A 144179-nucleotide genomic window follows, 5' to 3' on the forward strand; every position below is an offset into this window, starting at 1 on the left:
TGAGCAGGATCACCTATGTCGCCCCGTACCTTAGCCTCAATGCAACTGAGAAGTCCAAACTCAATACCATGATCAAGAGGGCCTATAAACAAGCCCTACATCTTCCCCATCACCACCTCTAACGAGAAACTGGACGCCCTAGGCATTTATAACACCATAGACGAGCTTATTGAAGCGCATCGTATTAGCCAATACGAACGACTTGCCCATTCCACCACGGGCAGGCACATTCTAGGCACCCTAGGCATAACCTACACCACCCAATTCGGACCAAAAGTACCCATCCCTCCAAACATTCGTGATCAGCTAGTTATCCCGCCCATACCTCGCAATATGCACCCTGAACACAATCCGGAGCGACGTGCAGAAAGAGCTAAACAACTACAAAAGCGCTACGACCAAGCCGCTGATGTAACCTATGTGGACGCAGCAGACTACCCCAACCAAAACGCCATGGCGGTCGTCGCAGTCGCGGGTTCGCAGTACCACCTCTCCGCGGCCGCATCAATATTCGCCACGCAACCCGAAGTAGGAGAAGAAACGGCCATCGCTTTGGCCTACGCGGCTACCAATGCACACTGCATCATCAGCGACTCAAAAACGGCTATTCGTAACTACGCAAGAGGACGAATAGCACCCCAAGCGCAGAAGATTCTCTCTGGCACTCCTCCCTCAAAGCAACGCCGCGTGCAGATCATCTGGGCCCCTGGTCACTCGGGTCTGGCTGGAAACGAAGCCGCACACGATGCCGCCCCAGCTCTCGCACATCGGGCGCATCATCCTTCTCCTGCGTCTTCCGATCCCGACCAGCCCTCTGTTCTGCATCGCGGTCACGCGCGGGACCGAATGGTCACGTTCGGAGAAATTCTACTGCACTACCGCAGAGAGCGATTACGCTACCCCCCACCACACAAAACACTGACTAAGTCTCAATCCACCACTTGGCGACTCCTTCAGACACGAACTTTTCCGAACCCCGTGCTTTACAACCGCATGTACCCCGATGCATACTCACCACTCTGCAAAGCGTGCAAAGCCCGCGCCGACCTCAACCATATTATTTGGCAATGCCCCAAAGCCTCACCCACCAACACCTCCCGCACTAACACACGCATCATTAGTACGGCCGAGCAGTGGGAGACATTGCTGCTCAGCTTGGACCCAGAGGAGCAGCTCTGGGCCGTCCGGATGGCCGAAGACGCCGCCCGAAAGCAAGAACTGGCCGCCGTCTGAGGAAGGGGGGGATTGGGGGTTAGTCTCCCGACCCCCGCCACCCCTTAACCCCATCAAGGACACAATAAAGTTTTATCTCTCTCTTGCCACACCCCCAACGTAGGCACGTGGATCCGAGGCAAGCAGCAGATGTGGCTTGTTTGATGGGCTTATCTGCAGCGACAAGAAAGATGTTTCAGGTGTGCTCTCGCTGCCCCCGCTGCTGCCAAGTCACTCGGACGAAGTTTATTTTTATTGACTGAGGTAAAGATAAACCCAAGCGAAAGTAACAAAGGCCTATTGCATCAAGCAGAAGGGAGAAGCATGTTATAACATTGGCCTTATTTTTTTTACAAGTCTTTGCAAATGTATTTTAGCTAGTGCACAGTGTTAAAGACCATTTTGCATTCACGCTTCCTTTTTTGCAGTGTGTATGTTCACCATAAGAATGTGATAGTGGCTGCATGTATTTCATGTGATTGTTATGAATAAACTCTGTAGGAAATTGGTGCCCATTCTGACAGAGATATGTTCTTTGAACTATAATAAATAGAACTATTATATGTTCTTTGCGTAGGTGCTGTGCCGCTGAATTCCTGAAGTGTGTGTAACCAAACAGCTAAAACCAAACTTCTGATTGTAAATGGCACCAATATGGTAAATGCTTCAAGGGCATGTTTAAAACACACAGGGATCCCTGTACAGCTTGTACTACGTCAAAGAACAGCTTTATATTTACTCTTGTGAACCACCAACTTTACTCCACTTGTGAACTTGTGAACCACCAACTTTGTGGGAATATGGAGTATAGATAGCTTTGAATTGCTGCGTTAATCTATTGATGCCGTGCAAACGATTGGAGACTACCGATGATATAGTAGCACTGAAAACATATCACTTTACACAGATGCAATCTGTCTGAAGCCTTAGGAAATTTTCGTTCTAACAGGATGACCTCGGTACATAAGAATTTCCTGCTGCCACCTATCGTGAAAAACCTTACTCAAAAGAGCATTGATGATAGAACGGCGAGTGCCTTCTATGTTGGGAAAGGAAGCACACCCTCCGACAGTTTCTGTTCATGGGCCATTCAAAAGTGGCGAAATATCCATGACGAGGTGGGCTTGTGAGCTGAAAAGTGAACGTTGCTCTTGACAAGCCGAGGTCGTTCGTATTCTGGCTTTACTGGTTAAAAGCTCATTGAACACAAAATTAGTTAAGGCTGGTATTGTATTAATTCAAAATTTTATTTTCATGCACCTGAAAACACTATTTATCACTGGAGAAAATTAATGCCTAAAGCTCCCTTTTTTTAATTCTGTGCTGAAGCTGATGAACCGTTACGTCACACCTTGACGTAAAAAATTTTGAAGTATATCTTTTCATATTTTGCCTGTTTTGGAGCAAAAACTAGATTTCAACACTTCTTAGGTTGAGCAGTCTGGTTTCTTTACAACGCGGTGTAGTTCATTCTTCCATTGTAATCCATTCTTCCAGTAGACTTCCTTTAATTCAACTCCACTTAATGTGATTTTTCAGTCAATTCAGTTCTAATTGAAAGTCTCAGCCAGTGCCAACGCATCTGTATGTGCACCACTTTTGTTATTTTAATCCTAAAATTGCCCTTCACCGGATCATTCGAACTTGACCAGTCAGCACACATGTGCTTGACCCCTATGCAGTGCTAATGGCAATCGCGACCTCTTCAGCAGCCGTGTCTGTGGCCCCGGGGTGGAGCTTATGGGACAGTAAACGTGTTGAATGCACGTCAGAATAATTTTCCTGTCGAAAACGCTTATTTTGGGCCTGCCTTAGGAAGATATTCAAGCAATAGTCGCAGTTCACAATGTCCGATTATTGTATTTACCCTATTCTAATGCGCATCTTCTTTTTTTCTTAAAGGAAACTGGACCAAAAAATGCCTATGCTGTTCTATAGAACCCGAAACCAAAACCACCTTTGTGGCGTTCTCATGAAATGCACGTGCTGTAGCAAAGCTGACTTTAGTAAGCCGGCCACCATTCTGCCATTAGACCTCTGCCATCATTCTTGCTAAAAATCGGGCGCGCGTTAGCATAATTTCTGCTTTGTTTAGAAGCTTTAAGGCCATTTGTGCATAAAGTTTTCTACTTTGGACACGTACGAAGTGGGCATGCACGTTTGATTAGCGGGCATGTTAGAATTAGGCAGATGCTGCCTAATGAATCAGCATCTTACTACAGTGTTTCTGCATCTTGTTTATTTCGACCCACGAGATAGACCAGTTTCATTGGTCCCATCAGGGTCGAATTAATGGAAGTTGACTGTACTACCTTAGCAGATGCTGCAAAGTTCATAATGTGTCACGCCAATCTGGCATGGGTACTTTCAGGATATGTGGTGTCTCCATCTTCCTTTTGTTTTTTGTCTTTTCTGAATTACGGTACGTTCGACTGTTCAAAACAACGTGTCTCGTCTACATTTGACTGTATCATTCCGATCGCCCTCTTCAGTCTCAAATTGCGCTGTGGATTTTATGCAAGATGGCCTTCGATATATGGCAAAGTTTTGGTTGCAACACTACTTGTCGCTTTCTATTAGCCTAAAGTGCTGCGCCATCCCAAGTGCTTCCTTTGGGATTGCGGCAGTAAAGCTCCCTGTGGTCTGCTCAGAGATGGCTCGGATACTACTTTCACGTATGACACTCTATGTTTAGTTTGGCAGCCTCCTAGAGAGAGGAAGGTGTTGTTTATTGTCTATAGGTGACCAAATGGAGTAGGAAGTCCTTGAAGTGAACCCACTTTAATGTGGCCTTTTACATTGCGTGTTTCAAAGCAATCGAGTTGGAGCAGTCGGATACGAAAGCTATGAGCACTGAAATATCCACGAAAACAGCTACCCAAAATTCAGTTTGACAATACAGTAAAAAGTAATTGCAGGTGAATATTTGACAGATGTCAGTCTAATTTAGAATAACTGAACAATAGGACTGAGTTGTATGCCAATCAAAAGTACCTGAAGTTTCGAAGCGAAACCAGATTCTTTTATGGAGAGGAGGCCGGTAGAGCGTTGTAGCGCTGCTTTTAAACTTTTTTTTGCTTGTTTGATCCAGCTAGGCATTTAGGCCACAGATTCATTTGGCCTACAATGGAGGAAAGATCCCTAATGCATTAGTACATTAGCCTGCTGTGCCCGCTTTGAGAGCGTGGCACACGTTCAGCTTGTGCGGGGGTCCACTAGCTTCCACTTCAAGCGACCGCAGGAATTCACCCACTTCGAGCCAGACGATCGGGGCGACCAGTGAAGTGTACTTATTACCTAGGAGACTGGTTGGTTTGCTAATACAGAAGGGTTAACTTTAGACAGTTCACTGTTCTATTTTACCAGAACGTTTCTCATTGATAGTAGACCTCAAATGACACATGAAAAGAAGTAAAATGTGCTCTTCTCAGGTTTAAATATATTACATTATGAGCTCATTGAGCTGTTGCAGCTGGCCTTGCACAATGTTCAGTTACTTGCGTTTTCTAAAAACAAAAGGACTACTCGAGGCATCAGTTGAGTGACTGTGAGTTTGGACAAGGAGTTCAAGACGACTCTCCATCAACCGTTTCTACAATGAAGTATACAGGGCCAGCGTAGCCTTTGTTGCGCAGTCCACTTCACTGTAGATGTCGCGTTCCTTGCTAATTGAAGTAAACTAGATGTGCCGAATCAAACTCGACTTTGTTCTGGCCGTGCTCATATATTTAGTTTACATGATTGCTTAACTTTCTCTGCTCACACAGCTTCATGAAGCGATTGATAATTACTGAGATCACTGATCTGATGTTATGAAGGGGCATGACATGTTCTATTTGAAGTGCCAGCAGTAACCCAAGCAACAGCTTTAGCGTGAAAGCATGGAGACGTCCTTTGCATGGCTGTATAATTCAGATACCAATGGAACTTTCATGCTGGTATCTCATAAGCATAGAGTTTATCACTATAACATCTGGAGGGAAATCTGGCGCCATCGTCTATGGGAGTTTCCTAAGGGGCGCTTTGCCGTCATGGGAATGACGGTATATGTGTCTACGAGGCTTGCGTTCGCTGGTGTTGTAAGAGGCTTCGTCTAAAACATGAATATGGCTACACAAATAACATGTTCTTGAAGTAAAATCTTCATAAAATGTTTCCATTCACGCATATAACATCATCCAGTGAAGTTTACTCACCTACAGTGCATAAGCAAGAGAAGAAAAGTGAAAACAGACGACAACATGTTCCAAAATGAGCACGAATCTTGTCGTCTGCGCTCCAACTTTAGCGGCCCACTGATACTTCTTACGTTTCATATAAATGTATATGCAATAACAAGTTCCCATAGTTAAAGAAAACATGTTTTTGTGTAATAATAAAGCTAAAAGAGCTTTTTACGTGCTGTTGCAGTAGGAAATTAATCATTGTGAAAGACGGAACGGTGCTTTACTGGCTCTTCGAGAACGATGCCAATCCAAAGTCGCAATATACCAGCATTCCCATGCAAACCACAGCGCAGCAGTGCAAGATTTCCCTCTAGGTAATACGGTGAGAAACTCCGAGATCATAAGGTTACAAGTCTTCGCGGGCACAATGGTGTCATCTAATTCTAAAAGAACAATATGTGACCAGGGACACACAATCTACTTTAATGTATTTTAATGTAGGACTGTTCTGTGTTCAAGAAACACATTTAAAGTCTACACACCAGAACTTCTTAAAACAGTACATAATTTTCCGTAAAGATAGAAATAATGGCAATTCTTCTTCAGGTGGTGTGGCAATCATAGCCCAAAAGTCAGTAGCATGCCAGCATGTATCACTCCAAAGTTCACTTGAAGCAGTGGCTGTTCGGGCTATATTGTTCAACCAACTTATAACTATTTGCTCCATATATTTACCGCCTGATGAACGGTTTGACACAGCAGAATTTGAAAAGCTGATTGACCAGCTTCCCGAACCCTTTATAGTAATCAGAGACTTCAATGCTCACAGCACATTCTGGGGTGACTCAAGATGTGATGTGAGAGGACGGGCAATTGAAAAGTTCCTTCTTTCATCTGGAGCCTGTCTATTTAACAAGACAAAGCCAACTTTTTGCAGTCCTACACATAACACGTATTTGTGTATAGACTTAGCCATAGGGTCAGCATCACTTCTTGCATACCTGGAATGGAGAGTGATCAGTAATCCATATGGGAGCGATCATTTCCCAACACTCTTAGAAACAACAAAGTGGCGCGATGGACCAGCTTACCGCAAAAAGTGGAAACTTCATAGTGCAGACTGGTCGAAATTCAGAAACATATATAAACTGTGCCTGGAAGATGTGGACCACCTAGGTGTAGAAAAACTGGCCAGCTACATCACTGAACATATCCTCTGTTATGCTAAAAACTGTATACCTCAGTCCTGTACAGATAAAGTCAATCCAAAGCTGTGGTGGAACAAAGACTGCGAAACTGTAAAGAAACGCCAGAACAAAGCATGGAGTAGATTTTCACGCTACCCAACCACAGAAAATCTAATAGAATTTAAGCGGTGCAAAGCAAATGGACGCCGTATCCGCCGAATATCCAAAAGAAAAAGCTGGACACGCTACCTATCCTCAATAAACTCGTACACGAATGTTAGCAAAGTATATAACAGGGTACGTAAACTAAGAGGACAACGTCCAAATCCTTTTCCTCTCGTGACTGGCTGTGGTGATACAATAGAAGATCAAGCAAACACTCTTGGCGAGCACTTTGAGAGTACCAAGTTCGGAAAATTATTCCGAAAATTTCTTAAACCATAAAAGAATAGCTGAAAATATTCCTCTGCGTCCAGTAACAATAACATGAAACAATAACACAGTAACCGATGAAATAATCAAGAATCTGCCTTATGAGATCCTAAACTGCATCTTAGGACTTTACAATAAGATTTTTGCAACTGGTCATATACCTTCATCTTGGAAAGAAGCAATAGTCCTACCAATACTCAAACACGGTGAATACCTTTCCTTCGTTAACAGTTACAGACCAATTGCACTCACTAGCTGCTTACTTAATGTATTTGAAAAAATGATTAACCATCGCCTTGTGTTCTTTTTGGAATATAATGGTATAATGGACCCCCGCCAGTCTGGCTTCCGAAGAGCGAGGTCTACAACCGATAATATAGTTCTCCTTGAATCATATATACGTGATGCATTTGTACATAGCCAATACTGTCTATCTGTATTCTTTGGTCTTGAGAAGGCATATGATACTGCCTGGCGACACGGTATTCTGCAAGACCTGTCGTCCTATGGAATTTGTGATAGTATGCTAAATGTTTTGCAAAATTACCTATCTGAAAGGAAGTTCCACGTAAAAATTGGTAATGTACTGTCGCGCACTTTTGTGTAAAAAAACGGCGTACCACAGGGAAGAGTGCTAAGTTGCACACTTTTCCTAATTAAAATGAACTCTCCCCGCTCTGCTATGCCATCCATGGTGTCTTATTCTGTCTACGTGGATGCCATCCAAGTCAGCTTTAAATCTTGCAACCTGTCTATATGTGAACGGCAAATACAGTTGAGTGTTAATCGGCTCACGAAATGGGCCAACGAAAACGGGTTTAGATTCAGTGCAGAAAAGACTTCCTGTGTGCTGTTTTCTAGGCGAAGAGGGGTATGTCCTGACACTTGCATTACGATGCATGGGAGAAGCCTGGTAAACAGAAAAGAACAAAAATTTTTGTGTGTAATCTTCGATAGTAAGCTAACCTTCATGCAGCACATAAAACAGTTGAAGCTGAGCTGTCTTAAAACTACGAACCTTTTAAACATTTTATCTCACCAGTTGTGGAGAACAGATAAGTATTTCCTCCTATCTCTTTTTAAAAGTCTTGTGTTGTCACGCATAGACTATAGATGTATTGTTTACCAGTCGGCTTCAAAGACAAAACTTAAGGTACTCGATCCTGTCTATCACTTAGGTATCCACCTCACACTTGGTGCCTTTTGTACGAGCCCTGTCGAAATTCTCTATGCAGAGTCGGATCAGTGGCCACTGGATTATCAGCGTATATATCTCGGAGTCACCTACGCATTAAGAAACATGTCGCTAAAACAACATCCATGCAAAGCACTCATAAGTGATCAGTCCACAAATCAGTTGTATTCAAACAGACCTTCACACGCTCCGCTGTTCCCATTAGCAGTAAAATCTGTTGCAGAAAAACTCGGAGTAGATTTCACAGATCTGAAGGAAAGCGACTACGTTGAACCCATCCCACCTTGGGGTGAATGTAGTCACCTGTAACTTGTCCTTTACAGAACTTAACCAAAAGAGTTGACCAAATGCCCTCATCTAAAAACATTTCTTGGCCCTTGAAGACAAGTATAAATCTATGGCATTTTTCACTGATGCTTCAAAGTCCGCAACTTCGCTATCATGTGCAGCCCATGGCCCAAACTTTCCCAACTCTAAAACCTTGCATAAACATAGCAGCATCTTTACAGCGGAAGCGTACGGTATTCTGATAACTGTTGAGCATATAGTACAGCACAAAATACAAAAGTCTATAATATACACAGATTCTTTAAGCGTTGTCACAGCGTTGTCCTGTGGCAAAACAAGCCGAAACCCTGTATTAAACATGCTCCTTAAACACATTCACGCAGCGTGTAAACAAAACCTAGCTCTTGTTGTATGCTGGGTGCCAGGCCACTCTGGGATCGTAGGCAATGAAATGGCGGACAAAAATGCTGGACAAGCAGCTCGTCGGAATACCGTTGATGTAATCTGGATACCTGGTGTGGACATAAAACCTGTGTAACGAAAGGCGCTCCATATTCATTGGCAAGCTGAATGGGACAAGGAAGTTGAAAATAAGCTCCACCTGCTTAAACCACAGTTAACCAAATCTTTCCCACTGAAGCTTGATAGACACACTGAAGTCGCACTGGCACGACTCAGAATAGGACACACTTACGGCACACACAAATACCTCTTGACTGCAACTGACCTACCGACGTGCACACGCTGTGGTGAGAACTTAACCGTCCTACATGTCCTCATTCAATGTCCAGAACTTCACCGAGAGCGAGTGGCTCATTTTAGGGAACTTTACTCAAATCATATACCCCCCATCCCTCAATGTTTTTATCAGAGGATGCATTCTTTAACTTTAAAAGAGTGCTTAATTACCTTACAGAAGTTAACTTTCTAGACAGCATCTCATATCATCCTAACCATCAGATTGTGCCTCACAGGTGAGGCAAAATCTGATGCACAAAAGTATGTCTGAGCTCTCTTGCACTCCTTGAGTAACCAAGAATTGTACAGTAAGGGACTCAGGCAATCCGCAATAATTTACCATGTGTGCCTATAACCAACGCATTTAAGGCTTTATATTTATCTTCGTAATTATTTTAGAATTCATTCACTAGTATTTATAGACTTGTCTTACGTGTAGACCTCAATACAGCCTCTATTTTAAGTCGTAGCACTAAACCCACAATTTTACTAAACCAAAACACATGTCTTGGCGCTCTTTGGCCTAGATGCCCTTGTGCCAATAAGCTTCAATCGTCATCATCATATTACTTGGGAGATGATTCCATTCCGAAATGGCTTAGTGCATACATGAAAGCTGCAATAGTTTAGTACGTGCAAATGGTTGTTGGGCCTTAAATTCGTGATCAATTCGGGGGAATTTCCTTTTGGCTGGTAAGATGTGTGCCGGAGAGAAGATATTTGGGTGGTGAAAAACGTGATGAAAGAAAGTTAACCGAGATATCTGTTCTGCAATGGGATGAGTGCTAGGTCATGTATTTTTTTTTTGTGTTGCTTGAATGTTGTGAATAGTTCCTTGAAATAAATCACGCTGCCTTGTCCTGAAAAGATTCTAATTTGGTAATAAGATGCGTTTGGTGCGGGTTCCGCTTGTCCAGGTTCTGGTGCCGAGATGCGGTTGAAGCACTTGCAGCTGCTCTTTCTTCAGTTGTTTCAGATCGTCGTAGCAGCGTCCGGCACTGGTTTCGTTTCAAGACACCTGGGAAGATGTGGCGATGTCTACAACGCATGCCCAAATGGAAACATAGTGACTGCGTGACCTCGTCTGCATGAACTGACGGAGCGTCAACAGGAACAACAGGTGCTTGCACACACGTGCACAACTAACGACATCAGCGATTTCGCCGGAAGACAGTGCCCGACTGTAATCACTGACTGGTGGTTATGGCCATATCTGGATGCATCTTCAGTACCCAGCGTGATAGCAGTTGTCACTACCGGTCACCGAGGCCGCTCGCTGTTCAAGGAAAGAATATTTAAACGCCTGCTACAGACAAGGCCTTTGGGTTCTGGTGCGGAGATGCGGTCGAAACACTCACAGCTGCTCTTTCTTCAGTTGTTTCAGATCGTCGTAGCAGCGTCCGGCACTGGTTTTGTTTCAGGACACCTGGGAAGATGTGGTGAGGTCTACAACGCATGCCCAAATGGAAACAGTGACTGCGTGGCCTCGTCTGCATGAACTGACGGAGCGTCAACAGGAACAAAAGGTGCTTGCACACACGTGCACAACTAACGACATCAGCGATTTCCCCGGAGGACAGTGCCCGGCTGTAATCACTGACTGGTGATTATGGCCATATCTGGATGCATCTTCAGTACCCAGCGTGATAGCAGTTGTCTCTACCGGTCACCGAGGGCGCTCGCTCTTCGAGGAAAGACTATTTAAACGCCTGCTACAGACAAGGCATTTGGGTTCTGGTGCCGAGATGCGGTCGAAACACTCACAGCTGCTCTTTCTTCAGGTTGTGAGGCTTGGGCTGAACGCAGGAAGACTCGCATAGTAGGGTAACGGTTTAATGCGGGTTAAGGTTACATTTAACACACCGACTGACCACTCCAGCGGCAATGGCTTGACTGACTCGCCCATCGCGGGCAAACAGCAAAAACAAGCGAAGTTCCCGGAAACGGAAGCAGGACTAGGTAGGTGACGATGTCGGTGCGGCTACTTGTTGCGCAGGTCACGTTGCGCCATCTGTAGCAGCCCACACCAACTGGGCCAAGCCCCATCACGTCACTCACAAGGTTGGTCTTTTTTACCGTTATAAGCCAACTAGCACGCATGAAAACTCGGTACCGGAGCCCACCTGGTCGTTATGGCGGTTTGTGCTTGTTCGTGCAGGTATCTGTCTCTGTACTGGTGCGATAGATTTTTTGTTTAGAATAAGATTGCTATTAGCTGGTGACGTCGAAGAGAACCCTGGCCCTCTGTCGGAAAAGGAAGAGCGTGAACTAATGAAAGCAATACGTTCGTTACCAAAGATATTGGCAGGTCAAGACAAAATAATTAAACAGTTAGAAACACTGCGGACAGAGCACAAGCAAATCGAAGATAAAATTGGGAATATAATGTCAAAAGTTGCCAAATTAGCTGAGGATTTATCTGTTTTGTCTGCGCTTGGGGACAGAGAAGAAGTGCAAGCGCAGAATAACCAGCTCTCAAAAGCTATGCGAAACGTATTGATCAATCAGGACGAACTCGAAAATCGTTCACGTAGAAATAATTTACTGTTTTTCGGCATAGACGATGAGAACGAGAAGGAAACATGGGATGAATCGGAACGGAAGGTTATATCTGTCTGCTCGGCCAAACTAGGTATTACTGTTGAACCGTCAACAATTGAGAGAGCTCACAGGATGGGGAAACATAACGATAAACCAAGGCCCATTATTGTGAAGTTTGGACTATTCAAGGACTAACAGCGTCTTCTTTCTGCAGCTTCGAAATTGAAAGGCAGAAGAATATCACTGAGTGAAGACTACTCCCAGCAGGTTCGGCCATGTAGAAGCAAACTGATTGCTTATGCGCGAGAACAGAACTCTGGAGCTAGATATAAGCTGAAGTACAACAAGATGACTTATGAGGGCAAGACTTATGTTTGCGATGATACAACGGATTCCGTACGGGAGTACATTCAATAGCAAACAAAGCGTGAGCCGCCGCGGCTCAGAAGAAACTCGGCGGATTGCCTGTCCGTCATCGTTATCAATTTTAGGAGCCTGAAGAATAAAACAGACGTATTCTCTAGCCTTCTGCGCATTTCACAACCAGATATTGTCATCGGAACAGAATCATGGCTCCACCCTGGCATATGGGATTGTGAAGTATTTCCATCCGAATACATAGCTTATCGAGAAGACCATAATCACCAGGGAGGAGGTGTGTTCATTCTTGTACATGACAGAATCAGAAGTGTACCGTTATACTGTGATGTTTCTTCAGAATGCATTTGGTGCAGTATATTGGTTTCTGGTGGTAACAGCCTTGTGGTGGGATCATTTTACAGGTCACCATCTTCAACAAGCGTAGAACCATTTCACAGCCTTGCACGATCACTGTCGGTCTTATCATCGGAAACTATTCTACTTGGGGGGGGGGGGGTGATTTTAACATGCCTGACGTTGTATGGCGTGACCGCTATCATGTAGCGACGAGCGCCTCGGCACTTCACTTCGCATTCATTGAACTAACACGTAACAATGAACTTGCTCAGTTTGTAAATTTCCCAACGCGTTATGGTTCAGCTAAGGACAGTACGTTGGATTTGTTGTTTAGCAACAATGATGATTTAGTTGAAGCAGTTACGGCAGCACCAGGAATGAGTGATCATGAGGTCGTAAATGTAACAATAGTGTGCAAGAAGTTACAGGTTAGCAAGAATGGCTCGAGAAAGATTTTTATGTATGAACAGGGGAATCATAATGCCATAGACGAAGAGTTACACTTATTCCTGTCAGTATTGCTGGAATACAGCAGTCAGTACAGCATAGAAAGATTATGAGCTCTGTTCAGAGACAAAATCCTGTCTTTGGTCGCTAAATATATTCCCTCGAGAGTGATATCATCTAGACGTAGAATGGATAAACCTTGGATTAACAAAGAACTGCGTCTGTCAATAAGAAAGAAGGCCGGAGTATACAAGGCATTCAAGATAGCACCAAGTCAGAACTTATATGACAAGCTTAGAACTCTAACTAAAAACTTGAAACAAGAATTAAAGGCAGCAAAAGTAACATACTTGTCGTCGATAGCTGATAAAATAAGATCTAATTCTAAGGAGCTATGGTGATATGTCAAAAGTAACAGAAAAGACAGTGTCGGCGTTCCGGCTCTTCGGCATGAAAGTGATATGTTAACTGATGACGCAAAGAAGGCTGATTGCTTTAACGAATATTTTCACTCCGTCTTCACAGCATGTCGTCATACTCCGATACCTGAATTACACGAACAATTACCTCAAATGCATGACATCGTTTTAAATGAGGCTGGAATTAGGGCTCTGTTGTGCCACATTAATCCTCATTCTGCTCATGGTCCAGATGGTATATCAAATCACGTCTTGAAACGCTGTTCCCACAGTATTGCTCCTATCTTGGTTGAATTACTTACCAAAAAACATGTGAGCTACACCTCCCATCTGAAAACCTACACAAGCTGCACCGAGAAAAATATAATTCCTAAAGGCCTAACACTCAAGGCTGTACCAGCTCTAGGAACACTCCCACCACACCATCGCGCAATCTGGCAAACAACATTACATAATGCCTCACTTTCACTTTTGAATATCCTCAAAGAACACTGCGAAGAGCAAATCGAAACTTTTAACCACAGACTTAGGAACATAACCCTGACACCAGATGAGAAGAGAGATTTAGAACAATACGGCGAAAAACAATCTAGAAAATTGGTTCAAAAACAAAGGAAAAAAGCAAATTTTAATCAAAAAACAACCTTCCAGCCAAACAGCCACCACACCCAGACAAGAGGGACCTCGAGCTTAGAAGGACCAGACAGTAAGGAAATTTCCACAGAACTAAACCGCTCCAATGTTATAGACATTTCTAAAACATTAAGTCAAAAAGAAATAGCCGTACTCAGCAAGGGCTTAAACTTTTGCCCCACGAACAACACAATAAATGAATGCGAGCTTCACAAGGACCTCTCAGAATTCTCTCGACGAATGCGTATCCGACACTTTTTTGCAGACACACCAGACACCGGGACGACACCACTTAGAGCCCAATCCACTTGGACTCCCGAACCAGAACAAGCCATAGAACTTGACATATACCTTAAAACTATCACTAAAGAAATTATAAGCCAATCCAAGACATCTAAGCGACCTAAAAACATAACTGCGTCGGAGAGTCATATCATTTCAAATCTGAGCTGCCGGAATGACATTGTTATTAAGGAAGCAGATAAGGGTGGAAGTATAGTTATTTGGTCAATAGAAAAATACAAGCACGAGGCTTACAGACAACTAAACAACCCAGAACATTACCGCAAACTAGATAACGATCCGACATTGTCCTATACAGTGACAATTACCAACAGGCTGAAATCACTTTTGGCTGATGAATTGATAACACCATCAGAATACAAATTTCTTAAACCAAGCAACAAAACTGCCGGACGTTTTTACCTCCTTCCGAAAATTCATAAAATTCCATCCGCTGAACTATACACTGCTATTATCCCAGGCCGTCCGATAGTATCAAACAACAACACCCCGACAGAGAGCATCTCCACATTCCTTAACCACTACCTTGGTAACTTGCCGAAAACACTTCCGTCATTTGTACAAGATACGCCCCACCTGCTGAGAATTATAGAAGACATTAATACTAAAGGCACACTACCCCACAACACAATTCTCGCAACACTAGACGTCACGGCGCTGTACACCAACATTCCAATCCCTGATGGTTTATCTTCGATAAAACAAACGCTGTCTAAACACAGTGCACAACACTCTACTGAAGTTTACCTGTCTCTCCTTGAATTAGTTCTCACACATAACTACTTCGAATTTGAAGAGAGTTGCTACCTACAGATACATGGTACAAGCATGGGTACGCCTTTTGCACCAACCTACGCGAACATATTTATGGGGATTCTAGAAACAGATTTCCTATCGCGCTGCACTACCAAGCCCCACACATACCTACGATACATAGACGACATATTCATAATCTGGGGACATGGCCAAGACAGTCTAGATAAATATGTATCCTTTCTAAATTCTGTTCACCCAACAATAAAATTCACATCAGAATCCTCAACTGAGCGCATAAACTTTCTGGACACAACAATATACAATGACAATGGTGAACTAAAGACAACGCTGTATAGGAAACCTTTCGACAAACAACAGTACCTAGAATATACCAGCCACCATCCCAGACATTGCAAACAAGGCATCTTTAAAGGCCAAGCCACACGACTACGTCGCATTTGCGTTGAAAACCAAGACTACATAGATAGACTCGATCACCTTAAAGAAACGCTATCAAACAGGAACCACCCAAACAGTGACCTTCAAACAGCTTACATCGCTGCAACCAAACTTGATCGAGCCGAGGTCCTCAAGCCCCGCCCGAAGATCACAAGAACAACGCCTCTTCTTACTACTAAATTCTCAAACGTACTCCCAAACGTGAATAACATCCTAAGTAAATACTACCCGATTCTCACCAGCAACCAGAAACTTAAGAAGATTTTTCCCGACCCTCCCAGAGTAGCCTACAGACGCAACACTAATTTTAAAGATGTTCTTGTGCACGCCAAACTACAGAAAAAGAAGAAGTTGGGAACCAATCCCTGTGGTCGCCCCAGGTGCTCTACATGCAAACACATTCAATCCACTACTACAGTAAAAAGTACAGCGTCGAATTACACACACAAGGTAACATCGGCTTTCACCTGCACATCAAGCAATGTAGTCTACTGTCTAGAATGCGCCGCTTGTAGCAAACAATACAAAGGTGGGACCGGACAACAAATCAATACAAGACTCAATGGTACCGCGCGGACACAAAACACAATTTACCCAAAGCAGTAGCCAGCCACTTTAATGAACATGGACATATGTTTGACAAAGCAAGGCTCTATATACTACAAACAAATTTCCGTTCCCCTCGCGAAAGGAAGTACACGGAATCATACCTCATACACAAGTTTAATTGCCTACACCCGACAGGAATTAATTTGGCACGCGGCAACTTAGAATCTTTAAAAGCTGTAACTTAAATCTGAAACTCTCATATCATCAACCAATACACAAAACACATTAGGCCACCAGCCAACTTTAATTCTTAACCTCACCTACTCTTTCATTTCGGAGGAAAAAAAGGGAGAGGGGGAGAAAGGGAAAAAAAGAAAAAATTTCCTGCCTACTACTCAATTTAATGTACTCTTTCAGGAGTTTACGTCTACACCAAGTGTACGATCCCCTTCTTCCATGTACACTTGCCCGCGCCCGCTTCTGCACGCGTCACCCTCCTGTTTGCTATACCGATTTCGCCCCCCCCTTCCCCCTGCCCCCTTTTTTAGTCTTTTTTTTTTGAAACCCCCTCGACAACACATTCCGAAGTCAATATGCCTTTTTCGGCGCCTCAACCCGGAGTATCGCTTTCTGGATGCCGCCGTAACGACACCTACGTTAAGCGCGTGGGGCAGTGCCCCTTGAAAGACCATGCCGCTGCCTTTCAGTCACCCTACACATTGCACCGCAGACTCCTCGTCGCCACCTTAACTATTTCAAAATTACTCGACCTATTGCTTGACCGGCCGTTCTAATGCCTCAAAAACATGCCGCCAACGACTCCCCTGAATACCTCCTAACCTTTCGCATCCCCAACACGCTCCCAAGCCCCCGTATTTCTTAAAGATTTCATTTTTCTTTCTTTTTCTTTCACCCCCCCCTTTGTTGTGTCTTGGTACGGCCCTGGCTCCCCCCTGCTTTTTTTTCCTTTTTTCCCCCTTTTTTCTGCTTCTATTTCTTTTCTTTCCTCCCCGCGTGCCCACTCTCACGCTCTTGTCCCTTCGTCTTGAGAATGAGGCTCACAGACGTCGGACGACAACGCCTGTTCCCTCTTGTAATCTCTCTCTTTAAAACCAGCCGCCAGCGACAACACCCGCACGTGACGTCACTGCACTAACCCTTTAAAACTAACACGCCGAGGATGACGAGGCCGCCTTTGACGAAGATAGGTCCACCTATCGAAACGTTGGCCAGCCTGTCTGAGGCACTTCAACCCTGTTTTCAAAAAGTTTTTACCAAGTCAATAGGTTCTCAACAATTACCTAATGACTGGAAAATGGCCAATGTAACTCCTATATTTAAAAGTGGGCGCGTGATTTGGCAAGCAATTACAGACCGGTGTCTTTGACATCTGTTTGTTGTAAAACACTGGAACATGTTATTTACTCTGGTATTATTAAGCATCTTCATGACCATAATTTTTTCATCCCGACCCAGCATGGATTTCGCATGGGATTATCCTGTACCACTCAACTTACTGAATTCATACATGACGTTGCACTCGGCTTTAACAATAGTACAGAGATTGATGCTATATTTATTGATTTTCGAAAAGCATTTGATGTAGTCCCGCATGGCTTACTTTTGCACAAACTATCATTTCTTGGCCTCCCCGATTCACTTTACGGTTGGATTAAAGATTATTTGTATAAACGGCAGCAAAAAGTGGTTCTGAACGGTGCGACGTCGAGAACGGTTAAAGTTTTATCAGGTGTGCCTCAAGGGTCGGTCCTTGGGCCGTTGCTGTTCCTCATATTTATCAATGATTTAAGTGAAGGCTGTGTTTAAAATATCAGACTGTATGCGGATGATTGCGTTGTGTACCATCCTGTGTCTTGTGCCGAACATGCGAGTGTGTTGCAGTTTGATCTCGAAAAAATTTGTTCCTGGTGTGCTAAATGGAAAATGGATTTGAACGTAGCAAAGTGTTATCATGTTAAATTTACGAACAAAAAGAAAAAAGTGCCCAGTTCATACTCAATAAATAATGTTTTAGTACAATGCGTTGACGAAGTCTAATACCAGGGCGTCACGTTAACTGCGGGATTAGACTGGACATCCCACATTGACACAACAAGCGCTAAAGCGTGCCGCCTTTTGCACCTTTTCCACAGAAACTTCAAGTATGCGCCAAAACCATTGAAGGCAGCTTTGTATCTTACAAATATTAGGCCGGTGTTAGAATACGCTTGCGCAGCATGGGACCCCTTCACAAAAGTTCTTGAAGATAAGTTAGAGCGTGTTCAGAAAAGGGCTGCAAGATTCGTCACGGGCATCTACGACTACAAAATTAGAGGTTCGCAAATCAGGGAAAATCTAGGATGGAAGTTGCTGTCCACACGCAGAAATATAATCAGGTTCAAACTTTTACACAACATTAACAGCGGTAACACAGGAATCGATAAGAACATATATTTGAAACCACCTCATTATCAATCTAAAGGACGTGACAATTCCAAGAAAATGAGGGCCTACCAAAGTCGTATTAATGTATTTAAGTATTCATTCTTTCCGCGAACAATTGCAGAGTGGAATTTGCACCCGGATGAGATAGTGTCTGCACCCAATTTTTCATCTGCCATAGAGAACTTTATGTGAGTCTGTTTTAGACAATATTTCCAGTGTGCCATTTTATGCATTGTGTAACAAATTTTATAATCGGATGTTGTTAGTATTGGATGTGTTGTCTTTCTTTACTAATTACGATTATTGTATTTCTAATACCAGAGATGATATGATGCCGTTGTTCGAGAAGTTGACTTTTATGCTTGTAATTAACCCCCCTACGATAACGCCCAACTTGGGCGCTGTAGGTATTTGTAATAAAATAAATGAGGCATACTCAGGCTTTGAACGAAGTACGGTGGTATACACAAGAAGCTGGGTCTCACTATTAGCCTGGCGAAGTGTACGACGAATGAAGCCAAGAGATTTACACGCAGCAGAAACAATACAACCCACGTGGTTATGCCGAGACAAAGTCGGAAAAAGATGAAGACCTAGTTATGTGAATGATTCTGCAGTTTCTAGCGCTTCACCATCAAGAAAGTATGTGTGCTTCGTAATTTCACTGCAAGTAGTAAATCTCATAAGTTTAGTGTTTGAGGTATTTACGCTCATTTACCAGTATGAGCGCGATCTTTCAATACTGTTCAAGCCATTTTGTAATTTAATAAATTCAGCCTTACTTCTTAACAGCCGATACAAAATCCAGTCGTCGGCATATAACCGGATTTCCGAATCTATAACCTAGTGAATATCATTTATATAAGTTAAATTGGAGTGGTTCCCAAAACGGAACCTTAAGACAATACCTCTGCGGCTAGCACAACTTTTCATTTGTGGCATCGCTTGTTTGCTGCCATCACGATAACGCCATGGCGCACGCCGGTACTTAGCCACCATACCGATTTGACACAGGTGAAAATCGCGACGTCGCTCGTGTATTTTGGTTGGCTACTGGCGCGGGAAGTAGCGGATGTGATACTGATTTTTCTAGATGACCCTAGCTATGCACCATATTTATCATTTTCAATTACAAACTGGCGTGTCTTTTTAAAATCCTCGAATCTAATCTAGCTCTAGAGTTTGGTACATGATTATTGGAAAAATGCTTTTGGCCTAGATTCGAAGAATAACTACGGTATTTTTTAAAAATGTGCAGAGCTAACTCGCATCTTAGTATCTATGTGAAGTGAAGCTTTCACGAAACATTAATAGAATGCTATAAAATTGAGCGTTTTATTCCTGTCTCTTTGACACAAAGGAAAGTGGCACATGTGAATGTGCTTTCGCATGCTTGTTCTATGCAATGCGGCACACGCGGCTATTATCTCAATACGCTAGTTGGCATTGGTGCGATACGTGCGATTGTGGTGTATATTGGTTAGAGCATCGGGCCGCCTTGCTGGGCGGCCGAATTTCGACGCCACCTTTGGACGCATAACGTATCTATTTTATTATAATTGTGAACAGTTCCGCAAGACAGCAGGAGCCACGGTCAGGAAAGTCGGTGAGGGTTCAAAAGCACCTTTCCATGCCTGTAATCCAGTTGTACTCTCGCCCTGTACCCACAGATGGAGTGCCTGAAGTCCGCAATGACGGCTGCCGGCAAGACCATGGAGCAGGGTTAGCCACACCTGATGCTTGGGCTGATGAGTCGAGTGCGCGATGCCTTCATCGAGTCAACTACATCGGCACACTCGCGCAAAGTCCTGATGGAGCTAATCGAGCTGCGTGCTTCAGGGTGGCAGCTGAAGTCCTCCGCCCAGCAGATGTACTATTGTCCGCACAAAGGCATTTCAGGCTGGCAAATGAGCCTCTGACGAGGGCAGGAATGCCACTTAAGACCTTTGAGATCTTCTTTGACACCACAGTCATTCGTGTAAGGGGGCATTGAAAATGGACTTAGATTCATTGTGAACACATTATTTTACTTATTTTGCACATTGTGCAGTCTCCGTCGCAGCTCAATGTGTAAACTGTTTCCTTTGTGAGCGATGGCTGAATGATTATTACCACTTCCAGTTGCCATGGCTACTTAAGAACTGCAGTGTAGTTAATATTGGCAAACTGAGAGGTATTCATGGGGAAAGGGAGGCAACACTGTGAACTGGAGGTCTAAAGTCTTTCATTCTAAACTGTTATATTACATTTTTTTCGACATGCCATGGCATGCTGGTGTTGGTTGCCGATTCCTTGTGGTTGCGGAATAAAGTTATATCTTGCAAGGCTGACGCACTAAAGGGACCAGTATAGTTTGTCCTTCAAACCAGAGTCATTCATGTGTAGACAGCTGAAACCGAGAGGGCACAACATAAATGCTGTTATCAGCATGTAAATTTTATTACATATTAACACAAAACACAACCGGTTGTACATTGACGTTTATATCATTTCTTATTACAGCCGACCGCTGAAGCGTTATGCGTTGTTGCGCATTGTTGATAGATGCTTACGCATGTGCTATATTATGAACATTGGTATTGAAACCAAAAGTCAACCACCCAAAGGCAGCATATGAAACAGGATTCCGGGTATGGTTCCATCTTACACACTTTATTTTTATGGGAAATGTACTGTATGAATCCTATGCTCAGAAGTTTCTCCGAGAGAATAGTTTAAAACTGTTCCAGTATTTCATTTCCGTTGACAACAATCATCTGAATGATAACAACCCTGCATGTCAAAATTGGATATGTTTGTGCACGATACTTTATCATCGCAGGAGTTGGTCTCCTAGTCCGCATGGTACTAGCCTATGATAAAACATTGCTGATCTAAGAGCTCAAGCAACCATTCCCACCTCAGTCATTTTCAGTTCTAACTTACTGGCAATTATGTTCATTTACTGCGTTCCTATTGCTTCCAAATACATTTGTTATGCAAAGAAGAGCTTTGTTTATCTTAATTTTTTCTGTGAATAAAACCCTCTTTCTTATAATTCAAACTAACATTTCCCTAATGAGTTGGCTTTAAATTAAATTGATATCTAACAACTTTACAAAATGGCAATAAAAATTACAAGTGTGAAACATGACACACATGGGATTGTACATTATCCAGTTATCTTTTGCAGCACAAGAGTATGCTAAAGGAGGCATACTATTTTTGTCGGTAATGACGTTTTTTTATGCCGACTATCTAGATATGTATATTATTTGCAATGTTTTTGTCTTTCTCACAGCCTCTTGTCACAAGCATTTCTTCTATGCACAGACATTTGTGCATGATGCTTACATACAGGGAAATCTTGATGAAACGAGCATGGAAAGAACATACAATGGAATATTTGCTGCACGTATTTGTTCTTAAGGTATATTGTTTAGAAACAATGGGAAGGTATCATTTTGGAAACATCAGGCACGTAGCAATGACGCCCATCTTATTAAAATTAATTGAAAGCATGCTTCAACTCCATATCACTGTTTTTAGTAATGAGAAGTCGCTTCTTAGTAACACCTGTTGAAGGGACACTAAAGGTTAATATTAACTCAACGTGGACTGTTGAAATACCATCCCAGAAACCTCTAAACGCTTGTCTCATGCGATGAAAAGACTTATTTTAAGAGAAAATGCGTTCTAAACGTCCGCGTACCTCTAGCGCAGTTTAAATCGCCCCCCCTCCGATCGAGGAGTGGTGACGTCATGTTCTCGTAGTGACGTTGCGCCGTCGGTGAGTAAAACGGCGCCCGCAGACGGCGCTACGGCTTTTCTGCGCAAAACGCAAACGCGCGGCCAGAAACAAGGGCCAAGAAAGAGCCGACAGCAGCGCGAAAGCGGAACTATGGTAGCTAGCGGAAGGAAAAGCGTGCGACGATAAGCAGCTTCTTCATTTTATGACGCCAACTTTGACGCTCGTTGCAATGGACGACCCTGACAACGACACGTTGGCTTACGATGCTGGGCTCGACTTCAGCGATTTAACCACTCATGAAGTGACCTGCTGTTGAGGGCTCGCGCTGCTGCCGTCGTTGAGTACTACTACTAGGCGACAATTATATGTCATGGCTGTACATATTCGCACATTTGTAGCTTTTCCTTTGTGAAAACCAAATGGCGCACTCACCGCCCTATCTTCGACCTGCAGTTGTTCTTGCGCTCCGGAGAATGCAGGCAACACCGACGGAAAAGCTCTAAGGGAAAGCATTGCTTTGAAAGGCACTCCACACGACTTCAGTAAGTCGGCGTTGAACTCGTAATCCTCTGGACGGAAGTGCAGCGAGCATACTATGCGATTTTTCGGCTCTTTGCCAACACGCTGTGGCAGAGGTACGGCACTTAACCACTTCGAACGGAGAGGTTCACTCGTTCGCACACAGTGATAAGTAACGTTGGATTCGCCGCTGCAACTGCCCTTGGCCAAGTTCCGCGGAACGTTCGCGCATCTCGCGACATCACATGGACGTGGCATTCTCGCCGCTTGTTCCAAATGCAAGTTTCGTGAGCCAGCAGAACCAGCGCAGCACGACGCGATAACGAAACAACTGAAACTCCAAAACGCGCGCGGTGCAGAGTCGAGCGAAAACGACACCTTTCGACTACCCATACTACTGAAGGGTAACGTCGAAACCAAGGACAGATTGACTAGCTATGCCGAAGTAACGAAGTGCTAGCGCTTAGCTCGACGGACAATGCCGCCTCCCCACCCGGCACTCAGTCGGGAGGAGGCCGTAATCCTAAGACAAATACAGACCGCGTCACTCCTCGCCCCCGTAATGCTGCACGGGCTTCACCCAGAGCTCTATTCGAGTGGGCTGTGCGGTGTTTGTGCAACGGGTCCGGCGGACCAATGGCACATCATGTGGGACTGTGCCAGGTTCCTGACGGCAGCTACCCCCAGGACTTACCCGCCAGAACTTCAAAGTGCACTGCAGTCTGCAGACAAGGACACACAACTATGGGCCGTCCAGCAGGCTCGGGGTGCGCTCGAAAAGCACAAGCCTCATGAGCCACTGCAAACGGGCCCAACTGGGCTAGTGCAGAGTAGAGTATAACCCCGGGTCGACGCTTGGCCAGCGTCACGACTCGTTAAATCGTCGTTTGCCAGCACTTTATTAATGTTATCCCTATCCTAACGTCAAAATGTTATTCTTAGAATCGAACAGAAGTAGACAAGAAGCATTTTCTTCCGTCTTATAACCTTTGAAATGATCTTTTTAATGCAAGTAGTTGAGTACTAATGACATAAGTTGTGATGAGTAGTGCCTTCGTCATTGGGCTAGTACCGGAATGTCACTGGGAGGGTCTCAAATCGTGTCATGCATTTACATGCATTTACCTCAATCTCACGGTTACTAAAGCTCTGTCCGCGATTATATTGACGCCTTACACATTCTAGAGCATTGCTTTATCACGTTACCTTGGCTTCATAGTAACCCTTAGTGTCCCTCTGAGCATTATTAACGCCAAAGAAACACCACCCACACAATATTTATCGCGCTGTTTTCATTAAAGCTATTTCAATTTCACAAGGTCATCAGCCGCGGCGGTAGCCCAGTGGCTATGAGGTCGTGTTGTGGAGCAAAAGGTCTTGGGTTCAATGAGGGCGAAACGCATTAGCGGTCATGTATCACGCATTCGGTGCACGTTAAGCAAACCAGGGGGTCAATAATAATAAAAAGTTCCCCAGCAGTACGGTGTGCCTCGTAATCATGTCGTGATTGTGGCACGTAATGCCCCAGAATCTATTCAGTTTTTGCAAGATCGGCCAGCATAGGCACTTAGCCGGGTGGTGGTTATTGTGCCTTTAGAACCTCTCGAACGTACGGAACACTTCTCGCAATTTTTTTTTGTCTGCCGCTTTTAACAACAGTGCCATTCTTGCCTTCTAGACATTGCGGGAATTTAATACCACAATCATGTCGTAGGAGGTGCCATCGAGCATTTGCACCAGAGGATATATATACCTGACACCAAGAGAAGTTAGTGGAACAGAACGCATAAAAGTTCTTCCGTCTTTACTTGTCATCCTAATTGCTCATCCAAGAGATGAAGATCCATTGTATTGCCATGGAAGCGGTGTGGCTCAAATGAATTCATGCCTCTTTCATGTAGCCATTGTTTTACAGTTAACGAGTGTCACTATTTAGACAAAAAAAATAGCCATTCTTTAAGCACTATTCAGGACGCCTTGCTCAAATAAGCATTGAACAAGCATTGCTCTATACAGTAGGGTTGTGCATTATGTTTAGTACAACAAGTTCACACTGTATGACAGCTACCCTGGTAAAAAGGCAACGCATGCCACTTGAAAAGAACCAAAAATACAATTTGGACGAGTAGTAATCGATCGTCTTGCAGGTCTGTCACTTTTTACAGTTATAAACTCTAATCAGAGCTCAAACACAAAGAATGACATTAAATGAATCACTTTATGTGCGTTAGCTCCCGCTGCACTGACGGGACGTTGTCATCTAAAATTCCTTTCGTGCAGCTACAGGTTCAACCCTGCTTAGCCAGTCGGTAGGCGACCATGGGTTAATTGCAAAAAATCCGATACATACACGAGACTTCTTATGTTAGATGAAACAAGCATAATACACATGTAGAGCGAAAATGGTTCACAAACTGCTCTCAGTAATGCTTTTCCTTAAAGAAAGCACGAGGATGTAACAGCTAGGCTTCCAGCAAACGTTGCGGATATAGAAAAACCACGAGCACATATCTTCCATTAAACTCGATTGCTTTAGCACTACATGCTATTATAATTTAGCACTGTATTATGGCGTTGTACTGCACTGGTATTGGACCAAGTGTGTTACCTCATATTGGTGGATTTCCATATTACCGCTCCTTTTTTGTACCTAGCTACATTGGACCACAGTATGTGTAAGCCAACGGTAAATGTTTCCTTTACGGCAACGGTCTGGCTGAACTTCTTTGGTTCTGCGTTATGACTTATGCCTCTCTTGTCAGCCACGTTCTGAAGCGGCAGCTTTGATTGCAAGGTATTCTTGTTCTTAGTATTGCCCAAATGATTGGTCTAGAAGATTCTAGACTGGCCGACCATGCATACTTACGGGGCTCGGTGATGGAACTTTTGATGCACATACAAGTAATGACTTATTGAGATGCCTCTCCTCATCAAAACACTGTGACGATAATGGCGGAATTACTACGAACACCATCATCGTGCCTGTGAAATTCGGCAGAAGAGCCGAGAACAGCTCCCACTGCCTAAAAACCACTCGGCTGCTCCTCATTCGCTCCGTAATGGTAGGCTGACAGAAAATGGCACCACGGACCGAAAACGCTATAATGCACACCTACACTCGATTTTTCGTTGAGATATTCAAGTGCTAACCACCATATTACGTACGACGTCAGTAAATAATCTAGGTAGGTTCCCACCACAATGAGCAGTCCACAGGTGCCTCTAATATCTATGGCAGAGGTGAACACACTTATCTGCATACGAAGATGTGTCCGCGTCTTGCTGCACTTGTTCCAGAGAATTTCCATCTGAAAGGTTGACAGGGCTTCCTTGCCAGAAGTGCAATACAATTCAAGTGAACTTTATCCTAGTGTGAACGAGATTTCATTCGAGTAGGCTAGAGCCGAGTGGCATTAATACGTTTCATCGGGCCTGGCACGCAAGTGATCACGTGGTGTTGTCCCGGTCACGTTTTAGCCTCTGAAATGATTGCGCTCTCGCTGCTCGTGTTTTCAGCAATAATATTGAAAATAAGAGGCAAATGACTCTTTCATCCTTTTCCTTGCCCCGTATTGTCGAGCATTAAAAGCGCGTTCGGGGAATTTTCTCAGAAACCACAATATTACATTCAGATTAATAAATTGCGAAAATGTGAAATTTACTAGCGAAAAAGAACACCGCTGAGAGGTAGCGGGGCCCCCGTTTCGCAGCACCATCGTCCCGAGTTCAGCGGCGCCGAGACTAGCTCGCAGCGGTTGCCGCGATCACGCTCGACAAGCCTCGGCTCACGAACCCAGCACCACTGCGCGGCGCACGACCCGCTTCCACACATCCAGCGAACAGCTGCATGCCGCCGGCCCCGGTGAGAGCAGCGAGCGCACCGTCAGCTCCTCGGCTACCGACAATGCAGGATGGGAGGCAGCAGTGCCGCCCGGAGAACCGGCTGCCGTGCTGCAGCAGCAGCCGGGACACGGTGCTGCCGGGGAGGTGGCGGCCGGCACACGCGCGATGCAGCACGAACTGAGGGGCGCCTCCGGTCGACGTCGTGCTGCGTTCCGCGCCCGCACCGCCGCACAGCCGGCAACCCTGGGCCGGGGCGACCTGCCGGAAGAAGGGGACGTGCGCGATTGTTGTCCGAGAGAACTACGCACGGAGTCGATACAGCCGAGTGCCCCTTAATAAATATCTACCTGCTCTGACTTTTTTCTACTATTTACACTTATATCTTCAATATATTAGCAACTGTATTTTTTTTTACTTCACTGGCTGTATTTCTGCTGCATTCTTCTTGCATTTTTGTTCAACTCGTTGAAGTTCACATGTCTTTGTGTCTCCCTTTGTGTAATACCTTCGGGCCTTTAAGGTGAAATAAATGATATAAATGAAATGAAATGTGTAACATGCGGCACACGAGGAAACAACGCATATTGTATAGGAGATTGAACGCGCTATCGGGCACTGTACGAATATTTCAAGTTTCGAGCATGTCTGAAGCTGCCAATAATGGTGTTTCCGTACGGATACTTTAGTGTGCTGCAGACGAAACCTTAGCTATTTGAAATTATTTATTTTGAAGAATGAACTGTACATTTATCGGTCTCTTCTAGGCAAGAAGGCGTAACCGCGCTCACGTGGCGTTACAACATTATCAAATTTGTGCCCGAAGCGACGCCCAACGATGTCAGTTTCAGTTTAATATTCTTTAAATACAATGCATTGGGAAGATACAATATACAGGTGAGGGTCCCAAAGTCAGGCTGCAATGGGACCCTCGGTTAATAATAACAATGGAGAGAGGTATTAAAGAAGTACAAACTAACTAAAACAGACCAACACAATCGCGAAAATACAACATCGAAAAATCATATAAATGAAAACAAATTGTATTTATATAAGCCTGTAGTGTATAAAAAACTGTCAGTACATACAAATGACAAACATAGTGTATTGAATGACGTAAACTTAGTTACACATATAAAACAGCTTAAGAGCATGACTAAATGCATGAAAGGATGAAGATTTAATGCTAACGGGTAAACCATTCTACAGTTTTATAGCAGCGAATGATTTAATTTTTCCATAGTTAGAATGAACCATAGGTAGTAGAAAATTAGAGTTACGTGCAAACCTGCTATTATTGTTATTGATGAGGTGCCTGGAATCAATGAATGGGTATGACAGCTGTTTAGTAAGTAATTTATAAAACATGATTATTAGATGATATTTGAACAAGTTCGTTAGAACAATGATGTTATTTTCACAAAGTAGAGGAGTAGCGCTCGTGAAAAACCCACTGTTAGTGATAATGCGTATTGCTTGGTTTGTAAGTGCTGAATAGATGAGATATGACAGTTATATGTGTTACCCCATGAAACAATGCCATAATTAATGTGACTGTGAATGAAGGCAAAGTATTATGCTAATAATGCGTCTTTAGAGAAGTACGGTTTTGATATGCTCTAATACCGAAGGTACACTTTTTCTTAATAGAGGCAATGTGTTGAGAAAACTTTAGGTTAGAATCTAATTTGATGCCCAAAAATGATGCACAGTCGGAGACGGGTCTGCGATGACCATCTAGAGTTATCTCAGGTAAGCCAGTTAGTATTCTTTGGCTAGATCGAAAAATCATGAATTGAGTTTTTGAAGGATTGATCAGTAATTGATTGGACGAACACCAAGCAGCAATATGGTCAAGCTCATTGTTTAGTTTAAGGATTAAGGTTGTTAAAGAATTGTTACGCAACGAGATAGTAGTATCGTCTGCGTATAGTACACAATGTGCCGACTTAAGACAAGTGGGTAAATCATTATTATAGATAGAGAATAATAAGGGACCTAGTATGGAGCCTTGTGGTGCACCTTGGTTAATAACTTTAGTATCAGAATAAGCACCTAAAAAAGCTGTTTGTTCTCTATCATATAGGTAACATTTTAGGAGCTTTAGTACTGGACCGGTAATTCCCAGGGCTTCTAGCTTAGTTAAAAGTATGTTATGAATAATTGTATCAAAAGCTTTAGTGAAGTCCAAGAATACCGAACCAACGAAGTTACCCGTATCAATCGAGTGACGAATGTAGTCGGTTAGAGATATTAAAGCTAAGTTATCTAACTGCCAGCGCGAAAACCCAATTGAGAGGATTGCATCAAATTAAATTTTTAAGTAATTATTTGGGCGCTTACAAAATAACTTCTCAACCAGTTTACTAATCGACGACAGAATAGAAATAGGACAATAGTTAAACACCTCCGTTTTATCACCTTTCTTGTGTACAGGAATAATCTTAGCCCTTTTAAGCGAAGTGGAAAAAATACCACATTTAAAAATATTATTAATTATAATACAAAGGGTATCACAAACAAGCGGTGCAACAAGTTTTAGATGAAATACAGAAATATTATCTAAGCCCAGGGCTTGAATTCTTTAGAGCTAATACCATGGAACATACCTCATCCGCAGTTACGGGAAAGAGAGAAAAAGAATGATTGCAGCGATAAATGGGATAAGTAGCAGTCATAAGACGACTGCTGTATATATTGTAGAAGTAGTCACTCAAACTATTTGCTATACTAGAAGAATCAGTATGAGTTTTATTGTTGTAGTTTATTTTATCAGCAGTATTACCGCACTTACGTAAGTTCATGAACGCATTAAGAAGTTCTCATTGTTTTTTGGGATCGTTCTTGTGTTTAGCAATTCATTTTCGTAATACTGTCGTTTAGACTTCGTTAGCGAGTTTTTCAGAATTTTACAATAATTTTTATAGCGTGCCGCTAAGCGTACATTAAAGGGTTTCTTTTTAGTCTTTTTGTATATGTTTTCTTTTTTTTTCATACTAGTCAGTAGACCTCTCCTTATCCAAGGGTTACCGGGAAACTTAAAATGTTTCTTGCATCGGACGGTAGTGGTGTTAGCGCGAACGGCCTGTAGAAAGATGGAACAAAAATTTTTAAGAGCCTAATCGGGATCGTGCAGAGAGTTAATTGCAGACCAATCAGTATTTGTTATAGTGTTAACGAAACTGTCTCGGTCAAACTTGGAGGAAAAGTAGCAAGGCTCGGACTGAGGTATTTCGGCCTCAAAGGAGACGAATATTGGGAAATGGTCTGTGATCTGCGCATCTATGACACCAGAGTTTGGAGTTCGTGCGATGTTAGAGCATGGCCAAGAGCGCGTTGGTACCATGAGTAGAACACCTAGTAGGAGAGATAATTAATGATTCCAGTCCGAAACCAGCAAGACAGTCTGTGTAAGCTGTTACACTTCCGTTGTCGACGTCAAGTAGGTTGATGTTAATACCGCCGACAATTAGGAGTTGCTTATGTTCAAGAGAATTTTTTTAAACTACGCAGAGTTCACCCAGAAAATCAGGTATAGATAAAGAAGGGGAGCGGTATACACAACCAAGAATAAAACTGTTATGATTATGAGAATTCAGCTGTAAGTGAGTTTCAATCCATACCGATTCACAGTGATTTACATTAAGAAAAAGATCAAGCCTACGCTTATATTTAATATGAGGTGAAACAAATATGGCGGAACCGCCGTATCGATCCGAAATACGATGGCAGTATTCTGCTTGGTATGGACGAAAACCGTACAAATTGTTATCAGCTTTGTCAAGCCATGTTTCCGAAAAGCAAATAAATGAAAACGAATGTTTAAGTGAGTCAGTAAATGCAGAAATGATATCATGGTTCTTGCGCGAACTTCGCGCATGGATATGAGGAATAGAGATATTAGAAGATGTAAGCAATGGTTTGACTTCGGCAGGGGATAGCGAAGACTTGATGAAAACTATTCAGAAATGTGTGTGCAATCAGTTCGCTGGACAGGAAATGTAGCAATAAGCTACTCCTGCGCAAATATGCGAAAATTACCCTCTGAGTTTATTCGGAAGTCTCTGCTGTCGGTTGATTTACGGGCTTTAATCTGGCAATTTTCAGTCCATAAAAACTGCCAACTGTTTTCTTTTTTTCAGTGCAAGGTCCTTGCTGAATAAACGTTTGTTGTCGATTGTGAGGTGTTCGTTAATGTAAATGCGATTATCATTACTACCAGAAAAGCCAATCTGGGAGCATCGCAGACGAGTTTTGCGACCCTTGCGAAGAAATTCAGCTTTTCGTTACCTGAACAAAAACGAACAATGATGTTCCCGTCCGACATCTTGCTAGCCACGCGATGAACTATACCAATGTCTCCAGAAGAAATTGGGCACTCAATCGCATCAGCAACATTCTTCAAGATTGCAGAGCATTCCTCTCCTTGTGATGATGGAATGCCTTTAATTTCGATGTTATTCATTCTGCTGTACTGTTCCAGGTCTGCGAGTCTCTTGGTTAATGCTTGATTCTGAGAAGCTAGCGCTTTGTTAGTAGTTACCAGTTCACTGAATGTCGCTTTGAATGTGTCATACTGTTCGCTCATGAAGCGCACGCTTTCAGCTAGAGAAGCAAGGTTGCCAATTCCCTGGTCTTCAAGCCTCTTCCCAATCTCGGCAGCCAGACTGTCGACAAGTGCGTCAAGCTTATCGTTAAGCAGTGATTCGAGATGCTCAATTTTTTAGCGAGTTCAGCGTTGGTTGGCATCGCAGAAAACAGACCAAAAACAAGAGACACACTTGTGAGCAGCAGCTGCAACAACAGCATAGGACGCAGTGAAAAGTAGAAAAAACTAACCTGCAGTAAAAATATCGGACGGTTAGGCTGCGTCCTGTTTTGATGCAGCCGCTGCTCAGTAGTGAAGCTGGTTCCGAGATGGTCCCCTTTATATGGCTCTCCAACCGATCAAGCGCAGGCGCCGTAGTTCCAAGTCCAGGGAAGCCGCAGAGCAGTGGCATAGCTAGGTCGTCTGGCACCCGAGGCTGATAGCTCTTCTGTACCCCCCTCCCCGCCCCGCTCCCCGCCCGGGTGTAGTCGAGGAAGGCGAGGATATCGACAATTTTAGGGTTCTTCGGACGTATATGACAGCCCCCCCCCCCCCCCCCCCTACTGGCCCCGGGTGCACGGGGCCGTGGGCCGTTGTTGCAGCCGCTGCTCAATAGTGATGTCACGAGGACTAAGCCGATTTTAGATGTTTGTTCAAGGAAAAGGAGCAAGCAGATGTGTATGCAGAGAAATCGAATGCGCATGTGCAGATACATTAAGGACTTTCATACCTCTGTGTCATAGTCGTACACACCCAGTGCTCCTACAAGAAGGTAGGCTGAATGTAAGAAATTGAAGGAATTCGCAGAAGCCGCTAAATGCCACGTGCTATTCTATCAAGGGATATTTCTGATACCTATAAGCTGAAAAGGTATAGGTAACATACATTATTTATTATGTAATTACACACAATAAATGTGCGCTCACTGGTACAACTATGTTGGTCAAATTTCCAGGCTATACATGGTGTTCCAGGTAACTCTAGCCAAATTGTTAAAAAGAAAGTGGTTGCAATATAGAATATGAGCTCCCACAGAGTTCGGCATTCAGTCCTCTTCAGCCATCGGGACAGTATTGTTATGTAATTACTTAGCGGGCCAGAGAAGGTTAGATAAAAAAGGTAATAATATTTAAACTAACAATATGGCTTTAGACGAGGAAGCTTTTGTTAAATCTCTTTTGCAGCTCGCTATGTCATGCATAAATATTTTTTACAGCACTTTCCTTGCAACAAAAGAAAATGCGAAAAGATGGTATGGTTTTAGGCTCTTGCGCTCCGTCACACATGAGCTCCGAAAAACTAATAAGCTAACTCGCCTCATTTCCCTGATTCGGCAACAACCAGATCACAGTGGCGAAGTGGAACGCCGTAGTTGGAATGATTCTGGAAACATTCCACATTGTCAAACAATCCGTTGGGAATGTAAACGGAATGATTTACCAATCGGCCAGGTGGAATGGCGATGGGGTGGGAGCCCGAGATTGCGCAATTTAGTTGCAGTGGGAAGGGCACATAGTCCTGGAACGCTAAATGTCTGTTTTAAGAGGAAGCTTTAGCTCGGGTGCTCCTTTCTAAATACATGCAAAAAGAGAATTCCTTTTTCTCGGCAACCACTGCACCAATTTTGACGAGGTTTGTTGCATTTAAAAGAAAAACTTAAAATCTAGTGACGGTTGGTTTCAAATTTTTGAGTTAGGGCGCCAATCTTTTATTAAAAACTGGCGAAAATCCAAAATTTCCAAAAAACAAAACTGTCATGTTTACAACTCCGTAACTCCTAAAGGAAAAACGATAGTACAACTCTGTGAAATGCATCTAATAGTACATCCAAAGCGGACAAAATTGATATATTATACATGAATCTCAAAAAATTTTCTAACATGGAAATACAGCTTTTGCAGAACCCTTGTAAACAACGTAACAAATTCACGTAAGATGTAAAATGACATATCCAATTTGTCCGCTTTCAATGATATAATGGATGCCGTTCACAGAACCGCGATATACGTTTTTGATACAGAGCTATCAATTTTTAAAAATTGTGCTTCTATTTTTTTCAAACGATCAAATATTTGAAAATGGTTTTAAGAAAATTGAAGCCCTATATAGAAATTCCGCTTCCAACAGTGACTAGAATTCAACTTTCTCTTTCAAATGCAACAAATTTCATTAAAATCGGTGCAGGGGTTATCTCATAAAAACGTTTTTGCGTTTTACATGTATTTGAATAGGCCGCGTCGGAGTTGGGCCCGAGCTAAAGCTTCCTCTTAATCAGACTACAAGACCGGGAAGCTTGCAAATAGGACTAACCTATAGACTTGAAAAACAACAACTTTTACTTCTGAGGAATGGTTCGCTTTAGCAAAAGCATGCTTGACCTGTACGACACAAGGATTGAGGCCAACAACAAGCGGTCACAGCCTGCGCAAGTGTTTATTTGGAAAGCAAGCAATTTTTTTCACTAACTGCCTATTAGCGAGAAGGCGCAAGAAGAGGTACAGAGGTGTGCTGAAAAAGATAGTGTTCGTTAATAATCCAGTCACTGTGAAAAAAAAAAAGATAGTGCCGCAACACACATCCATGCTTTTCGCCTTTACTTCATGTTATTCTTCAAAGGGACAGAATGAGCTAGGTGGACGCATGATGTCTACAGCCATGTAAGATATTGTACTTTGCTTCACTAGTATCAGAATTTCGTCAGAATAAAGAAAGATTTTCAAAAATGACGGATTTTTGTTCAGAAACGAAATATACCTTGCTTTTATCGACACCTATAGCAGTGCGCGGGGCGCAATTTACGACACGTAATGGGCCCTGACCGGTTCGGTTCAAGCAGTTAACCCTTGAACCTATGCAAAGCACGGTGAAATTCTTAATTATTGTGAAGATAATAATGGCACACAGATTTGCGAGAGGTAGATTTCACTGCATTGTTTTCCGCTAGAGTTGCTGTTTAATAAATAATAATAAAGGTGGACGAATATCAAAGGAGCACAGCAGGAACATGACAAAGGGAGGACTAGGACATGTGGTGTTATACTGCATTGACTGACTGACACTTGGTGTTACACTACATTGAGTGTGGGTGTGCTCCGTATTTTGGCAACACTGCAGTCTTGTTCAGTGATAAAGATCCTTGCACGTGCGAGATTGTGGAAGCTACAGTAATGAATAGTGATGATTAGTAGTGCCTCAGCTCATTGCCTCTTTTGTTATCTAAGAAATAAACAAGTTTTCTTGAGGGCAGCTGGTAACAAGAGCTCAGTAACGCACACGCTTTGGTACGGTAATTCGATCAGTTATGATCTTTTCCTTTTTTCTTTATTTTGCAGTATATATTCAGAAAATCCATGGTCGAATTATTAGAGCGTCGGCCTGCTGTGCTTGGCGAACTGGCTTCGAATCCAACCGCCTGACAAACTTGAGTCACCGAGCATGTGGGAATGTTGTATGTATGGGCCGCTCTTCAACGAACCTCATTACAGCCGACATGGGTCACTGTAGATGCGGGACTATTTATCCACTGCTCTTGAGTGAAACTCTTTGGCGCCGACTTGGAGCACGAGGTATGTGCCAGAAGATGCGTGACGTTCATCAATGAACGGCAGTGAGAAGAAAAGATCCCTTAAGTTGCTCCGGGGCTGCGCTGAATGAAATCCATGTCACAAACGTTCCTCAAGGACCGCCACCCGACGCTTTCGCCGGTTGCGAACTCTTCGGCGAGCTGGGCCATCAAGGCACTCTGTATGTGACGCTTTTCAATGAGCCGCTCGCCAACGTGGGTCACTGAGTATGTGTCAATGGGTGTACCGCAGGTGAGGGAATTCTTAGCGTTCGCCCACGCTTCTCGGCTCAGAGGCCACGTGCGGACTTCTTGGCATCGCCACTGTATGGCTCTGCGCTTCCAGAGAGAACTGCTAGACGGGAGCCTGGTTGCCACACGACGTGCTGCTCAATATTAGCACGCACTGGGGTGCCATGCGTTTGGGACGCCACGCGCAGGATTCGCGGCGTCGATGCCAGATGTCGTCGAGTGTTCTTTGGAGACGATTGAGGACGACGCAACGTGCTTTGGAAAGAAGAATGATAGGTGTAACGTTAAGGGATAAGAAAAGAGCAGATTGGGTGAGGGAACAAACGCGAGTTAATGACATCTTAGTTGAAATCAAGAAAAAGAAATGGGCATGGGCAGGACATGTAATGAGGAGGGAGGATAACCGATGGTCATTAAGGGTTACGGACTGGATCCCAAGGGAAGGGAAGCGTAGCAGGGGGCGGCAGAAAGTTAGGTGGGCGGATGAGATTAAGAAGTTTGCAGGGACGGCATGGCCACAATTAGTACATGACCGGGGTTGTTGGAGAAGTATGGGAGAGGCCTTTGCCCTGCAGTGGGCGTAACCAGGCTGATGATGATGATGATGATGAAATATTAGTACCGCTAGTACACGCCTCATACATAACTCGTTACGACGGTGGAACAACGTTGTCTCGCTGTATGGATTCAATGCTGGGCCCATTACTGTCGATAGTCATCGGGATGTGTGCTCTGCCGATTTATTTAATGTGATTAGCATTATTATGGTAGTTCACCCATTTTGCCGGCAATGTCTCTGTCTCTGTCTGTCTGCCTGTCTGTGTGCGTATCTAACCGTTTTCCCGCCAACTTAGGTCACCGGGTAGTTCATGGTCGACTGGTTAGCTGATCGCGCCGCTGTGACGAGAGAAACCGGTGCGAAAGCAATCGCCGCGCCAGCTTGGGTGATGGGTAAATGACATTGCATATGTTCCGCTCATCAATTCGCCGTTTCACGCCAATTTGTGTTATTGGGGACGTGCCACTACTTACGTGCAGCTCTTCAATGAACCTTGTTCACCTCAACATTGATTATTGGGTACGTGAAACTAGCCATGTGCTACACATCGGTGAACATCTTTGATGTCAAGTTGGGTCAACTAGGCATGTACAATACATGAACATCTTTGATGGGAATTTGGGTGATTGAGTTTGTGCAAGTGGGTATACGCACCACTGTTCAATGAACCTCTTAACCGCAATCTTATTTGGGTAATTCGGTGTATACCGCTGAACATACGCCACAAGGTATGTGTCGCTATTCAATGAACCTTTTTCAAGGCAGCTTGAGTTAGTGAGTATGTTAGCTCTTCAACGAACGTATTTTACTCCGTCTTGGGTCACTAGCCATGTGCAACTGGGTATGTGCCGACCTTCGAAAAACCTCTGGGACGCCGACATGGTTCACGGAGTATGTGCCATGCCACTGCGACATTCAATGCCTCCCATTCAATGACAAAGGTCATATAACTTTATGCGATGGTGGGTGGACTCGAACCCGTGTCATAAGTATTTGGAAAATCTTGTATGAACTTTATTACGCACGTGTGCCACACGAGAAATTCGTTGCGGTGGTGCTAGATGGCACAGTGTGTGCAGAGGGAAGCGCGAGAGAGTAGCCCAGCTCCATACATGCCTCACACTGGACGCATCGCTGCGGTGGCTGTACGGTGCACCGCTGCATTGCTTCATGGCCAATCGCATCAACGTCGACGCTCATCGTGATATACGTTCTGCCACACTATCTCTAGCCTACGCCGCAGGTGGGCCTCAAAAATGGGCAGCTGGCCCACGCTACCAGGCCATACAGTTGGCGTGGTGAACACTGGTACCATTTTCCCAGTGATCGAAGAGTACCGCTAATGTGCAGTAATCTATGCAGTGCACCACTGCCGCGCCAAGGCCTGCCTGTCCCGCTTTCCTAGAAATCGACAAGAGCCACTGAGCTAAAATTTCATAGCGATTTAGCTTTGATGGCCTAACGTTCTGCAGACTTGCAATTAACACGCCCGGGCCTATTACAGGCCCGATTGAGGCCCGAGCGTGACGCGAGAAAGGAGATCGCAGTCCCTAGCCTCGCCTACCGGCCAGGCCGGGCCCAGAATTCAGGCTGAGACCTACCCGTGCAGAGCTGTATCGCAGCTTGCAATTTTTCCGTGAATAGCCAAGCATGTTAGCAGCAAAAGTGACGCTAACTGCAGCAGTCACGAGCGGATACCTGTATGCAAGTATTTGCAAAGTCAGTGCGTGATGCTGTCTGGTTTTTGCGTCATGCTTGGCTGTAAATGAGCAGGCTTAATCCTGAACTGAAAGAAAAAGAAAATTCCCCAAACGCGATGAAGCGAAATTTCGCTTCTGAAGGCCTCAGTCACAACAGATAATTTTTTTGCCCTTGTTTTGAAGAAACCTAGAGAGTGACTAAGCATTTGCTCTGTATGAGGTGTTTCGGAAGAGAGGACCAAATACCTGACAGGCTTGCAACCTGTGATACGGTCAATTATTACAAATTTTACATGTCTTGGAGATACTTGTATTAAGATCGCAAGAACTGAATATATTTTTGGATCACATCATTTATTTGCGAGTTCAAGCCGCATGGCTAAGATTACTGCTGAAACAGCCCTGGTTCAGAACAGTGTATCGATATTAAAGAGGTTACCGGCAACAACGCACTGCAAGGACAACGTGCCCCATGGCGTGTTTGGTGTGGTGGGAAATATAGTGCGCAACATTACTTGTGAAGTTGTGAACACTTCAAAAAGTTGTTTTAGTTAATACGCCCGCAAAGGGACGTGGAGGGGGGGGGGAGGGGGCGCAAGTACTAAGTAATTACACAGAAAGCGCTTTATTTACTGGAATTGGAGGATTCTAGTACATTAGTAAATCACGAGGAGTAGGGGATTAGACGAGTGCCAGGCCATCAAACTCCTTGCCATGCATACGTTGCTGTCTATCTTCATGAGCCTAGATCCCTATGAAACCAGTGGGGCCAGGTTGCCATATTCAAAGGCCACCACTGGATGAAGCGCCAGGGCCCGCACAGGCAGGTCAGGGGACATCGGTTTGGTGTGATACACAAATGACAGTAAACTACGAATTGACTGGGCTATGAATTGGATTGGTAAATTGTGAACTAACCGGTACCAATTTATAACTACTAATGAAGTTTCTCCTCCGCAATCAATAGTAAGATTCGGGGTGCCGCATGGTTCTGTATTGGGACCAATTTTATTCCCGCTATACGTAAACGACATCAGTAATAATATTAAATCTACAATAACACTTTTTGCAGGTGATTGCGTAATTTATACGCGAATAATTAACTCTTCCGACACTTACACTTTGCAATCTGACCTAGCGAAAATTACCTACTGCTGCAAACAATGGTAAAAGAAAATAAATGTTTGAAAAACTAGCGCTATAGTTTCCCCTAGAGCAAGTAGCCCAAGGCTTGCCCATTACTCTATGAACGGCATTAGTATTACACATGCACACACAATAAAATGCTTGGCATTGCATTTAGCTCCAAATGTTTGATGGAATCAACACATCGAAGCGAATACTAGCAGCACGTGTAAAACCTAGCTACTTTAGGCTTAACCTTTATTCGGCAAACGAATCAATTAAATCATTAGCCTATACGACACTGGTTCATTCGAAAATTGAGCACGCGTCTTTTATTTGGGATCTGCATCTGCCCTGCCTCATACATAAACGCGACCCAGTCCAAAACAAAGCAGCGGGCTTCTTTACGAAAAATTACTCGCGAATGTCTAGCATCAGTAGCCCATTAAAATATATAGAAATATCCCCTCTCTGGAAAATCGAAGACTGATTGGACTTCTTTCCCAATTACACAAGCTTTATCTCTGCAGGTCGTCTTTCAGCGCATGCCACATCAGGCCCGCCCATCCTATCTTCGCGCGCCTTGATCATCCCTTTAAAAGTGCAGCCCGTTGTTGCGTGCACTAACTTCTTGAGTCACTCGCCCCCATTTCTCGCAACATATCACTGGGATACATTACCAAATGAAATCGTGTCCGCTCTAAGTCATGATGATTTCCTAGCAAAACTAAAACGCTATTTAAACGTACTCGCGTAAGTTTCGCTTGCTCATTTGTTATAGTCATCACCGTGTTCTTGTGTCGTTTTTGTTACTTTACTTTTTTTCCGTCACCACATTTCGATGTTCCTTGCGCAAATGACTTTGTTTTAGGTTAGCACCGAGTTACTTGCACTGCATAAAATGTTCTGTGGTTGTGTTATTTTATTGTTGCATGCAGCATCATCTGGTGTCATGTATCCAGCTTTTCTGGACACAAGGGTTTAGTTCGCGTGAATGCCACCACGTGGCGTACTCACCTTAAACTTTTCAAACTTCCCGCGGTGACGCGTGACGACGTCAACCAAACAAAAATAAAAAAGTAAAAGCTATCCCTGCGCATTGAACTTCGCCACAGTGCTTATCCCGCCGGCGTTATCAGTGTTCTTGATCAAGCGTATTCGCTCGTCGCCTGGAAATTACTCGTCATCCAGCGTTTACTCGCGACAAGCAATTGGTGATTCTGGGCTTTTGATTCGGTTCGTTTTTTTTCTTCTCTTTTCCTTTTCTTTTTCTTTTTTTTCATTCTACGGAGTAAAGAAGCTAGCCTAACCGTCAGAAGCACTTCGGGGCAGCCTTCCTTCAATGGGCATACATTGTTAACGTCCGAACATCGCACAGCGCCTACTAGAGACGCCGCCTTGGATGGATTTTGATTTTCCCTTATCGAATTCGTTAAGGTGCACACAATTATTTCACTAGCGACTTTGCAATGCGCACTCATGGGCTATCGCTGCAGCTGCAAATCTAGATGTGCTTAAGTATTAAGACATATACATGGATATGTTGGTTTTTCACCATGACACACAAGTCACGAAACAAGAGTTGAGCAAACTGTCCCTGTGTCGTCGCCGGGTGTGAGAGGGGGCTAGTTGGTATTTCTGCTAAAGTGACTAGCGCAAGAGTGGACACGGGACACTAAAGAGGCAACAAGGATAAGCGCAAACTTCCAACTGGGCGCTTGTCCTTGTAGCGTCTTTAGTGTCCCCTGTCGACTCTTGCGCTAGTCACTTCATGTCGTCATCCGTTAGCATGCTATGGCCGAAGCTACCTCGCAATATTACGTCACATTTACTGGCCACCAGGCCAGGTACAAAGACAGAGCCGGCAAAGAGACAAAGCCGGCAATATCATAACTAATATGGATGAGATAGTTCAAGTGGCTGAGGAGTTATATAGAGATTTATACAGTACCAGTGGCACCCACGACGATAATGGAAGAGAAAATATTCTAGAGGAATTCGAAATCCCAAAGGTAACGCCGGAAGAAGTAAAGAAAGCCTTAGGAGATATGCAAAGGGGGAAGGCAGCTGGGGAGGATCAGGTAACAGCAGATTTGTTGAAGGATGGTGGGCAGATTGTTCTAGAGAAACTGGCCACCCTGTATACGCAATGCCTCATGACCTCGAGCGTACCGGAATCTTGGAAGAACGCTAACATTATCCCAATCCATAAGAAAGGGGACGCCAAAGACTTGAAAAATTATAGACCGATCAGCTTACTGTCCGTTGCCTACAAACTATTCACTAAGGTAATCGCAAATAGAATCAGGAACACCTTAGACTTCTGTCAAGCAAAGGACCAGGCAGGATTCCGTAAAGGCTACTCAACAATAGATCATATTCACACTTTCAATCAAGTGATAGAGAAATGTGCGGAATATAACCAACCCTTATATATAGCTTTCATTGATTACGAGAAAGCGTTTGATTCTGTCGAAACCTCTGCAGTCATGGAGGCATTACGGAATCAGGGTGTAGACGAGCCGTATGTAAAAATACTGAAAGATATCTATAGCGGTTCCACAGCCACCATAGTCCTCCATAAAGAAAGCAACAAACTCCCAATAAAGAAAGGCGTCAGACAGGGAGATACGATCTCTCCAATGCTATTCACCGCGTGTTTACAGGAGGTATTCAGAGACCTCGAGTGGGAAGAATTGGGGATAAAAGTTGATGGAGAATACCTTAGTAACTTGCGATTCGCTGATGATATTGCCTTGCTTAGTAACTCTGTGGACCAATTGCAATGCATGCTCACTGACCTGGAGAGGCAAAGCAGAAGAGTGGGTTTAAAAATTAATCTGCAGAAAACTAAATTAATGTTTAACAGTCTCGGAAGAGAACAGCAATTTACAATAGGCAGCGAGGCACTGGAAGTAGTAAGGGAATACATCTACTTAGGGCAGGTAGTGACGGCAGATCCGGATCATGAGCCAGAAATAATCAGAAGAATAAGAATGGGCTGGGGTGCGTTTGGCAGGCATTCTCATATCATGAACAGCAGGTTGCCATTATCTCTCAAGAGGAAAGTGTATAATAGCTGTGTCTTACCAGTACTCACCTACGGGGCAGAAACCTGGAGGCTTACGAAAAGGGTTCTACTCAAATTGAGGACGACGCAACGAGCTATGGAAAGAAGAATGATAGGTGTAACGTTAAGGGATAAGAAAAGAGCAGATTGGGTGAGGGAACAAACGCGAGTTAATGACATCTTAGTTGAAATCAAGAAAAAGAAATGGGCATGGGCAGGACATGTAATGAGGAGGGAGGATAACCGATGGTCATTAAGGGTTACGGACTGGATCCCAAGGGAAGGGAAGCGTAGCAGGGAGCGGCAGAAAATTAGGTGGGCGGATGAGATAAAGAAGTTTGCAGGGACGGCATGGCCACAATTAGTACATGACCGGGGTTGTTGGAGAAGTATGGGAGAGGCCTTTGCCCTGCAGTGGGCGTAACCAGGCTGATGACGATGATGATGATAAGGCCAGGTACACCCTTGGGCACGACATATACAGTACTTGCAGTTAGCTTCCAAAGTAGTTTCCTATGGCGGTTATCCACGTGCGTGAAGCAAGAACGCTATTTAAAATTATTGTGCAGTAATATATGCGGGATTTGTATGTTCTCCACATTCGCTACCATGTTGCCGTTCCGCCTTTATTATATAGCCGCAATGTAGACTATCAGCTATCGAACGCCATAAAGGCTATCCACATATTCAGCCCTTAATGACCATTGGTTATCTTCCCTCCTCATTACATGTCCTGCCCATGCCAATTTCTTTTTCTTGATTTCAACTAAGATGTCATTAACTCGCGTTTGTTCCCTCATCCAATCTGCTCTTTTCTTATCCCTTAACGTCACACCCATCATTCTTCTTTCAATAGCTCGTTGCCTCGTCCATAATTTAAGTAGAATCCTTTTCGTAAGCCTCCAAGTTTCTGCCCCGTAGGTGAGTACTGGTAAGACACAGCTATTATACACGGACTGGATTCCAAGGGAAGGGAAACGTAGCAGGGGGCGGCAGAAAGTTAGGTGGGCGGATGAGATTAAGAAAGTTTGCAGGGACGACAGGGCCACAATTAGTAGATGACCGGGGTTGTTGGAGAAGTATGGGAGAGGTCTTTGCCCTGCAGTGGGCGTAACCAGGCTGATGATGACGATGATGATGCTGATGATGATGATGACATATTCAAAGACCTCGCGCGCAACTCCTGACACTTAATTGTAATCAAGAGTTGTGCGACAGCCCAGGACATCCTTAACGAATGGTACATAACGTATTATGAAGATTTACTTGCCAAAAGCACGATTTCATTATGAGGCACGCCGTAGTGGAGGATTCGGGAATATTTTAGACCACTTAGGATTTTAAACGTGCGCCTAACCCTAAGTATGCGGGTTTTCGCTTTTTACAACCATTGAAATACGGCTGCCGTGGTTGGGATTCGATCCTGAGACCTCGTGATTAGCAGCCGAACCCAATAAAAGCTAAGCAACTACGGAGGGAAAGGAATGTTGGCAGTAGGAGGAAGGTAACAGCCGGCACGTGAGACAATTTGTTCCCATCCTCATTGCGAGAGAATGGTCACCATCTGTCCAAGAATGACACCGTAGAATGCACTGTATTCAATGTAATGGAGTCCGCCTCCAATATTTCAGACCCGAATCATACTGAAATTACTGACGACCAGGCATCTCGCTAATACGTGCAGTCGTTTGACAGCTGCCGAGCGCTGGCGTCGGCCAAAGGACCTACTTGACCTTTCTTCAACACTTGCCGACATTCTCGCCTTATTTGGCACCATTGCGTTTCAGCTGAACTGCTTCAACAGCTGATTTATTTGTGCCAGAATTTGGCCACCCTGTCAACATTATGGTTTCTTATTATTAAGTCATCTTTTATATTTAGGCTAAGGCTGTCGTGAAATTTCCAGCGGTTTCACCTTTCCCAAAATTCCCGCATTTTTGTCGGCCTCTGTTAATATTTTGGAGTATCTTTAATAGACGTGGAAACCACTGCATGGCCCCCTGACCAAGCTGCTCAAAAAGTCATTTTATATCCCTGAGGTCTTGTGCAAGCTTCCGCCTTCTTGCCGTTCATCAACCTCCTGATTTCCCTGTCACCTGTATTCAATTTTGACTACTCCATTCCCACGGAAGTTGGCGACGATATGTCCATGGGATTAAAGCCATTTAAATCAATTATACTGTGGATAGGACAGCCGCTTTTGCTCACTGTGGATGGAAATGTTGGGCTAATGAGCACCATTCTGAAGCATCTAAATTGATAGTCACAAAATTATGCGTATCCCATGTATGTGTGAATCGATGTAAGCAAAGCTTTCTGTGTTTGTTGTCATTGTTAAACGTAATCTCCACAGAGTAGTCAGGCACCCTCTAATGAAATGCTGTCAATGTTTGCCTGATTACGCCCGCCATTGTGATGCAAATAAACGTAACTTCAACTCATTTTCTCAGAAATAAAAGCTGAATGAACCGCTGACGTCATCCTGAACAAAATCAACAAGCGCCCTAGTGCTCAATCTTATGATGCCCCTATTCGTAAGCTTATTGTCACGTGGTGGTGACGTTGAATAACACAGTAGCAATACTGTGAACGAGAAAACTAACTTTTATTGGGCGAACCTGTGCCCACAAAACAGGCTACACTTATAGCACAACGATAGCGGCGAACACGCTCGGCGATCGTCGAAAATCTGATCAGCGGGTCAAGCGCGTCGGCTTTTATAGAGCAGTCATCGAATGTTCCAGACTAATCGTTCGGACCCGCGTGCCTTCCACAAAGTTCTACACCATTCGCGTCAGATCATGAAATCAGATAACATAACGTTCGGCGACAACAGACAGCGGATAGAAGCATCGATAACGTTCCAGAAACTTCGGATACATACAGGCGTGTCCCACGCTGTGCGATTACATTCGTTAGGCTGCGAAACGTGGTTGCCCGATAAAGATAAGTATACGTGTCAATACCCCCTCTTAAAAAGCATCGTCCCGATGCTACAAATATAAGAGAGCGAAACACAAAAGGACACTTATTAAACATAAGTAACAAAACAAGGAAAAGAAACAAAGTCCAAAGGTCAGTTACGCGAAGCCCCAAAGTTCATTAACGCTGGTAGTACGGCTTGAGTCGCACAACGTGGACTATTTCAGGTCGTGAGCGGCGCCGCTGTGATAGCGAAATGCCATCTGGCACGACCTCATGGTCGAGCGCCCCAATACGTCGGATGATCTTGTACGGTCCGAAATAGCGACGCAAAAGCTTCTCGCTCAGTCCTCGTCGGCGTATAGGGGTCCATACCCAAACACGGTCGCCGGGCTGGTACTCGACGAAGCGTCGTCGGAGGTTGTAGTGTCGGCTGTCGGTCCTCTGCTGGTTTTTGATCCGCAGGCGGGCGAGCTGTCGGGCTTCTTCGGTGCGCTGGAGATAGGTAGGGACGTCAAGATTCTCCTCGTCAGAGACGTGCGGCAGCATGGCGTCGAGCGTCGTCGTCGGGTTCCTGCCGTACACTAGCTTGAATGGCGTGATCTGTGTTGTTTCTTGCACCGCCGTGTTGTAAGCGAATGTTACGTACGGCAGGACCGCATCCCAGGTCTTGTGCTCGACGTCGACGTACATTGCTAGCATGTCGGCGAGGGTTTTATTCAGGCGCTCCGTAAGACCATTCGTCTGCGGATGGTAGGCAGTTGTCCTCGTGTGACTTGTCTGGCTGTATTGCAGAATGGCTTGCATGAGCTCTGCTGTAAAAGCCGTTCCTCTGTCGGTGATGAGGACTTCTGGGGCACCATGTCGCAGCAGGATGTTCTCCACGAAAAAAGTTCGCCACTTCGGCTGCGCTGCCTTTTGGTAGAGCTTTAGTTTCAGCAAAACGGGTGAGATAGTCCGTCGCCACGACGATCCACTTATTCCCGGATGTTGATATCGGAAACGGCCCCAACAAATCCATCCCAATCTGCTGGAATGGTCGGCGAGGAGGTTCGATTGGCTGTAGTAATCCTGCTGGCCTTGTCGGTGGTGTCTTGCGTCGTTGACAGTCTCGGCATGTCTTGACGTAACGGGCGACGTCGGCGGTCAGACGCGGCCAGTAATACCTTTCCTGTATTCTCGACAGGGTCCGGGAGAATCCGAGGTGCCCAGCGGTTGGATCGTCGTGTAGGGCGTGCAGTCTTTCTGGACGCAGCGCTGACGGTACAACAAGAAGGTAGCCGGCGCGGACTGGTAAGAAGTTCTTAACGAGCAGGTTGTTTTTAAGCGTGAATGAAGACAACCCGCGCTTAAATGACCTAGGGACAACGTCGGTGTTCCTTTCCAAATACTCGACGAGTCCTTTTAGCTCCGGGTCGGCTCGCTGCTGTTTAGTGAAGTCTTCCGCGCTTATTATCCCAAGGAAGGCGTCGTCGTCCTCGTCGTCTTGCGGCGGGGGATCGATGGGGGCGCGCGATAAGCAGTCGGCGTCGGAGTGTTTTCTTCCGGACTTGTATATTACCGTGACGTCATATTCTTGTAGTCCGAGGCTCCACCGCACCAGCCGTCATGAAGGGTCCTTTAAGTTAGCTAGCTAACACAATGCGTGATGGTCACTGACGACTTTGAATGGCCTGGCATAGAGGTAAGGGCGGAATTTAGCTGTAGCCCAAATGATGGCTAGGCATTCCTTTTCAGTCGTAGAATAGTTGCTTTCCGCTTTTGACAGCAACCGGCTAGCATACGATATAACCCTTTCAAATCCTTCTTTCCTCTGGACTAGGACGGCACCTAGGCCTAGGTTACTGGCATCAGTGTGGATTTCGGTATCGGCGTCCTCGTTGAAGTGTGCAAGTACCGGCGGCGACTGCATGCTTCGTTTGAGTTCTTGAAATGCCTTGGCCTGCGGCGTTTCCCACTTGAACGCGACCTCACATTTGGTTAGACGTGTTAGCGGCTCCGCGATGCGTGAAAAGTTTTTGACAAAGCGCCTATAGTAGGCACACATGCCAAGGAATCTGCGCACTGCCTTCTTGTCGGTTGGCTGCGGGAACTTTGCGATGGCAGCTGTCTTCTGTGGGTCGGGGCGTACTCCTGATTTGCTGATCACGTGGCCTAGGAACAAAAGCTCATCCTAAGCGAAGCGGCACTTTTCCGGCTTCAGAGTGAGCCCTGATGACTTGACGGCTTCTAACACCGTCGCAAGCCGCCTAAGGTGATCGTCGAAGTTTCCGGCGAATACAACGACGTCATCCAGGTAGACAAGGCACGTATGCCACTTCAGTCCGGCTAACACCGTCTCCATGACGCGCTGAAACGTTGCAGGCGCCGAGCACAGTCCGAATGGCATGACCTTGAACTCGTAGAGGCCGTCTGGCGTGATGAAGGCAGTCTTTTCGCGATCTCTCTCGTCGACTTCTATTTGCCAGTAGCCAGACTTGAGGTCCATCGACGGGAAGTATTTAGCGTTGCAGAGCCGATCCAATGCATCGTCTATGCGTGGAAGGGGGTACACATCCTTCTTCGTGATCTTGTTCAGTCGACGATAATCGACGCAGAAGCGTAGGGTTCCGTCCTTTTTCTTTACCAGGACTACAGGAGAGGCCCACGGGCTTTTCGACGGCTGGATGATGTCGTCGCGCAGCATTTCGTCGACTTGTTGCCTAATAGCTTCACGTTCTCGCGTCGAAACTCGGTAAGTTCTCTGGCGGAGTGGTCCAGCGCTCTCTTCGGTTATTATGCGATGCTTTGCAACTGGTGTTTGTCTAATCCTCGATGACGTCGAAAAGCAGTCTTTGTATCGTCGGAGAAGGCTTCTGATCTGTTGCTGCTTACTCATAGGAAGACTTGGATTCACGTCGAAGTCTGGTTCGGGGGCAATGCTCATCGGGGTAGATGCGGCTGAATCCGAGAGGACAAAGGCATGGCTGGTTGCCAGAATTTCCTCGATGTACGCGATCGTCGTGCCCTTGTTGATGTGTTTGAATTCCTAGCTGGAGTTGGTTAGCATAACTTCCACTTGCCCTCCGTGGAGTCGAGCGATCCCTCTTGCGACGCAAATTTCACGGTCGAGCAGTAGATGTTGGTCGCCCTCGATGACGCCTTCTACGTCAGCGGGTGTTTCAGTGCCGACTGAAATAATAATACTGGAGCGCGGCGGGATGCTCACTTGATCTTCGAGCACACTCAAGGCGGGGTGACAACGATAGCTCTCCGGCGGTATCGCTTGATCTTGTGACAGCGTTATCGATTTCGACTTCAGGTCGATGACTGCGCCATGTTGATTCAGGAAGTCCATGCCGAGAATGACGTCTCGTGAACACTGTTGGAGGACAACGAAGGTGGCAGGGTAAGTCCGGTCATGAACGGTAATTCTTGCCGTGCAGATTCTAGTCGGCGTAATGAGGTGTCCTCCAGCGGTCCCTATTTGGGGGCCCTCCCATGCAGTCTTGACCTTCTTCAACTGGGCGGCGATGTGTCCACTCATTACGGAGTAAGCGGCCCCTGTGTCGACTAAGGCAGTGACTGCGTGGCCGTCGAGAAGTACGTCGAGGTCGGTGGTTCTTTGTCTGGCGTTGCAGTTGGGTCTTGGCGTCGGATCACGGCTGCGTCGCGTTGAACTGAAGCTGGAACGTCGCGTCGTCAAGTCGTCTTTCATCGGTGTAGTCTTGGCTTGCTGACTTCGTCGGGACGGCGGCGTGTCGTCATTAGGTCGTCGAGATGGTTTCTTCGTCGACTTCGTCGGCGGCGGAGGATCTTCGACAGTTCGACGAACAGCAACCGCACCTCCATCGGTGGCTGCTTTTAGTTTTTCGGATATGGGCTCGCTGACCGGCCTCGGGCTGGGCCAGTGTATGGTCGGCGCTGCGGCGACAGGTAGCGGCCTGGTGATGGCGAACGCGACGGTCGTCGAGAGCTCCACTGAGTAGCGGCGAGGTATCGGCGATATCGCGTGGGCACTCGCCAAGCTGTGGACGCGGCGCGTTGACGGCGAACCCTCTCAGTCCCAAGTCGCGGTATGGGCATCGGCGGTACACATGGCCGGCTTCTTCGCAGTGATAGCAGAGCGGGCAGGGGTCGGGTGCTCGCCAAATATCTGTCTTTCTCGGGTAGGTGCGCTGGGCGACGGGTGGTCGTGTTGACGGTGGCGGACGACGGAACTGCGGCATGACAGGGCCCTGGCGTGGTCGCGGAGGGGGACCTTGACGGCGTGCGACGGCGGCGTAGGTCATCGCTTGCGGCTCAGGCTGGGGCGATACAGGGGCTACTCCAAGTTGTTGTTGGAGCTCCTCACGCACGGCGTCGTCAATCGAAGCCACTTGTGGCTGTGATGGTGGGAACAGCTTTTGTAGCTCCTCCCGCACGACCGCTCGGATAGTCTCGCGCAGGTCGTCGGTGGCCAGTGATTGAACTCCGGCGTAATTTGTCGAGTTCGTGCGGCGGTCGAATTGCCGGTTGCGCATCTCGAGTGTCTTCTCGATGCTGGTGGCCTCGCGAAGAAGCTCGTCGACGGTCTGCGGTGGGCTTCGTACCATTCCGGCAAAGATTTCCTCCTTCACACCACGCATCAGCAGGCGGACTTTCTTCTCCTCGGGCATTTCAGGGTCGGCGTGGCGGAGGAGACGGCTCATTTCTTCCGTGTAGATCGCGGTCGTCTCATTAGGTAGCTGCACCCGGGTTTCTAGTAGCGCTTGGGCTCGTTCTCGGCGTACGACGCTTGCCAATGTCTGCAGGAAGCCGCTTCGGAAAAGTTCCCAGGTCGTTAAGGTGGCTTCTCGGTTCTCGAACCACGTCCTGGCCGCGTCTTCCAAAGCGAAGAACACATATCGCAGTTTGTCGTCGCTGTTCCAGCTGTTAAAGGTAGCGACTCTCTCGTACGTCTCAAGCCAGCTTTCTGGGTCCTCCAAAGTTGAACCGCGGAACGTCGGAGGCTCCCTGGGCTGCTGAAGCACGACGGGTGACGCTGGTGCTGCCATTGGGGTGGGCTTGGTGGCCATCCTCCTAGTCGTCTCGGGGAAAAGTCCGTGCTCCGGGGGCAGTCCTTGCAGCCTGCGGCTACCTCGCTGGTTCTTGTCGACGCTGGTGTCTTCCGAGTGAGGGCTTGGGTCACGGCTTTGTGGGGGCGTCCGGTGTATGAACGCAAAGCACCTCCACCAGATGTCACGTGGTGGTGACGTTGAATAACACAGTAGCAATACTGTGAACGAGAAAACTAACTTTTATTGGGCGAATCTGTGCCCACAAAACAGGCTACACTTATAGCACAACGATAGCGGCGAACACGCTCGGCGATCGTCGAAAATCTGATCAGCGGGTCAAGCGCGTCGGCTTCTATAGAGCAGTCATCGAATGTTCCAGACTAATCGTTCGGACCCGCGTGCCTTCCACAAAGTTCTACGCCATTCGCGTCAGATGATGAAATCAGATAACATAACGTTCGGCGACAACAGACAGCGGATAGAAGCATCGATAACGTTCCAGAAACTTCGGATACATACAGGCGTGTCCCACGCTGTGCGATTACATTTGTTAGGCTGCGAAACGTGGTTGCCCGATAAAGATAAGTATACGTGTCATTATATTCGTGATTTAGTTATCTGGGGAGGGGGGGGGGCGAGAGCGATGTGTTCTTATACCGTAGAAACATCCCTCGGACGTCTCTGATGTGCTCGTTTTTATCCTCAAGTACCCAATGAAAACTGTCATCGCTGCAACTTCATAATGTCCTGGTGGCAGGCCACCATGACATGTCGCGCAAGTATGACCACGCTGATTCATTTGGATTGGCATATACTATTTGGTGCGTCATACTTCGCCACACTCATTTTTCAAGCTATACCAGAGCTTGGAAAGGGCGGCCAACTCACTACGTGCCTTTCCTCTGTTTACTTCCGCAAAGTGTGTCTATCGCTGTGGTTAACAAATACGCCCAGCGGTATGCTACCACTCAAGCCTTCTGTCGGCTGAGCAACTGAAGTCGCAGGCTTTCTTCAACACGGCGTCGACGTTCGATATGGCCATCCTCAACTACTTTTCGCGGACTTCGCTCACCGCCTTCTCTCCAATGTCATCTCCTATACTACTCGCTCCTGCAAGACACAAAACAAACACGCAACGACCTTAATGAAGTATCAATAACACGCTAGTTGAAATGCTGTCGACGTATATTTCCGCTGAGCCCCGGGATTGGAGCATGGTCCTGTCTATGGTGACATTATCGGTCTACAGCTTCGCTCAACAACACCACTCGTTACTCATCACCTTTTTTTTGTTGACAAGAGCATAGCGTATCTCCTCTGAATGTACTTTCGGCTTTAAGTGGGACCTTGCACGCCCGCTTATTCTGTTACGTTGACGGCGACCGTTGTCGTCAGGCTGCCGCCTAATTCTGAGCATCGCAGTCATCAGAGTGCACAGAAAGCTGTCTTCCCAAACAAACCACCGGAATTCGAGCCCATCTCTCAAATGCAGCATCTTGCATTTGGGAGATGAGCACTCTAACCATTGCGCTACCACCTGCCTCCACAAATTTCCGTTTATCTGCCTTCCCACTTCTCGTTTTTGCCGCAGACGCAGGAAGAACGGATGCAGAAACGAAAAAAAAAGTAAAGATTGCTTGAGCCGCCAGTGACGCATGACTTTAACTTTGGCAGGTTACCCTCATTGGATCGCATGTAGGCTTGCGGCTTCGTGCAGATGGTGGGTCACCATAGCTTTATTGTAAATTTGCTTTCACCAACTCTTTTCAGCTAGAACTGAAACGCCGGACAAAAATGAGACCTACCGTTGAATATTTTTCTTGTTTTCTAGGTTTAAAGCAAAAACGCTCATTAACACAAATAGTGATTTTTTTAAAGAAATGGCATAAGGATAATATATTTCAAGGTCATGTTTTGCCAATGCGGCCCGGCACCACGTATTGACGAAAGGGCATCACAGTGCCGATGCACGCGGCAGGTTATTGAATGAAGAAAACAGGAAACGACTGTTTTTCAGTTCTCGCAACATATTGTACACAGAACACAAGGCACCCACCACCATGACATTCTTTTTTTTTTGACAACAGCCACACACAATGCCGGACTGATATACTTCCTGAAGGGGTCTCATTACATTTTTCATCGCAGAACTACAAGCACAGTTGTGTCGCGCGTGCTTGCAGCCACGTACTGTAGCCGTGCTCCTTTTCCTCTAACAATATGGCCGCTGGCGGCTACAAGCGCTCCCGTAGGTGGCGGATTGGACTGTCAGTCCAGAAGTTTAAATACATAACCTCTTTGCATAGAAACGACGGCATGATTGTTAACATCATTGCTCTCCAGACTGATCTTGATGAGCTAACTCATTGGTGCAATAGGGCAGATGGTAATTAACGCAGACACAACTATACATCTCAAGTTTACTTCCGCTGCTAAGGCGATTCCTAATGCCCACACATTTAATAATACTATCATTGAAACTTCAGCGTCGGTAAAATACCTCGGTGTAAATTTTAGCTCGTATTTATCTTGGAGAACTCATATTGAACTAATTACTACCAAACACTTAAAAAAACTTGGTCTTCTTAGACGCCGACTACACCAAGCCAACCAGGACACAAAACTACACGCATTCAACATGCTAATCAGGCCTGTGATAGAATACGCATCCGTGGTCTGAAACCGTCATTACACCTATCTTGTTAACATGTTGAAATCTATACAAAACAAGGCTGCTCGATTCATCCGTTTCCGTTACTCTCGGTATCACAGTGTAACAATACTGAAAATATCGCTCCGTCTCCCGCCTCTGGTCATGCGCAGAAAACACAGCCGTTTATCTTTTTTCCATACTCTCTACCACAGCAACACAACATCCGCAAGTTCACATCTTCTCCCGGTGCCGCACACACCGGCTTGTGTAGATCACATGAAGAAGACTAACCCATTTTCGCTCCGACAGAACGATACAAATACTCACTTTTGGTCCTGGTTATTGAAGAGTGGAATTCGCTTCCTTCTGGCATTGCGGCTATCGCTGGAGCATCATCATTTCAAACAGCTCTTTGGTCATGCTTAGAAAATTCCACTGTAGAATGATGTGCGTTTTTTTTAGTTTTTTTTTTCAGTGTGTGCGTGTGGGCCGTACCGTCCCGTGGAATATTAGATGACATGTTTTGTAACTTCTGAAGGTGCGTTTTTTGTTTTGTTTTGTGGGATTTGCTAATGTGCATTTTTTCTGTGCCTGTTCCTAGCCATTTTTACACCTGTCAACTTGCACCTGGCTTATTACCTTTTTAATTCCTGTCTTCAGCCGTTCATATTCTGTGTTGTACATTGTTAAGTTTTATTTGATGAATCCCCCCTACGTCATGCTCGCATTGGGCCTTTAGGGTATTGAAATAAAATAAATATTGTTGGCTTGGATATGTTTGGCACGAGGCCCAAGTCGGTAACCTGTCTTCTAACACGTTCTTTTGTTTTCGTCTCTGTCTTGAAAGGACGCGCACGGTAACATGCTGCAATGGTGCTTGCGTTGAGCGTATGTAAGGTGAGAAACGCGGTTCTGAAATGTCTGTTCACTAACTTGTGCAGCAAACACATGTTTATAGTATTCGCGCAATAGTAAGAGTCACGAGTATGGCAACCGTAACCGCAAGCGTCACGTTATAGTCGTAACTTGTCGCGACAGCGTAGTTGAAATCCACTGACCCTGTCACTAAGAAATACGTGGCGAGGTATGGCTGATGAATAATTAATGGCGAAGATTGGTTTTCAGTAAACGTTTGTTACCAAGAACGGCGGGTGCTTATACTACCGCAAATGACGGATGCTTGGCGGTGACTCCAATCATTTACTCGCCACATCACAAATCTACACTAGAATTCGAGTGGTTTCACCAACTCTTGCTTATATTCTCTCGCCCCTAAACTGCGACTTTGCCTGCCACCCGACCTCCAGCTTTTCCTCTTTGTCCCCCGCTTCTTTCCCAATCTGCTGAGACGTGCTTCCACTGATGCTTGCTCTTCTTTTTTCTCAATAAATGAAGGCATTCATTCATGCATTCCTATGTTACTGCCGAAAATAGCGTGTCTTTATCCACATAACCGCCCTCTCTCTCGCCTGGACTCTCCAATCGCAAAACAAAGTTGCGGTGTTGCAAATAGCTGGGCGTCACATATACAATTTCCTAGGAATGGCCAGTAGCACGGCGGGCAATTTTCGGCGGGTGACGAGACAGTATATAAAACACCTTCTCTGCAATATCCACACTCAGTGCTCTGCTTCGTGAGCTACTATTAGCCGCTACTACGAAGTACGAAATGGAAGAAACCTAGCTGGGCTGGTCACGGACAGCTCTTTTTGGATTCGTGATGCGTCGATATAATATATATATTTCTTATATAAGCCTAAATGACAGCGATATAAGCGAGGTGAGTTACGCTAGCTCGTTGGTTTTGACTAACGACGCTCTTCATGCAGCACTTTCGTGTTGTGCGTGTTTGCGAACGGGAATGAAAGACAGGAGCGTAACACGCCTTCCTGAAATTAAACATTCGGAATAACTCTTTGTTTGACGGTTAGACATATGTGGAGGGCCCCCGATACGAACCACCTGCAAGTCTGTATCAGCTTGCAAAGAGGAACTCAGATTAAACGTTGTCAAGAGGATAGGCTTTTAATTATCATAAAGACATCTTTATTCAAATTCCTTACCATGAGGTGAAAGCCGACTAATAAGCATTTATATTTTCTGTGTTATTAAAACGTCCTGTTAATAAAATGTTGCTGTGTTTTACAGCCTCCCAAATTAGGTCATAAAAAATAAATTGATGCGGTAAGTGTGTAAACGCAGACGCAAGAAAAGGTTTAGTCCGTTTCCAAGTATTCACTCAATGAAGATGGAGCGCCTCTATACTCTCACATTGTAGGGATGTCAAGAACAAAACACTTCCAAAGAGTGAGTCACGAATATAACTCATTATAAGGTGAGCTTGCGCTGGAAAAGAGAACGCTCAAAGCGCAACGAGGGCTGCGCGCAATGTGCTTCTGATTCCGATCTACGGATCAAGGCGTCAGTGCGTCAGACTGAAATGCTCGTACATTGCAACGTAATCTCGGGTCCTCAAATGTGACGGCGAATGTTTCATTTTCATTTCATTTATTTTACCCTCAAGGTACATAGTACATTATAGAGGGGAGGGGCTAAGGGAATACAAAGTAAACATCGGTAAAAGTAACTCAAACAAAAAAATAATTTTAAATTATAACAGCAGTAATAATTCCAAATTTTGAGTTGACATCCGATGATAATAAACAGAGGTACAAAAGATACAAATACAAATGTGATGTACACAATGGTAAAGAAAAAAAAAACATAATATGTACAGTAGATTTACAAAATGCATTGTTAACTTTTTGATCATGATGCTGATGAAAACTGACGAAAACGCTGCAATAGAGAAAGGTACATACACATAGGCAAGACAAATGGTAAGTATATTACAAAAGTTCGTTTTCAAGTGCGTTTCTAAACATAAGTGGATTAATTATACCTGTTAATGAAGGGGATAAGCTGTTCCAGTCTTTGCTAGTCATTGGTAAGAATGAATTTGCGCCCATGATAGTATTCTGACCTTCTGATTATGATCACGACGAGAAGAAATGAAAGGTGCTGGCCTGATCCAAAGAGTGTGTAAAAAGGTGTTATGATAATAGATTTTGTGAAAAAGACAAATGCGTGAGTGTTTTCGGCGGTCGGATAAGAGAGGAAGGTTTAATAAACATTTCATGTGTGTTACGCTTGCTGTCCGATTGAAGTTATTTAAAATGAAACGGGCTGAACGGTTTTGTATAGCTTCCACCGTATGTATTAGTGTTGAATGCCAGGGATCCCATATTGATGAAGCATACTCAAGTTGCGAGCGAACGTAAGTGGTATATAGTTATTGTTTTAATGATGATGGCGCACGAGAAAAATTTCGGCGTAGGTACCCTAGAGTGCGGTTAGCTTTGGACACTATGATATCAATATGCGATTTCCAAGACAAATTGTTAGTTATGGTCACTCCTAAATAACGATACGAGGTGACACATTCAAGTGATATATTAGTGAGAGAATAATTTGGAGAACTAGAGTTAGTACGAGAAACCCTCATAGTTTTGCACTTCTTAATGTTAAGTTGCATTTTCCACGTGCTGCACCAATCAGTTACTTTATTTAAGTCGGTTTGCAGGGCTGTTACATCGCAGTTATTGGAAATTTTGCGGTATATCACACAATCGTCTGCAAATAAACATATTTTTGATGAAATATTAATAGGTAAGTCATTAATGTATATAAGAAACAAAAGTGGGCCCAGGACAGTTCCTTGAGGGACGCCTGAGCCGACAGGGGCTACAGAGGAAGTACATTCATTAGCAGAAACAAACTGAACGCGGGATGTTAGGAAGCTACAGATCCACTTAAGTAGTGTAAGGTCATTGTTTAAAATGCTTAGTTTGTGTAAGAGTAGAGCATGACACACCTTGTCAAATGCTTTAGCGAAGTCCAAAAAAATACAGTCTGTCGTGAAGCCTGCGTCAAGGTTAGAGTGTAAATCGTTTGTAAATGCGAGAAGCTGTGTTTCGCAAGAGAAGTTTTTTCTAAACCCGTGCTGGTGAGGAGTAAAGAAATTATTATCGTCAAGGAAGTTAATGAGATGCGTGTAGATTACATGTTCCATAATTTTACAAGGTACTGAGGTAAGAGAAATTGGTCTATAATTAAAGGGATTATGAGTGTCACCTGATTTGTGTATGGGAATGATTTTTCCTGTTTTCCAATCAAGCGGAAGCATGCCAGAGTTATATGATTGCGAGAATAGATATTGCAATATGATAGATGAATATTCAACTGTGCTAATTAAGAATTGTGGTGATTTCATCGACACCGCAGGAGGAAGTAATTTTCAAATTTTCGATTATTTTTTTAATTCCTGTTGCATCAAATATAATAGGGTCCATAGGAGGAAAGTTACAGCCCTGTAAGATGGGACATTCATTGTTAGGTGCGGGAGAGGAAAATGATTGCACAAACGCGCTGTTGAAGACGTCTGCGCAAAGATAGCTGGGAACCTGACTACCAGACTGTGTTAATGCAATCTTATTTCCACGTTTACATTTTACTACGCTCCAAAAGCGCTTTGGATTGGTTTTTAGTAATAATGGCAGGGTTTTGATAAAAAATGTGTGCTTAGTATTTTTAGCAGTGATTGAGTAGTTGGAGGCAGCGTTTTTATATGCAAGCCAATGTGCAGGCTTTTTCGTCCGTTTAGCAGTGCGAAAAAGGCGTCTCTTCCTATTTGAGAGCATATTAAGAAATCTGTTATACCAGGGGGCTTGATTATGAGAATAAACGCGCTGGAGTGGAACATGCTGACGGATTAATTCTAAAATTTTAGTCTTGAACATACACCAATTTCTTTCAACTGATCGTTCAAAAAACTGCGGTAAGAAGTCAAGAAATGAACATAGGCTTGAGTTTATGGAAGAAAAATTGGCTCTTTTGAAGTTTCTAATTGTCTTTAGTTGTTTGCATTGATACTGCTGGGGGAATGTAAGCGTGAAGTGCAAAATGTCATGATCACTCAGACCAGGTAAGTGAGTTATCGATGAGACGTTGTCGGGAGAAGTGGTGAGCACCAGATCAAGTAGTGAGGTTGAGTGCCGAGTTATTCGTGTTGGTGAGGTGACCATTTGTGAAAAACCGAAGTCAGAACAAAGTGTAATGAACTCATTACATTCAGTAGATGAGGGCTCAGAAAACGGACTGATGGGTGACCATACGATGTTTGGAAAATTAAAATCGCCCATTAGATATATTGGCACTCCAGGATAGCGTATTGTTATCTGGTTCAAGTTGTCATACAGGTCATTGCAAAAGGACAAAGGACTTGAGGGTGATCGGTAACAAACCCCTATTAGTAGCTTTTTAAATTTTATTGTAAGGCAGCACCAGATGATTTCTAAATCTGAAACAACCGGCACACAAAAGCCCTCAAATCGGTCACTGATTGCAAGAAGCACACCACCGCCTACTTTACCGGTGCGATCGCTCCGAAAAACTGCGTATTTATTTCTGCAAAAAAACAACTCAGAGTTGGCTACCCTAGATGACAGCCAGGTTTCAGTTAACGCAATGATGTCAGCGTCACAGTCATGAATAATGGCACACAGTTCGTCCCTCTTTGGCAGAAGACTACGCATGTTCGAGAAAAGCACCGAGCAAGAACACAGCTGAGAACCACCTCCCCGTTCGTTCCCCTATATTTATTTTAAAGGGAATTCGCGTCCAGAGCGAAGAGTACGAGGGCTGAGGTCGTTCTGTGTGCTATCGAAAGCTTCTATTTCAGTAACAGTATTATGAGCTTCATTGTAAACATACGTTTTACCACTGATAATCAATTTATTGTAATGCAACTTGAATGACTTTTTTGTGTTTTTTCCAAATTCGATCAACTTTTTACGGCAGTGTCTTGTTGCTGGGCAGTAATCTTCGCTTACGGATATTTTTTTTTCATCCTTTAGAACTTGGCGCTTGGAAAGGACTAAGTCCTTACATTTGTATGTTTCAAATTTTACTATTAGTGGTCGTGCTTTCCCTGTGGCAAATCGCCCAATTCTGTGCGCTCTGGCTATGTTGTTAGTTGAAATATCAACTTTTAAAGTGTCGGCGAAAATTTTCAGTATTTTTTCTTCCGACTTGGAATAGGTTTCATCAGCGGAGTCAGGCAAATCGTAGAACAACAAGTTATTCCGGCGAGCGCGGTCTTCGGCGTCATTTAGTCTTGAGTGGAGTGTGCGCGTGTGCTTTTCGACGCGGACTACGGAATCCCGCACGTCGTCGAGATCTGTCTGCTTTTGTTCAATTGCAAAAGTTTGCTGTTCAACTTTTTCTAATCTGGCTTTTATATCCGATATTACCTGACAAACTGACTCCTGCTTTTCCTTTAGGTCTGATATTGACGTAGCCATAGATTTCTGTAGAGTTTCCATTCTTATAGATCGCTCGTCTAGATCCTTAAGCGTTTTCAAAATTTCTTCCACAGCATTCGAAGATTGCGCTTTTTGCGAACCTGCACTGGGACCGGGATTGCTCTCAACGTCACCACATAAGAACAAAAGCAAAGAATGAAAAGGATCAACCAAGGCTTTTGGGCATGGAAGCACGACAAGGAACAGGTCATCAGATTTGAAAGAAGCGTGAGGTAGTTTTGGGAACCTACTAACCTGCACAATGAAGAAAAGCGTGCGTAAGCCCATCGTTGCTTTCCTTGTCGTACCACCATGCCCACTGAAAAGCGATGCAGCCGGGCCTGGTTTTATATCCTTCGCCACCAATGCTGTACACGATCTTGCAGCTGCGCAGTCGTGAACATTGTGCACGTGCACGAATGTGCGCATGTGCTGTCTGGCTGTCGGTAGAATGACGGGCGAAAGGTAGGCGAAGTCGTTCCCGCTTTCCAGAAGAGTCGATGCGTTGCCTATGGGCGGACCCTGGTGCTGGAAAGCCGTAGTCGAGCCGCACTGCCGTGCAGGTACCGAAGAACTGAAGAACTGCACAATGAAGAAAAGCGCATAGAGAAAAGCGTGCGTAAGCCCATCGTTGTTTTCCTTGTCGTACCACCATGCCCACTCATGTAGGCCAGTAGGCCAGTATTCGCTTCACGCGCGCAATCTGATAAGATAACGCTCTTTCGCTATTGAATCCATGACAACATACTGGATTAATATCCAGTAACACATGCAGGCGCATCGTGAGCTAACTGATAACTTTGGAACTGTGGTTCGACGCTAAAAAAAAGCCCCCCCCGCCCTAAAAAAGGAATGCAGTTGCTTTCAATATTAGCTGAAAAATAGTGCTTGTCATTTAAAAAGGGCCTCCAACACTGCACAGCGGCGCCTACATACAGGAAATTCAAGCGCGAACTATCAAACCAGCGTATCGTGGTTCAATGTATCCCAATAGTCCAGGGGCCAGTTCCACCACGGCTACAGTGTCGGAGCTCATATTTCATGTCAGCATTATTTGTCACAAAATCGCAGTATTTTTTCTTTAGATCTTATCATTAGACAGCTAAAATACATAGAGTGAAAGCCTCAACTTAATATTTCAGTACTTTTCGTTCTAACGTACGCATCCGTGCTGATCCATATGTTACAAAGTACTGAAAATGTACCCAATGCTTTCCTCCAGGCAGCAGTTTTTATTCCTTATGATGCCAGGAAACCGAGCCTGATGCCACCAACGCTCAGGCACCTAATCGGGAGGGCACACAATGTTCTCGCACACCTTGTGGGATGTACCGTAGCGCTGAGGTGCTTCTTGTATAATATATAAGCATCGGTTGTAAAGGCAGTCGTGCAAGGTTGGGCACATGTGCTTAAGCTCATGAAGTTGATTTGTGCCAAGCTAACCTGTCCAAGCTTTCACACTTACTTTATAAGAAGTCTACAACACCATCAATATGCCGGCTGCTTTTAACTGCACGAAACAAAACTATCGAAATGATACGAACAATGTTAACAACATTTTATCATTCGAGTGTTCAGATTGGCAATCTCTAGATGCGGAGTAAGTTGAGAAGTTGTTTGCGTAATTAACAAAGCTACGTTAATTAAATTTTCAGTAATGGTTCTTACGTGGTTAACGAAAATGAGAAGTTTGGAGTCTGTCCTCGAGATTATGCAGCCAATAGAAAAACTTTCGACTAAACATGCTTCTGTAAGAGCCATGCAAACAAAAATTTTCCAAGTAAACACTCTTGGAAGGCGTAACTGACGCAGAAAAGAAACATCTGTAAAGCCACAGAAAGAACAGCAGTTCACGGGGGGACACAAAGGAGGAACCACACACAAACTGCGCTAACAACTTCAAGCGCTGTTTATGTGATAATGAAGCAATTAGACCGTCAGTCATTCCTTCCAAACCTGTAAAGTCAGCCTGACCACATCTAGCCTTTCGGGATGCTGTCATCAATATGGCACCGCGAACATATTCCCCGTGGCCTTATAGTCACGTTCCATTTTTATTCATGGTGTTTTCTCGAAAGCAAGCAGTTTAAAGTTTTGGTGTCAATGCGGCAGTGTACGTGTACCGCCGAAAGCTTGCTTGGTCACAGAAGAGATGCATGACGGAATGATGGTGCAGATTTAGCGCGCCGCTGGCATCAAGACAATGCGCGGCCGCCGGGGAAGGAAGATAACGAAAGTGAACAGCTTGGTAGCTGCTCACGGAGCCGTGCCGAAGGGGACGGTGCCATCATGACGAAATCTGAGCCGGCGATATTGTTGCAGCGTTTTTGTTTTCTTTTATTCTTTTATTGTTTTTTTTTACAGCGAAGTCATTAAGAGGAAGCTTTAACACGGGCCCTACTCCGACTCGGCCTATTCAAATAGATGCAAAACGCCGAAACGCTTTTCTTAGGTAACCCCTGGACCGATTTTAATGAAATTTGTTGGATTCGGGAGAGAAAGGTAAATTCTAGTGACTATTGGAAGCGGAATTTCTATTTAGGGCCTGAATTTTGGTAAAAGATATTCAACAATTAGAAAGTGCGAAAAGTACACAAGCACGAAGTTTACAAATTATTAACTCCCCATCAAGAACTGATATCGTGGTTCTGTAAACAGCATCCATTAGACAATTCCAATATGCCCATTTATATCTTACGTGAAGTCGTTACGTTGTGAACAAGGGTTGTGGAAAAGCTGTATTTCCATATTACTAAATTTTTCAAGATTCATGCGTAATATATCAATTTTGTCTGCTTTAGATGTGCTGTTAGATGCAATGTACATAATTTTGATATCAGTTTTTTTGCCGAAAGAGAGTTGTAAACTTGATGGTTTCGTTTTCTCAAAATATGCAATTTTTGACAATTTTGAATAAAGAAATGATGACCTAATTCAAGAATTCGAAACCAACAGACACTAGATTTTAAGTTCTTGTTTTAAATGCAAAAAACCTTGTCAAATTAGATGCAGTGGCTGTCGAGAAAAACGAATTCTCCTTTTACATTTATTTAGATAGGACCACTAGAGCTTAAGCTTCCTCTTAAGGGCTACTTTCACCACTATCGCGTCCGCGTGTAGAGCCAAATCTCGAAGGTAGCGTAATACTGGCCCGACCCGCAGCGGTGGTGAAGCATGCGTTCAGCGCTCCCCATATGTGGGCTGATCCCGAATGTAACGCCATGCCGGGGAGACCCGCGGCAGAGATGAAGCAGGCGTTAAGCACTCCCCATACGTGGGCCGATCCCGAAGACAGTGCAATGCGGGGCCGACATACGGTGGAGGTGCAGTTCGCCATTAAGGGACCCACATACACAGCTTTGCAGGTCATGTTTCTTCACAGAGTGGAAGGGCACTGAGATTTTTTAGTTATCCGCGTTTTTCCTGCATGCGTCTGCGTTGAAAACAAGAAGCAGGTATGCCTGGAAAATCTAATGTGGTGGAAGCAGGTGGTAGCGGAGAGGTTAGCATACTCAGCCCCTGCACGTACTTATATCTGCATTGACATGGGTTCGTGGTAGTGATAGCGACCAAAGCTCTACTTTTTCTGCGTACTCTAGTCATTGTGAAACTAAGGATGTGCTTAGCATGCCCAGTCACTGAATGCAAATTGCAGCAGTTACGAGTGGTGGAATCCCGCTGGGGCTGATTGTGAAGAAAGCTTCCTTTCTCTGTCCACTCTCACGATGGTGAAGCTAAAACTGAGGAGGAGACCTGACGGACACAACGTTGATCGTCACCATAACAGAATGGATGGACGACCTGCGGAAAGGACAAGGCACACCAAGTTTTTAGCACTTAATTTGTCCTACAGTAAAGCGCTACAATGGCTTGTATGCCCTCATAGGAATGGTAGACCGAACTGCTTCTCACTGCTAACACTGGACTGATACTAAGAAAATACTCCGTCCGCAGGCACCACACTACACTGAAATTAGCAATACAATGTCAGTTTATAAACTGATATTGCCAATTATCTGGTGTCCTTCTTGCGTGTGTGGAGGGCATAAAGGTCCTGGCAATGAAATGGTAGTATTTTCGTTTTTGCTGCAGTTGCACACAAACAAAATTCTTTGAAGTGATCCGACAGCGATCTACCGGCGGAGAAGACCAATCCACAAATTAAAAATAATTGCTGGTTTCAGATCTTACAATTTACTTTGCGCTTAGCTACCATCTGTTATATTTTTCTTTTTGTGCTCTTATAAAGAAGAAAACTCCACATTACTACAATATCAACAACCGTACACAAAATAGACTGGCTTTGAAGCTGTGACCCCGCAGCGCACTTTTCTACATTTAGCACATGTAATATTGGGGCAACACGTTTGAGCAAAATGATTAGGTTTTCGGTCAAAGCACTGTGACAGGCGGGAAAAACTCGTTGTCATGCCCGGTCGAAACAATACCATCTGAAATCTTATTTACTTATATTCATTTTTGAAAAATCACTATAACCGTTTATACATTTGCTTCGTATGAGTTTTATACTAGCTTGCCTCGCCAATCTCAAAAATCTATTCTCTTTTCGGGAGACGGCCTTCGTGAAAAACGACGCAACGTGACAGTAAAACATCCAGCAAGGCTCTATCCAATGATTGGCGAAATAGTGCGCTGAGAGCGTGTCGACTACCGCGCGAGTGAAAGTTGAATTATGATAGTTGTCAGCTTGTGTTGCCTCTAGCACGAGCGAGTAGTGTTGGCAATGACATTGGTGTGAAAATGGTCAGCTCGGTCTGCGATTTGTTCATGTGATCCCCGCATTGAACGTCGCAGTTGTCACGATGAGAGTACTTCTGTGGGATTAGCAGCCCAGTGGGCTCGGAAGGCTCAAGTGGTAGCTCACCTTGAGGAGTATTAGGTAACAATTATTAATATACATACTTTGCGATGATGAAAAAGATGCAGGAACACCACTGGTGTTGTCTAACTATTCGTAAACAGCCCCCCCCCCCCCCGTATTTCAATTGGCCCACCCCCAAACATTAGATAGGCCCACCCCCAAATTTCAAGTTGACACACCCTCAAATTAAAATTGGCCCACCCCCAAATTTTAAGTCGGCCACGACCGATTTTTGTTCGCCCAGCCTTAAACTTGGAGTTGGCCCATCCCCAATTTCAATTGGGCCACCCCTAATTTTCAAGTTGGTCCACCCACGAATTTCCATAAATCGTCCCCCAAAATTGCAGTCGACGCACCCGAAAATTTAGGTTGGCAAACCCCCATATCGCCCCCAAGTTCAGATTGACCGACCCCGAGATTGCCCCCACATTTAGGTAGGACCAACCCCATATCACCCCCAAATACAGATTGGCCCGCCTTCACAACACCGCCAAATTTATATTGGCCCACTCCAATAGCACCTGCAAATCGAGGTTGACCCACCCCCATACCAGCCCCAAACTAATGCTGGCCCACCCCTCGATCACCTCAAATTTAGGATGGCCCACCGCAAATCATACCCCAATATAGGTTAGTCCACCCATCACCCCCCCCCAATTCATCTTGGCCCAGCCAAACATCACCCCCATGGTTAGGTTAGCGCGTCCCCATGTTACCTTCAAATTTAGGTTGGCCCACCCCCATATCATCCTCAAATCCAGGTTGGCCCACCCCCATATCAGCCGGAAACTTAGCCTGGCCCACCCGTCTATCACCTGAAATTTAGGATGGCCCACCGCAAATCACTCCCAAATTTAGGTTAGCCCCTACCCCCCCCCCCCCCCGATTCAGCTTGGCCCAGCCCCATATCACGCCCATGGTTAGGGTGGCCCACCACCCATATCACCCCCAAATTTAGGTTCTCCCACCCCCATATCATCCCCAAATCCAGGCTGGGCCACCCCATATTCCCCCAAACTTAGGCTTACCCACCCCTATATCACCTCAAATTTAGGTTGGGCCACCCCCATATCAGCCTCAAATTCAGCTTGGCTCACTGCCATTTCACCCCAAATTTTCGTAGGGCCACTCCCATATCACTACTAAATTCACCTTGGTCCAAATTTATGCTGATGCCACTTCAAATTTCAAGTTGGTCACCCCAACCCTTTTTATGAAGACCTATATATTTATATAGGAAATGCGTCAAGCTTTTGGCGTTACAGGTACGATATTTCACGATTTTGCTACCAAATTGCTGGGGTACTCGCCAAAGAATGCTGTGCATTAAAAGCAAATGCACCGAACGAAGGACATTTATTCAAATGGTTTTTTACGGCCACACCTACGGATTGATACCACTTGGCTGTAGGGAACACATTAACAGTAGCTACTAATCCAGACGCTGCACATCTCCTAGTTGGTGCATTTCTTATTTGGATGAATATTTAGAAATAATTAACTTTCGGGCAGCGACTCAGCCTAGCAGACCCTTTGTTCCACACGAATGTTGCATAGGAATGGCACTGGCCACCGGGTAACATTGTGGCACAGCTGGACGTGATTCGCTCCGAGTGGGTGCCATTAAGGACAGCCGAAAGTCGAAGAAAACGGACCTTCCAGAAGAACGCAATAAGAATAGCCATCTTGTTCTTGCAGGTTCCACGCTACAAAGCACGAAAGTTTTTTTTTTTTTCATAACACAAAGCCATGCGCAAGCTTCTAGTTATGTTGTCCAATGAATAAAACCTTCATAAAAGCGATGACTTAACAAATGAACACGATAAAGCTACGTTTTATGAAGGGAAAACAGAAAGCATAATATTTGAAGAGCACCACTGGAAAATCAGAACCGAAAGCAATTCTTGAGTTTTGTGTTTATGCCATTTGATAGGAGACTATAAGTACTATGCGGCTTTAAAAAAATGCACTGCTGAAAAACCAAAACCGAAAGAAAATCTTGGGTTTTGTGATTCTGCCATCTAGTGAGAGACTACAAAACTAGGTCCTATGATGCTTAAAAAAAACGCTGCGAAGGGAAATCGAACCACGGCCGCAGTGAAGCGGGACGAAAGGTGCTCGCTATTCTACCACTCGGCCACGGCTACAAAGGCTTCGCCAAGCGTTACGTTTGTGTTTTTATAGATACCACGGCAATTTTCACGACAGCGTTACAAAAATCACTTTCGGGAACAGTCTTACGCCATATGTGAAGAGTCGAGAGAGGCATCAATCGAAAGCTCAGTCTCCGGACTACATACGCTGCACTGCGTATTACGATAGACGGGATTGCAGTCATCGTTCTTGCCTCAAACATCGAGCACAAGTTTTCGTCGTTTCCATAGGCTTCCATTGCTAAAACTTTAACCGCTGTGGGAACAAAATTTTTACGTGCCATAGAGTGATCACTGCATTTGGCTCGTGTGGACTGTCTTCCAGAACACGTTTGCCACCTGCCTTTTTCAATAATCGGCCTGCAGCTTTTGTTATTCGCAAAAAAACCGCTCATTCCATTGAAAACGCGCTCGCTTCGTGCAGGGCCCGCTTGGGGCGCTAGTTGGTACGTGTGAGGAAAAGCTGGATATGGTGTGCCTTGTTTAGCAAGCAATTTTCTCGTGTGAAGTAAGCAAGTAACATTGATTTTGTGCACCACTGATTTTAATGCTATAAGTATCTTCAACGTTTAGGAAGTGTCGCTGTAGTGCGCTTGCGATTCTTTTTTTCTTCGCTGTTTTTCCGCTTGTGTTCTATTTTACCATGCATTATCTGTTCAGGCGTGTCTTCTGCAAAATCACTGATTCATTGTAACCTCCCTATGTTGTGCCCGAATGGGAGTTTAGGGCACTTGCATAAAAAAAAAAGCTGAGCGTTCCCAACGAGCAGCAATTAGGCTCCTCAGCTAGTACTACTAACGACTAATCACTTTCTGGGTACTTCCCCGAGGGAGATATCCGGGGGGCACGGCAATGATACCAGCATGCCGAACCTCACGCACGCTACTTTTGCAGACCACTGTCGTATTCGGCACCTGCTCTTGGGCCCTGGATTCCTGGCGGCGAAGCCCGGCGGAAGAATTACAGCTTCCACCCACCCCGGTGCTCGTTTGGCCGAATCTGGATGCCTCTGGGAGCTTCATCTGGCAACAATGTTCGGCAATGACCATCGCCTGCTGAACCAGCGCCGGTTATACACGCCTGCTTGTAACTGTATCCCTTGGGCACGGCACCGATACCAGTATGCAGAACTCACGCACGCTACTTTTACAGACCACTGTTGTATTCGGCATCTGCTCTTGGGCCCTGGATTCGTGGCGGCGAAGCCCGGCAGTAGATGATGATGAGGAAGCAACTTCCACTGGCTCCAAAATAAATCGGTGGTGCACGCAGGCACCAGATGGGCTGGTTCCATAGTAATGGGAGCCTTATGTTTTCAGCAGCTCCTGGCCCCTAGTAAGTGCGAGCTGAATCGGTAACGCGGGGCTGGATAACAAGGTCTCCTATCGCTCAAGGGGTTGGGGATTGGGGGTGTTGGTGGGAAGGGGAGGAGGGGGGGTCTTGAGTTCTGTGCACTCTGCCAAGACGTGCGGCAGAGTGCCCTTTTCTCTTCTGCAAAAAGGACAGAGCCTATCGCATGCCGCAGGGTAGAATTACAGCTTCCACTGACCCCGGTACTCGTTTGGCCGAATCTGGATGCCTCTGAGAGCATCATTTGGCAACAACGTTCGGCAACGACCATCGCCTGCTCAATCAGCGCCGGTTAATAACGCCTGCTTGTGACTGTATCCCTTGGGCACGGCACCGATACCAGCATGCAGAACTCACGCACGCTACTTTTGCAGACCACTGCCTTATTCGGCATCTGCTCTTGGGCCCTGGATTCCTGGCGGCGAAGCCCGGCGGAAGAATTACAGCTTCCACCCACCCCGGTGCTCGTTTGGCCGAATCTGGATGCCTCTGGGAGCTTCATCTGGCAACAACGAGCGGCAACGACCATAGAGTTTCTCACTATAACACCTAGAGGGAAATCTCACGCCACCGTCTGTGGGAGTTTCTGAAGCGGGCACCGTGCCGTCATGGGAATGACGGTATATGTGTCTGCGAGGCTCGTGTTCGCTGGTGTTGTAAGAGGCTTCGTCTAAAACGTGGATATGGCTACACAAATAACATGTTCTGAGAGAAAAATCTTCATAAAATGTTTCCATTCACGCATATTACATCTTTACTCACCTACAATGCATTACCAAGCGAAGAAAAGCAAGAACAGACGACCAACTGTTTCAAAGCGAGTGCGAACCTTGTCGTCGGTTCTCCAACTTTAGCGGCCCGTTGATACTTTTTACGTAACCTACAGTCGTACACACAATAACAAGTTCTTGTAGTTAAATAAAACATGTTTTCGCGTAATAATAAAGCTAATACCGCTTTTCACGTGCTGTTTTAGTAGAAAATGAATCAGTGTGACACACGGAGCGGTACTTGCCAAGCGCGTCTTCAAAGTGTCCTGTCTCTCCGAGAACGATGCCAATCCGAAGTCACAATATACCGACATTCCCATGCATCCCTTAGCGCAGCAGCGCCAGATTTCCCTCTAGGTAATGTAGTGAGAAACTCTATGGCAACGACCATCGCCTGCTCAACCAGCGCCGGTTAATAACGCCTGCTTGTGACTGTATCCCTTGGGCACTGCAGCGATACCAACATGCAGAACTCACAACCGCTACTTTTGCAGACCATTGTCGTATTCGGTACTTGCTCTTGGGCCTTGGATTCCTGGCGGCGAAGCCCGGCGGAATAATTACAGCTTCCACCCACCCCGGTGCTCGTTTGGTCAAATCTGGATGCCTCTGGGAGCATCATCTGGCAACAACGTTTGGCAACGACCATCGCCTGCTCAACCAGCGCCGGTTATACATGCCCGCTTGTGACTGTATCCCTTGAACACGGTACCAATACCGGTATGGAGAACTCACGCACGCTACTTTTACACGTTAGTTACCTTAACAATGCTTCTTGTCTGAGACGTGACGATAGATGCCTTGTAGCGGTGTCATGCCCAATGGAGCCGCTGGAAGGTCTCAGGCGAGCCTTGTCTGTGATTTCACGATTGTGTTCTGCCTTGACGAATATGCTTTTATTAGAGGGTGACGTTGAATCAAACCCGGGACCCGAGTTTGATACTCTGATAAAAAACGCTTGCATCTGTGTTGGAAATTGTTAGAAAACTAGACGCTGGGCAGGAGGCGATATTAAGAGAAATACGAGGCATAAAGGACAAACAGGACGCCACTGACAGACAAATTAAGCTTATAAAAGAAGAATAGAAATCAACCTCTGGGGAGGTCAAATGTGTCAAAGACGAACAAACAGCAGTATCTGCTAAAGTCGCTGTCCTGGCCAGCAAGCTTGCAACTCTTCAACCACTCTTTCTTCAATCAATATGGCCGAGATACGCAAAGCTGGGAGTCCACTGCGAAATATCAGCGAGCAACTGCAAACCATCGTCACAAGATGCGACGACACAGAAAATAGAATGCGTTGGTACAACCTTCTCTTTTTAGGAGTTCATGACGAGTATAAGGAAGACTGGGCAGCATCAGAATCGAAAATAATTAAGTTTTGTTGGGATAAACTTGACGTGCAAACAACCAGCACACAGTTTGAACGTGTACACAGGTTGGGTAAGTTCGCCGAGGACAAACGCCAACCAATAATAGCAAAGCTAAGCTTCTCTGAAGATAAACAGGACATCCTAGCATCTGCGTACAAATTTAAGGGGTCTGCGTTCTCGATTCAAGAAGACTTTTCGCCATCGACGCGGCTTGCTAGGAGGAAGTTGGTTGAATTTGGCAAAATGCAAAGCAAGGCATTCAAGCTGTCAATAGACAAGGTACGTATTCACAATAATGCTTACATGTATGATCACGCAACTGACAAGGTCATTTCATCTCAAAGATAGTATGAAAACGGTTCTTGTAGAGACGTACCACAAATAACCCAAACAATTTCATCCGTACAGTCGATATCCTTATGTTTCACTAACATTCGAAGCCTACTACCAAAGCGCGATCTGGTGTGTTCTTTTACCGAAGACAGTCATTCAGATATTATCGTTTTGACATAGACTTGGCTACGACCCGAAATAACCAACAACGAAATTTTTCATGATTGCCCTGTCTACAACATATATAGGCATGACTGCACCGAAAAAAGAGGAGGTTGCGTCTTAGTAGCTGTTAATCGAAATATTTCATCGTATATCATAGACACTAACTCAGCACTTGAAATTATCTGAGTTACATGCTCATCCTTATCTGTCAAACTATTAATTGGTTCTTGCTATCGTACTCCAGATTATGACAAGAATTACGTTGCAGTATTGACTATGCAACAAAACAACATTCTGCTGAGTATATCTACATACTCGGCGACTAACTTTCCGAACATTGATTGGTTGCAGCTATCATCCCCTTGTCACAAGTTGGCTGAACTCATTAATTTAACCTTAGATTTCAACTTATTTCAAGTTGTCAGAGAGCCCACTCGAGGAACTTATGTTCTATACCTGATATTCACTAAGGCTCCTGAAACAGTCGGTCCAATTTCTTGTCTAGATGGTTTTAGTGACCATAAACTGCTTCAGTTACAAATTAAGGTGCCTTTACCATTTACGGGAGTCACGGTTAAACAAATTTGCGATTATAATAAGGCTAACTAGGCTAAAATGAATACTGACCAGGATGCATTCTTTAATGAAACCTTCTTGCTGTCCTTCCCAAATCGTAACGTTGATGATAACTGGGTACTCTAAAAACGCCATTCCATCTTTAATTGTCAAGTACGTTTCTCTAGTCACAATGACGAATGATACACATAAGCCTTGATTTAATGTATTCGTACCCTATGTAACAGAAAAAAACGCTTATACAAACGTGCTAAGAAATCGCGCAATTCTAATTTATGGGCTGATTATAAAAAGTGGTTAAAGAAATACTGTGCTGAAGTAGCCTCGGTTAAGGACAAGTATTACTCCCGCGACCTATTTTCATTTCTAGCTTCTGATCCTAGAAAATTTTGGCGAACCATTGCTCAAGACAGCACTATCCATCACATATCGCTACAAAATGATTACCAAATCGAGCTGTCAGATCAAGAGAGCGCATATGAATTCAGTACATTCTTTTCATCTGTGTCTAATGCTGAAGATCATTCGAAAATTCCCATTATTCCTGATCATTAATTTCGATACATGGAGCCCTTTGCCATCACAAATCAAGGAATCGCATACCTCATTACAAACCTTAAAGTATCTTCCTCTGCTGGTCCCGATAACATATGTTCTAATATCTTGAAGAATATATTGTCTATCTCTAGTAAAATATATCACATTTTTACAAAATCTTTTTCAACAGGCCATCTTCCACTTGATTGGAAAGTTGCAAAAGAATTCCAGTGTTTAAAAGCAGTAACAGGAATATGGCGAATAACTACCGCCCTTGTCGCACACTTGCATATGTTGCAGAATGCTTGAGCATATTATTGCATCGAATATTTATAACCAACTCGAGTTTAATCACTTCTTTTTTTTAATAATCGGCATGGGTTCCGAAAATCTTTTTCGTGTAATACGCAGTAATGGAATTCACCACTGACTTGGACTTTAAGATGGATAATAACCTTCAAACTGACTGCATCTTTCTTGACTACTCAAATGCATTTGATCGCGTTGCTCACTGCCACCTCATCGCTAAGCTGTCTATTCTTATACTAGACTCACTAACACCATCTTGGCTCCTTAACTTTCTATCTTTTCGAAAGCAGTTCACAGTCGTCAATAATTTTGCTTCTTCTTTTTCTGATGTCACATCCGGTGTTCCACAGGGCAGCATGCTAGGCCCCCTGCTTTTTTAAATTTCTGTTAATGATTTACCTTCCAACATTTTCTCTTGCATGCGGCTATTTTCTGACGCCTGCACCGTATACCGCACTATTGAAAGTCATCATGACCACTTAATCCTACAAAGGGACCTTAACCTTGTTTATGCCTGTTGTGATAACTGGCTTATGACGTTGAACTCGAATAAGTAAAAAACTATTTCCCTTACTCGTAAACAGTCACTTTCTAACTTCACGTATTCTATAAACAACGTTTCACTGCCCCGTGCGGCGTCATATAAGTACTTAGGCTTGCATCTTACATCTGACGTTTCATGGAAATTGCAAATCACCAGCATATGTGCTATCACGTCGCAAACGCTGGGTTGCTTACGTCGAAATCAGCATCATTGCTCAGCTCATACATGCAAATTGGCATATTTAACCTTCGTGCGCCCACAGCTTGAATTTGCTCCGTCCATCTGGTCATCTAGAGTACTTAATTTCAATGCTGGAAGCCGTACAAAATAGAGCCGCTCGATTCATTTCATGTATAACTATAACCGCCATTCCAGTATAACAAAAATTAAGCTAGGCATTCCACTCCAGAGGTTAAGTATTCGTGTTCTGTTGCTGTTTTATGCCTAATACAGAAATATATTCAAAGCGTACCGCCATCCCCACTGCCACTTGAAAAACCATTACGCACATCCAGGCGCCTTCATAATCACCTCACCCGCCGTGGTTGCTCAGTGGCTATGGTGTTAGGCTGCTGAGCACGAGGTCGCGGGATCGAATCCCGGCCACGGCGGCCGCATTTCGATGGGGGCGAAATGCGAAAACACCCGTGTACTTAGATTTAGGTGCACGTTAAAGAACCCCAGGTGGTCGAAATTTCCGGAGTCCCCCACTACGGCGTGCCTCATAATCAGAAAGTGGTTTTGGCACGTAGAACCCCATAATTTAATTTTTTCATAATCACCTCAGCATCAAACGCATATTTGTTAAACTAAAGCTTTCAATTCTTCGGCTTTGCCACAAGCCATAGCACTTTGGAACGATATTCCAGATGACATTCTTTCAGTCACTAACCGCGAACATTTCCGTGAGCGCTTATATGCACATTCTACGAACTGAGACTGTATAATGTATTCTTTTGGTTCTGCTTACTGTTACTTTTCGTTGTTATTGTTCATGCTCGTCACGTATTTTATTGCATAATCCACCATCACTCAATGCTCCGACCGGAGCTTGCGATGTAGCTTTAAATAAATAAATAAATAAATAAATAAATAAATAAATAAATAAATAAATAAATATAACAACAACAAAGAAATGAAACCGAGCAAACATCGCCACCACACGACCAGACGTGCTTGGATACCTCAGAGACGTATGTGTGTAAGATGAGCGAATATAAATAATGTTTACGCACTATTTGAAAAGTATCACAAGGGAGGTTCTGCAGTAATTTTTGTCTATTGTGTTTGTATATATATCCTCTATCTTATGCTATTATTTTTCATCTGTAACCACTTACTTTTGTAGGAAGTTTTCTTTCACTTCTCGATTACTGCTGTTATTTTGTATTTTTTCGGTGGCCGTGGGACATTTCTGGTGTCCTTAGAAAAGTGGGAAAGTGAAGAAGTTCGCTACCGTTGTGTTTCTTTTTCGCCTACGTAATTGTGATAAATTACTAATATTATTGTCCGCATTGAATGACCAAATATATGCAGTTGATACAAATGTTACACAGCTTTTATATCACTCACTTGCAGTGTTCTAAACTTGCAGTGCCATTTATTTGTTTATTTATCATTAATTTATATTTTTATGCACAACAATGAATATCTGAATGTTCAAACCAGGTATCTACTCGCAAGAGACGGTATATTCATATGTTCTTTTTATCTCAACATGTTTTGCTGTAAAACCTAGGCACCCTGGTATAGCGCAATAATATAGAACCCTACATGTTCCTCTAAGAGTCGTAACATTGGTAGTGAATTTCGGAAAGCTGTTTCAGGCTCTCCGCTGAAGGTGTAGCGAATACTGGCATAAGGTGCTGGTGTCGATGCGTTCAGAGCCCGAATAGATCGACAAAAATATAAATAATTGTAAAGTAATTATTTAATAGAAAGCTCACCTCGGTGCAAGCGTTCCCTTTTGGAAGAAGTCGAACAAAATGAATTGGCGTTGAGAGAGGCCGCTACTGAGCTTTAGCATTTTCACCGAACAGCAAGGCGGCATTCTGAAACGACCAGTACTTCGGCGATCGTATCGCCGTAAAACGCGCGCTGATTGGCTGATTGAGCAAAAGGGGATGACGTAGCTCATCCGATTCTGCTAAACCAACCAATCAGTGCGCGCAGACGGCGAAGGCGTGGCCTAGGTGACAGCATCACCGACGCGCATCGTTTCAGAATACGGGTCCAGTTGGCCTCACCTCGTGAGTAGCCTCCGAAGGCAGCTGCTTGGCGTTGCCACCGCGTCGCTGTTGCACTCGGCCGTGCGGGAGTTCGTCGTCGTCGACCGAAGCGGCAGCATGTCGCGCAGGCTGCACGCGTGGCCGGCAGCGCAGCGCCTCGAACCTGTAGTCGGGCCACGCGACTGCGCTGCAATGCCCGTGCTGGCGATTCCCGCTCCCGGCCGCTGCCGCTGCACGTGTAGTCGGCTCCTCCGGACTGCGTTGAGATGACAGACCATCATTGAGCAGGGCGTTTGGAACGCGCTTTGGTCGAGCGACACTTTGCCAAACAAAGGCTGCAGCCTTGTCAATGCAAACGCTTTCTTTTTTTTTCTACTTGTATAGTTTGTAGGCGTTTGCGGGTTAGTGCTTAGCTGCGCTGCGAATGTTTACACAAGTCTCTCAAAGCACTTTAATAGCAATGGCTACTGTTCGCCCTTTTCGTAAATTACTTCTGGTGGATGTAAAAGCCGCCAGTTTACTGGAGAGTTTCTTCGTGAGGCACAAGATGTAGAATCTTTTTTCGCAAGAAGGAAAAAGAAATTGCTTCTTCTGTGCGCTTTCTTCCGAGAGTCAGTGGAGGGCAGTAGAGCTGCTTATTTTTCACCGAACTGCGTTTAGAATTCAATAGGCGGCATGTGCAGGAATTATCTCTCGCATCGCAAAGTGTATACGGACGGTGTCGTCAATATCGCGCACATGCTGTTTCATTAACTTAAAATGGTAAGCACAGTTCGATTATTGAACGAGCCCGAATGTAATCTCTTTCCACCACAACAATATCCCGTCTTCGCTTCTAGAGCACTCTCTTGCGACACCGCGCCGACTTTGTCCTGTACGACTCTCTATTGGCAGTTGACGAGTGCCATTCATATTCGAGCACTAACGAAATGCCAAGTAAAGAGTGGATGGCGAAAGCACCCAGTACTCGCTGTGTTCGCTTGAACCGAGCGACGACTTCTCCCCAGGGACGCAACTCTGGGGCGGCTAATTCGTGCTCGACAGGCGCGTCATTCCGCTGACCCGTGGTCATAAGAGTTTCTCACTATAACACCTAGAGGGTAATCTGGCGCCACCGTCTATGGGAGTTTCTTAAGGGGGCACCGTGCCGTCATGGGAATGACGGTATATGTGTCTGCGAGGCTCGTGTTGGCTGGTGTTGTAAGAGGCTTCGTCTAAAACGTGGGGTTGGCTACGCAAATAACGCGTTTTCAAAGTAAAATCTTCATAAAATGTTTCCATTCACGCTTATTACATCTTTACTCACCCACGATGCATGACCAAGCGAAGCGAATCAAGAACAGACCACCAACTGTTTCAAAGCGAGCGCGAACCTTGTCGCCTGTCCTCCAACTTTAGCGGCCCGCTGATACTTTTTACGTAACATGTAGTCGTACACACAATAACGAGTTCTTATAGTTAAACAAAACATGTTTTCGCGTAATAATAAAGTTAAAAGAGCTTTTCACGTGCTGGTCTAGGTAGAAAATGAATCATTGTGACAGACGGAACGGTACTTGCCAAGCGCGTCTTCAAGGTGTGCTGTCTCTACGAAAACGATGCCAATCCGAATCCACAATATACCGGCATTCCCATGCATACCACAGCGCAGCAGGGCCAGATTTCCCACTAGGTAATGTGGTAAGAAACTCTATGCCCGTGGTCGTCGTTTCTGGGAAATCTCACTCGCACACACAGCGCAGCTGGCGTCGCTCTCGACGAGCAACGAGCGGCGCACTTTGCACTGCCGTGGTGCCTCGGCGCACAGCAGCTGGATCGCCAGGGTTGGCGGCGGCCACGTCGTCGGCGGCACGCAAGACGCCACAGGTCACCTCACCAGTGCGTCCGACGAGCGCGTCTTGAGTTGCGAGGGAGCCGCAGCACCTGTCCTTCGACGTAGACTGCTATCAGTGCAGCAATCACTTTAAACGTTAGGGCGCTGAACAGGTTCTGCTGTGTGCGTGCGTGAGTGCGTACGTGGGTTTTGAAATAGAAGTCCAAATAACTGAGTTATGCAGGAATAACAAAAGCAGTACAGCACACAAACACACAGACACCTTGTGTTTCTACGGCTCGATCGATTGTACTAAATTAAATGCTCCGTTTCTTTATGGCTTCCGTAATTTGAAATTTCGTTGCACACTATATTCTGCTGTGGTAACCGTCTATTTATGGAAACTATTACAATCAGTTATAAAAAAGTTATAATCCCACGAGGGATTGACAGCATGTGTACATAAACGAATAAAGTAAAAGTACACCGAAGCCTTTGTCAAACCCAGTTCGGAGAACGCATTCTAGGGCGATCACTTTCGGAGGAAGTTACAGCGGGCAGGCCAAACGCGCGAAAGGATCCCTCGTTGGTGCTCGTAGACCGAGTCTTAAGAAATCTCGCGATAGTGACGCTATCTCCGATGGTGGTCGCACGAGATTATGTCCTCAGATTATGGCTACCGAAGGCTTTGCGCCTCCAGGTCATCGCCCGTCTACGTCTCTTCACGTGCAAAGCCCGACACATAGCGTTGACGTGCCGTGTACGTTCGGCGCGTGAGACCGGTGCGGGACATTGACCGCGAAGGTGAAGAATGAAGCGAGTGGCACTGCTTGCAAGATGAAAGAAACAAAAGAAACAGGAGCGGTTGATCTATGGCTTGGCTCAAAAATGCACACACTTCTCGCGAACCGTATTTGCACCCGCAAAGAAAGTAACGTCATGCGCAAGGCTTAAGGAACGCCGCGAGGTACCGCAATTTGAGGTCAGCAACCAAAGAGGAGGGTTTAGCTCAGCACCATCTCCTATTTCTTTAAACCCATAAATGTTGCAATTAGAGAACAGGGCTCAACCGATCTGAATGAAAGTGGTTTCTGTTATAGGTACCTGAATTCCGGTCGGCGCATGCCCAATTTCGGTTTAGGGCTTAGGAGTTTCTCCTAATTCTGGTGAAATTGGTATGCAAAAGAAATATTATATATATATATATATATATATATATATATATATATATATATATATATATATATATATACGTGTGTGTGTGTGTGTGTGTGTAATGACGAAGCATGAAAATTAGTAACTCTCCAGGAAAAAAGAAAACTAAAGTACGGTTATTCTGTAAACCTAATAGAGCCCCTCTTACGGGAAAATGCGTTACGTGAGTTCGCAGGTTACATGAACGTGTTACAATATTTCCAAGGGTTTTTTAACCTTTTTACTCACACATTAGCGGTATATTTAGCGTAGTGTATAATTGGTCACTGTTATTCTCGTTAAATGTCTCGAAAGGTACAGTTTACACCACTGCGATGTTACGCCGTTCTAAGGAAGCGTGAGGCAGCGGTTCATCGTCCTGAAGGGGGACGAGGACTTCATCTGCCTCCACCGCCTGGAGCTGAGGCCACCAGCGGAAAAGCGCCAAAGCCCAGGCGCACATCAAGGTCAGAGAGCGGTAAAAGCAGCACCATGCGCGGATGCAACCTACGTACGCGAATCTCTCAACATTATAACAAGAGACGCAAAGTCTGAGACGCCTGACAGCAACACATGGATGTGCGCGACTGTTTAAACGGGCATGTCATGAAGGAACCTAACAACCACGTTAGTGTCTCAAGATCCCGATGTGCTAATATGTGAAAGAAACTGTGTATTGCGTACAGTTGGCGAGGCATTTCAAATTTTTTTAATCTTCTGTGACTAAATTATCATCGCTCTGCGACAACAACCTATTTAATGCAACCACACGAAATGCTGTTACTAACATAGCTAGCACATTGTGAGGTGTATAAGCACGGTAATCAATCGCGTTACTATACGCAAATCAAGATGTTTTATGCACTCAATGCACCCTAGCTGACATAACTTACTAGAGCTATACTTTCTTTATAGGCACAGTAGGAAATAACCTCAAGTACGTTTTGTTAGCAGGACATGGCAAACCTTAAATGTCATTTCCCAACCTGAGGGTATTCGGAACGGCCCTTCGATATGGCACACAAGAGACTGAATTACCTTTACCTGTACATCAAGCAGTGCCCGGTGCCACTGGATACCTCTTTCACCAGGTGCCGAGGTCCTTGCACGGTGCTTGCAGGGAGTTGTACTCAGCCAGGTTGTCCTTGGCGTACTTCTCAACGATCCTGTCGCACTCGGCCCTCGGGACAAGTCTCCTCCGACGTGGTGCGCTGCTGCTACAAGCCTCTTCCTCAGCCGTGTCCAGAGTCTTGACCACAAAGTCGCCGTTTCTCGGAAGGACGTCCTCCATGGCTTCGTCTGGAAGTAGGACTGGCATTGTGCACGAAGGCATCTTCTGGGGTGACGATGCTTCTGAGAAGGCTGATGCGCCGCCGTGGAGGAGACGATAAATTCGGAGGCGGCTGGATACATCGATGCCCATGGCGGGTACTAAGCCGGGTCCGTCCTCTTGAGAGATGCTTGGACATGCGCGTGTCACGGTCAGCTGCGTGTTCGAAAGTGCGAGCAAGATTTTCCTGTGCCATGGGAACGTCTCGCGCCAGCACACGAGTGCGCGGCCTTGGTGTCGTTCTTCTTCTTCTTTTACTTTATTTTAAGGTTTGTGTTTCGACTGGTCTCCAATATCTATTCGATCCTTGCTTTAGAGCACGTTGACGATGGCAGTAACTCTGAGATATGAGAGATAGAGATAATACACACGTTTACTTAACCCGTAGTCCGTCGTCTTTTATTGCTCGGATGCGGACCAGATGTGGGATAACAGGTTTCCAGGGCGATCAAATAGCCAGCAGGAATTTGTTGAGGGTTGTACCACGGTGCGCCTGGAGCGAAGGATGATCTTACCTTGCTTAATTTTGTTTTCTTAATTATCTCTTTATTAATTTCTGTATAGTTCTCCAATTCCATTTTTACAGCATGACATTTTTTGCAGTAATATGTCTACTTCCAAGTCGCCTTTATCCTTTTTCTTTCGTTACCCTTAACCTTTCTTTATTCATTCCGCATAAGCTCTGAATTAGCGGACAATTGCCCACTGCGCGAATGTGCGACTTGTCTATGTTAAAATACAGAAGAAAAACAAAAGAGCAACCGGGCTTGAATTCCAACAAATTGCTAACATCGATGTGATTACAGTAATTGTGACATCAGAATAATTATTACCTTTGGACTTGCTGTGAAAAATTAAAGATTGTCCTCATTTACTCGACGCCGTTGCACTGGTATATCGGAGGTTCTGGGTTACGTTAGGCACGTTCGTTAGGCCGTCCGTCCGTCCGCCTGTCTGTCTGTCTGTCTGTCTGTCTGTCTGTCTGTCTGTCTGTCTGTCTGTCTGTCTGTCTGTCTGTCTGTCTGTCTGTCTGTCTGTCTGTCTGTCTGTCTGTCTGTCTGTCTGTCTGTCTGTCTGTCTGTGTCTGTCTGTCTGTCTGTGTCTGTCTGTCTGTTTTCTGTCTGTCTGTCTGTCTGTGTCTGCATGTCTGTCTGTCTGTCTGTCTGTGTCTGTCTGTCTGTCTCTCTGTCTGTCTGTTTTCTGTCTGTCTGTCTGTGTCTGTCTGTCTGTCTGTGTCTGTTTGTTTCCTCTGTCTGTCTGTCTGTGTCGGTCTGTCTGTCTGTCTCTCTGTCTGTCTCTTTGTCTGTCTGTCTGTGTCTGTCTGTGTGTGTCTGTCAGCCTGTCTGTCTTTCTGTCCGTGTCTGCATGTCTGTCTGTCTGTGTCTGCATGTCTGTCTGTCTATCTGTCTGTGTCTGTCTCTCTGTCTGCCTGTCTGTTTTCTGTCTGTTTCTCTGTCCGTCCGTCTGTCTGTCCGTCTGTCCGTCCGTCCGTCCGTCCGTCCGTCCGTCCGTCCGTCCGTCCGTCCGTCCGTCCGTCTGTCTGTCTGTCTGTCTGTCTGTCTGTCTGTCTGTCTGTCTGTCTGTCTGTCTGTCTGTACAAAACCTAACGAGGTATTCGGGCACCCAAAAAGGTGGCGTACAGTGGCAACAAGTTGATAAGCGTAAAGAGCAAATTTTCGTTAACAAATATAACAATGCGGAAACAAAAAAATAGCTAACAAGCTGAACGAATGCGCAAAAAAGGAAAATGCAGTATTTGAATTAAAAAGACACTAATTATGATGCAAAATCTCCTCCGATATTAGAGTAAATTTACATGTAATATATACACAACAAGGCACATATTGTAAACACATCTCATTATACAACTACGACATTCACTTTTTGCAACATATCAATAAGAAAAAAAAGTCAATGAGCTGCAGAACTAGTGTAAGGTCGGGGCATATGAGGAATACAAATTACTAGGAACAGAAGCGTTGATAAAGCTTACACATATTCACTTGGAATATTTATTTAAAATCGCGGCTTCAGGAAGGTATATTCTAAATTTGTGGCAGTGGTATAATAAGACTGGAAGTCTAAACGTATCGTTCGTTTTAACGCAGACTGTTAGGTTTGATTTTATAAGCCCGACACCACAGCCCGATTTAAATTTTTCAGCATTCATCTGTTCATTGCTCACCGAGTTATCTAGTCAGAAATTAAAAAAGTATGCTGAAGTTACAAATAGAGTACCCTGTGACCTTGACGCCATAAGTAATTGGTGTAACCAATGGCTCACGGAAATAAACGCGAACCAATGTAAATTTTTGTGGGTGTCACGGATTACTCTAACTTTATTCTTATTTCATAGATGATGTTCAAGTAATGATGATTACGATTCTGGTTAAAAAGAAGGATAATACCTGGAGATTTTGTATCGATTACCGTAACCGTAATATGATTACCAAAAGCGACGTGTATTCACTTCAGCGTATTGATGACGCGCTGGACTGCTTACACGGTGCCAGTTATTTTTCGTCGTTTGATTCGCGCTCTGGCTGCTGGCAAATCGCAGTGAATGAACGAGATCGCGAAAAGACTGGCTTCATCACACCAGATGTTCTCTACCAAATTAAAGTGATGCCTTTCGGACTGTGCAACGCCCTGCTACCTTCGAGCGCATGATTGACTCTCTTCTGCTACTTTGATGACGTCATTGTTTTTTCACCAACGTTTGAGAGCCACCTCCACTGACTCTCAGCTATCCTTGCTCCTTTTCGACGAGCTGGCCTGCAACTCAATTCCGCAAAATGCCATTTCAGCCACCGCCAAATACAAGTACTTGGTCACTTGGTCGACGCTGCAGGAGTCCAGTCTGATCCTGATAAAGTTCGTGCCGTTGATGAGTTTCCACTTCCGCGGTATTGTACCTATGTCCGAAGTTTCCTAGGGCTGTGTTCCTATTTTCGGCGATTTATCCAGATCTTTGCCGAAATCGCATGTCTTCTCACAGACCTCAAAAAGGACACCACTTTTCACTAGGGACCCGACCAGGCTGCAGTATTTTCCGCGCTTATCAGTCGCCTTGTCAATCCACCCGTGTTGGGTCATTTTTATCCGCATGCCTACAGTTAAGTTCGCACTGATGCAAGCGCCCATGGCATTGGCGCTACCTTGTCCCAACGACAGCGGGACACCCATGGCGTGATCACGTATGCTAGCCGTCTTCTTTCATCAGCAGAGCGCAACTACTCCATAGCAGAATGTGAATGCTCGGCCCTTGTTTGGTCCATTGCTAAGTTCCGCCTTTACCTGTTAGGTGGGCATTTCACCGTCGTGACAGATCATCATGCCTTTGGTGGCTATCGTAACTCAGAGACCCGATAAGCCGTCTCAAGATGGCCACTGAGCTTTACGCGTGCAAGAGTACAACTTTTCTGTCTCCTACAAATCTGGACGTCTACATAAGGGCACCGACTGCCTCTCCCGCTATCCTGTCAACCCTCCCGATGGCACCGAAATGGATACAGATACCTGCGTTTTGTCGATCTCTGTCTTCTCACGCATCGCCGACGAGGAGTGTCGTGACCCAAATTCGTGATCCATCATCGAACGCCTTACCTCAGAGCAACAGGACGTTTCCCGCCATATGTTTGTTCTCCAGGACCGGACCTTGCACCGATGCAATATGAATCCACATGGTGCTGAACTGCTTCTCGTCGTTCCCCAGCATCTGCGCTCGACAATTCGTTCGCAGTTATAAACGATGTGCCCACCGCTGGTCATTTGGGTGTCTCCCATACGTACGACTTTGTGCGCAGGCGATTTTTCTGGCCTGGGCTATATTGCTCTGTTCGAAACTACGTCGCTGCCCGCGAACTTTGCCAACGCCGCAAGAAGCCTTCATGGTCTCCCGTTGAGCGCCTTCAGCCTATAGATATTCCCAGTGAGCCATTTTCCCGCGTCGGCCTGACCTCCTTGGCTTATTTCCAGCTTCATCCTCGGGCAAGAAGTGGGTGTCATTGCGACGGACTATACCACGCGTTATGCCATAACGCGGGCCCTCCCTACGAGCTGCGCAACTGATGTGGCTGATTTTCTCCTCCGTGAAGTGATCCTACATCATGGTGCCCCACGTCAGCTACCGACTGATGGAGGCCGCTGATCGAGGCCGCGACAAGAAGGTTGTCGACAACCTTCTTCGCTCTTGCACAACGTCCCACAAGTTCACGACGGCTTACCACCCACAGAGAAACGGACTTACCGAGTGTCTGAACCATACACTCACGGACATGCTCCTTATGTACTCCCAGGATCACCGGGATTAGGACTGCTCCTTACCCTTCGTGACGTTTGCATACAAGTCGTCGCGTCACGATATTACTGGTTATTCTTCGTTCTAATATGTGGCCGTTGTATCGGACGCGTGTACTGATTGTATCAGCTCGGATGCGCATCTGTGATGCGCAGTTGTACAGCGCACTGCCTTCATGTCTTTATAAGCCACACTCTCAATAAACCTTCGTTCTTTCGTGCACTGACCATGCTGCTGTAAGCGTCGTCTCCCTTGGCACGTTACATGGTGTCAGAAGTTGCTGCGCGGCCTGTCGACGCCTGAGGGGAACCGTTCCCGCGAAGAACGCGTTATGGACCTGCTGAAGGCACCACAGCCATTGCGGCTGACGGGTAACGTCACGGAAAACTGGAAACGTTTCAAGCAGAAATTTGAGTTATTTCTGCAGGCAACGGCGGCAAAGGACCAGCCGAAAACGGAAGCATCGAAGGCAGCCCTCCTGCTGAGCATGGCGGGTGACGACGCGCTGGACGTCTTCAACAACTTCCAGTTCGCGCTGGATGAAGACAAGACCGACTACAGTACAGTGGTGAGAAAGTTTGATGCCTATTATGCTGAAGCGAGCAATGAAGTGCACGAGACATATGTATTCCGTTCAAGAAAGCAAGCGGAGGGTGCACCATTTGAAAAATTTTCGTGACCTGAAAAAGCAAGCAGCGCAGTGTAATTTTGGCGTTTTGCAAGAATCCATGATAAGGGACCAGATCGTATTTGGCACGCACGATCCTAGACTACAGGAGGAAATGCTTCGTGACAGCCAACTGACTTTGCAAAAAGCAGAGCAAATGTGTAAAGCAGCGGAGACGGCAGCACAACGAAACAAAGTAAGGCGTAGCGGGGAAGACAGAGTCGATGCCGTATCGAGGCGCATGGCGCCACCCACAAAAGAGCGGAAGCAAGGAAAAGAACAATTTCACTGCCGTAAGTGCAGCCGCTGGCATAAACCGAAGCAATGCCCAGCGTTTGGAAAGAGGTGTCGTTTGTGCCACAAGCTGAACCACTTTGCAAGTAGTTGCGCGTCAGCGGTAGTCAGCGAAGTAAAAAAAAAAACGGCAAGACGATGACTTCGACATTCTCGAGATCACGACATCTAGTCGCGAAAGGGATTGGACGGTTAAAGCCCTAGTTCGCAATCGCGAGAAAAGCTTTAAAGTGGACACGGAGTCGCAGGCAAGCCTGTTTCCCATGTCAATTTACCGCCAACTGAGGGGAGCTGAAGAGTTGCAGCCGATGAATTCGGTGCTGAGGGCGTATAACGGCGGTACCATAGCGTGCTATGGAACGTCTACACAGGAAGTAAGGCTTCGTAATGCTTCTGCTACGCTCACATTTTTTGTTGTGAAAAATGGCCGTCACGTCATAGTCGGGCTCGAAGCTAGTGAGGCTTTGGGGCTGGTCCAGCGTAAAGTAGGCGCCGTAGACGAGAAGTCCGTCGTAGGAAATCTTAAGAAATTCAGGCATGCCTTCGAGGGCCTAGGTTGTTTGCAGCAGGCATACAGCATGGTCCTGCAACCTGAAGCGGTGCCAGTCGTGCAACCAGCTCGACGAGTTCCTTTGGCACTGGAAGAGCCTCTAAAGAAGGAACTTGAAAGAATGGTGCGTGCTGGCATAATTGTCAAAGTGAACGAGCTTACCGACTGGGCCAGTCCTTTAGTTCTGGCAGAAAAGAAAGATGGCACACTACGGGTGTGCATGGACCCCAGAGCTGTTAACAAGTACATAAAGCGGCAGCATTTCCCACTTCCTAGGCGCGAAGATTTGGAAGCCCGTTTAACCAATGCCGCGTACTTCAGCCGTCTTGACGCGAACTCCGGCTATCATCAGATAACGCTTGACGAGCGCACATCTAAAATCTGCACTTTCTCTTCACCGTTTGGGAGATACCGTTTTCTGCGTCTGCCCTTCGGCATTTCGTCCGCACCGAAGGTATTTCAACAAACCATGAGTCAAGTATTCGAGGGCCTACCTGGTGTGCTGGTATACATTGACGACATTTTAGTTTGGGATTCCAGTAAAAAAGAACACGATGAATGGTTGACAGAAGTGCTTAAGGCTGCCGAGAAGTCAGGATTGACTTTCAACGCGCAGAAATGCAAGTTCGGTGTGAAACCAGTCAAATTCCTTGGTGCCGTCATAAGCCGAATGGGCATATCGCATGACCCAAAGCTTACCGAAAGCCTGGCGAACATGCCGACACCAACGTCCAAGAGTGACGTCCAGCGGATGCTGGGAGTGCTGAACTATTTCAGCGAATTCGTGCCACGGTTGTCCGAGCGAACGACGCTTTTGCGAGAGCTTATCAAGTCCCGCGCAGAGTTCCAATGAACAGAAAACCACGCGAAAGAGTGGCAAATCTTAACGCCAGTTTTGACTACCGCCCCCCTGCTTGCAATCTTTGATCCGCAACGAGAAACTAACTTAACCTGCGACGCATCAAAGGAAGGTGTTGGTGCAGCATTATTGCAAGGCTACAATGGTGAATGGCGACCGGTAGCGTATGCATCTCGTGTATTAACCTGAGCCGAGCAAAGCTATGCACAAATTGAAAAGGTGGCACTCGGAATTTGTTTTGGCTGTGAAAGATTTCACGAGTTTGTGTACGGAAGAAAAGTGCTCATCGAAACAGACCATAAGCCGCTTATAGCGATCGCGCAAAAGGAAATCGCCGACATGCCACCGTGAGTGCAAAGATTCTTTTTGCGGCTACTAAAATGCAACTTTGTCTTGCAGTACATTCCCGGGAAACAGCTGGTTCTCGCTGACATGTTGTCACGCTCAACGGCTGACCAGGGCAAAGATCAACTTGGCACTACTTCTGGTACCACCGACGACGTGGAGATTCATGCGGTGCAGTCCTTGGGCTACATGGTCACTTCCGAAGCGCAGCGGCTACTGCAGCAAGAAACGTCTCGTGACGTATACTTACAGGCCGTGAGGAAGAGCTTAACAAGCGGGCAGCCGGTGACCGGGGAACTCAAGCCTTTTGCGAAAGGGCTGTCAGTCGTTAATGGAATAGTGTTGAAGGGCTCGAAAGTTGTAATACCGAAGAGTATGCGACAAAGCATCCTGAACAGAATACATGCTGGCCACCTTGGGTTGCAAAAGTGCAAAGAGAGGGCTCGAACTCTTGTATTTTGGCCCGGTCTGAACGGCGAAATAGCTGCCCTAGTAGAAAGCTGCGCAACCTGCCGAAAGTACGCGTACAGGCAACCACATGAACCACATTTAATGCGGCCAGTTCCAAAATGCGCTTGGTATAGGGTCGGCGTAGATATATTTTCTTATGCTGGAAATTCGTACGTAGTTGCTTACGAGGCCTTTTCAAATTTCCTTGAGGTTGAGCAACTTGACGACACAACTGCAGCAACTACGTTCGCAGCCCTTAGCGCCATGTTCGTCAGGTACGGCGTACCTGTAGAAGTTTGCACGGATCACGGACCCTAGTTTTCAAGCCATGAATTTGCCAGATTTGTCACAACATACGACTTCAACCATGTAACCTCCAGCCCCCGTTATCCGCAGTCGAACGGCACGGCTGAGAAAGGTGTGCAAATCGTAAAGCGCATCCTGAAAAAGACTCGCGAGGCGAGGGAGGACTTCTGGCTGGGTTTACTAGCCTATCGCTCAACACCATTGGAAGATGGGCATTCTCCGGGTGAGCTTCTGCAAAGCAGGCGACTTCGTTCTAACCTTCCCGACTTCGGTAGGGTGTCCCGGACCCCTGTGATGAAGCACCAACAATCCAAGGACGGGAAGTCTTTGCCAATACTGCGCAGAGGCACGAAGGTGAGGCTTCAGGATGCGACTGCGTGGTCCCCAAAAGTGAAGGTCGTTGGTGAAACTGCTCCACGTTCCTATTTGGTACGAACGCAAGATCGACGTGTTCTGCGGCGCAACCGTCGACATCTACTTAGGACGGGTGAACTGTATAGCAGTGAAAGTGATGACTGCGAGGAGATTCCACCATGCGAAAGCTCTGGTGCGCCGGCGCCTGCAGCACCAGCTGAACCAACAGCGCAAGCCACCGAGACATCTCTAGAAACAGCCGTAGGATCAATGCTACCAGCAAGTGACGGCGATCCTTCGCCTGGCATCCAACCAACGCACGCTACTAGAAGGTCGACTCGTGTCGTCCGGCCTCCCCAGAAGCTTCATTATGATGAACATTTTCAGCAAGTGTCATAAGTTTTGGCAAATGTGTATATGTGTCTAAGTCTCTTTTGTTTGTTGCCCGAGGGAGGATGTATCGGACGCGTGTACTGATTATATCAGCGTGGATGCGCATCTGTGATGCGCAGTTGTACAGCGTACTGCCTTCATGTCTTTATAAGCCACGCTCTCAATAAACCTTCGTTCTTTCCTGCACTGACCATGCTGCTGTAAGCGTCGTCTCCCTTGGCACGTTACAGCCGTGACCCACTCCTGCCTCTTGACTCGCTGCTCCCTTCCGATGGCAACACTACCACGTTCTACGTTCAAGACGCCATTCTTCGCCTGGCCACAGCACGACGCATTACCCGTGATCGTCTTCTGGCGTCTCAGACTACCCAAAAGCATCGTTACGACAGTGGTCATCGGGACACTCATTTCTGCCGTGGGTCACTTGTCCTGCTTTCGTCACCCTCCCGCCGCGTGGGCCTCTGCGAAAAACTGCTGCCGCGACACGTCCTACCGTGCCGAGTTCTTCGCTAAGTCACCAGCTTCAAATATGAGGTATCACCTGTGACTTCGACGTCTTCTGGCCCACCAAAAACTGATATCGTGCACCGTTTCGCGACTCAACCCCTATAACTCGCACGCTGATTCGACGCCTTAAATAGTATCGAGACGATGCCTCTGCCGCCACGGGTTAATGTCACGAACGGGTTTGTGCCGCTGTGGACAAAATGACGTTGGCAGGTGAAGAGGAGATCGAACTGTCTCAAAGAGCGGTTGATCGTGTTACCCTGGTCACTGAGCTACACCCTTGTAACTGTATATATTGTAAATGCATATATTTTCTCTAACAGCGGCAAAAATTATGAACGCTATAGACAGTCTCTTTGCTACAGTATACGCTGCAGTACCTTATACCTCTGCCCGCGAAAATGATTGTGCTGTGCTGTGAAGTGTACACGTACGCATTACACAGAAACATATTGCTGTGCAGCCCTCATCATATTCACCATACCACCACCTTCCTTCCTCTTCACATCCTATCTGACCAGTAAGTAGTTGAGCATGACAAGGGGAAATATAATTAAATTCACAAATGGCACCATTCCAACAGAACTGGCACAGTGCATTGATTTCTCAGGGGACAAATATATCTCTCTTATTCCCCAAAGCCCTTCCCCAGCGTGGAGTAGCAATCAAGCTAGAGGCATTTCACTCAGGCCGACCTCTCCACCTTTCTGCCATTCAATATTATCTCTCTCTCTCTCTTCTCCCTTAACAATATCTTGTTTTTGTGTAATTCAAAGCGGTGTATTATGCCTTGTTGCACTATTCAAAGCGGTGTATAATACCTTGTTGTATAATTCAAAGCGGTGTATAATACCAATTCTTGTGTGATTCAAAGCGGTGTACTATGCCTTGTTATATTATTCAAAGCAGTGTATAATACCTCTTTATTGCTTAATTCAAAGCGGTGTATAATACCTTGCTTTTGTATATTTCAAAGCGATGTATAATACCTTGTTGTGGTATAATTCAATGTCGTGCATAATACCCTGTTTTTGTGTAATTAAAGCGGTGTATAATACATTAGTTTTGTATATTTCGAACGGTGTATAATACCTTGTTTTTGTATAATTTAAGATACTGTACAACACTTTGTTGTTATCCTTTTTAGATATCTCAATATGCGCAGTTTACAGAATTCTGATTTATTTTATTATCGCCGACTTACAGAGGCGTATACTTCCTATGTTAGTTTTCTTGAAGTTTACGAAATTCAATAAACATTTGTTAAAAGATTGGTGGCCGAAATTCATATTGCTCCCTAGATTCGGTAGAATTCAACGTTTTCTTTTATATAGAACCATGCTTATCTAATCTGCGCAGTGGAAGCCGAGATTGTTTTCTACATTCCCTGTATTTAGACAGGAGTTCCTTAGGTAAAAGCTTCTAAACAGCGCGAGGGACTAGCAGAACTTGCATCAGATCAATGCAGGTACGCAGCGTAATCAGTTTTTTTGTATGCTGTTATAATTGGTTCTGGGCAATAAACATAGGCTTCCGCCAATTGTCTGTTAACGTTAGGCCTGAAATTATTCGTTCCCTCGTTTGCAGCCCGGTCCTTAACTTATTCCCAATTCTTCTTAAGCTTCATTGTTTGCCTTGTTGTCAAATTTCGGGTCCATATGTCAGTACCGATAGTATCAGAATTCTGGTTCATTGTAAAAAAAGATGTTACGTCTTAATATAGAAATAGAAAAAAAAGCCATCTCTTTGCAGGGTTACAAAATTTGAAAGCTATCGATTGCAATGCAGCGGCCCCACAGTGCTATAATGAGTAATTACCTAATGTATCGAAGTATCTTCAGATACAAATAGCGAGTATCGTATCAGATACAATTAAGCTTCTAGTATCTCCGAATCTGTATCTCGATAAAATTTCAAGGTAAGTTTTTCCAGACCTGAGAAGTTTTTATACTGCCTGGAAGCAGACGGATCACTCCCAGCCAATGTTAAAAGACAAGCGCCATTTGCAAGCGCTGGTACGTTTTAGACGGATGGCGACGTGAAGGGAAAAAAATTGCAGGCGGCAACTCGAAGAAAACGTTATGGTTCGCTAAAAGCCACGTTGGCTGGGCCGATGACGACGCTGCCTCAATGGAGTGTTTCCCTGAATAAGTGTGGTTCTAGATTTTCTTGTAAGCATTGTTTTGTTATGGTAGCCATGATGAAATAATTTGATACATTTGGGCCCAGCTTATGGACGAACACATTGAAAGGAAAGTAATGCCGAGACCATTGTGTAATAAAACCCGACCACAGACGACAGTTCAGAACTTTCATTCCACTACAATACAGCCAACAAATCACGGTTGGTTGTTTCCAACGTCAAGCGCACACGCTTGCAAGGTATACCAACAGAATATACAACTGCATGCACTAGGAATACCAAAAGAAAGCATGCCGTGGTTTTCCTGCTTTACGGCGTCGATATCTGATGAATCTGCCCCTAAGCGCTCCTAAAATATGTAGTCCCACATTCCCAAATAGTGACGGGCTGCGGCACGCGCTATCGATGTATTTCAACGTTGTCCTACACCAAAGTGTGCACCTCGATCTCGCGTCCTTCCTGTAAGTGGCACAACACAATAGCGACTCGCCGCTTTAGGGTTGAAAGCGACGCCACATATACGGTGAGGCCCTGCGCGACAAGGTACAGCGTAGGGGACCGTTTCATAGGATATAGCGACCAGGAGGAAACAAAGCCCAAAGGCAGTGATGGTGCGCGCCATTGAATCATTCATTGCTGCAATACGCGCAGATGCCGCTGCGCTGCTTCTTCGTCATGCGGCGTGCGGAGGAAATTATTTGGCCTTCACTGAGTGATGGCTTCGCGATCGGTGCGCTTCCTTTCCCGCCGAATCGAAAAAGCCATTCCGAGAGCAGTGACACTTTTCCGCCCATACGCATCTTTTCCACGGCGGCGCGGCACAACTTCCGGTAGCGACGACACCGTTTCAGTTATTAGCACGCCAAATACGGATTTCGGCGAGGAGTGCTAGTTTCTGAATCGATGATGAGGCCACGCGGAGAAAGGAAGAAGGTGGGGGGGGGGGGCGATGGCGCAGAAAAAAAGAGCTCAAAGATGGACCCGCTCCTGGAGTTCCGAGCGCTCCATTCCCTCAGCCATCCGGCCACACCATAACAGACACTCCGCAAAGAAAAAAAAAAGAAAGAAGAGGGGAAAAATAAAATAAGGAGCTTATGAAAGAAGCGCACATGGTTGAGAAGGGTTCTGCGTGCACTCCCTCTTTCTCGCCGCGTGTATGCGCGACCGATGGAGGAACCGCATTCTCGAGTTTGTCGAACCGGGCATCAAAATAGGGCCGACCCAGTTCTGGCGGCGGCGGCGCAGGGCTGGGTTGGGCTGGGCTGAACGGTGCTCGAAGGCAGCAGCCGGCGCCGAAAGGACAGTCGTCGACGAACGCGCTCTCCGCACCCTGTGACGACCTGGTCGGCGGCGACCCGTGCGCCTTTCTTAGCGCTTTTACGACCTCTTAGCGCAGCACACGCGCGAGAGAGCGGCGCCGGGCACATTCGCGCGACGCGGCGCGTACACGGCGCGCGTTTGTAGGCCACGCCGGAGGAGAAGCGCGCACGCGCGCCCGACAAACACGTCTTCTTTTTTTTTTTCAGACACCGACTTACGCGCCGAGGCCGCTAAGCTCGTTCTCGGCAGGACCACCGCGGAGACCTCCGGCAGTTTGCAGCCTCCGCGTGCACGTGGTGAGTACACGATGTACGCGTTGTCCGAGAGCAGGCCCCCAGGTGAGGCAGGTTGAGCGCGGGTCCACCAGAGTTTCTTTTATTTGAAAGGTTGTTCAATAGGCTCAACGGGCTGGCGAGCGTAGTGCAGTTCACTGTGCAAGGGAACACTTACATGTGAGGCTCTCATTCTGTTGGCGCTCTAGGTGCAAGTGTCCGCTTGAGATATCTCAATGAACGAGACAGGTTTGTGGAAAAGTTCGAAAGTTCCAGCGCCACCAACCACAAGGTATTTGTTGCAAAGCCAGGCGACATACAATTGCCAGACAGGAAAAAAAAATCGCACTGTGTTTGATAAGTACATGTGTGCCAATTTAACAGTAAAACGCACTGTAGATTGTTGTGAAACACTATATTATGCGAATTTGAGACACAGCGCACGCCTAAGGGCTGCACAATTGCAGAATGACACGCCTAAAGCGAAATACGGAGCGTATGATGTAACGGTGACGGCACTTCGTCGGTGTCCCCTTGTCTGTGCTATGTCACGCTCCTTACGCACCGTATTCCTGCAAATGCTAAACGAACTTTCCCGAGTATTCATTTCGACGAAATATTGAACAACCGCTTTTTTTTTTCGTATCGTCGTGGAAAACTCAAAAGGTGTGCTAATCTTAATTACCACGCCTCTTGAACCATGTTTTAAAGACGCCTACAGGCTTCGCAAGTGATAACGTACATTGCACGGGAGCGACCTGATGAGTCGATGTGCGCCGTATCAGCGCCTCTTGCTCCTAGTAGGCTCGTTTTGTTCTAGGTATCTCCTACAGGTCTTCAAAACGCTTTATTCCGCACAGCTGACATACTAACGTTGGAGTATAAGAGGATTACTCCATATCTACTTCTTCCTATACGTATACGTATATGGTGACCGAACGGCATCCGTTCGACCAGTTCGGCAGCGTATTCTGAATTGTGTTCCAAAGCGTTGGCATGTTCGGAAGAGAATAGGAAATTATATCGCTCATTTTTTTTTCTTTTTCATCATCACAGTGTTTGATAAAATAAAGCGAGACTTCAGATTTTGAAGTGGGCACCTGGATAAATTGTATACACAAGGTTGCGCAACTCTCTTATGTATTATACTCCCTTTTTAAAGCCTTCCGTTCTTGGAAAACAAAAATGCATGAGCTTCGTGAAACAAGTTGTTGATGCTCCCTCAGTTAGCTGTTAGACGCCCATGGCAGCCAATTTAAAGGTATTCATATATTTGCTATGGCACCTCACGACATTTTTCTGCGCTAAGCAGTTGTGAGCAAGATATCGAGATATCCTAGCAGCATCACGCTCGAAGCCTCAGAAACAAAAAACATTCGAGGACGCCTAAGCACATTTTATGAGTGGTGAATGTGAAAGCAATAATATCCAATTGAATGCCTCTGAGCGGTCCTTGAAGTTATGAAGCGAGTGCGAGCGAGTGCGTAAGGACGCTTGGCCAACGTCTCCTAGATGCACAAGGCGATGAATTTCGATCCGTGACGTTATGCTACCTTGAAAGAATGCCACAGAATCTAATGGGGCCGCTCCTGTCCAGAGTCAGCTGCAGAACTCACCGCCCTGCGTGCTGCTCTAGAGTTCGTAATTGATGTATTTTCACAGACATGGCTAACCTTCTCTGACTCCAAGGCCGCTTTCCAGTGCATTACGTCGCTATTTCGTCATGGACCGAATCAACACTTAGTGGCTGACGTAACACTTGTATAGATTCTCAGTGGATACCGAGCCATTGCGGTATCTATGGAAACGACCGTGCAGATGAGGCCGCCCGATCTGCTCATGATGGTCTCCACTGTGCAGCTATACCTTTATCCAGAACAGAGGCAGCTACAGGGCTTCGTTCGCTCGCACGTGAACTTACACTTGCTCAGTAGAACTTTAAGGAATTTACCAACGCTCGTCTCCACAACTTGGATCCGAAGCTATACGGCTCCGCCTTCTGTCAGGCGTACTTAGAGCTGAAGAGACGCTTTTGTGCTCCTTGTGGCTTGGCGTGGTTATCACGAATGCGCAATTTCGGATCGGAATGGCCAACAGCCCGACATGCGATAACTGTAGCGGCGAGGAAATAATCGCCCACCTTCTCTGTGAATGTCCCCTCTTCAGTGCGCCCAGGAAAGAACTTTCAAGAGTGTTAGATAGCCTTGACAAACGCCCTTTGTCGGAGGAAAGGATTCTGAGACACTGGCCCAGACCGTACTCAGCACAGAAGGCTTTGAAAGCGTTGTTGCGCTTACTGCGGAGGACTGGTCTTAGAGTCAGACTTTAAGGAGCGCCGTATTCTCCTTTCCTTTTTCTCTTTTAATTTTGCTCTTCATTTATTCGTTCCTTATTTCTTTTTTAACATCTCATTTTATTGCCCCTACCCCCTTTCCCCAGTACATGGTAGCCAACCGGTCTGACAACTGGCTAACCTCTCGGTCTTTTCGTCTATTTCTCCTCCTCCTCCTCTTCCTCCCACCCCAAGTAAGCCGTAGTAATTTTGACATCACCACTTTTGCTACGCCGGGCTTGGCAATGGAAATTTAAGTCCAAGTAGCATGATGTCATAAAGCAGAGTACACAGGCTTGCTATCCAGAAGGCGCTGACTTTGCCCTGGGATTAAGACACTCGGCTTTTGAACGTGGGGTCGTAGGTTCGAAAGCCACTACAGCTAAAGCTTCTCCTGTCTAACTCATTCAGTTTTTTATAATTTAATTTCTTTATAGCGATTACCGAGGCGAAATTAGAACGCAGGCGCGAGCTTGAACGGACAAGGAACGCGTGGATAACACAGGCTTGCGTTAGCGACGGGAGGTAGCGGCGATGTCGCTTCCTCTCATGCAACAACATGTGCGCCTGCGGGGCAGCAGTTGCTGCCATCCGCCCGCCCTGCTCCGCCGAGGAGCGCTCGTGACGTGGCGTCGCAGCCAATGGGAATTTAGGTGCCGTTTCGCTGCTACAGACATGACATGACAAGAACTTTATTTGAGTCCTGAGGGACTGAGACCTCGGGGAGCCAAAACCGAAGGCTCCCGAAGATCAAGTCGGTGGCTCCGCCCACGATGGAACTGGGAGATCAAGTCCCGCGGCAATGTCGTGGGCCTTCTGGACAGCCTGGAGTTGAATGTGGAGATTGCTGCTCTTGAGAGATTCCTGCCATTGTTATTTCGTGATGAGTGGATAGGCGTGAAGGGCTGGGTACAGCCAGAGCATGTGTTCAAAAGAGCATGAGTCATGACCACATTTGGGGCACGACTGTGAGTGCTCAGGATCTATCGTGTTAAGAGACCGAGGAGTGGGATATGAACGGGTTTGCAGGAGTGTTAGTGTGGTAGCCTGAGGTTTGTTGAATTTGGGGTGAGAGGGTGCAAATGTCCTCCTGCCTAGTCGATAATGGGAAACAATTTCGTGGAATGTACTTAATGGATCTTTGTGGATGTTGACCTCGTTACAAGCCTGGCTACCCGCGACAGCGCGTTGCGTGAAATCGCGCGCTCTCCGGTGGGCCTGCTTGTTCGTATTACATCCAAGCGGGTTATTTGAGCTATCTAGATGGGCTGGGAACCACAATATTTGGTATCCTTCTTCGGTACTCTCCCTAGTCCTTTGAAGTGCTTTGGTCACAATACTGTACGCCTGTTAAGATATCTAACCGCTGTGCGCGCGTCCGAGAAGACGATAGCGGGAGCTGCTACAGAGGCCGGCTTTTTAACGCAACAGCGTTAAGGAGCTCGTGTCGCAGAAAACCCGGTGTCGTCGGCGTCCGCGGCGTTGGCCGTGAGCGATAAATCCCAGAAGGCACTTCATAAATAAAAAAAACGTCTTGCAAGATGGGCTGGTGGGAATCGAACCAGGGTCTCCGGAGTGTAAGACGGAGGCGTTACCACTCAGCCACGAGTTCGTTCCCTCAAAACGGGACAAAATCGCCTCTAGTAAATGCGGTGTTGCCTTAGAAACATGCAGTATAAAGTTATACTGCGGTGTATATCGGTAATTATGACCATGTAACTTACAGAAGTCGCAGTTTCATGAGTAGCGAAGTATGTTTCCGCTAAATTTCTTCTGCGCTCTGCGCACACGCAGAGCCATCTTGCGGCAAAAACAGAAGACCCCCTCCTCGCAATGTACGGCGCTGCCCCGACACGTGGCGCGCCACTCGCCCCATGATCGCTTCCGCCTTCATGGCACGTCGGGGCCCGGCTATCTGTGCCGATCGCGATGTTTGGCTGGCGTAGCGCGTTTGAGTAGGCGTTGCGAACGGGGTGCGATAACGCTATCGCGTTCCACTCTTGAAGGCGAAGCTTAAGCGTCCTCCAATTTTTCGCTCATTGGGCCATTTGTGGTGTCGCATAAAATTAAAGCTTATAATGAATTTGCCCGCTTCAAGGGCCGCAAAGTGACCACTGTGCGCAATGGTGCTGAAGACCAACCTTAAGCACTGCTGATGTAAACATTCGTTCGCTTGTACGACTGAGGTCGCTGGGTCATATGAAGGGATACGTTGAGAGGGAGCTGCCTAGCGTGTAGAGCCATTGAATGGGGGCCCCTGAGGCGATGTCTTTTGTGCAAGGAAGTCTGTCTGCTTGTGTCGATCGTTAGTCATATATACGTAAGCACTAGGATAACTGCACGGTACTGATGATGCGTTCGGACAAAGTAGTCTTGCCGGCAAATATATATAACGGTAACCGTCGCATTAAGATTTAAATTAAAAAAACTGGGCCGCGTTCGAAATGCATCGACCTGTTGGGTTATTTTCGGCAAACAGATACGTGACTTCCTGCTTCCGTTCCTGGTAATCAGTGGATATATCTTAAGTCGGAGTATTTGTTTTCTGCCTTTTGGCTAAGATCAAACTGTACCAACGTAACATACAAAAGTAATGATCAAAGCACTCCGCGTCTAAAGCAAGCTTTTCCTCCGCTTTGAAGTCGCAGCCTCGTTAGAAACGGTGGTACTGGTTTTGTTCTGCACGACGTCAAGTTATCTGGATGGTGAGTGGAGAAGGGCGAGCGAAGAGGAAGTAGATAAGAGAACCCTTTTGTTGGGGTCCTAAATGCGTGCAGTTTCGAAAAAAAGTCAGTGTTCTACTGACGAAGAGGCAATCTGGTCTGTTTGGAAATCAGCAACGTACTAAAAGCAGGGACGAAACATTGTTACGTCAGTCTTGCCCTTTAAGGTCGACGTTATGTCTTCCGTCCATTGTGTTGCGTCATAGTGTCTGCTGTTTTGTCACAACGGAAAAAAAGAAAGATCATTGGCTGGTTTCCTTGAGCGGGAAAATAGGGCACGTCGTAATAGATCATCAGCGAAAAAAAAAGATAGTCGGGAAAGGCGCAGGGTGGTTATGCACGACTTGACGAGCGTTGCGAAGGCGGTGCGCGCATTGCATAAAGTTCAGGTCTTTGCAGTATCCCAAAAACTTGCAGTACCAAAGATATGTTGGAGAGCGAGAGAGAAAGAATGGAGAGGGTGGGGGTGGAGGTGTTTGGGAGAGAACGGGGTAGCTCCGGGCGCGAACACACTTCGATAAAGCCTCTTTCTCTAAAACTATTGCTAGCATGGCTTTTTGATAAAGTTTATTTCAGTGAATCGTTAGGCTCGCTAACCACCTTAAGCACCCTTTCGCCTCATTTTCGGCGCGTCCTGACCGAGCCGAAACACCGCAGCACTTACTGTGCATTCGATTGTGGTCGTGGCTGGCTGTTTCAGAGTGGAAGTTTATTGTATCTATCATGTTTACAACCTGCATACTCTTAAATCTTTCCGACGTTTTATTGCTGTTACACAAAATCACACAATTATGTGCAGCATTGCTGTTTTTAATCAAGGCTCCCACGCATGATGCATTACAAGACCACGGCATCTGATTTTACCAGCGCAGCCAAATAAACTCCTGTCTGAACTCCAACGTGGAGCCAGCATAACCAACACCACCTAGATACTACAAGGCCTGTTCATTCCGATCCCTAATGTCATGCTACCTGGCCCGACTGCCATAGAATATAATAGAGATGCTACCGAGTTAAGACATGGTGATTTTGACGTCACCGCTTTCGACACACCAGCCTTATCAATGGGATTTTCGGGCTAAGTAGCATAACGTCTTGGATCGGAGTGAACATGCCTTGTGCTGCCTAGGTGGTGTTGGCATAATGTGACGTGAAACAAAAACATTACGGATTACTGAGTTGCATTTACATTTCACATCGACCACGCCGTCACAAGCATCGCCGCACAAAAGCCATTGCTGAACTTTTTTTAACAGCTTCGCTTAGAAAAAAAAACAACTTTCCAAAACTTGTGGCTTTATTTATGAATATATGTTTTTGTAGGTGCCTCATCGAAGGTGGTTCTGTCACTGCTTTTCTAAAGTTAACTGAACCACGAATTTCTCTGTTAGATCCGACTGAGTGTCTATCACCTCCAATGTTTCGTCCTCCGGCAATGAAGTTCGAAGGTCCCGGAATTTCCCGCCTAAGTTGTGCGATATTGCTAAAGCAGGCTACAAAGAGTAAACTAGTTTATAGAAACGAACAAGAATGATTCCTGCTAACTGGTACCGGAAAATTAGATGCGCTGCATTCAAGAAGGGAATGATGGCACGAACAAGCTTAAGAACTGAGCATCAAGCGAACATAAGATGGCACAGGCAGCGAATGTTCATGACATTGCCCACATACTGAACAAATCTGAACCGTTACAATGACACTATTGCTGTCATGAGCTCGAGCTGCCGAGGCAGGTGTTGACATTAGTGTGACATGCTGTGGAGAATCGCGCCATGATTATTGCAATTTCGGAAATATTTCACGCCTCTATGAAATAATACTGTGATCTATGTATGCATAGTCAGCAGCCTGTATATTGTCAGGTTTACAAGCAGTGTCGAATGGGTGGATTTTTTTTCTTTTTATTGTGATAGCAATTATAGGGACATTCCAGGCGAATTTCCGCCTTCGCCGTGATGTTCCGTATAAAGCGCAAGTGCGCTAAGATTCTATCGTGCCTCCCGCTATTTATGTTGCGCCAGCGGGAGGAAACGTGCGAGCGTGGGTCGAGAAGGACGCTTGATTGATGTTTGATGCAGTCTTCCCACGCGCCCAATGTTGGAGGTTACGTGATCATGCGCACACTAGGAAGAGGGAGGGGGGGGGAGGGATCGTGCGATAACGTGATCAAGTTCACCCCGGGGAAGGCAGTTGTACTTGCTTCCTCCCTTCTTGCCCGGCCGTGGCTGCGCATGGCTGTCCGTGCGGCTGAGCGCATACGAGGCCCCCTACATTGGACGTAATCCGCGGCAGGTTCCAATCTGAGGCGAGCCGAGATGGCTGGTGGCTTCGTGCGTGCCGTGCTTCCACGCGCCTACAGTGTTAGAGATTGTGGAATTTCAAGTTTTCGAGACGCGGTGAAACGAGAGGCAACACGAAGCGTTCGAGACCCTCTGTGACAACGGGACTTCGCTTTTAACGAGGGAGAGCTGTTCATGTTTGCCTGTGCGCACGTAACGCCATACTTATTAATTTAATTGGTAAACGTATGTTTACTGCACTTTATACGGCTGATAAACTACAGATATTACTTTGTGTAGTTGTATAATTTTTTTCTATCACCGCTAGGGCTTTGTCTTCCGGAACAAAGTTGCGATTTTTTTTGTAACTGATGATGTGCACTGATTGTAACATTGAGACATAGTCAGCTGTTCCTTTTTATTTATGGCGTAACACAACGATGGGAGTATTATAATCTGCTACAACAGAATTCTAAAAAAAATATGGGGTTTTACGTGCCAAAACCACTTTCTGATTATGAGGCACGCCGTAGTGGAGGACTCCGGAAATTTCGACCACCTGAGGTTCTTTAACGTGCACCTAAACCTAAGTACATGGCTGTTTTCGTATTTCGCCCCCATCGAAATGCGGCCGCCATGGCCTGGATACAACGGAATTACAAAGTCGCACTAATCTAATTGTGCTTGTAAACAAACGGTGGCATTAGTTATGCAGATAGGACTTCTTGTGTATGTCCTACCAAACCCCAGTGATTACGGGGATGTCTGGCTCGCTTGTTGATTTTTCAGATATTTAGTTCTTATTTTTGCAATCGCATGCTTTTTCAGCATTCATCGTACGTGTTCATTGCAGCTTTTCTCTATATGAGATACGGATGCATATATTCGCATCCTCAAATCGGTGTACCCACATTGCTTCCAGATACACTGCTGCCATGGCTAAGTGTGCCAACCTACTCAAGTTCTGCCTAGTAGCTGCCACTATGATTGCTGGATCTAGGGCGGGTAGGTGCTCTCACGTTCATCACTTTCAGCTGTCATGATCTTATTCTCTCTCTCGCTCCTTCACTCGACTGCAGATGGTTCCCGCAAAGAAGATAAACATTCCCACAAGTACAACATTCGCCTTGCCAACGGGACAAGCTTTGAGATTACCACACATGGTTTCGAAGAGTTTTCAAAGGTACGGAAACTGAATTTGAGGTTGGCGCCCTAGGTGGCATTAAGGATATGTGTCTGGTAAGTTACTTGCGGCTTAAATAACCATCCAGCCTAACGGACGCGCCCATTTCACGCACGACTTACCCAACAATAAGGAGCCCCTTTTTTTTCCTTCGTCGCAAGTCTGCTACGGAAACTGCTTCAAGTTTTATTTCATTCTATGCGACGTGAATTTCTTAAAGAAATCGGTCGTAGTTTAAAGTTGATGTTATCGCTTGCTTCTTGAGGAGTGACTACAATTGTTCATACAGAGAACAGAACCGTAGACGGCCATGTCAGTTGGAGGTGTGAGGTACTTTGAATCATGAGCTGTTATATTTAAAAATCGCGGCATTGTTTTTACCTTTCGCTCGCCTTCTTCCGATTGACAACATAAAAAAAATACTCCATTGGGAAATGCGTTGTGCCCTTCGTGGTGTAATCACTGCTACTGCAATGCTTGTGTGTCTCTGGTCTGACGATCCAAAATTCTGATTAATGCATCCTGTTTCCTTTTTCTTCTCCATTCACAGTGCCTACAGCGTGGAGCAACAAAGGTGAGTCATGATGCTTCCATTCACCTGTTTATAATTGAAGCATCGCTGCTGCAGTGGTCAAAATATTTCTATGAACTTTTTTTTTTTCAGGGGAACAATTCCGTAGATATCACCAAGTTTAACAAGGTAAGCTCTTTTCGAAGAATGCCTTCTGCTGATTTCCACGTTGAAAGTACGAGCAAATTTTCTTAACTGGCGCTTTCCTTATCATTTTTGAAACTCTGCTTTCTCAAGTTAAAGTCGGCTGCAGAATAATTAACTGAAACGTGCTGCATTAACTGTGAAACCTATCAGAGTCACATCACATGGTTGTCTGGCACTGAACACATATAGGCGCTCCTTATTGCAGACAGAGAGCTCCAGTTCACACTGATGGCATTATTTTAAACCTTTCGATGTTCACAACTGTGAGTGCATACTAGAATACCCATGCAGCAAGCCGAGAAAAATTGCTCGTAATGATCCAAACAACACACGCATTGATGAACGAATATACGGAAGCCTGCTTTAATACTGTCCCTCGAGAAGTAATTACGTCACCATTATTAGACGCTTTCAGTTTGCCAGTATTTTCTCAGTTTTTTTTACCGAAAGGTGTAATTTGAAGGTGCAATCAATGTAATGCGACTACTTGCATCAGTTGTCTCAGTCCCCATCGAGTATAAATTTAAATATTCAAATTAACACCGTAATTTGAGAACTTGCTAATAAAAACATCATAAGTTCAGCCATTATTACATATCTCAACAGCGCGAAAAAGCACAGCGTAATCATGTTAGACAACCTAGCCTGTTAGCATATACTTATGGATTTCAGCCAGCCCTGTGATCTGGCGTCAGTATCCCTCCAAAGATCTGCCTGTTCAGAATTAACCAGAGCCTTCCGCTAGAGAATCTCTTATACCTACTTTGTTTATTTAGGCCATGAATGAAACGCAATCAATCAATCAATCAATCTTTTTATTCTTTATTTAAGTTCTTCTTTTTCTAAATCGGATTATACATTTAAAAGAAAACATACATACATAAGGAGGTCTCGTAGAGAGCTACTTAATATTAACACGACACCTCCTGTTAATACGTTCATCAAAGAAAACTAACTATAGAATGAACAGCATCAGGTTATGCAAAACAGCTAACATCATGCAATGCAGAACAAATTTCAGTGAAGACAATACAACATTGCAAACAAACAATACTATGGAAAATTACAAACATAATAAACAAATATATGCGCAAATTGTTTTTATATGAATCATTGGAATCCACTTTTGCAGCGGCAGGCAATGGATTCCATGATGGAACAGATGAAAAAAATTAGTAGTGAGCTCGCCTGTATTAGTTCTGGGCTTAGGGAATGAGTAGTTATTTGATGTAGCAAAACCAGTCGACGGAACATGAAGAAACTGCCTAGGATGTAGCAAAGGAAAGGGAAACTTTCCAGACGAGTACCTTAAGATTAAAACACAAAGAAAATATCTGTTAAGATTTTTGCACAGATAAAATGGTCAGCGTAAAAAAGTAACGTAGAAGCACTCGACAGAAAAAAAAAACGCTATCTGGTATTACAGGTATCGCTTGATTTCCAATATGTTGAACTAAGCATAGGTGAGTAACGTAAGTGTTGCCTTATGATGAAATGCAATAGTTTATATGACTATGAAGGAAGGCGTAAGGGAGTGACAAGCGGGTTTGAAAACTGAAATAAGGATGAACTTTTAACAAAATTCCAAAACCGTATGCCACTTTGCGTGTTAGCGGGGCTATATGGTTGGTGAATTTGATCTGTTTTTTGGGCTCAACTCCTAGGAAGATAGCACCGTCCCACATGCATAGGTGACGGTGCTGCCTAAGCAAGCATTAGTTATTGTGAGGCGTAAAATAATGAAAAGAGAAAGCCTTCGCCCACGCGCCCCACAAATATAACAGGCATTCCCAATTCAAATAAATGAATAGGGCATTGCAATAAAAATGTTTTGAGAGGGAGGAATAATTTGGTGAGCAGGTGAGAAAATAACACATTTCGATTTACTGGCATTGTTAATAGTCGATTCTACCTGCCGGCGTGGCGTAGTGGCTAAAGCGTTGCACTGCTAAGCCCGAGGATGCGGGATCGAATCCCGGCCGCGACGGCCGCATTTCTAGGGGGATGAAATGCAAGAACACCCATATACCGTGCATTGGTTGCATGTTAAAGATCCACAGGTGGTCTAAATTAATCCGGAGTCCCTCAATACGGCGTGCCTCATAGTAAAATCGTGGTTTTGGGAGGTAAAATCCCAGACCTCCATGTTTTTTAATAGTCACTTCTGGCACTAGTCAGTAATCAATCAATCAATCAACACTAGAATACTGGACGAACCACAGAAATGCCCATCCAAATATTTTACTACAATGCATACAAAAAATCCAGCCTCCATGCGAAAATTAAACACTGTCCAAAGCGAGTCATAAACTCGAAACACTTTCTTTTTCTGTTCCATTGTCAAATTCGCAGTTTCCAGTATTCAGATCGCCCCCGCATTCCTTCAGGCCACACCTCACTTGCACTTAACAAAAGCTGTCCTAGTGTAGGGCGAGTGTGGAAAGTGCCAGCGGCCTTGGTTTCGTGGCCGAATGCGAGTCCCTTAACCACAGGAATGGTGGAATTGTGAAAAGATACAATAATCCTCATAACACGGTAGCCGTGAATGTTGCGCATCAGGCCAACGGAAATGATTTCGTCCTAATTCGATCGTGTATTCGATATAGACAATCGCAGCTGGAACGTAAAAGCATGTTTCTAAGCATACGTACCACTTCTTAAGTTTTGTATAAATGGGAATTGTACGAGTAAGACACCTAAGCACTTCTTATGAGTTGTGAATGCGATAGCATTAATGTCCAAATGAATGCCGCTGAGCGGTCCTTCGAGTTATGAACTCCTCGCGAGCAAGCAAGCGCGTTCAGACGCTATGCCAACGCCTCCTAGATATCACAAGTCGTCCGGTGCACTTCGATCGGCAAAGTCATGCTACCTTGCCAGACTGCCATAGAATCTAATGGTGATGTTCCCGTCCCGAGCAAGCCGCGGTGATTTCGACGTCACGGCTTTCGTCATGCCATGCTTGACAATGGAAATTTTGGTCCAAGTAGCATGATGTCATAAATCCGCATGCACGGGCAATAAATCTAGGAGGCGCTGTGTTAACCCAGTGGGTAGGACGCTTGCCTTTAGAGTGTGGGGTCGTGGGTTCGAAGCCCGTTACCGCCAACACGTTTCCTTTCGAAATTGTTCTTCTTTTTTCGATGCATTCACTTTTTTTCATAGTGGTTACCGAGACACAGAACGCAGGCGAAAGCATGCACGGACAAGGAACGCGCGGATAACACATGCTTCCGGGAGCGAGGGTGACGCGCGCGTTACGTGGCGTCGCAGCCAATGAGGTATTTAGGTGTCGTTTCGCTGCTACAGACCCCGGCTTCGCTCAATGGGCCATTTGATGAAAAAGGGAAAAAGAAAACCTGTGGACTATGATGGCAGCTCTTTCAACTTATCCTGCTGAAAACAAAGCAAGCATTATTCTTATAGCAAACAAATAAATGAATAAATAAATAAATAAGAACGCGCGTGCTCATTTGAGCTATGTAAAGCGCAAGATTGCATAAAGGTGCTACAGCGATTTTGTTTCGTTATTACTTGTGTATTGGGCGCTAAAAATGAGTACTCATACCCTCTTAATGGGGCAAACATCTGTAAACTGTTTATCATTGTACGTATTATAATCATCACCCGACCCCTGGAGTAGCATGTTAGGCGAACGGCCAGGCTAACATCTCTAGCATATTATTAAAACGTGTGTCTCTAACTCTCTCTCTCTGCCAAAGTGGTGGCTCGCGTCAAAACCTACATGCTTAAAACGACGACAAGAGCATAATTAACATAACCAGTGGTGTCACTCGGTATCCCAACACCTAGGGCGGCTGCTTGGTAGGAGTTAAATAATTAGGAGCTTCAACGTCCGTTCCATAATTTGCAAGATTTATGGACCTTATTGTAGAAACAACTAATAAATTATATTCAGTCGTCGATCACGCAGACGTCGTTAATTATGGTGAAAATTTTCCTTCATGCATTAGCATACATTAAATGGCCCGCCATTCATACCGGTGGAAATAGAGTAGCTATTTTCTAGAATTTTAGTGAAGAACACAACCTTCGAGCTTTCCGGGCTTGAAGTGATTTCTGCACACAGAATCGCAACGGTGAGCACGTGTGTGCACATTTTAGAGGTAGAATGAGCAAATGAAAACAGGCGATATGTTTGTCGGCCAACTTGCATTTATTCCGAAAGTGGAAGATTGGCTAGCGTTGGACTTGTAATCTCGGTTTCTCTCTCCCCCCCACCGCCGGAGGCCTTAATCACAAGGAGCCCAGCGAAGTATTGTTAAAACGATCACATAAAGAACTTAAACTTTAACCCACCTGTGCGCGTCGCTTCTCGTATGAGCTACTGTGGGAAATATTTCTTACGCCGCGTATACAAGTGCTTGAAAGCTTACGCCAATTACGCTGTAGCGTCAGCACTTCTCTGCTTCAGCCCATTCTTTTCATCGGCCTATTCAGTTGCCCCAAGCGCAGACGCTTGCCACATTCGGTTACGATCGAGTATCGAAGAATATACAAAGGCTCGAGTTGCGACCGCAGGCCATTGTGTTGCACCCGTTCAGAAGGCTGCCGTTCATTGGTCTTAGTGACGCCACTTCGAAAATTTTAATGGCGAAGACGTATGTGGCGTGACAACTACATGTAATGATAAATAAAATGCAATTTCGCACGTTTCTTACGGCAGGGCAAACTTTAAAACGAATAAGAAAGGAACGTAATATAGCATGTACACTATATGCAATCACAGTTATACGCAAGCTATTAACTTTCCCACTGTGACCCGCATTGTAATGATCATTCATGGATTCGCATGCTAATGTCTCGGACGCAGTGCGCTCGGGATCTCTACGACCGTGTCCAGTCAAATATCACAGATCACCTACGCATCAGGGACGTCGGTGAACTGGGGCCGGCGTTGCGAAACCTGTCTTCCCTTCACCGGCTCAACGGCAACATCGTAAAGAACCTGGAAGCGTTGCAGAACAGCTTCCAGAGGCTGTCCCTGCCACCATCCACTGGCGCACCAGGCATCGAACCGTTGCAGCGAACACTGCAGTCAGCGAGCGAAGCCTTCCGCAACATGTCAAAGTCTGTGACCTCAGGCGCCGCCCTTCAGACGGTGGTGCACAACTTCAACCGCACGCTACATACATTCAACAGCATCGCAACGGCAGGCGTGAATGCCATGACTCCCACGGCCAATCAGCTCATGCACCGATTCCAGGTAGGCAAATACGAGTGTTGCTGATCACAAAGGTCACAAAGGTTTGTGTCCACACGCAAAAAAAGTGATTTTGGGTAAGATGCATCATCATCATCATGGTCATCACACTTCTTTCAATGTTTTTTTTTGTGTTGGGGCGAACACATGCCGTTAGCAGGATCTGCTTGTTCCCGATAATGCCACTGGTGATGTATAAGATGTGACATGGCCTTCCATACATAGAAGCAAACATTTGGTGAACACGTTTTAAGGCACTTTATTCCGATCTAGCCATCTGCTACTATATTTGCACTAAGGGCCCTCTTTGCGTACACCAGTGACCAGTGGTATAACTGCTGAGCAAGCCATTTAGGTATTAATACGTTTGCTCATGTTTAAGTTGTATTTGATTACGAAAGCAACACGGGCTCTGTGTGCTTGCTTACACATGTGAACTCTACCTTCTTTACGACCTTTGATGGCTTTAACATATGTTGCTACAAGCAGCACGGGCCCTTTAGAGGTACCGACAACTCTAATGTGTTCATATAAATATAAAGTCTGCACCAAAACGAACGCGAATACCTGCTCAGGTGGAGTTTTGCACGTGGGCTCTTGCCTTTCAAGCGTTTTCCCGCGAACAGGACATGTATTACCATTTCTGAAATGGAGAGAGGTGCTACAGGGACAAAGGTTAGAAACGTAATGCTACTTTCGCGTTTCTCGCACTGGCGCGATGTGGAACTCATAGGCGCTTTGTCGTTAGGGTTATGGAGACTAAATAAACAAGACCTTATGTAAGCATTATGCTTCCATAATCCAGGGACGAGCAAAGTGGCTGCGGAGGCGACGAGGTATAGTAACGAAATGATTGACTATAGATGGTTTACAGATGCAGCTGGGACTAATGCCGGCAAAGAATCAAGGTTATTGCCTTATAGTTTTTATATTTAAGGAGCAATAATTGTATTTCATTTATATTGACGGAAGAAGGGGCACCTAATGTTTTCCATCTTGCAGCTATGTATGTACAATCCAGCCCCATTGCTTGGGCCTCTCTTTTACTCAACCTACATAATAGCAGGCATGTGGCATTCAATCTCCTATTCCTGTGGTACAAGGCATGTCGCTGCAGCCAACGTTTCGAAGGCACTAGTCTCCGTCAGCGCACGTGGCTGCTTTCCTTAGCAGCGCTAATGTACGCGTAGGCAACTCTATCCCTCCCTCAAGGGGGGAGAAGGATTAGAATAGGTTGGTGCGTACAGTATACGTTGAGCAAAGTTGAAGTATTAAAAGAAATTAAGGTAAAATAAGAAGCAGCGTCCATAAATGTTGCGATGGAAAGCAGTTGCTATACCGAAAAAGACAAGTTCGCTTGTCTGTAAGTTTGCTGCAGTAACGAACCTTGTTCTACCACTCTCGATCGCTTCAAGCCTCCATCTTGAAGTTCTCTATTGCTGGGATTCCGGTCGTAAAATGGATCGAAACAAATTAACACACGACTTGGCTGTTCACACGCAGGAAGACTTGAAGAACATCCAGAACGTGACCCGGTCTTTGCCCAGGACAGATGTTGCGCGGCTCACGGAGCAGACGAGGGGCAACCTGACCCTGCTAGTGCGCAACCTGACCGGAGCTCTGCCTGTGCTCATGCGAAGGGTCGCCACGCAGGGAGCCGAGAGCACGCGGCCACTGAGGGAGTTTGTGACCGTGCTCTCACACAATCTCAGGAACGCCTCGGTCGCGCTCTCAAGTAGCGGCCACGCTAGCGGCAACTCAACCGGCAACGCGCTTCCGACGGCGGGGCACGACCTGCTGCAGGCGTACGACGGTTTCCAGTTGGCCGTCAACAACGGAATGCTCGCGATGTCCGATTTGGTGCGCGGGTCACTGAAACTTGTGAACCCGGCCAACTGGCACGTTGGCCGGGTCGCGCATGGCATTGGAGAAGGACAAACGCCACAAGCTGGCATCAATAAGTTCATCGGGCAGCTCTTTAGGAGGAGAGGTTAAGTGTGTAGTGTAGTTGCATACGTGTACATGGTTTTTTTCACAAACCGTTGGTGGTGACCACGAAGTGCCAGGTCGAAGCCACCTGCCATCTCCGTCCTCATCAAGCTCAGTGGTCAGCTTTTCTAAACAGAAGTCGAGTATGTGTTCACAGAGGTATCCATGTAGCCATTTCATAGGAAAGACAGACGAATACGGATCGCTATACAGGGAAATGTAAAACTTCAAAGGTTTGAGGATCCAAGAAGTGCTGTTTTGTAGAGCATGTGTGAATGACTTCTTTCTGCTGCTCTTATGATGGGGAATACAGTGCTAATTCAAGCAACGTTTAGGATGAAGACCCTACGTTGCACTCGCTTGACGGGGCTCTTTTCGCAGCTTATATATCATAATACGCAATTTTACAAGCGGTGGATTGGAAGGATAAAGTTAAACTCATCGGCATGGAAGAAAGTCAGACTTTCTTTTCGACCTTCGTAACTTGTCTGCAGGTTGTGACAGGACTATTCAACATGTATGAACAGGTGAGAAAGTCATAATATCGGACAACTATTTGAACGAAGCGCACTTGTTACCTCGGATAACATAATTAGATGGATTGCATGTGTTTAGTCGTATGCAATTACTTATTCCCATCCCAATTCCCATGGTTAAAACACCTTGCCTTCGCGAAAACTGTGACTAATTTCGAGCTTCAAGGACCCGAAAAAGTAGTAATGTAAAAACGTGTCTGCACTTGTTACATGTGACTCGCTAGCATACAACGTTTTATCGTGAGAATGTCTCGAAATAAATACTGAAGCAGGTCTTATTTTAAGGCTTATCTTCACGTATGCGTAATTTTTTGCGAGGTAAGCATAGTCCTTCGATGCTTAGTTTACCCTACGGACGAAATCTGGATGTACCCCTAAATGTGCCGATACGCGTCCCACAAACCATGGTCATCATAAGGCTTCTTATTCGTATGGTCTTGGTAACAAAAAGAAAGAACGAAAAACGGTGCCTTGCTGGCATTGCGAAATTGTCTACGCAAGACAATGCGTCGAACTGCATAATATCACTCAATAATTGTGCCGCGAACACAAGTTTACACTTTAAAGCAGAATGATTGTGTTAAAATATCGCGCGTGGACCTAATGCGGCATGTCGACACTTAGGCCCTTGTGAAGGACAAATGCAATCTTTCTAGCCTACCGCAGTGTTTCGATATACAGTGAAAGCTCGTTAATTCGAACTTCAATAATTCGAATTTATGGATAATTCGAACTGTACGATTTGGTCCGGCCAAGCTCCACAGGGGTCTATGTATAAAAAAGTCAGTTAATTCGAACGCGAGAAGGTTCCCTCACGGATAATTCGAACTACGCTCGCCTGGCACACGGCCAGAGAAACGCACCTACTGCCTACACACAAGGATGTATTGCCTCCTAAACGTAGAGAACGGCGAGAGAAGGCAAAATAGGAAAAAAATCTAACCGACGCGGGGTCAGCCAGAAGGCAGCGGCGGCTGCCGCCTCTCCGTTCTACGTAACCTCCGAGACTTCTTGCCCGTTGCGAATCTCGGAGGCTTTGCAAATCTTGTACAGCTGCTAATGTTGTGCAGAGATGGCACGGCAAGCGCCAAAACACAGCGAATCAAGTACGTCGCAGCTGCGCTTGCAATCAAAAACCAACGAATCAGGGCCCTCGCCACCTTCACATGTTCGGCGTCTTTGTCTCGGCAGTCTTCATCGGTTGTGTACCTCTGTTTTCAGCTGAGGAGGTATCGGCTGTCGCGATTCATTGTGATGGTGTTAAGCCTCGGCTAACGTTCGTTTCGGTGGACATCGGTGGTGTGGCACAGTCGGACCCAGAGCTTTGACTTGAAGGTGGCGTGTGCCCGCGGCACACGCCATCACTTTCTGACACGCCAAATTTCTGACATTCCCTAGTGCTTCCAAATCGCAGTGTACTGTTGCTCTCCTTCACTTTCGTTAGCTCGAACTTTCGTTAATTCGAACTGAAGCGGCTTCCCCTCGCGGTTCGAATTAACGAGCTTTTACTGTATAAAAAAATACAGAAAAGCCCATCTTGCGATGACTGTCGACGTTAATGCGATTAGCATGAAAGCAATGTAGTGACACTTCCCATTGCTAAAGACGCCTTTATTTAGAATCAGCAGTGGTCATTGTCAGATTTATATTGCTTCCGCAATTTGCGACACACACTTTCTCCGGGATCGGGCCACTTAGCTATGACGCTCGCTCGCCAGTGTCGGCCTTGAACATGACCACATGATGACTGCATGGCGACGATGCAATAATGACGATGGAGCGACGAAGAAGGAATGACTTCGGTGGAAACACTAGAGCATTAGGATATTACGTCACGACGACAATGGGATGACGATGCTGAAATGCCGACCAGGGTAAAACGATCATGGTATAGGATAATGGGATGACAATGAGGGTATGACGACGACTGTAGGACGAGAATCGGATGATGAAGCTGGAATGACCATAATGGAACGACCATGATTTCTTCACGACAATGGTATGACTACAATTGCATGACGATGGCTGTCTGACGACGACGCATCGATGACGATGGCAAGACGACGGTGGCCTAATCACGGTTGAATGTCGACAGCACAATTAAGATGGAATGACGAAGAAGGATTGACTTCGATGAAACGATGAAAGCGGTATGACGATGACGGCATGATTACAATGGGATGAATTGCTGAAGTAATGACCATGATAAAACGACAGCATTACGACAGTGGGATTACAGCGAGTGCATGATGATCACGTGATGACTACGACACGACAGGAGTCGAATGACGAAGCTGAAATTAAGACGATGGAACGGCCACGAAAACATCACGACCACATACCTATCTAGTGGTCTAAGCTAATAACCAACTTTGGTCATTCGGTCGGCTTGAGAGGCTGGACAGATATACAAACTCAAAGTAACTGAAGTGGACAAATAATGCTAATCGCATTAAATCAATTTGATACCTGACCACATACATGCGCTCATTAGTATGTTAGGGCTTGGCCAATGTGACCGGTCATTGCAATGGGTATTCCAGTCTGTAAGAGGGAGCAAAGTTCCCATGCTTTCCGCCTGAAGAGCAAAGTAATTGTCGTGGTGTCCTCGGTGATCTGAACAAGGCAGCGACATCATACAGGGTGTTTCACGTAACTTGAACCCAGGAATTTAAAAAAAGTGGTTAACCATGACAGAGAGAAACCAACGGCATATGGTTTGCCGTCATGTAGCACTCCTTGGAGTATCTTTTATATTGCGCCTAATTAGTTAATTAACTAGAGTCAATTATACAATTTTTTATATATTCACTTTAGGGCCAATTGTGTTTGGTTACTTACAGAGAATATTCGAAAACGACCGATCCAATTTTTTGTGGCAGTGTACATACTGGGTGGCGAATTTCCCGGCGTTTAAAAAAAGCCCAGGAAATATGAAATAAAACCACGTGACTGCGCTCATGCGCTGCCATGCAGGAAGGAAACTGAGGAGAGGCCCTACCCCCTCCACGCGCTAAGAGAAAAGTGTGGAGGAAATGATGTAGTAGGTTCTCCTCTTTTTTGCGGAATTGTTATTTCTTTGCCGTGACGGCGACGCCTTTCGGGCCCGCAATGGCGGCTTTGTTTTGGTTCTGTACGCTCATACGTGTTGCTCCGTAGGTTTCGTACCGTGGCAAAGGCGCCGTGCGGGCAGGTTTGCGTTGGTCTCCGTGGTTTGTCGCGCTGCGTTAGCTGGACCGTGCTCTCCGAGATTTTGGTGTGGCCAGGTGGGACACAAGGAACTAAAGTTCGTGAAATGAACGCGCATGCAACGCTGTACGCAATGTACCGCACCACGGCAATGGCAACGGACGAAGGAATATCCGTGGTAAATATTGCCCTCTTTGGCGGAATCATGCTAACGTGCTAATGATTGTTTAGTATTGCTGCGGAGCGCGCGCGTCCAAGCACCACGGTTGCACACAGCGCGGCGTGGTTTCGCAAGAAATGTAAACAAGAGAGGAGAGCTGGCCCGATAGGCGGAGCAACGCCATGAGCAACGCCACTTCCGGCTTCACTTTAGCTTCACAAAGAGTGACGTCAGGGCCTCTCCTGAGTTTCCTTCCTCCGTGTGCGCTACTAAGGTCCCTTGCATACCGTATTACAGCGCTCTCAACTGCGCTTCGTGCGAAAGAACCGCGCTCGCGGGCCGTGGTGAAGTGCGCGGCCGTAGGCATCGGCTTCATACTGCGTCAGCCATACAGTTTCTAAATAAGTATCCTAGAGGGAAATGTGGCGCTAGTGCCTACGGGGGACTCTCCTGAGTGTACTCAACTAGAGTATACTGCATTGGGGGCGTGCGTCCAACGAGGGCTTCACGCTGAGGCATTCTTTATTGAAAATCCAGGTGGCGCCACCGTCGCCTTCTCCAGAGAGCCACGGCAGCGCTCGCCGGAGGCGGCAGCCGGCAAAGTGGGAGCGTGCCGAACAGGAGCACGGCCGCACTCGAACGCAGCGCTGCAGTTGCGTTCGAGCGTGCCTGTCCCTGGAGCAGCCACAGCCACGCAATCAAATGGATCGCGCTTGTAGTTTGCTTTCCTTTTTAAACCTTATGTACGTGTTTCCACTGTTTCGTGAGGGAACGAAATTCAGAGCTCATATTGTGAAGATATGGGAGTAATGTACAAGAATGGGATGATGTGCAGGAATAAATGAACTGTGTGGCTTAATTAGGTGTTAAATAAAAGTTTGTAAACATTACTTTTCTGCCGATCTCAAGGTGATATATAGAATGCTAACAAAATTTCCCCGATGCCCTAATAACGGCAGCAATCTGACATTTAGGGATAATGTAGGCCGCGTTATTAATTTGGTGCAGCACTTTTTTAAAGTTTATTGTGTGTTTTGAAAATATTTAGCGAATAGCCCTCTATCTTCCTATTTTTCTGCATCATACGCCTGAGAGGTAGTTGGTTTTCCAGGTCCCCTGGGTGAATAAAGCAAAACACATTGTTTTTATTTGCTTCAGTTAGGAAGCGTTTCCCAGGTTGTCTGTGTCTTCGAGCTCGCGCTGCTTTCCATTGTCACATGCAGGCACGTACCCGGAATCTTTTTTAGGGTGTGGGTGCCCAACCCAAGGTAACTTTTCTATGCAAATGAGATGAGGGAGGAACTTTTACCAGTACAAATGTGATTAATGGCCACCATTCGACATAAAGACGCGCAGGAAGAACACTGCGAAGAACAAGTATACAAACGAAAGTGTAAAATAAAGATTTGTAGTAGCGTTTTTTGAATTAGCTCTGGAAGAATTATATATATATATATATATATATATATATATATATATATATATATGGAACAATCAATGTTCTTTTGAATCCATCGTTTACTTTTCTACCACTTTAACTGCCAAAACCGACTCGTGTTGTTACTCGGGAAATTGCGTAACGATGCGTGGCCTCCAGTCCCGTACAACCGCGTAAAGCACAGGACGCTGTGGTTTTAGGCCCACTGTGCCCACCACAGAAGGTTTGAAAAATACCCACATTAGCACAGCAGAGAAGTGGCTAGTCAGGCGGCCTGACTGATAACTGTGGAAGCGTCATTCAAAGCATACGGAATTATTCTCCACTTCCGGCCGCGTTTTCTCTACTTCCTTTTTTAATAAAAAGATGTTGATCCATAAATATTTTCACAAAAAACGGTTAAATTCGTTAAGTTTCGCATTTCCTTTCTGTTTGGCTATTGCCTTGGCTCATTCCCTTAGTAGATCCCTTAATTTCTCAACTCCTTGTGAGTATTGTTTCCAGTTGCCAATCTTATAAGAAAAGGGCTGTACAATTAGGGAAAAGCCAGACGACGTAACGGGTGACAGTCATATTGCTTATGGGTTTAATGTTTATTGCATGGCCTGATGATGGACGCCGTTTCGCATTATTTTATTTTCCACCTTACACAATCCATATCGCGGGTATATGGTTCCGAGGATCTGCCAACGTCACGGCGAGCCGTCACTCGAGGAAATAATGAAGTAACAGGAAAAGTTGAACGCAACGGGCGTTTTCTCCGGCCGCAGCTCATTCCACGCGCATACAGACCACCTGACTACGAACCGAATCGCTTTCGTGGTTCCTAGATCAGTCTAAACAATGAAGGTTGAGCTAATAAAGAAACAGCAATGCGCGTGATCATTGAATAGATGGCGACAACTGAACTCATCTAGAGTTAACCGTGCGGTCATCGAATCGATAAGAAAACTGGCCTTCACACCAGGAGATGACAATAAGTATACCGCCATCAAAAAAGAGTGAAAAAATTGAGAACCATTCCACTCTGTGAAGATGGAATGGCAGCGAGAGCTGACGAAAGTCAAAGCTCTCAAACGAAAAGCAAAGTGTTGCACCTCCGCCGCGTGTCGGCCCGAACGTAGTGCAATGCCGGGCCGACCCGCGGTGGAGGTGAAGCACGCATTAAGCACTCCCCAGACGTGGGCCGATCCCGGAGATAGAGAAATGCCAGGCCGACCCGTGGCAGAGGTGAAGCAGGTATTAAGCACTCCCGAGACGTGGGCCCATCCCGAAGGTTTCTAAGGGCGCGTTACAGGTTTCTGGGCGCACAGGGGTATATGCCATTCAGCTTAGACGCTTTCTGCACTATCACTACGATCGGGCCACATGATATTTTTTTCTGTTTCGGACGCCGAAAAAACTACGGAAGATTAGTCATATACAGCTTTCGCTGTAAAAGGCAGGAAAATGTTGCATGTGGAATAGATGGATTTGTCGGCGGTTCAGACTTCTGAATGGCTTCAGAATAGGTAGGCGTCTCGATGATAACTTATTTGTTCTTACTTAGTGTATTGAAATATAAAGAGTGGAAAGCAGCCCGTTATATTTGGCCTTTTTAGACATTACAGGAGTAGATGACAGCGTAGACCACAACATCTTGTAGGATATTCTGGAAGGAGTAGGTTTAGGTCACGATTGTCTACAGCTTTTGAAAGAGATTGACCTAAAAATACCATTCTCCTTGAAGGGAAAGGGATGAGGAGCGAGAATAAAATTGATATGAACAAGAGATTGAGGCAGGGGTGCCCTTTATCCCCACTGCCACTGCTGTTTATGATGTACACGGTGAGGACGCAGAGGGCGCTAGAAGGAAGGAATATTTGGTTTAATGTCTCATACAAACAGGCTGGTACACTAGTAGAGCAGCAGCTTCCAGATTTATTTTATGCGGACTACATTGTGTTGTTAGCTAACAAGCATTGTGATTTGCAACGTCTGGCCAATATCTGTGGACAGGAAGGCAAGAATTAAGGTTAAAATGTAGTGTTAGAAAATAAGGCGTTATAGTATTCAATAAAAATAGTCAACAGACAGTGGCAATACAGGGCTAGGAAATACCTCGGGTAAAATAATATAGATACCTTGCTATATGGATAACCGAATGCAATATATGTATGGAAACACAGGAAGAAACAATAAATAACCGTGAAAGGAAAGAGAAATGCAGCCATAACGAAGCACAGAGTGCTATAGGGATACAATATGTACGAGGTCCTCCGAGGTATTTGGAAAGGTGTAATGGTTCCAGGACTTACTTTTGAAAATGCGGTGGTTTGCTTTAAATCAGGGGTACAATCAGGACTCGATGGGAACGAAAGGTCAGTGGGTCGCTTCGCATTGGGCGCTCACGGGAAGACTACAAATGAAGCTGGGAAGGTTGGTATAGGCTGGACTAGTTTTGAAATGAGGGAAGCTCACACTAAAACAGATTATGAAGAATGACTGAGGAATACGGAAGAAAGAAAATGGGCTGGGGGAGTGTTGAGGTATCTGTACCGGAAAAACATTGATTCACAGTGGAGGAAAAGAACCAGGAAGCTTACCAGCAAGTATGCGGCCTGTAGGGTGCGCAACACAGCAACAAAGAACGTATAGCGGAAAGTCAGAGAGGCTGAAATAATCTTCTCGGTGGCGACAATGGAAAAGAAACCTGCCATGAGTAACTACTTAAGAGGAAAAAGCGAAATAAGGAAAGAAACAATTTATGATAACTCAAAGGGAAGCTAATTACTTTTCTAAGCGAGATCGGGCCGCCTTAGAACACGCCCCTATAATGCGTGATATAAGAAGGAAGAAGAAGCATGTGCTTGCTGCGGTAAAGCTAGGGAAACGATGGAGCATGTTTTATTAGAATGTGAACACGTCTACCCAGTGGTCGAATAAGGTACCACTGGCCTCCTTGAAGCCCTTGGCTTCAGCGAGAGCAGGGGAAAAGTAAACATGTCCGCAATAGAGATTAGTAAGAGGCGACTGGAAGATTGGTGGAAGAAAAGTAGGGAAACGGCAAAAAACGGAGACGTACAAAAGCAAAGTTCGCAATAGGGAGTCAGAAAATTTCGTTGTGCAAGTTCATAGCGTTTTTTCTTTCTTTTTTCTTCTTTAACCTAGGTAGGACGTTAAGCAGTTTAATAGCAAGAGCTTGGTGGCGCAACCAGCCGCCCCGTTCCAAAGGGGACGCGATATGTATTTGGGAAAGAGAGCAAGGAGTGCAAAATGGCCAGTCGAAATTTGAACGATGAACAAATAACAAATATAGTCACAAGAGTCAAGCAAGAACTTTGCAAATGGCCATGTAAGGAGTGGGAATATAGTGAGTTTCTAAGTGCAATAATGACAGAGATACGGAAAGAGAAACATGTTCGTTGGAAAGGAAAAAAAGAAAAAGCTGTTGGAACAGAGAGATAGGAGAAGCGATTGCCGAACGACAGAAAGCATCTCGAGAGCATAGGCAGGCAAAGAAGGCGCAGTTGCCGCAGGATGAAGTAACCAGTAAATGGCAAATATACCGGGAGAAAAAGTCTATGGTTCAAATACTGGTGCAAGTAAAGATAAAATGTGAAAATGAATGTTGGCTGTCAGAAATACGCGAGACAAAGAAGGCTTAACCTAGAATATTCTGAACCACATTAGGCAGGAAGTCAACAACAATACAACAACATATCCTAGACAAAGTAGGAAACAAACTGGAAGGCGAAGCGGCAATAAATTACATCCGAAAAATTACATCCGAATCTTTCCAAAGCTATGACGAGGCTGTATTTGAAGATAAAAAGAGCATGACAGAGAACCAGATGGAAAAGGAGCTGGTGCTGACAACATTTAACTGGAAGAAAGCTGAAGAGAAAATTCCTAAGCGTAAAGCCACAGGGCTAGATGAGGTTCCCGTTAGGCTGATTAATGAACTAGGACCAAAAAGTAGGGAAGCTGTGGTGAAAGCAGCGGAAATTACTTTAAAAAGATAGAAGAATACCAGGCAGTTGGTGACAAAGTAGAATGAATTTAATTTATAAAGACAAAGGGGAGAAAGATAGATTTCACTCGCACCACTGGCCTCCTTGAAGCCCTTAGGTTCAGCGACAGTAGGGGAGAAGTAAACATGTCCATAATAGAGATTAGTAAGAGGCGATTGAAAGATTGGTGGAAGAAAAGTAGGGAGACGACAAGAAACAGACGTACAAAAGCAAACATCACAAAAGGGGGTCAGAAAATTTGGTTATGAGAATCCAACGTCTTTTTTTTTCTTTTTTACCTATGTAGGACATTAGGCAGTATAATAGCAAGAGCTTGGTGGCGCAACCAACCTCCCCGTTCTAAAGGGGACGCTCATTACATCCATCCATCCATCCCGGCCGTCATCGCAAAAAGAGGCACGTTTTCGCTGCCGGACGACACACTGCCCTATTGCAGTACACCACAACTCAACCCACAGTTTGCGAGGTCGCGAGATTGAATCCTGGCCACGGCGGCCGCATTTCGATGGGGGCGAAAAGCGAAAACACCCATGATTTAGGTGCACGGTAAAGAACCCCAGGTGGTTGAAATTTCCGGAGTCCTTCACTGCGGCGTGCCTCATAATCAGAAAGTGGTTTTGGCACGTAAAACTCCATAATTAATTCACCCACAGTTCAGAAGAACAAGTGCTCCGACGGAAGCGCCCGGCGCGTCTCGCTAATGTTGGGCCGCCACTAGGTGGTACGCCCGACTAGGGGGCTGATGGCTGCTGCAGAGGGATGGCACGCTGGGTTCTGGAAATTCCCTAGCCACCGCGCTGCAACACTGATTTGCAGCCTGTGTTTTTTAGAGTGCCTTCTTTACAGCGATAAACCTAAGCCATTGTCTTTATGTTACAAAATCTTAAGATGTGATTTATAATTGCGTCGGCGCTTTTCTACCTTTTCTAAAGAAAAGCGTATAGTATTTCTCTGAGTGCGGCAGTCCCCGTTCGGCTTTGGCTGAATCCACTAGTAACCTAATTTACTTCCGTCACTTCTGCTTCAACAAACCGTCACTACTCTTTCTCACAATCATCGCTCTCATTTCATACAAAGCAGGGTTCTGAGGAGTGCTGCATACGATTAGTTTCTGAATAAATAGAAGCGCCTTCGCCTAATAAAGTAAGTTAACGTTCATATAGTTCACTCCTTATACTCAAAGAAAAGTTATGCATAGTGCATTTTGTATACAGATTATATTCAGAAGTTCCAAATTCCAGAAGCCAGGAATTGAGAGACCGCTAATTACTTAAAAACCATGATGCTCTGCAATCCGTGGATTAGCTTGCGTATTCTTGAATGATTTATTGTAAATGTTAAAAAACTAAATTCACAGTTTCTGGCTGCCAAAACCACACTCTGATGAAGGTGTACACCGCATCGGTGGCTCCGCTACTATTTATGCCTGCCTGGGCTTCTTCGACGTGCACCTTAGCTTAGCCATAGTTCTCAAATTTGCTCTTCCGGATGTGCTGACCAGTTGCAACTTTTTGTGCACTGCTTCATTACGGGGTAACAGCACATACAAAAGTGAGACAAGAAAGCGAAACAGGAAAGCGCTTGTCCTGTACGTCCCTCTTTCTTTTCTTATATTTATTTATTTTTTATGTTTTGCTCTGTTTCAGCGTAATGAAGCCTTGCCAACAAGTTGAAGTTCAGACCCTTTGGAATTTTATTGTGTACCACTGTCCACGAACTTGTGACGTGCGCCGGGTCGTAGTGCTCTTCACACCCTATTACTTTCGACCTGCGTGGGCTGGCGGCCTTCGGGGAAGCGACCGTCGAAACGTGCCCGGCCTGCTGCGGCGACTCGCTTTGTAAGGACGCCAATGTGCCGCGTCCCCAACCAAATGCAGCCGGTATGTCCAGATACAGTCGGCGGACCAAGTTTTGTTAGTGTATTCGCCGTCATCATCACGGTTTGTTTGGAGCGGAGGAACTCCTGGAAGATGTCTTGCGGCGCCGTCTCACGGGCCTTAGAAGTCGTCAGTCAGTAGACAGACGCGGCGGCCACTGTCTGCGGGGTCAACTCTGGGACCAAGAGGCGCCTGCTCAGTGCAAGACCCGTGTCTCCGAAGACTCTCTCACCTTGGTGTGGTCAGTGAAACCTGTGCTTAAGTGAGTGTGTAAACCCTCCCCCTCAAAGGCGGGCTGGTGGCAATGACTTTGGACGCTCCCATCGGTCGAAGGTTGAACGGCCGTTTTCCCTCACCTATCTAGGGAGGACAGTGTGTTTATAAGCAGCCGTTGTCGGCTCTTCAGTGTGCATTCTCTTTCAGTAATGCTAGACTGATGAACTGTAACGTTCTCCACCCTTCATGTAGATATTGTAAATAAATCCCACATTCCTTCATAATCAGAAAGTGGTTTTGGCACGTAAAACCCCATCATTAAATTTTTATTCCCATATTCATCGCGCTCTATGAGAACAAGTCCCTCCCTTCAACAACGTCCTCTGCGTGGATGAGTTGGACGACGGCATGGCCAGCTACCATCTATTTCATGCCCGACCCCAATCCTTACAACTGGCTGGCAGCGGCGAGATGGACTTTGCGACGTGGTGCTGTGCCTGCGGTGAGTACTTGGTTGTTGCTTTGACTCTCTAGGCTTCATTTTGTTGTTGTTCAGTTTAGAACAGTAGGGAAGCTGGATTGTTGATTCTTAGCTAGGTTGTGTTTACATACGTAGGTTTAGCGAGCAGGATCAAGACAGTAAAGCAGCAATCATGAAGTTAAAGACACTGCTGAGAGATGAATTGTTGATTGTTGGTTAGGAACTGGGCCTAGAGGTACACAAGGAAATTCTAAAAGGGGAATTATTGACGCTGATTTTCGAACAGGACAGTGAAGAGGACATTTAAATGGCGTAGAACATCGTAGCAAAAGAGAGAAACGGCACAGAAAAAGATAAGAACGGAACAGAGAAGAACGCGAGTTAAGAAAAATGCAACTTGTCCTTGAAAGAAAACGTTTGGAGTTGTGTCAAGGAAGTGAAGGGGCTCTGGGACGATCAAGTAAGGCACAATCATACCGCATGGACAGGCTGTTGAAGCCATTTGAGGTCGGGAATGACATAGGCTTGTTCCTAGGAAATTTCGAAAGTACTTGCGAGAAGAGGAACTTCTGTCGGAGCACATGGCCACAGCGGTTGCTGTCTATGTTGCCGTGTGAGGCTCCCGAAGTAATAGCCAGACTCAGTGCACAGGATGCATATGATTATGTGAAAGTTAAGCTAGTCTTTTGAAGAAGTACTGCCTTTCAGCCGAAGCATTTCGGCAAAGGTTTAGAAGCACAGGCACGAAGGATAGCGAGGGATATCCGGAGTTTGCTATAACCCAAAGGCCAACCTAATCGAATGGTTAAAAAGCGCGGAAGATTATTGAATGCATGTATCTAGAGCAGTTTTACAAGATCATCCCACAATCTGTGGAGATGTGGGTGCAACACAGAGGAAAGGTAAACAATGTGGAAAGGGCAGCTGAATTAGCCGAAGAGTACGCAACGCGTAGAAAGCTGAACGCCGAGGACGGAAATTGGAAGGGTTGAAATGGATCGCGGTAATCATTTACGTTCAAAAAGTGTTCGCAGACCAGGCTACCGGAGCATGTAGCCGTGGAGGAAAAGACCTCAGAAAAGAGCGAGGAGGAATCAAACAGGGAAACTGGGCAAAAAGAGTAGGAAAGAAAATTCGAATCATTTTGACCCATCTGCTGCTATAAGTGCCACAACCTCCGACATATCGCAGAAAACTCTCGGAAGCCTAGCGTAGTTTTCTCCTTCGTGGATGAAAAAGACGAGAATATGGAACTTTTAAGCCCATATTTTCACGACCTGCAAGTTAATGGCAGACCATTCTGGGTGCTGCGAGACAGTGCCGCCACTATGGACATTTTCCATATGCCTTACGTGACGGTAGATGACTACACTGCAGAAGTGGCATGGATCAGACAGGTTGTGGAAGAACACAGCGTGTATCTGCTCATGGCCAAAGTCAAAATCAGTGGACCGTTCCGGGAGCTCGCGACCGAGGCTGCAGTTTCCAAATTTCTGTCGCTGCAGTACCCTTACACTTTTTCGAATCGGTCGGATCAGTTACTGCGCGACTAAGGGCTTAAACTGAGAGCAGGCGTAATACAGGCGTTGACGCGATGCCAAGCTCGTAAAATCGCGTCGCTTTCGGCTGAAAATGCAAAAGCTGCTCTAGCGGAAGTAGCAAAAGAGGTAACTTCAGTAACCGAATCCGAGCTAGGCTCGAGGGACGAAAAAACGGTTGAGGAAAACGTGCCAGCTGACCAGCTCAATGAGAGCAGATTACTAGGGTGTCAAAGTTCACGCCTGCAGAAGGATCCAACTGACGCAATCGCAAGCGAGACAGGGTCGTTACTATCACCGGCCTCAAAGAACTTTGATCAACTCTTACGTGTGCACCGAGAGTCTCTGGCAGCCGAGTAAACGAATGATGACAGCTTAGCTAAATTGCATCACACAACTAAAGAAGGCATTGCTAGGCGTAACGTGACGATACCAGAGAGAGGAGGATTGTTCTATCGGCACTACAGAGACCGAAAGGGCAGGATTCCAGATCAGTTAGTCGTACCTACTAAGTGCAGGGAGGACGTTTTGAGTCTCTGTCATGGAAACGGGTGGTCTGGCCACCTGGGCATAAGCAAATCAAAGGAAAGGTTGCTTATGGAATACTACTGGCCTGGCTGTTTCAAAGACGTAGAAAACTTTGTAGGATCATGCGGCGCCTGTCTGCGCTCGGGTAAACCAGGAGAAAGATCAAAAACTCCATTAAAGGTCCTTAATTAAAGGTCCATTAAACTCCTTAATAATTGAACCTTTCAGATGATTTGTGATAGACACGGTAGGGCCATCGCCAAATACAAAGTCAGGTCACAGGTACTTGTTTACCATGCTGTGTCTGGATATAAAGTTTCCGGAAGCAATCCCTCCTAAAGAGCTCAGCTCCACCGAAGTATTAGACGCGCTTTTGACAGTATTCGCACAAGTTGGGTTTCCAGACGAAATTCAGGCGGATCAAGGGTCAGCATTCACCAGCGCACTGACTTCCACATTCTTACAAAAGTGCGGAGTAAAGTTGATACAAAGTTCCGTCTATCACCCTCAGTCAAATAGTGTAGAGAGGTGGCATTCAGTGCTTAAAAGAGTTTTGCGGGCGCTCTGTTACGAGCACAAGGAAGATTCGGAGAATTGTCTTCCGGCCACTTTGTTTGCTTTGCGTACGGTTCCTCATGAGGCTACAGGGTTCTCGCCGGCATAACTAGTGTATGGGAGGACACTCCCTTCTCCACTGAGAATTTTGAGATATGGGGGGGAAAGAGGAGAAAGTCCAACAGTGGTAGAGTACGTGCTAAGTCTGCTAGAACGGCTAAGTGCAACCCAAGAACTAGTCGCAAAGAACATGGGAGTAGCTCAAAAGAACGCCAAGTTCTATTACGACAAGAATGCGAGGCTTCATACGTTTAACGCCGGAGACCAAGTAATGATCCTCAAACCTTCAAGAAAGAACAAGCTTGAAGTTCACTGCATGGGATGGACCCGTTAAAGTGTTGCAGAAACTTTCAGATACTAACTATGCTCTGAATATGCCCGGTCGCAGGAAGGAAGTGAAGATATACCACTGCAATTTTCAACTGCAACTGTACCATCAAAACAGGATGACACTAGCACCGAGTTTAATGAGTGCAAGACGACCTGCAACTCTGAAATCAGCGTAGAAGAAGTAGTAAACATTCGCTATGCTAGCATGCTCTCAGGCCTGAGCAGCTAGATGAGCTAAAAGAGCTGTTACGGGGAATATCTCGATAGATTCAGCGATGGGCCAGGTAGAACCAAACTGATAACGCATGAAATAGAGCTGACATCAACCGAACCCGTAAGATCAAAGCCTTGCACAGTGGTAGTGGTGATAACTTTATTGTTCACAGCGGAATTGCGGACACGCAGGTCCTTGAGCCCCCGAACGACCCCACTGCACTCAAACGTTCATGTCCCGAAGGCTCATGAAGCTGGCAGCCCGGCCTGTGGCGATGACTTGCTTGGCCGAGTCCTAGGAGCGCAGTAGGGTCTGCCAATCCTCCCAAGTAGTAAGCTGCTCCAGGCCCCGCGGGGGAGGATCCGCCGGGCAGAGGAAAAGGATGTGATCGAGAGTGGCTTTGGGGTGGTGGCAGAGGGTACAGGAGGGGTTGGTGTGGACGTGGTGATAGCGCGATCGTATATAAGGGGAGGGTAAGGTGCGTGTTTGGAGCCGCCTCCAAAGTGTCTGGTGATAATTGTCGAGGGAGGGATGTGGTGGGGGGTAGAGCCAACTCTCGGCTTGCAGGCTTGCGTCAGTTGATTAAATGAATGCATGCGCTCCCGTGAGAACCTTGGATCGGAGACCACCTGTGCCCGGTTGAGAGAACCTCGGTCTAAAGTGTTGGCAGCCTCGTATCCAGGATTCCCTGAGTGGGCAGGCACCCATATGAGCTCCATGTGGCGGGCGGGTGTGCAGCGAGGGAGTTTAGTATGCGAAATGCAGGGACGTGAACTCTCCCGTGAGCAAAATTTAGTATCGCAGTTTTAGAGTCCGATAATATATACCGGGCCTCCGTGCGCGTAATAGCTAGGGCAATGGCGGCCTCTTCAGCCTCCTCCGAAGTGGCAGTTGGGGATATGTGAAGGGTGGTAATCGGTTGTAGGGAGGGGTTTGTTATAGCAACAACCGCGTCTTCACCTGTGCATGCGGCATCCACCCACACAGCATCCCGTTCCGTGCCATAGTGTTTATGGAGCGCCCATGCGCGAGCTCTGCGGCGGGGTTCGTGGTAGGTGGGGTGCATGTTTTTAGGGAGAGGTTTAATAAGAAGTTCGCGGTGAGTGTGATAGGGGACCTGGAGCTGTGTGGGCTCAGTGGCTGGTATCCTGATACCGAGGGTGTGTAGGATGTGTCTGCCGGTGGTGGTTCTCGCGAGACGTATGTATTGTGTCTGTCGGTGGGCCTCAATAAGCTGTCTCCACAAAACAGAGAAATTATGGAGGCAGAGATAAAGCGCATGCTGGAGTTGGGAGTTACTGAGCCCACTGACAGTGACTACACGTCCCCGTTAATACTTGTAAAACCCCTAATAAGGGCCCTCGTCCCTGTGTTGACTACATGAAGTTAAATGCCACCACTAGGGAACAGCCATACCCGATATCCAACATTGAGGAACGAATTGAAAGAGTTAGCGCTACTAAATAGATTTCAACTATAGATGTCGTGCGGGGATACTGGCAAGTTCCCCTTTCAGAAAGTGCCAGCCGTTATTTATCTCACCTGGAGGCACTTTTCGCCCTCTCGCCCTCAGTTTAGGGCTGAAGAACGCACTGTTTAGCTTCTCTAAGTTAATGGATATTGTCCTAGAAGACTTGCAGGAGTTTGCCTTGCCATATCTTGATGATGTAGCAATTTTTTCGGACAGCTGAGAACAGCACATATCGCACCTAAAACAAGTGTTCTCACGGTTGAGGGAAGCAGGCTTAACGATGAAGGTGAAAAAGTGCAGGTTTGACTGCTCGCAGATTACTTATATGGGCCATGTTATTGGCCAGGGCACGAGACGACCGGCCGAGCTGAAAATAGCTACGATATCAGAATTTTCTCAGCCGCGCACGAAAACAGACCTTCGTTCATTTTTGGAACTTGTGGGGTACTATCAACGGTACATTCCGAATTACTCGTAATTGGCAAGTCCATTAACAGACGCCCTCCGAAAGGGAGCACCGAGTAACGTACACTGGGATAAGGACAAAGAGAACGCTTTCCAAAGTTTGAAAACGCTATTGGTTTCTCGACCTGTGCTTCGCGCGCCATACTACACAAAGGAATTCATAGTTCAATGCAACGCAAGCGACAGAGGTATGGGCGTGGTACTTAGTCAGGTTGGCGACGATAACGAGGAGCATCCTATCCTCTATGCCAGTCGTAAACTAACTGTAAGAGAGGAAGCCTACAGCGCTTCAGAGAAGAAAACTGCTTGTATGGTTTGGGCAGCCCAGAAGTTGTCATGTTACTTGTACGGAGCGAGGTTCATCTTCGAGACCGACCACTGTCCTCTGAAGTGGCTCAATCAAATGTCACACAAAATTGGCCGCTTGCTCCGATGGAGTCTCACTCTCCAAGAGTACACCTTCTCCGTTAGATATAAGAAGGGAAAGTTGCATAGCAATGCGGATAGTTTGAGCAGGCTAATTTGAATTCTGCGTTTAGGGATCCAACCTAAATTTCATGGTTGTTTTTGTAAATTCTGTTAAGCCAAGAAAATCCCCTCTCATTTAGCAGGACTCCCTCCATGATTGCTCAATTCGTCAGCATGAAATTCCTTTTAAAATATGGCGTAGCGTAATGCAGCATTTGTTGTTTCTACACTTGTGTTTTCTTTGAGCCTAGCGGTTCTGAAGTGAGTTCCAAGATACGTCATCTCGGCGCATAGCCGTGTTGTGGGGTTCACTTTGCAGTTGCCTGTCCTTGTATGTTTTGCGGCGGTGTCATCATGTCACAGCTGGTCGCTGCAAGCCAAGGCATCTCCCCTTGCCACCAGCCATTCTCTTCCTGCCAGAGGTTATCAGCACTGGCCAGTCGAGATTTTCCGGGCCATGGAGGAGCTGTTACGTTCGACCTGCGGGGGCTGGCGATCTTCGGGGAAGCGACCGTCGAAACCTGGCCGGCCTGCTGCGGTGACTCGCCTTGTAAGGACGACAATGCGCCGCGTCCCCAACCGAACGGCGCCGGGATGTCTAGACGCAGTCGGCGGACCAAATATTGTTAGTGTATTCCCCGTCACCGTCACGGTTTGTTTGGAGGGGGAAGCTCCTGGAAGATGTTTTGCGGCACCGTCTCACGGGCCTTAGAAGTCGTCAGTCAATGAACCGACCCAGCGGCCACTGTCTGCGGGGTCAAGTATGGGATCAAGAGGCGTCTGCTCAGTGCAAGACCCGTGTCTGAGAAAACCCTCTCACCTCGGTGTGGTCCGTGAATCCTGTGCGGAAGTGAGTGTGTAAACCCTCCCCCTCGAAGGCTGATTTGTGACTATGACTTTGGACGCTCCCATCGGTCGAAGGTTGAACGGCCGTTTTCCCTCACCTAGCGATCTAGGGAGGACAGTGTGTTTATAAGCAGCCGTTGCCAACTCTTCAGTGTGCATTCTCTTTCAGTAATGCTAGACTGATGAACTGTAACGTTCTCCACCCTTCATGTAGATATTGTAAATAAATACCATATTCCTCGTTCTCGATGAGAACAAGTTCCTCCCTTCAACAACGTCCTCAGCGTGGATGAGTTGGACGATGGCATGGGCCAGCTACCATCTATTTCATGCGCGACCCCAATCCTTGCAACCTGTGCACTCCTGGTCGCAGGACTTGGTGCCCATGTTTGAGAGCATCCTACGAACGATGCAGTCGACTCCTTTTACTGACCATGGAAACTCTGTCTTTACACATGCAAGACCTGCTGTTGCAGTTTGGTGCGAATTACTTCTCTCCTACAATCCCTTGCCACCAGGCAACGTCGCAGCTCGAGATGCAGACCTTCCTTCCCACTCTTGCGATTCAGACTGTTCTTCTGAATTTTTAAGTGCTTACCAAGAACGACGACGATAGATTCCTCAATTGCGAAGCGAACATTGCTAAACTAATAGCTTATCGTCTGCTCGCGGCGCTTGTCGGCGACCGCTACGACGGATCGAGAAACCCTGTCTGACCGTCTGCACGCAGCGCGACTAAACTGTCGGAGTCATTATCGCCTGTTAGGGCACCTGAGGGATTTTAATCATGAGAGTGAAAACACTGAAAAATTTTGTTTAATTTATTTGAACACACTTTGCGTACAGTTGCAGTTGCTCACACATTCACATTCCCTGCTTTTTCAGCCTCCTAACATGTGCTGCCATGCAACGGTGCAGACATAAAACACCACCGATAGTGAGACGCGTTTTTCAACAGAGGCGCTCGCGTCGTCAGAGCACCCGTTTTTTTTACACCGTGACTCTCCCTTAACTGATGGAAAGTACAAGCTTCCGATTGACTTCGATGTTGAGACTAGTGACGTTTGCTTGCGGCGCACTCAACAAAGCCATACTCAGATATTATAACCTAAAATCTAATTTTATTTCTGTAGTATATTATAAAATGCATAACACATTACATAAACTCTCTACAACTTTGAGATTGAAGCATCGTTTACCACTATTGCACATCAGGGTATGCGTTATTTTGCAATTCTGTTCCCAATTTAGAGCAAGAGATTAATTTTTTTTATTTTTACAGGAGCAACAACAACCACGTATGTAGTGATATAAATATACTCATCAAGTATATATAGGAATAAAAATTTTGTAGTGGAAGAAAGCTTTGCGCCTTTGAGAGAAATGCTTAAGTGCCGTCTGCCTCTACGCCTGCTCGCTGCGAACGCAAGACTTTTCTCGCAGACGACAGGAGCTTGCGCCCTTTCTCGTTCTTTCGAAAGGCTGCGTCGGCTGTCGCGATTGCTGAACGTCGTGAAGTACTTTTACGCGCATCTGCTGCAGTGCTAGCTAAGACACTTGTGGCCTTCAACTAGTAGGCTTCATTATTTTTTATATTGGTGTAATGCTTCTGGAGCGTGCACCAGCAGCTGTTATGGCGTGGCTTTGCAGTTACTCATTTTGCGACAGCAGACTACAGCCAGGAAGCAGCAACCTTTCCTACGACAAGTAAGTTTGTGTTCTCAACTATCCTGAAGCACACATTTCAATGAGCACATAAACGAGCAATGCCTAATGAAGCCCTCAATCAAATTTGATTGTCAAGCCACTAGAAATAGAACTGTCTATGTCTTGTGTCAGTAGTGATTTCTTTTTGCTCTTCTGAAGTTTCATAAAGTGCGTAACGCTACAGCGCCAACCTAACACACTTGAGAAACCAAAGTCGAAATGGTCAAAACACGTTCTTTCAACGTTTACGATACCATCGCTTTCTCGTCAGGACTTCGACACCATACCGCGACACAAACATCGGCCCAACTGCTGGCCCAGCGCGCTATCATCGCTAGTTAGAGCAACAGGACAAAGGGAGCGAGCTTTGCGTTGCACTGTCGCACTGCGGGTTATGGCACTTGCGCTTGGAGCAAAACTAAAACTGCCAAAAAATACCTATAGGCTAGTTCGCCAGTCAACAGAATACCAATCCGTAGCCTGCACTTCCCATCATTCCCATGACAGCTGAACAGTCGCAGAGCCATATTTCATTCTAGTTATAGTAATATGAAACTCTATGGCGGCAGCATCTTTGGCGGTGGCACACGAAAAGGAAGCGCGGTCGTCCCTGATAAACGATAGGCTCGACGCACGGTTGAGCGCGCTGCAATATGATAGCGCACGATCGCAGTCCCGTGGCTTTATTTCATATTTCGCGGGCTTTCTTTAAACGCCGAAAATGAATGAATATTTGATGTTTAATGGCGCAAGGCCCAAGTGTGGCCAAAGATACGCGAAAATTATCACCGCGCAGCATGTGCGTACATTGCCACAAAAATTGGATGCCCTCTACAGTGTAACGAAACGTACTTGGCCCTAAAGTAAATATTTAAAAGATTGCATAATTCATGTATGTTCTATTTTCAACAAAATGTAATTTTCTGGTTGACATTACAGTTCATCGCCAACAGCTATAAAATTGCACAGACAAGACAAACTTCATGCAGGAAATAATATCAAGAAAGAGCGATGGATATTCTACTTTGTATTTCCAATATGAAAACTACAACGTAAAGTGAAGCAAACAAACATACACAATAATAAAAACTGAAAACTACCGTCATATGTACTCGACCTTCATTATTGTGAGCAAATGTTTGCGTGTATGGGCCGTGTCTATGCAGGGGCTTTAATCACGCGTCACGCTCTCGGCGTAAAGCACACATTTTTTAAAATGTACGATCGAGCCACGGTTAAACGCCGACACCAAGTCTTTGGAAGAGGAAAAGTATGTTGCCGCCATAGTGCGTATTCGACACAGAGATGAAAATGTAAGCAACGAAATTCGCCAGAGCATTTTACCGGTGTCATCGATCAGGAGACTTCGCTGCAACAGTGACGCATATCTGCGTTGAGCGGGACATGCAAATTTCATTCAGTATCCGTGGTGCCGTAAGTTTTATCAATATCAATCCGCTATAAGCAAGGTTTATGGCCTACAATCACATTTTCCTTCATATGACTACTCCCTTCCTCCTGAACAATGCGTGTGTTTGTGGGAGGTTGGGGAGAGGGTGCAGACGGTTAGGAGGGCGGCTGAGGGACTAAAAGTTAGAAACAACTGAGCATAATCTGGCCACTTCAGTATTTAGCGAAACTTGGCAATGTGCTAGTCGACAAAGAGAGCTTACACTAAAATAGTGCCATCTTGTACCACATTGTGCTTGCAGGGTGCCCCTACCCAACGCAGTGGCCAAAGCAAAGTTAGAAATACGCAGGCACACTTTGTATATGCCGACTGCCTACTGCTTTCTGCAGCTTTAAAATGAATAGGGTCGCGAATAGGATCTTCAAACAAAAGGGTCGCAAGGAGCAAAGCTAACGTTGTGTGATGCGGGGGGGAAATTTTCCTGGAATGCCATTTTTTTTCTTGGTCACGGCATTCCCTAGGAATTTGTTATTATACCAAACTGTCCCTGAAAAGCTACGTACGAACAAAAACGGATCGTCATTTAAATAAAAGAAGTTGTGAACTGTCAAGTATGTGGCTTCGCTACTCGGAAACACTGATCCTGGTATGGCTTATTGGGTAGTTAGGTGCCCTCATCTTCGTAAACATTCTGAACACGGCACATGTGCACAGTAGTGCACGCTTACAATTGGGCGCCACACTTGCACTTAACATGTAATGGAAGTATGGTAGCTACCTGGACAAGTCGGTACAACTGCAAATTTACTTACAGCGCGAGCAAACCAACAAGGAGAAAAAAGAAAGACGTAACACGAGCGCTGCAACAAGGCACACTTCTTTTAATTGCTTACCGCCGCTACTTCAATGGACGATCCATTTGTTATTATGATACGTTTCTTACTGAAGAAAGTTCGCTAACATACTACTTGAAACAGAAGCTACTAATCGAATTGTCTAGCAAGGCTCTCTAGCTTTGTTCCACATTATTCAGCATGAGCAGGCCGGCGTCGTACTCTATATGGTCAGCATGTCAGCATGATCGGCAATGAGTTGCTGGTTCATATCAAACCAGAATGCGAGCGTCTCCCGTCTATCTCGATATAGCTGTTGCACTTGTCATCTAAAGTTCTGTACAGTTCTGTGTAACTTTATAGAGAACGCTTAAAGCTTAGCGGAAGCACCTATTCCAGATTTTGCGCAAATGCGTGTAAACTAATCGATTTTTTAAAATCACCGTCACACGTATCATTGACATATATGCTTTTCTTTCTTGCTTTTGCTTTTCGTATAATACAAGAAATGATATGTTAGATTGCCTACGAGAGTAATAAAATATTTCCTTTGTGGGTGGATCGCACACTGTATGTTTGTCCCCTCTTCTACAAGCTCAAGACAACGGTTTCTAGGAAATTTTCACGTTCGCTGACAGCTGCATACGTCATCGCTACTATATCAACGTCATAGCGCCACCATGTTTCAATAAGTTCCAAGGCCACCGCGTGCGCATCGCCACTCTTCTCGGCCGTACGCAGGGGACGCTCGCTATATAGGGTGTCCCACATAACTTGAGCCAAGAATTTAAAATGAAAGGCGCGTCGCAAGCGAATTGAACTGAACGCATACTATTCGAAATGGCCTATAGTAACTCAGACAACTTTTTGTTTTCCCCATAACTTACTAATTGTTTAAGTTTAATTACCCAACTTTTATTTATTGTCTGGGGACCCCAAGTATGATAGGCAGATTTGTAGGGCACCTTCAGCAACCACCGATCGTGCTGTTTCCTTTACGATATATCTCACGTAGTCCTTTTTTTCTGGGTTGCAAGGAAAGCCCGCGAAATATGAAAAAGCCACGTGACGGGGCGCTTGCGCAGTGGTATCGTACTGCTCTCGAGCGTGCGTTCGGTGAACAAGGTCAGCTCCCGTCGGATGACGGTGAAAATACATGCTGCTGGCCGAGCGCTGCCGATGCGATAAAGAACGACCTGCCGTTTGCTCGCCGCCAGTCACGATGAAGCCGACCTGGTTCACCGAATGCACGCTTGAGAACTGCACAATACCATTGCGCAAGCGCTACGTCACATGGATGTATGGATGGATGACTAACTTTCTTGACGTCCCTCGGTGCGCGCGATTAGCCCGCAGCGGGCGGCTCCCACGTCGGTACAGAGAGGCCATACCCCTCCGCCGCATCGCGGGCCCGATGGACAGCCCAGAGCTGTACTTCAAGGTCTGACCTGCGTATAGTTCGACCCCACTTTTCCTTTGTGGTTCTGATCCCCGGCACCAGGAGGCAATCTCCGAGCATGTGAGCAAGGCTGGTTTTATGTTTTCAAAAGCGGCACGCATTGTGAGGGTGCGCGTCCGGAAATATTTTCTGCATGAAGGGCGGGCAGGCATAGGCGTCCGCCTGAAGCCGCCTGTACGTGACTTCTTGTGCTTTATTGAGTGCTTTGTGCGGTAGCTGCATGGTTCTCTTGACTAACTTATTGTGCTGGATGAGATCGTGAGTGACGAGGGAGTCGCGCTCGCTCTGCCATCCTGCCGAGAGAGAGTCCGGGCTCGCACGGTGAGTTAGGTCTCGTGCGCCCTCGTGTGCCATCTAGTTGAGGCTAGGGAGCGGCCCCGCCAATGGTCCCATGTGGGCCGGGAACCAATTGATGTAGTGTGGGGTGAAGTGTTGATTACCAAGTATTCTGCGGAAGGTCGGGGATATGCTCCCTGTTCTGAAGGAAAGAATTGCCCTCTTGGAGTCGCAGTATACGAAGATTTTTTCGTCTTCTAGGAGTGCAAGGCTGATGGCCACCTGCTCGGCCACCTCAGGAATATCAGTGCAGACCGTGCGCGCGTTGATGACCACGGTGCCATCTTTGTTGACCACCGCTGCTACATAGGCTCGTCTGCCAGGATATGTGACTGCGTCCGTAAAGCAGCATGCTTTCCCGGAGGCGGCTGCCTGTCGGAGGAGTGCTTTGGCTCGAGCAAGTCTTCTGTCGATGTTGTACTCATGGTTCATATTCCTGGGCAAGGGGGCTGCCCTGATCTTGCTTTGGTCCGCTGTTAGCCTGTGGCTGTTACACTCGACCTCCCGAGGCGCAACGCCGATTTCTTGTAGGATCCATCTGCCCGCAGGTGTGCCGGACAGCCTGGTGATCTGTGCCCGTTCCTGTGCTTCTTCAATCTCGCTCAGCGTATTGTACATGCCTAATGCGTCCAGTGCATCAGTACTCATGTGCATGGGTAGACCCATGGCTCTCTTAGCGACCTTACGCAGGAGCATTTCAAACTTGTCTCTCTGCACTTTGGACCAATTGTGCATGGCCGCGATGTACACGAAGTGACTGATTACGAAGGCCTGTGCCAGTCTAAGCACGTTGTCCTCCTTGAGCTCTTGATGCGGGGGGCCACTCGTCTAAGTAGGCGTGTGGCGCTATCGGCCTTCGTGGTGAGCTTAGTGACTGCGATGGTGTTTGAGCCATTCGCCTTTATTGTCATGCCCAACATGTTGATGTGACCGACCAACAGAATCGTGTTGCCTTCGGCGGTGTACAGGCGGACGCATGGGTCGGCACCTGCGTCCCATTCCTTCCGTTTTGGCCCTCGTCTCTTGGGTCTATGTAGCAGCAGCTCAGTCTTCCTCGGCGAGCATCGCAGGGCTGTTGGATTCAGGTACTCCTCAGTGGTTCAAATCGCATTTTGCAAAGTGTGCTGGATTTGTCCTTTGCTCCGCTTTGCCACCCACATGGTCATGTCATCTGCATAGATGGTACGTTGGAGGTTCTCGATTCGAGTCAGTTGCTTGGACAGTCCTATAATGGCCCTGCGGGGTACGCCTGTCGCCCAGTACGACTGGCTCCGACTGAAGGGAGCCGACTCGTAGTGAGGCCTGCCTTCCCCTCGGGAAGTCACGGATGTAGTCATGGAGACCTTGAGCAAGTCTGAGTGTTGAGATTTGCTGTAGTATGAAGGAGTGCCGTATGTTATCAAATGCCTTTTCTAGGTCTAGGTCATCCTAGGGTGGCCTTGACGCCTCTTGTTGTGCTGTCTAGTATCTGGCTTTTGACCATCTTCATAGCGTCTTGCGTAACCAGCCCCTGACGAAAGCCAGTGATGCTGTGAGGATATATCTAGTTGTCTTCCAGGTAAGGGTTTATGCGGTTAAGCACCACACGCACCATGGTTTTACCCACGCACGACGTAAGCGAGATTGGAAGCAGATTGTCCGTGCTGAGAGGTTTGCCAGGTTTCGGTATTAAGACCGTTTTTGGCCGTCTTACATTCTACGGGAACTTTGCCTGAACGCCACATCTGATTAACTATCGCAGTGAGCTGTTCCGCGCCACCCTCGTCCAGATTAAGGAGGGCCTTGTTGGTGATGCTATCCAGCCCCGGTGCGGATCGGCTGTTGATATCTCTGAGCGCTTGTATGATCACTTTCGTCGGCATCAAGCTCAGTGTTAGGTCGACCCGAGTATTCGGAGGTCTCCTCCTCAGAGCTGCCGCATGCCCCACGGGGAGGTACTTGGCCGTCAGTCTTGCTATGAGCTCGTCTGGTGTTTCGGTCTTGCATTCCTCGTATATCAGCTTGTTCATCGCGTCCCTCCGCGAGCTCTTGGTGTTCGCGACGTCCAAGAGGTGTTTCAGAAGGTTCCAAGAGCCGCCTCTGCATACCTGCCCGTCAGTCATGTTGTAGATCTCGTCCTATTGCTGCCTAGCTAGTGTGGAACAGTGCTTTTCGATGCTCCGCGGTTTAGCTCCGCAATCTTCTTCCACAGCCGACGGTTCAGGCGCTGCCCTTTCCATCTTCGCAGTAACAATTGCTTGGCTTCTAGCATGTGGGCGAGTCTACTTTCCATCTTCTGGTTCCAGGTAGGTGGTGACCATTCGCGTTGCTGCCTCGACATCCGTCTGGAGTTCTCTGAACTTGTCCCAGTCCACTAGCTTGAACATCTTTTCGTCGGTTCTTTGCGAGCCTACCGTCATCGCTGTGATGTAGTGGTCGCTGCCCAGATCCAACTCAATGTTAGACCATGACGCTCGAGTAAGATTCTTGGTGAATGCGAGGTAGGGCGTGGTGTCCCCGCTGGTGGAAGTTCTCCGTCACGTGGCTTTTTTCATATTTCGCGGGCTTTCTTTGCAACCCGTAAAAAAGGACTACGCGAGACGCATCGTAGAGGAAACAACCCGATCAATGGTTTCTGAAGGTGCTCTACAAATTTGCGTATCAGACTTGGGGTCATCAGCCAATAATTAAAAAGTTGGGTAATTAAACTAAATAATTAGTTATGGGGAAAATAAAGAAAAAACATCTGGGTTACTATAGGCTAATGCGAATAGTATGCGTTCGGTTCAATTCGCTTCTGACGCACCTTTCGTTTTTAAATTCTTGGCTCAAGTTATGTGGGACACCCTATAGCTTGCGTGGAATGAACTGACGTGTTGCGTTGCAATAAAAGGCGTTCTCCTCATCTGCAGTAAGGCCGTGAATGCTGGTTGCACAATGCTCTACGCTATTCTACGACTTGAGCAAGAGACACGGTCACCTTTGGCCAATGGCGAGGTTCCTAGCGGGCAACTTTGGAAACATACAGTTTGTGCAAATAACGGTACTCTCAAAATTCTAGTACTGGGTACTGAACTTTCTAGCTACAAAAGCTTCCTCTTCCGAGGTAATGAAATTGCCCCTTCAGCAATGATTTTTGACTGTCAATGAAAGTGTTATAGTTACATTCTTCATTCCGAGATGCCGTGGACTCCGTTGAAAGAAAGTCAAGGTGGTAGGATAATGCTTCGCGATCAGAGTTTGATTAGATGTCGATTTAGAGCCCAGTCAATAACGTTGCCTTTTTCTTTTTTTCTCATAAAAACAATTGAACTACGGCATTAAAGAAGATGCGCAAGGTAATTGTTGGTTGTGGGAATTAACGAAAAACTATTCGGTCACGAGTGATGGCGAAACGCGGCACGTCAAGCATATCGTCAAACAGTGCATTCAATAAAGGGGTTGTGTGCAACAATACTCTGCAAACTGAAGCGAAATGGAGCAACGCTTGGTAAATTGACTGTTCTATTGACCCTAAGATGAATATTCGGGCTTTTTTCCTTGTCGTCACCTGCCAAAACAAGTCGCGTGCACTACTGTTTGAAACCGGGACCAAAGGTCATAGTGAATCGGGAAGAGACAACGGGAAAAGTACACATATATTGCACCGAGATGATCTTGCAATGTATGATATGGAAAGAACTTCCTAACAAGAGGCCCAAAGAGCGCGCGCAGTTTTCTTGATTACTTATAACTTATAGCTCACTCCTAATAAATGCAAATATTGAATATCAATTGCGCAAACTTAGTATTGCAGACATAGGCTCAGTAACCCATTTCTGATGCCGGGCCACGCTTTAGTTTTCCTTTTCCGTTCTTTCTAAGTGATCCTTCACCAGGTTTTAGCATTGCCAGAAACAAACCCGAGCGTAGATCATATGCTGACGATCGCGTATGAAAAATATTACACCTTTATGTACGCCGCAATAGCAGCTGAAAATTTAAACAAAATCTCGCGTGACCCAGCAGCCAGCTTTCTTGCCAGAAAAGGGGTCACCACAGGTCTCACCTACAACATCGTCAGGTGCCGCGTGCATAAACCATCAACGTAAATTCGCCACTCAGCAAGAAATCGAGATGGAGGCTGTGCTCGTGACGCAAATGAGACGTATTCCCTCGAATACAACATCGTAGAAGACGGGGAAACAATATCGCTTGAGGGCACTCTTTGAGGCAGTGCGGCGACAAATCTAGGACAAAATGGAAATTATAATCTTTAAGGAAGAAACGAGTAAGGGCATGGTTTAGATTCAAAACCAAGCCCCATGCCCATAGTGAAGGAATGCAATTCACCTCTGCGTATGCGTAAACGAAGTTAACACCTACTCAAGGGTCCGCTATGATAATCTACAAATTAAAGGGAAGCGGAATAGAGCCATAACGAAACATAGAGCACATTGGAGAGACCGTAAATATGAGCTGGTGTTAGGAATCCAGCAACGGACGCAGGAGTAATAGTGCCAACGCTAACGTTCGCAAATGCAAATTGTGTGCTCAAAATCGGACATCTATCGGGGTTGGAAGTTAACCAAAGATCCATTGTTAAACAGTGAGGCAGTGCAGAGTGAAATGGGTTGCGGCTCTTTTGAAGAAAGAGAAGCGCAGAGGGAAATTAGGTTTGGAGACTCAGCAACATTGCTGAAAATGAATGGGCGACTAAAGTGCACAAATATCTGTACCTCAAAAGCGTGGACGCAGGATGGAGGAAGATGTCAAGCAAGTTGGCAATCAAGTACACGGTAACTGGAAGTGTAAATAGACAACCATGAGTCATCAACAAAAAAATGAGAGAAACGGAGGCAGCATATTGCATTAAAGAATGGAAACAAAAAAAGATCATCGAGATTTGCAAGAATTGTCAAAAAGGAATAACAGAAAATCTGTACTATGGCAATACCTTGCTATTTTAGGCACGAGCTGGTTGCCTAATGACATTGCATCATGGGGTTTTACGTTCCAAAACCACGATCTGATTATGAGGCACGCCGTAATGAGGGACTCCGGAAATTTTGACCACCCAGGTGGAAACACCTGGGATTCTGTAACTTGCCCCTAAATTTAAGTACACGAGTGTTTGTGCATTTTGCCCCAATCGATATGTGGCCACCATAGCCAGGATTCGATCCTGCGACCTCCTGCTTAGCAGTCCAGCACAATAGCCACTAAGCAACCACAGAGGGTACGTTGCCTAAGGACAAAAACGTACTAGAGCAAATATTTGTAACAGGCTGAGACATGTGTCCGCGGCAGCAAAATACCGGATACAACTCAGCACATCCGAATGGAATGTGAATGCAAATGAGCATTCACCCAGCGGGACCCGCAGGAAACGTTTACATTCCAGAAGCGCATGTATTTAAAGTAGATGGAAGCTTTAACAGGTCAGGATCGAGATAAGGAAAAGACGTACGTGTAGAGTATTATCGGGAAAGAAAGCAGCGAAGCGGTTGATAAAATCACATCCGTTACTGGCAGGTGCAAAATAGGTTGTTGTGCCAGGCGGCCGTTCAGAGAGGTGGATGCCACTCCGGCGACATGCAGTTGTCGCGCTTCATGCTACGATTCTTCACACCTGTCAGCAGCACAAATTGCCACGATCACGCCAGAATCGGGGTCAGTGGACGTTCCCTATCTTTGCCTGTTTGTGCCAAGTGAGGTGCGTGCGTTTCCGAGCAAGCTCCCTTCGGAGGAAAAGGGGCAACAAACCTCCTGACACCCTCGGTGGCCCGACGCCCTTGGTGGCCCGACGCACTCGGTGTACCGACACACTCGGTCACCCGACACCACCATTTCCGTGACGCCGGGATTGGTCTCCTGATGCCATCTGCCTCCTGACGCCGGATTGGTGGAAACCATGAACAATGACGACGCAGGCATAAAAAGCGGATCTAGACGGCTGTGAGGAAGAGGAGGACGCTCGGAAACAGTGTGACATTCGGACATGCTAAGACGCTAGCATAGTGTGCTCCGGTAGTTGGAGCCGTTTTGTAATTCTCAACTATGTACCTTTCTGAATATATTACTTTTTCTTCATTCTCATAAAAGCCGTTCGGAACCCTCTCTCCCGGCTCCTGGCACGGCACCATCGATGGAAGCTTCGTTGGCCACACGGGCCACCCGACTTCACAACAGTGTTAGGAAGCGGTGAGATTGACCTCACGTAACTTGGGACGTGCTGACTTCACAAGGTATAGTTGTTTTAAGGAAGAGAGGAAATAATAATGAAACAGAGAAAGAATCTAGACTGATAAATATGTATAGATCACCTGATTAGCTGAAGCAGGCTAGGTGACTACTTGTCACAGTCCCGTTTTAAAAGGGATGCCAGTAAATCATCATCATTATTGGAGAGCGAATCTGCATGGGGAGTGTATAGCTTGTCTCCTTGGCAGCATCACCTCGAACGTTTTTTTTTTGCTTCTCTATCCACTATTACGAAATTATTTTGAGATGCATTTACAATACACTGCCACCCACCTTTTACCCTCCTCCTCACTTGCACAGACTGAGCGATTTCCAGCATATAACAGAAAGATTACGACGAGACATAGTCAAGAACGCTTAAAGTGAGAATGGTAAGGATACAAAATATTTACGGCCGAAAAAAAAAGAGAGAGAGAGAGAGAATTCAGCTTGTATGCACATAGAATGCATAGTTCATTGTCACACTCCACGTCGTCCGAAGTTGTGCACGGGGCTCGGCATTTGCGCCCGCGGGCCTTGCACCGTGCGTGTTGCTCAGTATCGGAATCCCGCGCTGGGCAGCTTCACGACGAGCGACTCCGGCCCACGCTTGGGAACGCGGGGCCGGCTACGCCCTAGTCACTGCGGGAAGACCATTCGTAGCAGGAACAGGGACCGCTGGAGTTGCTGGTTGCTTACGAAGTGCAACACGGGACCAAGCGTGTACTGCGGATAAAAGAGGAGAAGTGCATATATATATATATATATATATATATATATATATATATATATATATATATATATATATATATATATATATATATATATATATATTGTCACGTTGCACAAAACAGCCGAAGGAAGAGAAACTAGAGGTGCGCGAGGAGCCCTCTCGTACAGCGGTGGCTCCTTTATAGTACTGTTGTTAGTGCCCTTGTTCAAGTGACACTGGGGTGCATTACACAAAATTTCCATGTCATGTGTGATGACACCTGTGCCGCACTGGTACCACGCGCTACCTCTGCATGGTCCTCACTACTGTACAGATTCTGACTTGACATTGTCAGCAAAGAGTGGCCTAATGTCCAGGCACTGAAAATTCGTGACAGGTGCGTGCGCTTGTGAGATACCGAGCGCTGAACATGTTTGTACATTGCACCTGTGCATAGTTAATTCTCTACTATTAACGTCATCTGCACTCTCTGGCTCAATTTATTCTCCTTTCCCTTTCTCCTTCTACAGTATCACGCTGGAGAAAGAGTTCCTCAAGTTGACCTCCCTGCCTTTCCCACATTAAATGTTCTTTTTTCTCAATCACTGGCTATGCCCATACCTGAAAGAGGTAGCTGCGTCGGCGGAAGGATACCAGGACGTGCATGCGACACTGGGCGTCATCGCTGGACTCGAAGCGTAGCTCGAGGCGGGGACGTAGCCACGACTCGCTCTCTATGGCTACCTGCCGATGGGGCACGTACTCGACCACGTGGTACGACATGTGGAACTCGCCTGGAAAGTGCGACACAATCGCGATCCCCGTTTTTCATTCGGTAGAATGTACAATAATGTTCCAAAGTTTTCAACTCGTCCACGGCGCCAATTATTGCACAAATCCAAGGATACAGTAAAATGAGCGCCAAGGCTCGGCGTTGACAACACGGCAATGGCGACAGAAGGAAGCAATGTTGAATAACATACGCTGAATCTTGCATAACCATGTCAACTGTCGTCGCTTGTCTCGAGATTAGCTCCTGCGCCATGCCAGACTACATGAACTGTGCCTAAGTGTACGGACAAGCTCTGACGTCATCGAGGCTGCCGCAGTATTGTACAGCCAGCACTGTGAAAAGCTATTTCTGTAGTCGTACCGTGTAAGCTGTGAATATGACAATATGACGCACGTTTCGTCGCATGCTGCCGCCTGTGAAACACGGAAGTGTTGGACCTCGAGGTCTGCGGTGATATATTCATTGGGCCGACCGGGAGGAGATTGGACAAGCGCCTCAGCGAACACCAATATAAATATATCAAGAAGATAGTCAGGCCACGAAGCACATTCATTTGCCATTACAATGCAGGAAATGCACCTGACAGCGGCCGTTGCAAGCGTTAACTGTAGCTGAGCATCTCCTAAAGTCCGCTCAACTCGCATTTACTGGGCTGAGGAACCAAAGCGGACTACTTTGATTTCGCATTTTTAAGCGCGCATCCCAAAGACGCGAACACCGCGAGGCAGCTTGCTGCAACGCGACAAAAAGAAAAAAAACGATATCAAACAAAAAGACGCACCATCACACTCTGCCGCTCAATCAACTGCCGCAGAGCGAGTTCAGTGTTGCGCCTTCCTCTGCAGGAGTGAATACTATGCGCACGAGCGTGCGCGCGCTAGCGTTCCCGTAGAGCGGCTGTGTGCAAATTGTTAGGATCCACCGGTCCGAGCGGTATGAACCGTAAACGCTAAAATACTAAAACCGTCTTATATACCAGCATTGTTCGCCCAAGTTGCAGAAGATCTGAAAACCTTGTTCATAAAAAAAGAATAAACGTAGGTTCGAGAGCCAGCCATTCGTTTCCCTCATTGATTGCTACACGACAATGCTGCAGAGTACGAGGGCTACTTTGTCTGCATCTCCAATCAGAATCTTTTGAGAAGATGGCGGTGTCCGCTGTGAGAGCTTGCTACTATAACATCAAATGAGTCCAGAGCAGGAATAACTGCTCAAGTCTGCTTATTTTTTCCCCAGGGTCTTGGCTCCAGCAAGTGCACTCCGATAAGTTTTCATTAATAGTGGGCGAACAAAAAAAAGCTCAGCACAGAGCGAACGTTTCGACAACTAGCTATGTGAAAATGTTGACTATAGATTGAGGCTTCTCTTGTTTGCGCACTGTTATCCCACACGTACATGATCCAAGGTGGTCAGCATTATTTCAGAGTCCGCCACTACGGGGCCCTTCATAATCACATCGTGGTTTTGGTACATGAAACTTCATAATTTAAATAAATTTAAGTTGTACGTCATTCTGTATTGGCGGACAGCTGTGAAGCGTCTACAGTTGACCAGTTGCACGCATATTTCCTTAGTCCAGTACATCAGGACAACTCCATGCCTATGGCTCTCGATGCCTATGGTTTCAATGATTACTCTTCTGTCTCGTTTTCAAATACCATGGACCAGCTTTTGAATATGTGAAACCTAGGCTAAAATATTTGTTACCAATGCTGTTGGACGGGCCAATTGGTTTCTAGATTCATGAAACATGTTACCACCGCAAAATCAAACGAGACACAAAGAGGTGGTTTTGGCGTGTGCTTTGTGCGCCGTTGTGGTTCCCACTGGTCACTCATCCTTCTCAAATATAGCGTCATTTGCACGTTTTACGCCCATAACATTACCCAGCGGTTAAGACGTTTGCGTTCCGATGCAGTTAAAACCTGCTGGTTCGATGGTCGTTCTCCTCACAATGGTGTTTAATATCGGTCTCATAAACAGGTGTTACGCCAGTAACGATGTCAGAGCTCCCATGAAGCGTCTTTTAAAAAAATATCGCTGTAACTGTTTTTTCCACGCACGAAGCATCAAACCTATCATTCGTTATGCTAAGGCAATATAGAAGAACACAAATATTACTGCCTATCTCACCTATCAGGGGGGACTCGTAGGTAGCTCGGTAATGTTTTCCAACCGACATCTGCTTGCCATCGGCTTCGAGGACCGAGCTTACGAACGGCAGCCACTGCAAGAAGAGGAAATTAGAGCGCCTGATTAAATTGAGATACGTCAAGTCCTGTCCAAGTCTGACGTTGCAGAATGAACAGAATCAAAACATATAAGGATGCGGCATCACAGTTGTACTAATAATAAAGCATGGCATGACGGTGGTGGCAGATGAGCTACTATCGTTGTGTTCATTTGCCGTGTGTTCTGGCTAATACGTGACAGAAAAAGAAGACATCCAATAGCGGTGCAGAATTGCCTTGCTCTGTTTCCAACATTCGGCTAAATGCATGGTTTATCAGTGTTGTGTGCCGTCCTCCGCTTTGTGTATCACAAATCAACTATCACTATTATACGTGCACCGCATATGTGAAGTCTTATTAGTTATTACACTACTACTTTCCCTCGATTGAACTAGCTCGTTGCAGTCTGCGGCAGCCACCATAAATTCGCGGAGCACACTCGCTTCAACCCCCCTCCCCCCACCTGCTTGCTCTCAGGCTGCTCCCCCGCTTAAGACATCACTTGACCAGGCAACTTCCTCGCTTCGTGGACGTGCCCGCTTGGAACACAATAACAGCGCAACGCCGTGTGCGAGTGTCCTAGTGTACTAATCCGCTAAAAACGAATGCAAAGTTTCACAGCGTAACCGATTTGGTCTAGGCAACCTTCGTGAGTTTATTTTACTTACACGTTTTCTGTTACTGCATGCACGTTATCGCTCACACGCGCGCTGAAAAGATTCCGGCATACGGGCCACCAAATGTAAAGGTCAAAAGAATCTGTAAAGCAGGCTTTTTCTCAAAATGCAGCTTAAGGTGTGGAAGCCAGTTTTTACGAGCGTTGCTGTAGGAACTGCGTCGCACGTCGGCGCCCGTGGGAGGCTTTAGAGGTGTGTCGTAGGCATTTTGCTCAGATAACGAATTGGAAAAGTATAATATTCAACAACTAAATGAATATCATGACAAAGTACACCGGCAGCCACACTTTACACCATATCGCGGGTCCGATCCCAACCGCGGCGGACGCATTTCGACGAGAGCGAAATGCAAAAAGGCTCGAGTATTTTGATCGTAGGAGCACGTTAAAAAAACATCAAGGTGGTCGACATTAATCTGGATCCGACGACTATGGCATGCTAAATGAGATCGTGGTTTTGGCGCGTAAAACTTTGCAATTTAATTTAGACCAGTTCAAACTGTACGCCATTCTGTCATACAGGACAGCTGCTAAGAGTAACCTTAGGGGTAGGCAGCGCAACCCGCACGAAAGACAAAGGAAGAAGACGATACGAGCTTTTGTCCTTCGTCTCGTTGCGCTGCCCAACCCAAGGTTATGTTCAGTTACCAACTCACCCAACTTGCTGTGTTAATTCACCTGTTAAGCGCCTACAGCAAATCAGTTGCACGAATAATCCCTTCGTCCAGTACAACTCTCCATACCCTAGGAATATGTTGCAACAGAACTTGTTGCAACATATTGTTGCAACAGGCTTGTTGGCCTAGTTGGTGCTTGTTAAAAGACATGTTTTTTCGCCGCAAGTTAAAACACACAGAAAAGGAAGACACACGAAGACAACATGAGCTTCGCACGACCGTGTTGTCTATATGTGTCTTCCTTTTGTGTGTGTTTGAACTTGCGGCAAAAAACATGTATTTTAGCATGCCTAGGAGTCTTGATGCTCGCGACATCAGCGAATATATCTTCTGTGGACTTGCGCTAACAGTGCAAAGTATTGATTCGGTGTCGCTAGCAAAATCACGACGGCATCATCCTCGTTAACTCGCATGCATCAAAACACGCGCCGCGTGATTCCACGCTGTTCACGGGGGTAAATAGAAGCGGAGAAAGTTTTGATTGGTTGATTACGCCCCACACCAATAAAAACAACCCTAATAATGCCCATGATAACACTGGCGCACCGCTGTGCTTGGAATGTCAATATGAGTGCGCCAAGACGGTCGCATTATACTCGCAGTAAAAACATATTTTACTGACCACTATCCTAAAACCTCCGTGAACAGGGTGGAATCACGCGGGGCGTGTTTTGATGCATATGAATTAACGAGGACAGGCCACCATTGGAATCTGAACCTGGCAACGCTTAACGTTAGAACGTTATGTAGTGAGGCGAGTCTAGCAGTGTTATTGGAGGAATTAGAGGGCAGTAAATGGGATATCATAGGGCTCAGTGAGGTTAGGAGGACAAAAGGAGCATATACAATGCTAAAAAGCGGGCACGTACTGTGCTACCAGGGCTTAGCGGAGAGACGAGAACTAGCAGTCGGATTCCTGATTAATAAGGATATAGCTGGTAACATACAGGAATTCTATAGCTATAATGAGAGGGCGGCAGGTCTTGTTGTGAAATTTAATAAGAGGTACAAATTGAAGGTAGTACCAGTCTACGCCCCTACATCCAGTCATGATGACCAGGAAGTCGAAAGCTTTTATGAAGACGTGGAATCGGCGATGGGTGAAGTCAAAACAAAATACACTATACTGATGGGCGACTTCAATGCCAAGGCAGGCAAGAAGCAGGCTGAAGACAAGTCAGTGGGGGAATATGGCATGGGCTCTATAAATAGCAGGGAAGAGTTATTAGTACAATTTGCAGAGCAGAATAATGTGCGGATAATGAATACCTTCTTCCGCAAGCGGGTTAGCCGAAAGTGGACGTGGAGGAGCCCAAATGGCGAGACTATAAATGAAATAGACTTCATACTCTGCGCTAACCCTGGCATCATACAAGATGTGGACGTGCTCGGCAAGGGGCGCTGCAGTGACCATAGGATGGTAAGAACTCGAATTAGCCTAGACTTGAGGAGGGAACGGAAGAAACTGGTACATAAGAAGCCAATCAATGAGTTAGCGGTAAGAGGGAAACTAGAGGAATTCCGGATCAAGCTACAGAACTGGTATTCGGCTTTAACTCAGCAAGAGGACCTTAGTGTTGACGCAATGAACGACAATCTTACGGGC

At 45.9% G+C, this 144179-nt stretch overlaps 3 protein-coding genes across 5 annotated transcripts in view; 1 reads left to right on the forward strand and 2 right to left on the reverse strand.

The window, feature by feature from the left end:
- Window positions 1–26386: 26386 nt before the first annotated feature.
- LOC135915704 (uncharacterized) lies at window positions 26387–78149 on the reverse strand. Of its 3 annotated transcripts, none has more exons than XM_065448844.2 (4): window positions 77659–78149; window positions 73626–73863; window positions 58643–58969; window positions 26387–26837 (listed from the first exon to the last, which is right to left on the reverse strand). In XM_065448844.2, exons 1-4 carry the CDS (start codon window positions 77664–77666, stop codon window positions 26478–26480), a joined length of 933 nt encoding a protein of 310 aa, XP_065304916.2. In that variant the 5' UTR covers window positions 77667–78149; the 3' UTR covers window positions 26387–26477. The 3 variants fall into 3 exon arrangements, with proteins under 3 accessions (XP_065304916.2, XP_065304915.1, XP_065304914.2); XM_065448843.2 differs by having other exon boundaries at window positions 77653–78149; XM_065448842.2 differs by lacking the exon at window positions 26387–26837 and having other exon boundaries at window positions 57469–58969.
- A 12462-nt stretch (window positions 78150–90611) lies between these two features.
- On the forward strand, window positions 90612–107951 carry LOC135915703 (uncharacterized). Its single transcript, XM_065448841.1, has 7 exons — window positions 90612–90728; window positions 98961–99043; window positions 99118–99221; window positions 99772–99795; window positions 99886–99921; window positions 104774–105166; window positions 106667–107951. The coding sequence occupies exons 2-7, from the start codon at window positions 98974–98976 to the stop codon at window positions 107156–107158; spliced, it is 1119 nt and encodes a 372-aa protein (XP_065304913.1). The 5' UTR covers window positions 90612–90728; window positions 98961–98973; the 3' UTR covers window positions 107159–107951.
- Window positions 107952–137962: 30011 nt separating this feature from the next.
- Window positions 137963–144179, reverse strand: part of LOC135915710 (uncharacterized) — an 11147-nt gene continuing 4930 nt past the window's right edge. The window contains exons 3-5 of the mRNA XM_065448850.2: window positions 141123–141216; window positions 138818–138990; window positions 137963–138210 (exon numbers count right to left, since the gene is read on the reverse strand). Coding sequence (XP_065304922.1) covers window positions 138124–138210; window positions 138818–138990; window positions 141123–141216 — 354 coding nt within the window. The 3' untranslated portion in view covers window positions 137963–138123. The remainder of the gene's footprint in view (window positions 138211–138817; window positions 138991–141122; window positions 141217–144179) is intronic.

The sequence above is a fragment of the Dermacentor albipictus genome, unplaced genomic scaffold (assembly GCF_038994185.2).
Source record: "Dermacentor albipictus isolate Rhodes 1998 colony unplaced genomic scaffold, USDA_Dalb.pri_finalv2 scaffold_13, whole genome shotgun sequence".
In the NCBI taxonomy this organism is placed as follows: domain Eukaryota; kingdom Metazoa; phylum Arthropoda; class Arachnida; order Ixodida; family Ixodidae; genus Dermacentor; species Dermacentor albipictus.

Excerpts from the sequence above, each read along its gene's own strand:
- LOC135915704 (XM_065448842.2), bottom strand. Across the intron at positions 58,970-73,625 it reads CTTCGGAGGCTACTCACGAG|TTCTTCAGTTCTTCGGTACC; the intron begins GTGAGGCCAACT and ends TTCATTGTGCAG.
- LOC135915703 (XM_065448841.1), top strand. The coding sequence starts at position 98,974 with ATGGCTAAGTGTGCCAACCTACTCAAGTTCTGCCTAGTAGCTGCCACT. Across the intron at positions 99,796-99,885 it reads TACAGCGTGGAGCAACAAAG|GGGAACAATTCCGTAGATAT; the intron begins GTGAGTCATGAT and ends TTTTTTTTTCAG. Across the intron at positions 99,922-104,773 it reads ATATCACCAAGTTTAACAAG|TGCGCTCGGGATCTCTACGA; the intron begins GTAAGCTCTTTT and ends TCTCGGACGCAG.